Genomic DNA, 121,896 nt, shown 5'->3' with positions numbered 1-121,896 from the left:
GACATGTTTCGCGTGCACAGCTTCACTAACCTTAAACCCCTACAGCTTAGAAGTAGTTACAGAGATTCTTATCTGACAGTGAGAAAGAGGTCTATGAGTACATTTCTTGGTGTGTCCCACAAAGTGAACTCATGTCCTAGAGTGCTCTAGCGTCCTAACGTGGCCTCTCTTCTTCTTTCTTCCTTATCCCTCTCTGCAGATCCATCAAGAGGAACATATGGGGAGCATATGTGTCTAGCCACATTCTTCAGCAGACCTGACCCACCACAGAGACCCAGTCTACAATCAACCTGACCCAGCAAGAGGGGACAACTCGACACCAAAAAGATCCTCTGTCCTCCGTCTCACCCTCTTCACCTTCAGTTCAACCGGAATAATGCACATGGAAGACCAGCAGAGGCCTATAACTTGTTATTAATTCTGCCAGAAAAGACTCAGACTCCTTTCGTTATATATAAATAAACTTCTGTCTTTTTAAAGAGTTAGTTGACCCCCCAAAAATGAAAATTGTTTGCCCATTGTTTACTCACCCTCATGCAGTTCCAGCCTGTATGAGTGTTTCTTTATTGTAACAAAAAATGAAGAAAATGTTGTGAGCAATTACAATGAATGGGGACTGGAGGTTTTGTGCTTAAAACCGGATGCAAAGACATCATACTGTTTATTTTAAGTCGTCTGAAGTGTTGTATGATACCTTTTTGTTACTAAGAGTCCAAAATTTACATGGTTTCCCAATTATTAATCTCCTGCTTGTTTGGACTTGAGAAATGGATCAATCAGATTTGTGAACACAACATCATTGCAATTGTTTGTCTTTTGTGCATCAATTTGCATACTTAATTGTGATGGGTCTAGTGTTCCTTCCATAAAAGTAAATGCACAGTGACTGCTGATTCTTGTGTGTAGGCCTAACGAACAGAAATGAAGCGAAACTTAAACTTACTTAACTATGCCTTTGAAAGCACTGTTTTTTTGATATGCAAATCTAGTTTCATATACGTTCTTCTGGACCCCTAACAACATCAGATGCAGATTAGCCATTTTGATCCAACTTCCTGTGAGCACACTGTTCTGTAAATTAATATCACTTATACTCACTTATACACTCTCACCCATACAAACTCATAACACAGTTATACACAATACACAAACTCAAAAAGATTGCTCTCAGCGTTCAAAAAATGACAAGACTCTTCTTAATTCATATATTCATACCTTTATATACAATTATGGCTTCATATAACCGCTGCAATTTTCTTTTTGTTAAATTAAAATCAATTCTTCATCGCTGTTTACATTACAATATTAATAGGCACTTCCTCCATGTAGAACTAGTCTATAAAAGCATGTGGTTCTGACAAGGACTGTACGATGAGTGTATGTTTCTAATGTATAATTGGCTACAGTGGGAATAAATCTCCCATCTCAATTAGGTCACGTCAGACAACATTAAAATCAGCCAAAAAAAACAAAACAAACCAACAACTTCAACACATTTGAGACAAATTCATCCATTAAGAAATTAGAGTCAAAACAAATGACATTTGTGATTATTAAATAAGACAAAATCAATGCTATTTACACGTCAAGAGAATCAAATACAAAAAAAAAAAAGCCTTCACAAACTTAAAGTCAGTGACACTTAATGATAATTATATACAGATATTTGACAACAGACACAAACAAAAGCATACTTGATATTCATAGACAGTCTGAAAGTACTACAAAATGCAGATTGTTGTTTTATATCTGTCAAAAATATATGCATATGTTTAAAATTCTTTTTAATTTACAAACCTTCATGGTACTGCTTAAATAGAAAATCTCACGTTAGAAATCTCAAAGCATTAAATATTTTGTAAATGTTCATTTACAATGAATGTGTGTGTGTGTGCGCGCGCGCATGTAGAATATTAAGAAAAGAACACAAAAAAATCTTAAATTACACAAAATTATCAAATAATTGTAAGACAGATGAAAAATTAGTCTTTAGTAAAGTGTGGCCTCCAGTGACCTTTTATGAGAATTCTAGAATCTCAGCATAGCTCATTTTAAATTTGTTCCATTTTGCCATTATGGTTAACTGGGGAGGAGGAAAGTAAATAATATATATATATAAAAAAAAAGTTTTCAAATATATTTTCCAAGGTAAAAATTATTATTATTATTATTTAAAAAAAAATTAATATTTGAATCATGAATATCATGAAGTTTTCTTGGGGTTATACTTTTAATTAAATGGCCTTTTAATATTAAGACTTTTTGTGATTATCTCAGGACGGTTTTACCACTCTGACATTTTTTTTTTATTCATTAAAAAAATAAAAAAATAAATAAAAATGGATTTTAAATCAGAAATTGATGAAAAATCATCACATCAATCAAATGCCAGGTTGTAAGAGGGGAAGGCACAAAGTACACATAATCATGTACAATTAAAGAATTTCATCCAGCAGTTTGAGAAAATCAATGTTATATGTACAGCAAACAAGGCCACAATAAAATGATTTTTTTTTAGACATTTAAAGGCTGGGAGGGGTTATTAAAGAGCATTTAAATCATCTGTAAGAAGCTTACAAATATAAAGATTTCATTAACCATCCCATCAGTACAACAAAAATATACATCTCTGTACAAAACACATTCATTCAGCACCCTGAAATGACAAAGATAACCGTAATGTACACTACACCATTACACAGCACTTCAGTTAATATGACACACACATATGCCCTGAATTTATTTCAGTGACATACAGTGCCAAACTGACAGACCAAATAGACAAAAAATATACAAAACATTCTCAAATGTCTGAGTGTTTGACAAGACTATTTTAGATGAAACGGTTTCAATATTTACGTTCTAACTAACCACAAACAAAAGAAGATTATGATGATTCCCGACAATCAAGGAGTCTACTGGAACAATGTACTGTAAATCAGTAAAAAATGACCATTCACTGGCCTCTGCAGATTGGTTGCAGAAGTTCTGACTGAGGTAAACAGTTCATGAGGTGCATGCACACTCTTCAGAGAGAGAGAATAGAGAAAACGGTAATGGTAAACTAAATCTGTCATGTCAGTAATTTTTCTATTTTATATGAGATATACAATGTTTTTGTATATACAATGGAATTTCTAGATATACAGTCACAACTATGAGAAATAAAGTAGGTGGTGGGGCATGCGGCACTAACAGGCATTTCATTTGACAATGAGAAATAGAGTCGCAATTGTGAGAAATAAATTCAGATTTGGGAGAAATAAAATTGGAATTGCGAGATATGTATTCTAATCTATAAAAAAGGCGCAATTGTGAGAAATAAAGACAGAATTGCAAGACAGACACAATAATGGGAAATAAAGTTGCAATCATGCGGAGATGGGCTTCAATGATGCCAAAAACCTATTTATGTATTTTACTTTTGTTTTATTTTACACTTTCAATAAGTCCTTGCAGATGAGAAGGAAATGTAATGTTCAAATCTCTCTTGTATGTGTAGCCTTTTGGTGTGACCTACAGCATTCAGCTTTCTGCTTATGTCTATGACATATTTACATACATATTCACACACATTTGTTATGATTAATTCATATCATATGATCATAAACATCCTGCCTCACCAATCTGTATGTGTTTTTGAATAGATAACGTGTTTATCCAGATACCCAGCTATGCGTGTTGGTTTTGACCCCGTGTGGGAAACTCTGTTGACTGCTCATGGGGTCGAAGTTGAAGTCCAGAGCATCGCCATCCATGAGCGTGTCGTGAAGGACGGTTTCTACATCACACTCCAGCTGCTCGATCGACATGTCATCTAAGTCACTGGGCAGCCGCTCCGGGTGGCTGTGATGGTGGTGAGGACCCAGTCCGTGCCTGTGGAAACCATTGCCATTGGTGTAATTCGGCATCCCGGCTTCGCATCCGGCTCCGCCTCTTCCCAGTTGAGCGTGATGAGGCAGGTGTGGTTGTAGCTTCATGTTACCGAGGCGAACAGGATGCCCGTGGGGTAAAAGGGCACAGCCATTCATGCCCATTGCTGGCGAAGGCAACTGATGAAGCGAGCGCGGGTGCGTGTGCAGGTGAGGATGCGTGATCATTTTGCCCCCCTGTCCCATTTGTCCCAGACTAGCATAGCTAGGTAGCACCTGTCGCCCTTCTCCAGACCCCACTGACTCTAAAGACTGCATCATGTGCCCTCTCGGATCGGCATCTGCGCTCAGAAGCTCTTTGAGCAGACCTGCAGCACAGTTGTACTGACTCACGAAGGGGCCGTAGCCTCCTGGTTGACTGTCTGATAAAGTCGGTATGGCAATGGGACTCAGTCCGCCCACCCCGGCCTGTACATACAGGCACTTCCGGTAGTCCTGCTGGACTTGGGGCTGAGGACCCATACTGGGCGAGTTGTAAGACGGGTACCCAGGGCTACCCTGCATCATGGGAGAAGACAGCGCAGTTTTGGCATCTTGGCTGCCCTGGGTGTTATTTTTGGGTGAAATGAGGTTGAGGTTGTCTAAGAGATTGTCCATCATCACGTTCTCGGAACCGTGGTGACCCGTCACTTCAGACAGGCTGGGGAGGGGGCCGCCCAGTTTGGTGCCCGGGTACCCGATGGGAACCTCACCGGCCTCGTCCTCCTCAGGTAGGAAGGGTGAGTGTCGGCCACTGAGCGTACTGGCATCAGAGCTAGCACGGGTACGAAAGGTGGTCCAGGGTTCAAAGTCATCATTGCTGTGAGAGTTGGGGCTGCCGAGCCATTTTGGGTACTGAGAACCAGGACTGTTAGAACCACCATCCAGTCCACTCTGCAACGACATCTACAGATGCAAAAGAAGAGCTATGAAAACCAACTGTAACACATTATTGCTCAGATATATATTGTTGTAAGTCACTTTTACACCATGTCTACACTGGAAGTAGCACAACTACTGATCATCTCAGAGTGTTCATTGATGCAAACCAATGAGATTTAAGTTTGAGGCCATGAATTATTGAGTTTTTTTATTTCTAGGTTGTTTTAGAACAAAGAAGTACAAACCCAATTCCAAAAAAGTTGGGACACTGTACAAATTGTGAATAAAAACAGAATGCAATGATGTGGAAGTTTCAAATTTCAATATTTTATTCAGAATACAACATAGATGACATATCAAATGTTTAAACTGAGAAAATTTATCATTTTAAGGGAAAAATAAGTTTCATGGCATCAACACATCAACACATCTCAAAAAAGTTGGGACAAGGTCATGTTTACCACTGTGTGGCATCCCCTCTTCTTTTTATAACAGTCTGCAAACGTCTGGGGACTGAGGGGACAAATTGCTCAAGTTTAGGAATAGGAATGTTGTCCCATTCTTGTCTAATACAGGCTTCTAGTTGCTCAACTGTCTTAGGTCTTCTTTGTCGCATCTTCCTCTTTATGATGCGCCAAATGTTTTCTATGGGTGAAAAATCTGGACTGCAGGCTGGCCATTTCAGTACCCAGATCCTTCTTCTACGCAGCCATGATGTTGGAATTGATGCAGTATGTGGTCTGGCATTGTCATGTTGGAAAATGCAAGGTCTTCACTGAAAGAGACGACATCTGGATGGGAGCTTATGTTGTTCTAGAACTTGGATATACCTTTCAGCATTGATGGTGCCTTTCCAGATGTGTAAGCTGCCCATGCCACACGTACTCATGCAACCCCATACCATCAGAGATGCAGGCTTCTGAACTGAGAGCTGATAACAAACTGGGTTGTCCTTGTCCTCTTTAGTCCGGGTGAAATGGCGTCCCAGTTTTCCAAAAAGAACTTCAAATTTTGATTCGTCTGACCACAGAACTGTTTTCCACTTTGCCACAGTCCATTTTTAAATGACCCTTGGCCCAGAGAAAACGCCTGCGCTTCTGGATCATGTTTAGATATGGCTTCTTTTTTGACTTATAGAGTTTTAGCCGGCAACGGCGTATGGCACAGTGGATTGTGTTCACCGACAATTTTTTCTGGAAGTATTGCTGAGCCCATGTTGTGATTTCCATTACAGTAGCATTCCTATATGTGATGCAGTGTTGTCTAAGGGCCCCGAAGATCACGGGCATCCAGTAAGGTTTTCCGGCCTTGACCCTTACGCACAGAGATTGTTCCAGATTCTCTGAATCTTTGGATGATATTATGCACTGTAGATGATGATAACTTCAAACTCTTTGCAATTTTTCTCTGAGAAACTCCTTTCTGATATTGCTACACTATTTTTCGTCGCAGCATTGGGGGAATTGGTGATCCTCTGCCCATCTTGACTTCTGAGAGACACTGCCACTCTGAGAGGCTCTTTTTATAGCCAATCATGTTGCCCATTGACCTAATAAGTTACAAATTGGTCCTCCAGCTGTTCCTTATATGTACATTTAACTTTTCCGGCCTCTTATTGCTACCTGTCCCAACTTTTTTGGAATGTGTAAATCTCATGAAATCCAAAATGAACCAATATTTGGCATGACATTTCAAAATGTCTCACTTTCAACATTTGAAATGTGATCTATATTCTATTGTGAATAAAATATAAGTTTATGAGATTTGTAAATTATTCCATTCCTTTTTTACTCACAATTTGTACAGTGTCCCAACTTTTTTGGAATCGGGTTTATAATTTTACACAGAATCTTAGCACCACTAAAAATTATTGCATAACATTTTTTTAATTATTATTTTAATTCGTTTTTCTTCTTCATTCAACTGTTTTATTTATTATTAGTTTAAATTAGTAGTCCTGAGACCAGAACCATAACAAGTTAACCATAACAAGTGGTTAGGGAAAATAAAGTAGCTTGAAGTGCATCAAAAATAGAAATCAAATAAAGGCATGTTGCACAATTTATGCTTTTCAGTGTTGACTGCTTTATAAATTACAATGTGAACAATTTAGTTAAGGCGTTGCAATGTGCCACTTATACTGACAGAAAAAATCAAAGACAAGATTTTCTTAACAGTATGTATAATTAAAGAACTGATTGCAGAAGCCTTATGTCGAGTATTTTAAACCCATACACTGATGTTTTGGCACACAGTAAATCTGCACCTAGTGGGCAAGCAGAGATTTTTTCCCCCTTAACTGACCTTTTTCTTGGCTGCTCGTCCACGGCTCTTTGTGAACTTGCTGTTGTTGTCCATGGAAGTGGCTCTCCGGCGTGGAGACTTGCCGCTCTTTCCCCCCTCAGGGTTCAGCATCCACCATGAGCTCTTCCCCGTTCCTTCATTCTGGACGCGCACAAAACGACTGTGCAAGGACAGATTGTGTCTGATTGAGTTCTGTCAGGGAGAGAGAGAAAGAACCAGATGAGAACATGAAAATCTGAGTATACACATCTGACAGAAAACCAATCACAAGAGGTGGAAATGACCTGCAATCATCCAAATCAATGTCATAATATCTTGCTTTTATGTTGTAAGACACTCAGTAGACCAGATATAACAAAACATACGAGATAAACCAGTCACATAAAAGAGAAGTGACTTTTGATTGACAAAACAGCCAATATTTTATGTTACCAAATCACTTACACATAATCAAAGACAATCATATACAAGCAGCCTTTTCAGAGGCTATTGACACTATGAAGTAGAGCAATAGCAAGTTAGCTGGCAGAGGAAAAGCTGTATTAGTCATGTCCTTTTTGGAGGCAAACACTGAACTCAACCTATACACACACATCCTGCACTAATGATATTTTGTCTGCTTCAGTTTTCCATTCACACCCTGACCAGACCTACATCTACTAAGAAAGAGAAGAGAGAATATCATAGTACAATTTAAAAGTCTCAAATATTTTGCTAGCTTAACTCTTATTGTGATTCCTTTGGAGAAAAGTGAAGTCATTCAGGCCTGAACTGCTCACTGAGAAGAGATGAACAGGAAAAGTAAACAATACAGATTTTTAGAAGAGGATAAAGGTCAAACTGAAAATTGAAATGGAAAGTGATTGGTAATTTGCTTAGTGTGGGACTTTTGATGATCCCATGCCATCATAATTATTAAAGTATAAAATTAACAGTGTTACCAGAGGTCATAACAGAGTTATTTCACAATAAATAATGGTAAAAATAAGTGTAAATGTGACATTTATTAATGGTGTTGTGTGATGAATGGCTGATGATTGAAGTGTTTTCAAATTAAGTGACGTGTAAATTGAATTCTTTTGTAATGATGAACAATAAACATTAAAAATAATATAAGTACATAATGACAAATGGCTATAATTACTAATTTTTCAGTTGGTAAAATTTGTGATATCCATCCTTATTCTACATTAGCATAAAATTTGGACAAGAAGTTATGATGACAAATGCACAAAATAAAACCCATCCAACATTATAATAATTTTTGTAAAAAATGTGAAATATGAATATGAGGACTGTTTTAGTATAATTCAAGTAATGTACTGTACAAAAGAAAATAAGAAAGTTAGAAATTGCAACCATACACATAGACCACATGGATCCACATGTAAAACACTTTGAATCTTTCAAAGGGAAGAGTTGCTGGTTATATTCTTATTGATTATGTGTCTCTAAAATATTCAAAAAGACCAAATCTTTGTGGGAAGAATTACTAAATCAACACTAGAAAGTTGAAGCAGTTTGACTGTACTGGTCCAAGCAAATTAAGTATTTATGTATTACTACATTTTAAAATCAAGTGTTACTTTACTGACGGGGTGAACTGTCTGTTTCCTGTGTAACAGGAAGTAAATTGGTATGAAGAGGGAAGCAGAGGCTCAAGCCTAAGAAGAAGGTCAGCAGAAGGTCAACCTTTGATGCTGAAGGTCATGACCATAGAGGTCAAGTTGAGTGAAATGCGGCTTCTACATCACAGAATCAGTGAAGAGAGCGCCCGCATAGATTTGAACAGGGTGAACGAGTAAGTGCGCAGGGGGTCTGGAAACACCCGTTCTGGATCTTCTGTCCGACCCGTTTAACTAGCCCTACTAGGATAAGAATAATGAGGGAAAATAGAGCGGAGGAAAGGATGCTGAGTGAAAGGAAAAGGAAGAACTGGAGGAATAGAGATAAAATGAGAAAGAGAGGTACCAGTATGGAAAGTAAAGTGGTGAAGAAGGGAGGCAGTAAGCATTGAGTCATAAAGGAGGAGGAGGAGGAGGGTGTGTTGAGGTAGAGGCGGGGCAGCGGGAATGTTTTCCTGCTGAGAGGGATGGGGTCGATGAGTTCGATGTGTGTGTAGAGGAGGACAGCCTCTCCAGTACTGCTGACAGACCCTTGCAAACAGACATAGAGAGAGTAATAACGTATGGGGCTGTCTGGCGTCTGTCTACACTGTAACAGAACCCCCACAGCACAGCCTCGCTCCACCCTCACACTCAGAGAGAGAGAGAGAGAGAGAGAGAGAGAGAGAGAGAGAGAGAGAGAGAGAGAGAAGGAGGGAGAGAAAGACACAGACACAGAGAAATAATAGGGATGCCTGGATATATGTTCAGGCCAATAACTGTTAAAAGTGCTAATATAAAAATTATATTTTGCTCTTTTATAATATAAAAAATTATAATATAAGAAAATATAATTTGAATATATATAATTTTCATATCTGTTGATATTAAAATTCTATACTTATTCTATTTATATTTTTATGACTATTTTGTAATTCAAATTAAATGAATTTTTACTTTTTAAATGAATTAAAAATAAAAAATGTACAATTAAAATGCATGTTAAAAGCTATTTAACCATTACAACATTATAATATACAATATTAAAAATGAATATTACATTTGAGATTTTCTAAAGATTTTCTAAATTAAACAGTGTTATTTCATTTTGTATGATTCAATTTAAGTGATCGTTAGTTGACAGCAAAGGCAATGTAAAAGTATCAGTAACCATTATAGTACCATTATATTGTATATTCCAAAGAAAAACTGCACCATAATACACTCAGTATTTTTCATACATACTCTCATTCAAATAACATTCATTACAATAAAAAAAAATTATAAATTTATTTATAACAGATTATAAATAAATATGCATTTTTCTAAAATGTAAACGGTTTTACAAATTTAAAACAAGCTTTTCTTATAATCAGTAAAACATACTTTCACTAAACACTTAATTTTTCAGGTTTTTTTATTTTGTTCGCCAACTTTTCTGTACCAAAAACATAATTTGACAAAAAATTGTCTCTTGCTTTGAAACTCTACACTTCACTCCTCCTTTAAAGGAGAAAAGACAGAAAGAAAGAAAGGATATTGTGAGTGTTCCAGTCTACTCATGCATAAATTCATCTAGTCATATAAGCAGATCACACACACACTCACATTCAGTGCACATGCACACCAGGCCGGGCGGCAGGATATGAGTCACTACAGGAATACGACGGAGAAGGTGTTACAGTTTTCTAATCAAACTGGTGATCAGATCACATGTTCCAAAAAAAAAAAAAAAAAAATTCTCTAATGCCTGAATAATTTCAGGTTAAGGTATGGTTATTTACTCAATAGCCTCAAAATAGGTTTAAGCCTGCAGTTAGTCTTTGACTACTGATCTGAGGCCAGTTTTATAATGTAATGTACAATACAGGAAGTGAGTAATAGCCAGGTTTGCATGAAATCTGCTCCCCCTAAAATCAGAAAAAAAGCCCTTTAGATTTCTACAAATATTCATAAACAGACACATCAGCGCATCAATTCAGCTGTGTCACATATGCACATGCACATATATGCAAATGATATTTGAGAGCTAAGGTAGATTTTCAATAACAAATTAAATATATTTCATAATATATATAAATGAAAAGTTCTTTTGGATGGATGTGATAAAATGATGACAGAATTGTCATTTTGGGTGAATTAACCTAGTAATTCTGGTCTGAGATCAGTATATGGGACATCTATTCATGGTGTGGGGCCTTCGCCTCTCTCTACCCTTCTCTTATCACAGGTATGCAAGATATTTCAAGGCTAAAGAATGACCTTTGGTCTCAGATCTGGGGTATCCCCTACTGATCTGCGACAGTAAAAAAAAGTGTGCATTAAAATCCCCTTTGGGTAAGATCTGAGTCAACTGAAGTGTGAGATGAAAAACTGTGGACCTATGCACCAATTTCAACACAGATGGGTGGGAAGTGTACGAAGGGTTTGTGCAAATTGAAACTCATCTAATTTCAGGCTTTTACATAAAGGTTCATCAGTTTGTCAGTCAAACAGAATCAGCTCCACATGCAATAAATGAAAACAATGAGATGCAGCCATCATAAGGAAAAACTTGCATGGGCACATGCCACTCAAATTACATTACGTTACAGTTATTTACCATTATTTTTAATTAACCTGAATAAATAAAATATTTTGATAAAATATATATTTATTTAAAAAACTAATATATATATATACAATGTATATATTAATCAACTAATACATTATAATATTTATATATTTAAAATAAATAAAATTATTTAATAAAAATATCAATTGAGTTCAGTGTCACAGTTTCTAATCAAACCATCATCATGAAAAATTACATTTTTATAATTATTTGTTATCTAAAATAAAACTAAAATAAATAAAAATATATTTCATGAAAAAATATTGAATAAATTAATTATAATTAATGAATTTATGAAATTATAAATATAAACTGAATTCAATGTCACAGTTCTGGCACACTTATTATATGATAATTCTTTGCAGGTCAGTATGACAAATTGGTAAACAGAAGTGAATTTGCTTGTAGTACCCAGGTGTAGTGGCAAATAAGTGTGTGTGATGCTACAACGGGTGTGTGTGCATGTGTGAAAATTATAATCCTCAGAGGTATTTCTTCAGTGCTAGGTGCCAACAGGCTATGCTGAAGGGGTCACTATGTAGTTGAGTGTGTGTGTCTGTGTGTGTGTGCACGTGTGTGTGCGTCAGATCTCCTGAGGGATTTATAAACAAGTCCGAGAAACCCCATCTGCATCCTGTCTGACACCCCAGACAGCACACACACTTACTGCCACTCAATAACAAGCAGGCATTATTAATCAGCCATCACCTTCACAACGTACAACTCATCAACATAACCAAACCTCACACTCACATATTATGTGAACAAAGACAACAATGATTTTAAACAGTTGACCTTAAAGGGATACTCCACCCCAAAATGAAAATTTTGTCATTAATCACTTAACCCAATGTCATTCCAAACCCGTAAATGCTTTGTTCATCTTTGGAACACAATTTAAGATATCTTGGATGAAAACCGGGAGGCTTGTGGCTGTCCCTTAGACTGCCAAGTAAAATAAACTGTCAAGTTCCAGAAAAGTATGAAAAGCATCGTCAGAATAGTCCATCTGCCATCAGTGGTTCAAACGTAACATTATGAAATGACGACAATACTTTCTGTACACGAAGAAAACAAAAATAAGGACTTTATTCAACAATTCCTCTCCTCTGTCTCTCCCCACATCACTGTAGCGTCATTTTGCTTCGCTATACTATGCTATCACTATACTGTGTCAGCCGCACCACAAGGATACGTTTTCTGTGTATTTACGCTCTGCTTTGAAAGAAAACAGTGCATCAGTGCAGCGCGGCTGACACGGAAGAGCGTAAGCTACCTGCGTACTGCTCAGATTCTCCAAAATAGTGCTACGCTGATGTGGGGAGACTATACAAGTCATTTTCCGTAAAAAATCTATAAAACAGGTGATTGTGAGATAAAGTTTACAATAAGTGTCATGAAGTCACTCTGTTCACAATTATGAGATACAGTCACATTGTGAGACATCAAGTTACACTTATGAGAAAAAGTAGCAACTGAGATAAAGACACATTGTGAGACATTAAGTCACAATTTTGAGATGTCACATTGTGAAACACTGACACAATTAAAGAGATACCTGAATAGTCACAACTGTGAGATAAATCGTGATGACATTGTCACAATGAGATATAAAGTTGCATGTAACATTGCGAGATATTAACACTGTGAAACATGAGACTCATAATTATGAAATACAGTGACACGATTGTGAGATATGAAGTTGCAACTGTGAGATATGAAGACTTCCTTGATTTTGAGGTCTAGATAAAGACACTTAGGGCTACTGTTTTATCAGTATTTAGGCTTGAAGAAAGCAGCTGTGGCACTGTCTGCACTAAAAGAGAGCAGAGCGGTCAACACGTTATGTGCTTGCTTTGTTACGGTAATAACGGGAAGGCCTGCAGTGTAGACATGGTGTAAAATGCTCTACTGAGAACACATTCAAACATTGGCGCCAGTGGATTGGATAACTCCTACACAGCTGTTTGACTGGAACCAGTCAGCCGTGACGTCTTGACAACGAACACCAGTCCGAGTAAACAAGCAGCGCTTCCAAAGACCAGGTGCGAACTGACAGACAAGTGCCTGATGTTCACCCATAAACATAATACCACACCTCCCTCCCTGCCATATGAACACAAAGCAGTAAACGTACCGTTTGAAATGGATGTCAAAGATTTTTGTTTTTTTTTTCATTTGAGAAAAAAAATAAAAAATTGGAGAAATAGATGGGATGGGAATGGGATCAGGACATGATGCAAGCTGGACTCGAACCTGCCAGTTTTCATGTGTGCACCAAAGCTCAATATGTCTGTTAACTAGGCATATAAATATATATAAAATAAATAAATATAAATAGATAAACCAAGACTAAAATACATGTCAAAAAGTGCTTTTCCCGAGTTCTGATTGAGACAATAGTGTCAGTGGGTGAGATTTCAGTGAGAAGAGATAAACACAAGTGGAATGTACAAGTTCAACAGAGAACGGCAAGAGGTCCTCAGAGATAAGCTGTGACAAGAGACTTCAATGGGCTAACCACTTCCTCCTGCGCACATCCGCTTTATCTCTCTCTCTCTTACTCTCTCTCCTTCATTGTAAATATTTACCACTGAAGTGAAAAAGAAAAGAATAAAAACATTTGGGTCTCAGGGAACCTGTTATGAATGAAAAACTTAGGTTAGTAGTTCTTTTAGCATTCTATATATACATACATTCAGCATTATCCTGAGAGTTCATCATTTTTGATGTTTGTGATGTTTTCTTTTATTTTTTTATAACATTTTTTGATTGTTTATTTATTGTTAGTTTAATTTTTGTTGTGGGTTTATGTTACATCTTTGACTAGCAACTACCCAGAACACTCTAGATACCACGTGGCAAAGTATTAATAACCAATTAGAGGTCCTTAGCAACCACATACTGTATGCAACAACTCACCATACCTTAGGAGGTGGGATTTTCTTGGGCTAATATCACTCACATTTTCTTTAAAATATGCAAAAATGTAGCTACACTGTCATTCAGTTATTTGTAGTTATGTTTTAATTATACTAAAAACTACAATTTAAGTGAAAGTGAAAGTCGTGACATTTGTCAAGTATGGTGACCCATACTCAAAATTCGTGCTCTGCATTTAACCCATCCAGTTTTACACATACAGCAGTGAGAAGTGAACACACCGTGAACACACACCCGGAGCAGTGGGCAGCTATATATCCAAGCGCCCGGGGGGAGCAACTGGGGGTTCAGTGCCTTGCTCAAGGGCACTTCAGCCATGGGTATTGAGGGTGGAAAGAAAGCTCTGTTCATTCACTCCCTCCCACCTATAAACTCCTGCCAGCACCGAGACTTGAACCTGCGACCTTTGGGTTACAAGTCCAATTCTCTAACCATTAGGCCATAGCTGCCCCTTCGGTTTAATTGTCCTAGTATTTAATAATTGTGTATAAGATTAAAAATGTGTTGAAATTAATTTTTTTTGTTTTTTATTTGTTACTCCTCCCCAAAATGAAAATTTTGTTTACCCCCATGTCGTTCTAAACCCATAAAAGCTCCATTCGTCTTCAGAACACAATTTAAGATATTTTGAATGAAAACCAGGAGGCCTGTGACTGTCCCATAGACTGCCAAGTAGGGCTGGGCGATATATCGCATGCGATTGTCACACGCATTTCATCAGTAAAGCCGGTCCCCTGAATACCGCTAAATCGTCATCACCTGCTTTCAAATGGAGCGGCATTTAATAGACAGAGCCATAGATCACTGACAAGCTACGCAATATCGCGTTCATTATCGCAGATGAATCGCCTTCGATAATGAACGCGATATTGCGTAGCTTGTCAGTGATCTATGGCTCTGTCTATTAAATGCCGCTCCATTTGAAAGCAGGTGATGACGATTTAGCGGTTATCAGGGAACCGGCTTTACTGACGAAATGCGCGTGACAATCGCATGCGATATATCGCCCAGCCCTACTGCCAAGTAAATAACAGTGTCAAGGTCCATAAAAGGTGTGAAAGTCATCTTCAGAATACTCCATCTGCCATCAGACGTGCAATCTGGGTTATATGAAGCGACGGGAACACTTTTTGTAAGCGAAGACAACAAAAATAACGACTCTATTCAACAATTCCTTTGTCAACAGTTTCCTCTGTGTCTCTCCATATCATCATATGCTGCGTATGCTCTTCTGTATCATCCACGCCACAAGGATGTGCTGTTTTCTTTCAAATCAAAGCTAAATACATGTAGAAACAGCGCATCCTTGTGGCGTGGATGATACAGAAGAGCATACGCAGCATACTTGGCAGTCAATGGGACAGTCACAGGCCTCCCGGTTTTCATCCAGAATATCTTAAATTGTGTTCTGAAGACGAATGAAGCTTTTACGGGTTTAGAACGACATGGGGCTAAGTGATTAATGATAAAATTTTCATTTTGGGGTCGAGTATCCCTTTAAGCACAAATTTTTACAAATAATTTACGTGATCTTTTTAAAGTGATAATTAACTGAACATTTCTTTAATTATAAACATAAACTGAATTCAATATCAGACCTCAAACAAAGATTTCAGACCTTCCAGTAACGCCTACAGAAATACAGTAGCACTGTAATCTGGAGTAGATTCTCAAAGTAACAAGTAAGCACCTAGAGTAATAAAAGCACCTGCAGTTCTGAAGAAATCTTTAGCTAGATTAAACACGCAGGCTGCACTTTACCTTCATTTCATGTGGTCACAGAGATGAGGGACAGGAAAAGATGACGAACGCAATGAGATGTACATAAACTTACACGTGGTTCCTTTGCGTGCTAAAGACTGTAATCTACTTGATACTGCTGTAAAGAATAATACAATCCTGCTCATGCCTACCGTTAGGGATAAATGCATAAAATGCAAAGAGCCCTAATCTTGCTTGTTCAAAGTCTGTTTTTCTATTCTTTTTTTCTGTTGGTTAGTAGTTAGAAAACATATGCACAAGTGAGTGTAAGTGTGTGTATTAGTGTGCATACTGGCAGCTTGGTTATTTTGAGAGAGTGAAACAGAGACAGAGACAGAGGGACAAAGAGAAAACTTGACATCCCACATGAGCAGTTAGAGAGAGAGGCCCGTCGCCCTCCTTGGCCCATCCGTTCAGGAAAAGCTGCGTGAAGCTGATAGGAGCCCTGTCTGCCCTCCCGCTCTGCCAGGCCCCTGTGTGGCCCCGCGCGGGCACAGACCAGACCCACACAGGGGCCGCCAACGGGACCTTTGGGGAGTAAAATGCCCTAATAAATGATACAAAGACCTGCCCTATGATGTAGCGAAGAGACACAGTGCCAAACAAGAAGTTACCTTTGATAAGAGGAATGCTTCTCTGTGTTGTCTGACATGTGAAGAGAGTCTCTAATTGCAGTATTTTTTATCAGTCAGTCACTGTAATGGGTAAATGACATTTTTGCAGCTATAAGCAACAATACTAAGTAGTCGGACTGCAAAAAATGACTGATTAACTGTAGTTTCAAATAAAACTAAGCCATTTAGCACTTTGAACCCTTTAATCTTGCCCAAAGCCACTTTTTATTACTCAGATGTTGCTCTTTTATGTTTTAGAGTTATCAGTTATGGCAATATCAACTTTGTCTCGGATGTTTCAGAAAAATGAAGAAAAAGTCTCTTAAGCCCACCAAGGATGCATTTATTTGATTAAAAATATGGTAAAAAAAAATGGTAAAAAGAGTAATATTGTGAAATATTATTACAATTTACAACTGTTTTCTATTTGAATTTTTTTTTAGATGTCTGTGATGGCAAAGCTGAATCACACAATCCTTCGGAGGTCATTCTAATATGCCAATTTAGTGCTCAAGAAACATTTCTTATTATTATCAATGTTGAAAGCAGTTGTGCTGCTTAATATTTTTGGGAAAACAGTGATATCTTTTTTTTTAGGATTCTATTATAAATAGAAAGTTCAAAAGCATTTATTTGAAATGTAAATCTTTTGTAATGTTATAAATGTATTTTCAGTCACTTTTGATCAAGTTAATGCGTCTATGTTAAAAGTATTAATTTCTTTTGGGGAAAAAAAAAAAAATTGTACTGAGCCAAAGTTTTGAATGTTAGTGTATACAGTAGTAAGAGTTTTGAGCAATAAAACTAATTTGCCTGTTTTGGATGCTGGTCGTCAACTAGCGTAACTAGCAGGACTTCCTACTGTAGGTCAACCACCAGCTTCCCCAGCAAATCTAGGCGTACCTGATTAGCGGTTTTTGAATCTCCGACCTTTGATTGCAGATGTGTGAGACTTTCTAAAGAAACGTGGCATTTCTAAAGTCTGAAGAGTTAAAAGACTCTCTTTGCTCTCCATTTAATCTCATTGCTGACTAAGAAAACACCAGCAATATTAGATCTTGTTTGTGATTTTTGTTGCCTGTGAGGTGTTTTGTGTGGTTACACACATCTATTTCACTCAAACATGTTCACACACATGTGCACAGGGACAAAGAGGGCAGGAGGTCACAGTCATCTCGACACCCACTGAGGTTTATCATGCTTTTCTAACTGCTTTCCACACCCCACCCAATCAATCCAGACCCACCTTCATGAACTAACTCTCATACACACGAACACCTGGGTTGAACTCAGATCTGTAGTTTTATCATTTCATGTGGTCACTCCAGGGAGGGGCAGGAAAGGCAGAGATAACTAAAAAGCATGTAAGGGAACAGCATGAAATGAAACACACATTCTCTCTTTCACACACACACACACACACACACACACACACACACACACACACACACACACACACACACACACACACACACACACACACACACACACACACTTTGAAGGTGATTCAGCTCTTCTGTTGAGTGAAATGAAAATGAAATTTTCTATTATAGATCACAATGTGCATTTCAAATTAATTATATGTGTGTGTGTGTGTGTGTGTGTGTGTGTGTGTGTGTGTGTGTGTGTGTGTGTGTTTTGGGGGCTGTGAAACCAGAGCAGCGTGCTACAGCCTCTTTTTTTCATTCCGCTTTAATAACAGGGCGACCCAACATGAACTTTGTCACTCACTAAATGAGTTTGACTGTTCATTTCACCCTTTTAGGTCTTAAGACTTTTCAATTCCTTTTAAGTTCTCTCACATCTGGCTCAGGGTCAATTGGAAAGAGTGAGACTACATAGAGGTTTGGCACACTGTCCTTAAAACGTACACAGGAGAAAGCTGGTTTGTACTAGTAAAGGCACTGAAGGTCTGAGATCAAGTACTTGTTCTATTAAAGAGAGAGATGACCTTAAAACAAAAATGTGTGTCATCATTAACCCACCCTCATCATGTGGTTCCAAAAGCAAGCCTTATCTATTATCTTTCATCTCTGCCTTTTTTCCCACAAACAGAAAAAGCGTCTCTCTCTCTCTCTCTCTCTCTCACACACACACACACACACACGCATGCACGCACACACGCACGCACACACACACACATTCACCTCTTTATCCTGGCTTTCCCACATCAACAAATGTCCACTCACTTCCTTTGACCCTCATGGTGAATGAAAAATGACTTTGAGAAATTCTGAAGTAGGTTTTTTCCTGTCACTTGTATCTTGAGAAAATAGAGACGTATTGTATGTTAAGCTGTGCCTGTGCCAGTTGACCTACTGCACGTGTGGTAACGGTTAATGTCACCAGCCACTGAGAAAAATACAGACTTCCAGCTAGGCGCCAAGCATTGAGGGTCTCTCTGCCCACCGGTATCCAGTGAGCAACAGCCTCCCCTGAGAGAGAAAGCAAGCAAAATACGGAACCGAGGGACCCTCTTCTGAGGGAACACCCTCTGAAGACAAGCACCTGGCCTTTGTGTGCATGTATCAGAGCAAACGTGCTTTTGTGTGCAATTGTGTGTTTGTTATGAGTGCATGTTTTCACGTGTATGTGTGTGTGTTACAGGATGCGGAGCCCCCCCTCAACTAGCCCCCAGAGGCTTGCAGGGGCGTGTGTGTTATTGTGAGACGGTGTTAAGAATAATACACCTCCTGTCCCTCCCCTGCTATTTCTTGCTCTGTCTCTCATTCTCCTCTTTACAATACAAAAAAAAAAAAAAAATAAATTAATAGAAAATATTTAGACAAATTTTGAAAATCATATCTTTGTTTTTCCATTTCACATTTGTATGTGATATCCCTGATTTCACATAGAAATTATACAATTTTCCACTTTATGTTTTTTTTTTTTAGCATTTTCCATTTCACAGTTGACATTTTTGCCATCATCAAAGGTTTATGGCATTGGTGAAGTCATGAGACCACTGAACAAGTCCAGTGTTGTTATTAACTAAAATTAAAACTAAAACTATTAAAAATCATCTTCAGAAATTGAAACAGACTTGAATGAAAAAAACAAACAAATGAAAATTTGACTAAAGGACTAAAATACGAAAACAAATACTGAAATAAAAAAATTAAATTAAATGCGATAAATAAATATTAAAAAATAACAAAGTTACCAAAACAAATTAAAATTAAAATATAACAAATAAAAGCTAATTCTAAATATTTTAATAAATAATATTATACCAATAATAGTTTTAAAATAAAGTGATTCTACTACTAACTTTCCTTGCCACTTTAACAACTTCCCTCTTCTGCTGATGTAACCAAGACCAAGTAGGCGGGGTAAAGTAATATTAACCAGTAATATCAGAGTCTAACATTCATGATTCAATCAAATGCTGAAAGGATAAATCGAGACTAGTCCTATAATACCTCCATTAATCTCCACAGAACATCACATTCACAAAGATCTACTCATTCTCAATGCTATGTCTTCATTCAGTAATTATGTTGATTAATCTTATAATGTTTTCAGCAAATAATAAACTCTCAGCCCTGTATTCACATCTATACCTTCAGTGAATTGCACAGATTTCCCCACACAATCATTGCAAGAAACATGAATAAAGGTCATAAAAATCTGTGCAGCCCTACACATGTCATGTTTTTAATGGTGAGCAAAGGATTCAGCCTCCTTTTTTTTCCCCCAGACTCATATTTGAGTTTTATAAAATTTGATTTAGTGGGAGTTAGCATCATCATTAATTTCCATGTGCTTTAATAGGATGGCAAAACTGCTTTATATTGTACAGCAGTCAAGTCTGAATTCTGGAATAAACCAGACAGGCTGAGGACGAGTTTTGTTGTCAAACTCTGGTGCCCCCCCCATCTCCCTGGCCAGGGAGTATGTGTGTTTTTTTCAGCAGAGGGAATGTCGCTATTTTCCAGCCACTCAGCAGGAAACGCATCATAACTCATTGTGGGAGACGTGCACTGTTTTTACAGGAAAGTGCAAAAATAACCTCAAGCCAAAGGTTCCACCAGGGCCACTGGACGCAACATGACTAAGGTCCAGTAGCGGCTGATGTTTTACAATGAAGGAAAAGGATATCACTGCTCTCAGCAGAGGCCAGATAAAAGGGCCATGTTTGATTTAGCCACGGTATTAATGAGATCCCTATGGGGCAACAGATATGATTTTGATAGCAGGCACAGGTGCGAGCCAAAATCTTTTTTTTTTTTTGCCAATGACAATTGAATTGAGCAAAAGTACCTGCCATAATATAATTAAAAAAAATTATATATATATATATATATATATATATATATATATATATATATATATATATATATATATATATATATATATATATATATATATATATATATATATATGCTCAAGTCAAGAAAGACATTTTCTATCCTAAAAAAAAGTATATATTTCTACGAATAATGTGCTATTTATGAAAATGGAAACATAAAAAAAAGAGAAGAGGATATGCAGGCATTCTCTGAGCATGATTTACACACACAGGAAGGACATGGACTCTAATCAATGCTGAGAATGATTAGTGGTAGAAAATGGGGAAGTCATTCATCAGTGTTTTCTCAGAGAGAGCTGCTCTGTTACAGAGAGACACGGATGCGCAGCAGCACTGGACAACAGAGACATTTGTAGGTCAGTGACCCTTGTTAAGATGAGCGGGATATCAGAGGAACAGGAAAGCTTAGAGTTACACAAAACGATGCTTTAACATGTTTGTTTTTTAGGTTAAAAGGGATAGTTCACTCAAAAATGAAAATTATGTCATCATTTACTCACCCTCAAGTCATTTCAAATCTGTTTGACTTTATTTCTTCTATGAAACACATAAGGAGACATTCTGAATAATCACGAACACGATCCAATCGAAACTTGATTAATAAAGTCCAGCTGAATCATTGATTCAACATTGAATCAATGCTGTTTCAAATGTCAGCAATCTCACATTCTTTCTGATGTTGTCTTAGTACTCAAAAAGGGGGGAAAACATTCAGAAATTATTGTTAAGTGTGACAATATGCTATCAGAAACACTGCACAATATTGATGGAAGTGGTTCAAGTCAACTTCACTGTGTTTTCTTATGGAACGCAGAGGAAATGCTTTAAGGAACGCGCAGATGGAAATGAGCGCAGTGCTCAGGAATGGAGGATGTTTGATGCTTTTCCCCTACAGTAGTAACCCCCTTTCCCTTCCCTTCCATTTGTCCTTCCTCTCCTTTCCCTCTCTCCTCCACAATTCTGAGGAGTTGTTGTCAACTCCTGTGATTGTGCAGTAGGGCTAGAGTACAGTGGGGCCTACAAAATACCCTCCGCTGCCTTTTAGTGATCCCAGTGACCCCAGATGTCTCTGAACTTTCTGGGATTTAGTGAGAGGAATCCCACGAGTGAGAACTTTTAAACAGAAATGGGATCAAAGATCATGTATGCTTTATAGGGTGTAGGTACCATAAGAGGTCTGCATTTAACAACAATGCAGACCTCCCATGGTACCTCCGCTATATACTGTACATGGCGTCAGCGAGGTGCGTTCCTCTATATGACAGATCTGACAACAAGATGTGGTGGTTACCACCACCTGGATGTTATTGATCTTTTGAAGACACAATTTGAAAGACGATACAGCTGTCCTGAACAACCTAAAAAACCTGGTACGCTGTATCTTTGCACCTTCGAGTGTGTTCATATATTTGTCGAAATTAATAAGAATCATTATCAAAAATTAAGAAAAAAAAAAATCATTTTCAACAAGCACTAGCAACAATTGATAATAACTGAACACCAAATCAGCATATTAGAGTGATTTCTGAAGGATCGTGTAACACTGAAAACTGGAGTAAAGGCTGCTGAAATGTCAGCTTTGCCTTTGTGGGAATAAATTAAATTTTAAAATGTACTCAGATAGAAAAGTATTACTGTTTTTACTGCAGTTTCGATCAAATAAATGCAGCTTTGATGGGAATAAAAAAAAAAAAAAATCTTCTGGATCCAAACTTTTGAATGTTTTGAAAAATTATGAGAGACATGTTTTGTCTTTTGTGGTAAGTAAAAGCTCAGTGAGAGGTCTGATTTCTTGTTGTGTGGCTTTGACAATAAAACAAATGTCTTATTGTCTTGCGTTCTGGAATACTTCAATAAAGTTGGCATGACTTCAGCTCTGATGAGTCCAGGGAATTTTTCCAGCTAAAATGCATATGTCTTTCCGTAGCAAGTGCAAACATGTTTTTGAGGAATGTCTCTGGCAAGTTAAAGGGTAAATTCCTGTCTATCTTATACCTATTTCTGTGTCTTCATCATAAAAGACAGTCTAGGCTTCCATGGTTCATTCTTATCTGCAGGAATGCTACACCTCAGTGGAATTCAATGAAAATCATTTCAATTCAAATTTAGTTTTCTGCTATAGATGTGATATGGCCTTTAGACACCCATTCAAATAAATTAGCTTTAAAAATTCAACTGATTACAATTTACCTAAAGTTAACTTCAATTCAGTCCAAATCCAATCATTCATTACCAATCAATTCTACCCCAATAAAACAATTCTGCAACTGAAAATGTCCTTTTAACATTTTTTTTTTTGTAAATCTCTCATTATGCCATATTATCACCAAATCTTGGATTCAGTCTTTTGTTTCAATATTTTTTTTTCTTCCAGTTTGTTTTCTTTAAATTAGCACAGGTTTTGTATTACTTTATGGAACTGATTGGTCTTGTTGATCTGAGCTTATACACCTCTGTTTTTGAGTGAAAAAAAAAACATTAATTGTGGATGATTTGGGCAATGTTTTGGCAATTTGGCAAAGTTCAGGTTAATGAGGCCTATGACCAATCAGGTTCAAAAAGAAAAAAACAAAACCTGTGCTAATCGAAAGAAAACAAGTCAATAAAGATTGAAGACTGAATCCAATATTTGGTAATAATATAGCATAATGAGAAATTTTTAAGCAGCTTTTATAGGCCGGCCATTTTTTTTTGTCGGGGAACATGAGTTCAAACAAAACACACACACAAAAGCACAAAAATTATATTTTTGGGAGAAAGTTGTTAACAAAGTCATTAAGTTTTAGTCCATTGCAATAACACTGACTAGCATTTTCAAAAAAGAAAAACCTACCCGGTTCAAAATAACTTGAACACAGCATGAGGGGTTAACAGTAAATCATTATTCACTATTATTTTTGATGCCAACAATGAAAGTACATAATGAAATAACTTCTCACATGAATTGTAATCATAAGTGACTAGATTACATTATTTTTCTGCATTTGGCACTGACATCCGGCTGTCGTTATTTGACATTTCAGTTTGGGGACTTTTACGCTGATATCTGATGAATTCAGAGGGTTTATCTTTTTGTCATGCTACTGTCCCATGCTTGCAAACTGATGTACCTCTAGATTAAAAGCCACAGGTACCCACAGAGCCAAAGTCTGCACCAACTCTTTCATCTGTCTGTGGTACGGTGGAGCAGCACTGCATGTGCTTTCAGTTCATTTTCAAATCTTTCCTCCCTTTTCTTTCTCTCTTTCACTTTGAGTGTGTGTAAAAGCAAAATGTCCCTCAATTTTGCTGCACTTTGCAAAATGCTAATTACGCACTACTCGTGTTATGCAGAGCAGGTATCATCTACAAACCACAAACTTCAACTTCTGCACACTTCACCTGTACGTACTGACATTTATCTGTCAAATACATTCTGAGAAACTGCCCCAGAGTTCACAAACTGGATAAGATAAAGGTAAAATTCTAGAATTTTTGATTTTAAAACTACCTAATGCACACTTTGAATCCAGAAACAGGTCAAAAGTGACTATAGTTTTGGAGAATCAGTGACCAGTACACCTACACTCGAAACTTATTGAACAACAAACTAGGATACAAATTGGTATCTGCTCAAGATAAGCTTGAACAAATATTGTGTGTGTCTTGAAATAGCCTGAAAACACTAACGTACAAATGTATGGCTTGCATGTTTGTGCATGTGTGAGTGTTAGTGGGTGAGGTGAAAGCCTATGGTGAACTTCAAAGCATGTAGAGGTAACAGGGTTCATGTGCTGTAAGTAGGGCTCAGAGTTAAACATTTTCAAAAGTTTGAGAAAGAGGGGGAAGTGAGAAAGCTGGGGTTTTTTTCTTTTAAATAACTAAATGAACACCACATGAGTTCATGTATTCATTCAGGAGAGTAACTCTTAGTGCCGTTAATGACATTGAGAATGGAATTAATATAGTAAAAATGGCAATAAAACAATATGAATGATAAAGGGTGTGTTGAATTACACAAGAAGAGCTAGAGTAAGGCTCCACACAAGATTGTATCACTATACCACAGACATAGTAACACATCTCTAGCTTTGGGTGCAAACTGTCAAAGCTCTGAAACAGAAAGTGCACGCCATTTTTACAGTAGTCATGGTGCTTATTGGGGCACATGGGAATACATAACTGACCCACATTGAGTTCTACCTGTATGTGTGTGTGTTTGATTACTCAAGGTGTATAAACAATGGTGTGCATATTTGAAGACACACAAGAATTATGAAACAAACAAACAAAACCTCATAAAATGAGTCTAAACACTATTCTCATTACTTCACTTTGACTTAAAGGGAATGAGTATGGACTCCCATTACATGCTCCACAAACTTGGTGGCATGACCTTTAAATTTTGACCTCTGAACCCCGGAGACATTTGAACCACAGGGTAGCATTTTTTCACTTCAACCTCCTTGACTTCTATCTAGCAGCTACACCTAAATTCAAGGCTTGAAAAAATATATATAATGAACTAAACAAAAGTGATCAGTTTGCACACAATTCTAGCTTTGAATCAGTTATGATTATGAATCTTAAACAAACAAGATTCCAGCGATAAGCAATCTGTCCACAATGAAACTGATGTGGCCCAAAAGGCACGATAACAGCCAATTAGAACACATTTGAACACAGTGTTTTGGACCAATGAGATTCCGAAGTGGAAAGAACCATTCAGCATTACACTATAGAAACCACAGCCAACCAGTCAACAAAATAACTGGTTATCACGGCCCGTTAGGACAAAGGCTCTTTAGCACATGGTGTAAGTTTCAGATTAAAAGCAAAGAAAAGGAAATAAAGGTGGTGCAAAAGATGGTATGTCTTCCATTAATAGACATTTGCATACAGTTTTTTATGTCTTTCAAACTTGTTGCAAATTATTCTGATTAATATATGTCCCCATGTTAAATGTATCCAGCTGGCTAACATAGTTTCAAGAGTAATTTGTGGTGTCTTCCAAGCATCAGTTAGAAAGGGCTGAAAATCATAAAGAAAATCGCATTATGACATCATTTTTCAGCAAAAGTTGTTTTATGAATTTATAGCTGTTGCAGCTTGTTACTCATGTAATATATATATATATATAAATATATATATATATATATATATATATATATATATATATATACATACACATTTATAAAAATATTTTAAATATTTTATATATATAAATCTGAATTATAATCTGGAATCTACTGGGACAGGAAGCAGAATACTCTTGTATTGTCTAAGGTATGTAGACAGTATGATGATAAAGAACAGTCCCAACCCCTACAAACATCCTACGAGTGACTGGAATGCTGAAACTCTGATGTCACAGGTGAATGAGTCCAGACGATGTTTTGCCGTGGCGTGTAGAGCCGATGGCGGTGAGGAGGGGGGGCGGACCACACCTTTCAGGTAAATGTGTCTCCCTGTAATGACAGGTAATCCTGCCAGTATTTTTAGCTCAGTGTTGGGAGGAGGCCCTGACATGTGTGACTGTAAGGATTTGTATTTCCATTTACGCACCGAGCATGCAAAGAAACAAAAGTGGCTTGTATGGAGCGGTGAATCAGAGACAGGAACAAGTGTTCTTCTAGAGGTAAATGACAGGTTGACAAAGACCCTTTCAACATTAAAACCACTCTCTGTTTGCTCCACCTCACTCGTGGCAGCCATACAGGACTCATGATAGATGGTTTTAGTCATCAGGCACCTCAAAGCACCTTAGGAGCTTTAGAAATGTGTCGTCAGATCACAAGACTTACTACATACCTCTGCATGAGCGCTGGAAAAATACTTCACATGACTACAACCGATGAAAATGACCACAGTTCAGTCACACAAGAAGATAAATAACAGTAGTTTACTCATAAAAAGTAGAAACTTTAAAGACTTTACTGGTCGCTCTTTTCATTATATTTCACACAAAGCTGTTGTATGCCATAAGCTTAGACTTTGAATAATATAGCGCACAAGACGTATGGACCACTTTTTAACAACGGTTTTGCATCCTTTTTGAAGCATGAGCTTTCAGTAACAGCATGCAAAACAAATTTTCTTTCTTCACAGAAGAGAAAAAAGTCATACGGGTTTGGAATGAAATGAGGGCAAGTAAAAAAAAATTTAACCCTCTCTCTACATCAGGCTGATGACAGAAAGCCAGTCCACATGTTCTTCTGTCAAGGATATTAAACGGTTAAACTGATCTGGCATCAGCAAAATCGCAATTGATACTGGGTTGTTATGCATTCTTCTGAACACTCGGAGCTCAGGTCCCTCCTCTTTTGAGCCTTAAATTCCATAACAAACCGCATGTTTGAACCAAACCATAACAAATCCACAACTGCGCTTTAGAAGGATAATTGTTACCGTCATATTAAGCTACATAAAAAAAGCCACCTAAACATGTGCTTCATAACACCAAAAGTAGCTAGTAAAAAACAAGTCAAGTCAAAAGCATTTAACTGAATTAAATTCACTAGCTCTAAGGTATAAGAGATATATGGTGGGACAGACAGTTGTGGGTGATTGAAGGGGTGGGCTAGACCATGATTGGTCAGGCTAAACCCACCCAGGACCCCCTGTAAAGCTTGCCTACATTAGGTTACCAACAAAAATGACCAGACAGGTATGTAATTAGGTCAGGCAAAAAGGTCATTTAGGAGGAAATACAGCTAAATAAATCAATAAATCGTGTTTCTTGATTTTGTTAGATTTATACTTGAAATGATAAACAATTAACTTAAGGTATATTCTCAAAATAAATAAATAAATAATCTTAATGTCCTACACATTCAATTAATCTTCTTTTAAGGAAGTTTAAGTGTTTTTACTGGAAATACAGATAAAAATATTAAGAAAATTTGTGTAGAAGATTACTATCAGATATGAATTGTAAAATATATTAAAGTGTAAAAATACGTCCATCCTTCAACTTATTGTGAATCACATTCCTTATTTTTCCTCATTGTATTCTTTTTTTATATATAATTGAATTTCTTATCTTACAGTAAAATTAAAATCATTATTTTATGGGCACATTAAAGGATGCTTGCAGTGTGCAAAAATACTTCTATATGTTAGTGTATTTAAATATAGAATACAATACGGGACCTTTAATGCTACTTTTAATGGCACTTGTGCTTAGCCTTGGAGAGAAATTACCTTCCAGCCGGCTGAGCTGTTGCTGTCGCCCTTATCTTTGAAGTAAGGGACGCTCTTCACCATCCACTCGTAGATCTGAGACAGGGTGAGTCGCTTCTCAGGGGAGCTCTCGATCGCCTTGGTGATGAGGTCAGCGTATGACATATTCCCCCACGCGTTCCTGCGAGACGAGCTGCTCTTCCTCTGGGCCGCTGCAGGGCTGGAGCTGCTGGCAGGGGCGGGGAGCGGCGGCACCTGTTGCGGGTGAGTCAGCTGGGGATTCGGCTGCTGGGGATGAACGCAGTTGTCCTGGCAGTGAAAGTCGTTCAAAAGGACGGGTTTCTCCTCCGGGTAGTCCTCGGTCTCTTCTAGTAAACTTAGGCTGTTGATAAAGTCCACGATGCCTTGCTCCGGCGTGACGGACGGTGCCGGGGAGGACGTGTTCGAGCTCCCCGGCTCGCTAGATTCCGGTCGGTGCAGTGGCCAGGTGCATGATCGCGGCCGGGAGAGAGGCTCGAAATCCGGGTCGATGTCAACCAGCTGTTGTTGCTGCGGTTCTGCCATGTCAAAATTAAAGCCAAAGTCCTTAAACAGAGGATAAGTGCAGTGAAGATTTTGTCTAGTTTGCCAACTCTAACAATCGCTCATGGTCAGAACTGATGGTTGTAAATGAAATAACTGTTATGAAGGCGCTCTCCGGGTGCAGCGTGTTTTTAGAGTAGAGTGAGCTGGCCACGCCCACAGCTGGAGTGACAGCCTGGACAGCCAATCACAAGCGCGTATTCAAAAGGTAAACAGATTGCGTTTGCATAATACACGCTACTCCAGTTCTTCACTTTTTATGGCAAGCTCATTTAATATTTTTTCCCTCTGAAAACAAAGTTGTATCTTTCACTTTTTAGTATTCATCGCTTTATGTGACTCATAGGCATCTATTTTCAAGTTCACTAGTAGTAATTATTCTTAGTGACTAGTCACCTATTAGTCGCTATTATTTAAAGAGACAAAAATTATCTATCCCTGGTTGGGACATTTTTTTATGTCACTAGTTCACTAGTTAAAGCTGCAGTCCGTAACTTTTTTTGTTTAAAAATTATCCAAAATAAATTTTTGAGCAAGGACATAACCAGCCAGTGTTCAAAACTATTGCCTTACCGTATACTTATTCCTAGTAACTAGTCCACTTTTAGTTTAGAACTTTCAGTATACTATAGTATCTATCCCAGATGTTACTCGAAAAATCTCTTACATCACTAGTTCACTAGCTAAAAAGTGAAGTTAATATCTGAGCAATAGACCCCATATGATCCAGGGGTAAAAAATTGCAGTTTATCATCATTATTGGCAAAGGAATAAATACTAACCAACCTGATAAATGCTTAGTGACTAACTGAATAGATATTTGTAGCTACTGGGATAAGTACTAATATCTACTAAATAGTTATTAAATTCGAAAAAGACACCAGTCAGTGTTGGATTGTTTGCTTCTAATTAAAATATGTGTCAAAATAGGTAGCCTATTAGTTTGATAGAAATAAATGTTAATAAGAATCAGAATTATAATCACGTTTATTGCCAAGTATGTATACATGTACGAGGAATTTGTCTTGCTAATATGCCTTATACTTTCAGTTAAACAGGAATTCCAGAGGATTGTGGCTGCCATGAAAGAATTTGACCACACAGTTTTAGCTTTCCATTCACCTTTTTAGTTGTCTAATATCAAATAATCAACAGTTGTACATATTTTTTTTTAATAGGCTTTAAAAGTGGTCCTTTCATCAAGATTTAAGAGGCTGAGTGGCAATGAGACTTAGAAACCATTTGGCACTTCTACGGTGTAAGACAGGGTTCCTCAATTAGTTTTCACCGGTGGCCAAATTCTGTCAATATATATATATATATATATATATATATATAAATATATATATATATCTGGTAGCAACTGGCTTTCTAAATCTGTACTTAATCCTTTATGTTTTCAACAAAACATGCGTGTGACGATAGGAATGTTTGTAACCGGTGTTCATGCAGAGTTGTGCTGTCACTAGCTGTGCTCACTAGAGGGAGACATTGACTACATGACAGTGATACTCAGACCAGGGTGCATCATTACTTTTTTTTTTTTTTTTTAAATGAAGGCAGTGTTGTCAGCATTTTCAAAGACCTTTCACTTATCAGTAAGTATATATTTTTTATTTAATATGACATTTCAACAAACCAGGGCTCTCCTAATTGTCCAATCAGTCATAGATCGGGGTTTCTGGGTTTCATTTTGCATCTCAAATAAATGCATTTGATTTATGGATGATTAGATATTTGTATTCGAAAACAAAACAAAAATACTGAGACCTTTTTTTTTTCTTTTTTTCTTAGTGCATGCAACATTTAATGCCACGACTTTATGAACTGATGAAGACTTAATGACTTTACTTTAAGGCCTTAATTTGAGAAAGCGGGAATGAAGTTTTTCGGTCTGGTTCTCATGAGGATCACCTGGAGAATTGGTCTGCACATAGTGTGACTACATTAAATATAACTATAAAAATACAATAATTATTAATAGTGATAATAGTATTATTGCATTTATTTATTTGGTATTTTAATAAATAATGAACAAAATAATCAGTGTGATAATACTATTATATTTAAAAATAGAGTATAAAATAAAAATACATTTATTTTATAGTACACTTAAAAATACAACGCTATTAACTCTTTATGTGTGTGTGTGTGTGTGTGCGCGCGCGCGTGTGTGTGTATTTTCATCTTTTGCAAACCTAAAATCAGCACGCTCAGTTATATCAGCTTTGAGTTTTGCTCTGAAACAGTGTAGTGCGCTTTCGCTTTGAGTGTAAATCTTATACAGTATCACAGTTAGTCGATCTAATAAGGTGCATTAACAGCTGTCAAAACAGTCACAACATAATTTACACAACGCATTTTTTTTTGTCGCGTATGCGCACCTGCGTACCACTTATGTGCACCCCTGGATAACATTTTGTGCGCATCAAATGATTAAAAATTAAAACATTCAAAACTCCTAAACACAACTACCCATTATGGTCATTTGACTCTTAGTAAAATAAATTAAATTTGTTAAATTTGATTTCAGTCGTCTATTTAAGACTTTTATTTTGAAAACATAAATTATTTACGTGGACTATCCCGGTAGTAAATTCATTTCAGAAGCTTGTGCCTGTTTGTACATTGCTGAAAAAATCCTCTGCATGTATTTATAACAGTGGCCATATGAAGAATTAGCTCAAATTTATTTTAAACAGCCTATTATAAACGTACATGCATTGCAGAAGATAAAGCAGCTCGCTTGTGAACAGGACGGAATTGCATTGATGTGGAATTGGACCAGGTGTTAGAATACAAAAGGATTCCAGTCCAGCACAAGGTGTCGGGATGAGCTTCTTCAGTTTCGGACAAACTGCTGAAATTGACATAGTTCTAAATGATGCCGAGACGAGAAAAAAGGTCGAGCACAAAACAGAGGACGGGAAAAGGGATAAATACTTCCTGTTTTACGATGGAGAGACAGTCTCTGGGAAAGTCAACGTAACTCTAAAGAACCCAGGCAAGAGGCTCGAGCATCAAGGGATCAAAATAGAATTTATCGGGCAAATCGGTAAGTACAACGTTTGAACGAGCGATGCAACGTACGTGCTGTAATGTGACAATTCAACATTTAACATCTGTGTTCGCTTGTTTGGAGGTGTCGCGGGCAAATTTGTTTTGTAAAGAACGTTTCATTAAAGGGGATCCAGACTTAAGTAATAACACGTTAATATGTTGAAGTGTCAAATTACAAACACCTAGTCTCGTGACATATGACACATTTTTGATTCGTGAACGAATCGTTCTTTCGAGTTGGATATTTTCAGTGAACCGAACGATCCGATTCACAAAAACTTGTCTTAATGATTCCTTCACGATTAGCAACGAATCGTTCAGAAATTGCTCCGAGCGTCTCTTTATATGACAGAAATGGCAAGAGCAATCCATAAGTATGCTGTTCCAAAATTCAGCCAACAACTCACCGACCTGTTGATCCGAGAACCGCCCTGTTCGGACATTTTTCTTTCTTTCTCACAAGTCAAGAACTGATGAGTGAGGCGAAAAATAAGTTGATTTTTAAATAGCAGAAATGTTACAAATTGTAAAACTTGTACTAGATATGGTTTATCAACCAAAAAGGAACTGGACTTAAACATAGACTTAAAATTTTCAGTTAAGAAAGTTAAATAAAATTGTATTATTGTTTTTAATGTTAATGCTAATTATATTTAGGTTGTAAATAAAAGTCAGATGTTAGCTGAATCATGGCTGCAACAAACTGAAGTGGAACAGATTAAATAAAATAAAAAAAAAAAAAAAAAAATTGAAACACTCTTATAAATAAAACCCATAATGAACAGTAACGTTACTATGTGCAACATATAAAAGAATCATATTAAGTTCTTTTATCCCGTTCTTTGAAACGAATTGTTCAAAAGAGCCGAGTCTCCGAAATGAGTTGACTCCTGTCTCTAGTAAAAAACGCGGTATAATAGGAGCCACACCCCTAGATGCTCGTCACAAGCTATGAATCCTGTTTTTATTTTCAGTAATGAACAGGTTCCCTAAAAGACTGTTCTAGGCATTTAAAGCTGTATATACCATTAATACACTTCAAAGAAATTTGAAGAAACTTAAATGGAAAGAAAATTAATTTTTTCACCTGACGCCTATTTCATTTATCAAGATCTTTATACAGCCTTATTTACTGTATATTAAAGGCATAGTTTACCCCATAACGCTTGTGTTGTTGCATACCTGCCAAACCTAACAAACACAAAGCCTTAACGAATTGTTCTCACTTGAAAACAGAATACACAAACAAAATATGAACATTTTATTAAGAAACCATGTCAAACGTTGTGCATCTGATAACATTTTTCTCTCCTGTGGCTTTTTCTCTTAGAATTGTACTTCGACAGAGGTAACCATCATGAGTTTGTCTCTCTGGTTAAGGATTTAGCTCGGCCTGGAGAAATGGCTCAATCTCAGACCTTTGATTTTGAGTTCACACACGTGGAGAAACCGTACGAGTCCTACACAGGCCAGAATGTAAAACTACGGTGTGTTCCCATTGTGCAGCTCTGGAAAGATTGTTTATATGAGCTCCTACAGTATACTGTGTGCACTTAGTTGACAGTTAACTCTCTTAGATGTTGGTTTAGATGGTTTTATTTTAAACTCGAATTATTCCTACAGCTATTTCCTGCGGGCGACCATCAGCAGGAGACTTAATGACATCTGCAAAGAGATGGACATTGTAGTGCACACACTCAGCACATATCCAGAGCTCAACTCCTCCATAAAGATGGAGGTGGGAATTGAGGACTGTCTGCACATTGAGTTTGAGTACAACAAGTCCAAGTAAGTCAAAACAGCCAGAGAATGCGAGTTTATGGTTACAGTTAATAAAATGTAAATTTGTCATCCACTGATATCCTGCTTGCATTCTTTTTTTTTTTTTTTTTTTTACCTAAATTGGCAGGTATCACCTGAAAGATGTGATTGTAGGAAAGATCTATTTCCTGTTGGTGCGAATTAAGATCAAACACATGGAGATTGATATTATTAAACGGGAGACTACAGGGACAGGGCCAAATGTGTACCATGAAAATGACACCATTGCAAAATACGAGATAATGGATGGAGCACCTGTACGAGGTATGAAACAATTCTTAACACCTCCGTTTATTAGGATTACATTTCTGATGGATTAATGTGAAACATTAATACTCACTGTATTTTCAATGTTGAAATGAACTGTACTGATTTTTAACTTTATCTTTTCTGGCTTTAGGTGAATCCATCCCTATCCGTCTTTTTCTGGCTGGGTACGAGATGACGCCCACCATGAGGGACATTAATAAGAAATTCTCTGTTCGTTATTACCTGAATCTTGTACTCATTGATGAAGAAGAGAGACGTTACTTCAAGCAACAGGTTGGTTTTTACTTTTTTACTGAATTAATAAATAAAAAATAGCAAACTAAATGTGAAAACAATTAGACTATATGATCAAAGGCACTTTAAAGGGGTCATATGATGCTTTTTTAAAGATCATTATTTTGTGTATTTGGTGTAACAGAATATATTGACATGCTTTAATGTTCAAAAACAAATTTTTTTCAAATACTGTACATTATTGTAGGTCCTCTATGCCCCGCCTCTTCTCAAACATGTCGTTTTCGACAAAGTCCCTCCTTCTGACAAGCACAGTCTGCTCTGATTGGCCAACTGACCCAATGCATTGTGATTGGCCGAACACGGCAAGCACTCGTCAGAAAAGTAACGCCCCTTTCCATAATCGCGTGCTTTATCTTTCAAAATAAATGTGAAGACAGTTAATAATGTCCTTAGGTTTACCATCAGTTCAAGCCCGAAAGCGGAACAGAGTCGCATTACGCAAATATTTCCACATAGTGACGTAGAGATGTGGAGGCGTGTTAGAACGAGCCGTTTTAGGAGGGCGTGGCAGAGTCCTAACTTTGATAAAGAATATCTCTTTGGATTTGAGACTTTAGGCTTTGAAACTTTACAGATCTTCTTCATGCACCAAGAGCTTGTAACACTTCAAAGAGAAAGGAAAAATTGAAATCGCATCATATGACCCCTTTAATTTTCATTATTGATGTCCAGAAATAACTACTTCCATTTCTGACCACTTTGATGTTAATGATTCATTCTTGTTTCTATAGCAATAGTGATATTTTAACTGTTAAATGCCCAGAACATCTGTTTTGTGTATGAATTGATACTTTTGTGGATTTCTAGGAGATTACGCTATGGAGAAAGGGAGACATTGTGAGGAAAAGCATGTCCCATCAAGCTGCCATCGCCTCGCAGCGCTTCGAGGGCTCGGCGAGCTCAGAGAAAGCACTCTCTCAAGCTAAAGAGGAGGACGACTAAACCCAACTCTCTTCTCATCATCTCATGTGTGTTAGAGTGTGTATGGGTTTAAAGAAGCTGCGTGCTCCCAAAATAGATGGCAACGTAAACATGATATTTCACATTCCTGAACATACCAATTTATGATCAACAAGTTCTTAAGTTGCTTTTAAAAAGGGATGAATATGAAAAGTAAAAACAGTGATTCCAAAAACTTCAATTTGATATTTATAAATTCTTCTTGGTGGTTCCTCAGAGATTGCTTACTTTTTGCCCGCCACCCTTAATTTAATTGACTCTGCATGTTTATTTCAAACATTTCAGCAGTCCATCTAAACAAAACCAACACATTCCACTCTCCATATTCCTTTTACAGCCTTTTTCAAATTAATTCTTTATTGAATGTTTTGTTATTGTAGATTTTTTTCTTTTATAACCTATACATTGCATACAGTGTTCCGTTTTTGTTTTTAATGAAATGGTGTTGAACTAATTCATATTTTTAGTGAATTTTTTTTTTATATATACTTACCAATACATGCCTTTTTACTTTTGTTGCCATTCCGGAAGATAAATTCTAAGCACTAAAGGGTTTTTGCCAACATGATTTCAGTGTCTCCGGCGGGACCCATAACTTCATATCAGCCCAAAATTACATGAACATTTCTGCTTAGAGTCAACAAACAAACCAAATTAATTTCCATACAGGTATGTAGCTAAACTGAAACGCACCTGAATTTTATTTTTATTTTATCTGTCAGATTGTGCTGATATAATGATAGAACATTATATGAACAAGCTCCTTGCCATGTTTTTAAAAGTGTGTAAAAATGGAATTTTAATTCAGTGTTATTGCTGTTGATGTTTTGGTACGGTAAACCAAAATGTTTGACATTGTTGGGTAACACTTTTCTATAAGGTTTAAAATGCAAACATTAGTTAATGTCTTAGGTTTCAAGAAATAACAATTAATCTTAGTTCATTTTTATTTATAAATTAATTATGATTCAACTGCTTATTTGTTAGTTTGTGTTGGCTAATAAAACAAACTAATGTTAACAAACGTTTAAAGTAAAAATGTACTATTTTTATGTAAAAGTTAACATTAATCAAGATTAATATTTGTTAAAGGATTAACTATTGAACATCCTTATTTTAAAGCGTTACTAAGCTATCATTGGTGGTTTTAATGTTTAATGTTCTTTAATTCATGTAATTTCTAGAATTCAGGTGGCATTAATATCTTATTTTAGTTTTCATTTTTACCAATACCGGAGATTAACTTTCATAGTGCATCACATTTCTAACCAGTCACTCTCCAATATGTACTTAAAACCTTAGAAATCTTTGACCATAACAGTACAGCTTAGAAAATTCTGTGAGACTGCAATTTCTCAATATTGGTCTTCTGTTAGTACTTCCATTCACTTAAGTAGAAAATGATCCTTGAGTCCGGCAATGAACATGAACTAAGATCTAGATCTGTGATGTGTTTGAAAAAAGATTGTGAAATACTGATCACACACTAGGCTCTGGATATTGTTTGATAAAATTGCCTTTATTTTTTAAGGAACCCTTGCTTTTGGTGTAAAACTAGTAAAAGATGGCAAGGCCATCTAAAAGCTAAATCATCTCTTTGCAGAATACTCATGTCTCTATGTGCCACACTGTTTACTGACTTCACGTATATGATTTTACAAATTAGCACTGTGTATCCTTTCAAAACAAAGGAGGAACAAATAATTAGTTGTTTCCTAACTTTCTTTACATTTATCATTGTACAAAAAAGTGCTGCTTAAAATGGCATTAGATAACCATATTTCTATATTAATATTATGTATGTACAGTATATATTTACAGAACTGTAAGTATATGATTTTGAAATAATTTAGAAATCGCTCTAAGGTACTAGCAGTTTACAAAATGGATTCTAGAAGATTCTAGAACTGTGCTAATGTAAAATATGAGAGTGCAGAACAGACACAACCTAACTGCTCTTTTAGTAATTGTGCTGTATATGACATTTTGTTTTTTGATTAAAAAACAAAAACGCTCATCTTTTCCCTCATGTAAACTTTCAGTGTTGCATGTCGTCATTTCATCAGCAATGGAACTAAGTTTGGAAAAACAAGGTGTGTAAAGTAACCTGTTTTATGATCTTATACATAGTGCTGCCATTGTGAATATTTCTAATTAAATAAAAACCCACAAGGTCTATCTTATATGTATTTAAATATCTCTTAAAAGAGCTAAAGGAGTTTGATCTGGTCTTTAAATGAGTATCTTTTACCTTTAATTCATAAACACCAGTTTCTTTTTATATTATTCTCCAAAACATGGTAAAGTGAAACTTTTTGAGGTTAATTAAGTTTCTAAATACTGAAAATCAGTCAGCAGTAGCTCTTGATAACCCGTAGAGGGCAGACTAACCTCATTTGTGCAATCAGCAATGCACTTTATAGCCAATTTGATAATAGGATTACAATGTATTCATATTATTGGCTACACTGTACATCAATGAATGTATCACGGTTTCCACAAAATATTATGGTGCACAATTGCTTTCAACAAAAATAATGAGAACTGTTTGTTGAGAAGCACATCAGCATATTAGAATGATTGGCTGCTAATAAATGTAATAAATTACATTTTAAAATATATCAAAATAGAAAACTTTTTTTAAATTGTAAAAAAAAAAAAAAAAATCACATGACTGTTTTTACTATATTTTTTATCATAAGGTGGGCATAGGAGACTTTCAAAAACATAAAAATCTTACCTACTCCAAACTGTAGGCATTTAGGTCTAAGTTTTTTTTTTATTACTCACTTACTGTAAAATGTTCCAGATGTATGTAAGTATAAAGGCAGATACCTTTGCCGATGAGTTTTCAATAGTGTGTGCAGTCCTCTGGCTTTGAGGAGATGTTATTGATCGGCTGGCCGTGGTGCTGACAGCTGTATTTTCCAAGTGAATTCTGAAGCTGAGAAGAGAAACCTGGATGAGTATTGAGCTGAAGTCCTCTTTCTCTACATCTGCAGAATTCAAGCCCATAGACACTAATGAGGACTCAGGACAAATAACAAGCCTTTGTGTTCAAATCCTGAACTGAATCTGTCACACAATATATAGAGTAGCCGTACAACATATGCTTTCCTCAGGGAGGCTGTTTTGTTCCTTGTGAGCAATAAAATCACTTTTCATTTTGGAAAATTCAGTCCGATTTCTAAAAAAAAGGTACTAGTCGAAATAATATAAAGGTAATGAAATAATAATAATAATGCTATTTTTGTTATTACTACTGCTTTAACTTATACATTATTAATACATGGTATTATTCTTTTAAGGAAAATAATTTTTTATTAAACATTTTATTGGCAATTTAAGTTTAGTTTACTGATTTTCTGTCAAAGGTGGAAGTGGCAGGGGCAAACTACCATCTTACCCAACAAAAACAACTGGAGGTTCATGTAGTAAATACAGTAACTTGCTATCAAATCATAAATATTAAATGTCAGCTGAAACAACATCTTAGCTCAATAAATCCAGCGGCCACATTTTTCAGACCTATTAGGCCTTCAATGGAGGCGTGGAGATAATGGGCCAGTTCCAATCCTTCACCAATAACCGCAGCAACTGCTCAGCTGCACAAACCCGGTTACCATGGCGATGGGGCCTCCGTCATTCCGAGTCTTTTGACTGTTTGTGGAGAAGCGTTGCATCTGTGTGAGAAGGGGGAGTCTTGCACAGGAAATCAGGTCATTGTGTGTAATTCTCATTTTTTATATTATCTCATCAAATGTTATTGCAGCTAATGTAATATGGATGAAAAGCAAATGTGGGGTATATGAGATAATCTGCAGTTTTATTTATGTATTTTTAATAAAGACTTTTTTCGTTTATAAGTGGAAGTGGAAGGGGTTTAAAAAGATGCTTTAAAAGGGTTTCTGTATCAAAATAATTGTGATGATAAAAATAGGCCGATTTTATTTATTTATTTTTTTTGTAGTTGCTGAATACGTTAGACAGTGATTAACACTACCATAAGAGATTACGTCATATTTGTCTTTGAGCTTTGCAGAATATTCCTCCCCTTCATAAAGACCCACTACTGTTACTTTCTGCTCTCTCCTCCTCCTTATTAACCATTAATGGACTCACATGGTTTAAAGTCTGTTAGACAAAGAAGTGCCACAGCACATACAGCCAACAACTGCCCTAAACTATCACATATATTAAAGCGTGCTAGAATTATTTACAGTTCATATTCAAGCAGCTAGTGATAATACACCTGCATTTGTATTTCAGTCACGCTGTACGCTTCTAGCACCGAAATGCATTTCAGAATAAATGGACAGAAAGCTTTACTTTATACGGACCAGACATCCTGTGATGTCTAAGCTCTATTAAAGCAGCGTGTGCCACACTTTTGTTGTTTCCCACAGTCATCTGCTCAAAACTGTGAAAGCATTGTCTGTGATCCACCAAATCAGATGCTAATCCCTGGAATATGGCAAGCCAGTTTTGAGAAGCTTGTTTGCATGCAGACACATGCATGCTGGAGAGCGTCTCTAACTGTATGTGTCTTTCTACAAGCTGAGACGCTGATTAAAACCGTGAAGGATATAGGGCAGCAGGGAGAGGGGCATTACACATGGGAGGTGTGGATATGTATGACTTAAAAGGCAACTGGGCAATACTACGACCAAAATAAATGAGTTCTTTATGCCCCATCAGTTCCTATAAACCACGGTCTTTGTTTTTGCTGCATTTCTCAGTCTTTCTGGCTCACTGGATGGCTTACAGAGTCAGACAAATCTAGCCGGAAACAGCATATTTTGTGCATATACAAGTGTATTAACAAATGTTAACAAGATACAACTTTTGATTTTAAAAATATATTAACTAAGATTAATAAATACTGTAAAAGTACTGTTCATTGTTAGTTCTAAAGCTACGAAACCTTACTGTAGAGTGTTAAAATAATTATTTTCATGTCATATCCGATAACTGATAAACAGCACATTATTAAAATTCTATTCTATTGTGTTTAAATAATAAAAAAGCAGAAGATTAGCAAAAGATTACATTTAAAAGTATTAAATTGTTAGTGTATTTAAAGTTTTTGAAGGCAATCTGAATGTTAAACTAGGAAAAACGTGCATGAACAATTAAAATCATCCACTAACTGATATTACGATATTGAAATAACATAAACGTTATTTAAACAAACAAATGTTGAATACAATAAAATATTCACAATTCTGCAAATTCTATAGGTCACTAATCAAATAACCAAATTTGTGACATTTGACAATACGTTAATTTAAACTTTTCACTTAAATTGTTATACCAATAATATCACTAGTAATTTTCTTTTATTAAATGAATATAAAAATACAATATAGAAGAATTTTCACTAGTGGTCTCAGACGTTTGGACCCTAATATGCTATACTATCACTCTATATGACCCCACAACATTATTAAAATACTGTAATCTTGCCAAATTTATAGCTTTCATTTCAATAGGAATGACTTGACAGTAAGGAACCGGCATACATGTTGTTGTTAGCAAGGCCTCCTCATTGAAAATCCCTTGAGCGTGCTTTGAGGGATAATGAGAAGGGGATCCTGCCAAGAGACCCCTGATGTGGCCGATGACAAGCGAGTTCAAGGTGTGACTAAAGCCCCAGCTTCTCTCCATTACCTCTCACTATTTTTTTCAATTCCTCATGAATATGGAGGGATTTGGCTTATGGCAGATTGAGAGAAAGGGAGCGGGAGGGGTAAGGGGTGGAGAGAGTGAGGTGCATGAGGAGAGGAGCAGAAGGGGGAGGGGTGGCGAGAAGGATGATTCCGTCAGTTGCCGTAGCAATGCGCAGACTCCGTGGAACAGGAGAGGACGGCTGCTGCTAATGCCCAGAAAACAACACTCTGAGCCTTGACTGGCTTAGACAAGACGCCGTGGACTAGAACAGTGGCTATCACGACACGGAGCTTCTGTGTGTGTGATGGGAATGATTGTGGCTGCTGTCGTTTCATCCTGACCAAGATTTGCTGATGGTGGTTTCTCTCTGACTATATTGGAATAGGAGGGGCTGTTTCTACCCAGATACACAAGGAGAGATTCTTCTGCAGGTAATTTGTTCCCCTCTCTCTCTCTCTCCTTCATCACTCCGTCTCCATCCCGCCATTGTTTTCCCATTATTCCCTTTGGGAAATGGGGTAAGCTTGATCTCCATCCGTTCTGCATCCATCCGTTTTTATTTCATTTTAATTCTGCACATATTTTTAGAAAAAAATTATAATTGTTATTTTTGTATTGCACAATTTATATATTGTTCTTCCATTTGGATAATCAAAAATATTATTTTCAAATCCATGTGGTGTGACCTATATCCGCCACATTTCTTCCCATCATGGCTCATCAATTAATCTGATCTTGTGGCATGGTTGTGTTCATATTCATATTTCAAAACATAGGTCACACCTGCCGCAAGCATTGTTAACTGGCACTCACAAATTCATACTGTGATCAAAATTTATCCTCTAAGTAATGTGTCTGAGAAATATCTCTTGCATTTTTCAGCACAGTGATAAATATGAATGCAATAGACATTTAGACGACGTCACTCTCAGCAGAGGTCCCACAGCAAAAGTGCTTTATTCCATGGCCACAGTTTGTTCCATCGATTGATTTAAGGTCAATATGCTATTTACATTCCTGCTCAATCACACCCCCTTACTCAGGAAGTGTGAATGAGGGGCAGTAGTTTATCACTGTAACATTGAATTACCTCTGTGCTTTGGTTTTTTTGAATGGGTTTTGGCCATAGGCACAGAATTATGGGTGGTGGATAAACAAATCAATCAGTAGCCAAAAACCAGGAAGTGAAAAAAGGTCATTCCCTTAATTCTGACATAGTACAGACAGACACATAAATACTAGGGTAAAGTAATATAGTGTATTAGTGGAATGGAACTTTGCTGACTAATGTCATGTTGGGGTAAAAGCTTATGTAAGCCTGTTTTAAATGGATTTCTATCCTGCAGTCTTTTAGCCTGATGTAATGCCTGATAAAGCCTGTCGAGCTCATTCATGGGAACTGTCAGATCATAGGCCGAAAAAGGATGCAGGAACTAAATGGTGGATGTTATAATAACTCTCAACCTGAACTTGTTCATTTCAATGAAGAGCGAATCTTTGTGGAAGTCCATATTGTGCTGAATATAATGTTAAAAGCATTTGTTTTGGGTGAATCAGAATATAACAAGATGCATTTTTGCCTAGAAACAGTAATAATAGTAGCCAGTAATAATTGCAGAAAAAAACTAACGTATATATTTATACATATAATATTTTAATAATTCATAAGGGAAAAATCCCAGAGGTTCTGCTGAAGCAACCACCATGCAAATCAAACACAATTACTTTCACTCTGCTTGAGTAAAATGCAGTCATTCTTGTTCCCTGCTCGCTTAGTGGAAATGAAGGGAATTAATTTAACGAGATGTCATCTGAGAACTGTGTTTCATAGTCCAAATGTTCATAGTTAAAAAAAGCCTCACAAAATGTTCTTGTCTCTGAGGAAGCCATTGTTGTTATATAATGTTTCATATCCAAATACAATTTTAGCTGAGAAGTGAAAAATCTATTTGAATTACTCCAAATTTTAAATCCGCATTTTATGTTTTAAATGAGGATTTGAGATGTTGAATGACAGATTGACCATAATCATATTTGTAATTAGGGACTGTTGCAGCGGAAACCTCCACGTGCAATCAAGAGGGCATCAGGATGGAGGCCCCTCTAGTGTGCCTGGATGAAGAATTCGAGGATCTGCGGCCCTGCAAGATGGACGAGCTCGAACCCGAGCAGCCTGCCTGCAGGCCACACAAAACCATTCCTCTGGCCCCGCTGTGCCGTGAAGAGTTCTCAGAGCTGGAGAACTTCTCTGAGATGATGAGCTTCAAGTCCATGGAGGACCTCGTCAATGAATTTGACGAGAAGCTGAACGTATGCTTCCACAATTACAACACCAAGACAGAAGGTCTGGCACCTGTTCGCAACCAATCACACGCCGAGGAGGATGAGGAGAGGCTTCAAGATGAAGAGTAAGATCTTTCTGTTCCTCTCCTAATATATGTCAAGTAAATACATGTAGGTAGATGAATTAATGAATTCTGAAGTTTGATGCATTTAGCATCATGTTTTTGCACAACCAAAAAAATCTAGCATTGATACTCGGATGACTATGCTAATAAATATGCCCATCCAGGCTGTCTCTCTGCCAATCAAAAGTGAGGACATGTCTGACACCCTTGCCAACTGGCCTGCCAATCAAACTGTATAAAAACATCCTTTGTCCATCACCAAAGCCTGTCTGTGTGCGTGTGTCCATGGTTTGGCCGTGAATTATTCAGCGAATTTTTATACGCCTCGGTGCTTTTTTTGTCCTGACTTGTCTGTGCTGGCAGCCTGTCACCATCCTCTCTCTACTGTCAAATCTGCCTCTCACAAAAAATCCCTTGTTCTAAATATAGCGCACATACTTGTTGATTTAAAACAGTCAAAACATCATCACTGATTGAGAATGTAATGTCAAAAATATACACAAATATTAGCAAGTAAATAAAAAAGAGCATAAAAATTACAAAATGAGATTTAAATCAAAATGTTTTATCCTTTTTGTAGCCTTGTAAGAGATAAAAATGAACATGTCACTGTGTTTTCCAGTATTTGAGCATCTTGCTCATTACTCTTATAGTTTGTGCTGTAAATATGTCGTTGATTTATGATTTGTTAGCATGTTATTTTTCTGCGCTTCCCACTGTGATGTGTTCTCATTGCCTGTGGCTTTTGTTCTTGGCTTGTATTCAGACACAAATCTGTCCCTGCGCTAGAATTCAGCCTGTGGCTGTGCATCTGACGAATTACAGAAAACCGGCCTGCTGCAGTTCTCAGTATTTTTAATTTTTTTTTTATCTGTGGTTGGTAAATATTCTAGATAAAATGTTGCCTTTTGAGATCTCCAGGCAGCAAACAGAAATTAAACTCCTTCTGACAATGACATATGGGTAGATGATGAGTCTGTACCAGTTTGGTGTTGTTGCAGGGCTGGAATGGAGGCTGGTAGGCTTGTGTCTGTGTGCGTTCAGAGGATCAGCACACTTTGAATGGCCACTTGTTCCCTGGATGACTAGACAGAGGGACAAAGAAAGTGTGGAGAGTAATTTCAACATGTAGATAAATACATAGAAAAGAGAAAGAAAGCATTGTCACTAGCCCAGTTATATAAACATGCAAACCAGCTACTTAAAAAACATCTTAAAATAAACGTGCACAAATTCACATAAAACTAATGCTCTATATTTCTCAGTGCTAACAAATCATGATTGATACATATAAATGAAATTCCTCAGTTAATGAAGTGAGTGCTTATTAAAGGTGTTGTTAAAGAATGTATTATTTAAAATTCTGAGAACGAACGTCTCATTTGTTCCATTTTCATTGTGTGTTGGTTGGAACATTGTGTATATAAATGTCCATGCATGTGTTTTTGTAGCGTGTGGGATGCTCTGACTGACAACTACATGCCCTCCTCTGTGTCCAGCTGGGACGACCCCACCTCAGAAACACTGAACGGCAACCTCTCAGACCAGGAGGTAAATGTCTGCTCTGTTCTGATAACATTCATGGTGTTGACATGACAATACTGCAGGGTTACTGTATAGATTAGTGCTATAGAACATGACTAGAAGTTAAGAGTACAATAACGTGTTAGGGACAACAAAATGTTTACCAATGCAGACACAAATCTTTCTTTTAATACTTATATGATTATATTAGATTATTTATAGTAATTTAATATTATAATGTGAATTTTATCATACAGTGATATTACTATTTAGATTACTCCTGGTATTAATATTATTATTCGGTCAATACCAATAAATACTATTATCATTTATTTATTATTAATTAAATTATATTAATGGAACTGAAGTTATCACTGATGCGTTGGCCATCAAATATCTTGAAATATATTTTCTTGAAATATCTTGCAATATCTTTCTCCTTAATTGAAAAGGCATTTATTTCCTCTGAGCAAATGACTGCAGCACTATATGAGAGTACAGCTTTGCTCTCTTGATTCAGGGTGTGGTGTGTATATTTATGCCAAATGGACGGCAGATACAGTCACTCGCTGCCAAAAACCCAACCTGATCTACTTTCTCTGGCAATCAGCCTGTCACAAGCTTTGCAATAAACAGTTTAGACACAACAAGAAAATCCCACAGAAGCTCTAAATAATGCCCATGACTAACTGGCATTTCTGTATATTCTTTTATATTTTGTCACCATGTGAGATGTGTCAGTTACAGTCTTTATGTAACATTACACTAATTACCAACTACTGCAACTGGTCAGATGTTAAATGAGGTAATATAATGCTAGCTTTTGACTAGCATAGTCAAGACTCTGTTGTACATCAATGCGGGCTAGAAGAGCTGCCAAGTTAACATTTGAATGCACTCTCTTCAACACATTACCAATGAGTGTAATGGAACTATATGGAGCCATTACTCTTTGCCATCTTCTTGTCATATTAATATGGCAGGTGCTACTAAACATTTTGAGAAGTTTTTCATGAACGCATTTGCCTTGGTTTTAAAGATCCACGAAAAAGAAGAAGATGAGATGAACGAGAAGAATGACAATGCCAACTGTCTGAGTGAAGAACCTCTTATTACAGCTGATCAGGTGAGCATAACATTTTCCAGATGATACAATATACACAAATATAACACAATACACAATATAAATAAATGTGTTGCACTGGTCAAAAAAAAAAAAAAGATTATATGCTGTTTATAGTACAGGAATATTTTTTCCTTTTGTTATTTAACAATTAATGCATCAAAAGGTTAAAAAGTAGTGTTCCAGCATTTTGTGATACTAATGGTTGATACATTTAGCCTAATACTGTATTTGTACATCAAGCAGGTTTATGCTTGAACAGTAACCTAGCTTTAAAGCTATGCTATATTTAAAATCAAGTGTGCTACATTTATTCATTGCATACAAAGCTAAAATTCAAAGCTACAGTTCTGTTGTGTCCTCAAAATTGTTTAAGCGCTCACTGAAATCTGTCATTTATTCTCTCACCAGGTGATTGAGGAGATTGTGGAGATGATGGAAAACTCACCAGATCCTGGAGAGACAGAGGAAGAGGAGGAGGACGATATCGGGGTGTCTTCCTCTAAAAGCAGTCCCTCTCTACTGGAGGAGATCCGCATGCTGTCTCAGGCCTCCAACAACAACTGCTCCTATGAAGGTGCTCGTTCAAACCTGCAGTTAATTCATATATGTGAACCTCAGGCTGACTTTTTAAACTTTTCATGAATCTTCAGATGAAACTAATGATGAACACTCAAACAAATACTGCTTTAAATGTAATTGATAAATACAGTTCATGATGTCTGTCAGCAAAATGAGAAGTACCTTGATATAACCAGATCAAGATCAATATAACATGCTCCCCAGGAAATAAAACCGGTGCCTATTGAGTATATAGGGAAGGTTTCTATTTTAAGCTATGTTGTTTCAGCATTTCTTCATCTCACAGACAGATGAACATTTTTGAAATCAAAGATGCAGTAGAGTAAAAGCCAATGAAAAATAGGCCGTGTCAACTGAGAACAACACTAAAGAAACATTACATCAGTCACAGTGTGAGAGTCAAGTGTTGCTCGCTTTGATCAAGTCTTTTTAAACTGAATGTTTGTCATGCAGGTCTGAGGCTGATGCCAAGCTCGGCGCTGCTTGACATCTTGTGTCGAATGGAGGCGTCGATACGAGAGTATTCGGAGGAACTGGTGGCCCAGCTGGCCTGGAGGGATGAGCTGGAGTTTGAGAAGGAGGTGAAGAATACCTTCATCACAGCTCTGATGGAGGTCCAGAACAGACAGAAGGAGCAAAGGGAGCTGAGCAAGCGCAGGCGTAAGGACAAGGCCATGAGTCTACAAGGATCTACCCGCTCCGAGAAGACCGGGAGCATGCCTGCAAAAGTACGTGTGTTGAAATGAACTGCATGATGTTTACCTCCATTCAGACTCCATGCACAGACATCTCACTCTGTGGTTAATGGATCTTGCCCCATTACTCTTCAGCTGCACTTAACACTTACTGGAAAAGCAGAGGAAGCATTCCCCTGCAGTATGAGCTGTGAAGGCTATACCAGCTTCCTCTTACAGTAATACCGCTGTGATTTCATTACAACATGCAAGAACTGCGTTCTCACAGGGATGAGTTGATCATTCAAGTTATTTTGTACACAGTGGCTAGTTACTAAATGTGGCAAATTGTGAAGCTCAGATTTAATATATTATGTTTGCTTAACTTAGAAGCTTAGGATTTTAGCCAATAACTTATTGTATAGCCATGTCATGGCTGATAATTGATAAATAAGCAATAAAAAAATTATATATATATATATATATATATATATATATATATATATATATATATATATATATATATATATATATATATATATATATATATATATATAATTTGTGTTATTGCTTATTTCAAATGATATCAATTCTCAAAACATGCAAATAAAACAATAGAAATAATAAAAAAGCTTAAATAAATAAATGGCAGCACAACATTATAATGTACAGTAAGATTAATGTAAAGATGGATATTATAATATTAATTGTTATATGATTTTAATAATTTGCTGATAGAAATCTATGGATACTTAAATATGAGATCTTTTTTTTTTTTTTTTTTTTTCTAGAACATTTCCCCAGTTGAATTCTACCAGCTGTTTTCTCTAGTTTGGCGTAGGATGTGTGCTGTACAGAATGTGAGCAGAAGCTTCTGGCACTTAATATTTGATGTTTTAATGTTTACCAGCGCTTCAGCATGGAGGGTCTTTCCAACATCCTGCAGACAGGCATCAGACAGACCTTTGGGACCTCAGGGACAGAAAGACAGGTAAGGTGGAGCATTTCAGGTAATGTTCTGAACTAAACTTGCATATATATGCAGGAATAAGATCTGATTGTAAGCTGTTTGTGAACTCTGATTATTTTTTTTCATATGTATGTTCGACAGTACCTAAACACAGTCATCCCATATGAGAAAAAAGGGGCTCCTCCATCTGTGGATGACTTGCAAATGCTCACAAAAAGTAAGTGTACTGAACTGCACTAATAATAGTTATATTTGCTAATACTGATTTATTTAATACTTAACAAATTTAGGCCTTCAAAGGAAAAAAAATAGTGAGCATTAATTCAACTGAAATTGTTTTTCAGTTCTTTATGCCATGAAAGAAGACAGTGAGAAGGTCCCAACCCTCCTGACTGACTATATATTAAAAGGTAAACTACCCCTCTTTTTTTTTAAATAATTTTGTATTATTATATATTTTTTTTAAATGATGTTTTGTTAGGTTATGGTGTTTTTAAGCAGTCATCATTTTTATATAGTATTATTATTTATTTAGAAATTTTAGAGAAAGTAACTGTGGCTCTGAAATAGGTTATAACTTGAAAACATTTTACCTGCTAGGAATTGTCTTTTTTTGATAATGTATATTTCTCTCTCAATTTAATTCAATAGCTGGATTCACAGAATATCACTGTTCTCCTCTAAATATTCTCATAAATAACTAAAATAACACTATATAATACAGTACATAAATGTATCTGAAGTACATGCACAGACATTTAGTAGTGTTGAGACCAAGAACACAATATCACGTCTCCATCCTGCAGTTCTGTGTCCTACCTAAAGTCCTGAGTGTGATGTGCTGATGGTGAGACAGTGGATAGGTCGGGTGTCTTCGTTCGTCCTCTCTCAAATCTCCAGCCAAGCTGCATGAGCTCCCTTATTCAGTATCAGCGAGGGACCCTGAACATCTAACCATCCTTCTCTTGCTTATCTAATGACCTTTGACCTTGCTCATCTCACTGCCCTTCCTGTATTCACATATCCACGAGGTTCATACCACAGCGCCTGGTGCTTTACATGTTTTCTACTACGTACGTTACTATGGGCCAAAAGCCATATGGAACGTGTAAGGGTAACAGGTGAACTATAATCAGTTTAACTCTACGATCAGGTAATATTTTTATTTTTAAATATACGCCTAACATAAGGCATTTTACATACTACTCAATCATTCACATCCGTTCTGAACACAGGTGATGATGAGAAGGGCATTATTCACAATCTTATTAAGGTGTAGGTGAATTGATTCGAGAGCCATTTGAAAATAATCCATCCATAATTTCTGCTTTTGCCGTTTTAGTATTGTGGCTTAATTTCAGCCAATGTTGGTTGAAAATACAGCATGTTTTAGTGTTCTACATTAATGCCAAGTTATAGGGAGAAACCTTGTGACTTTTCTTATTTTGGGAAACCTGAGATTTTTTTTCATCCTATGTATGAAATATACAGTTCTACATAATGTGGTTTCTTTGACCATCCATTTGTCTAATAAAACTTTTTTTTTTTTTACTTAACAGAACTGTTATTCATGCCATGTGCTTACATCTTTAATGTATATATTTCTTATTTACTAAGGGACATGGAGGAATGTGAAGTATTGCTGAGTTATAATTCCAATAAATGTCAAACCCTGTGGAAGCCTGAATGACTGTTTCATTATAATACCGCAACATTCCACTGGAGGTCAGTCATATGCAGGTCATAATTCATCATACACATAGCTGGTTTGCAACAGCGTTAACGTTAGATGTTTCGTGTAGTCTGAAAACAATATCTGTTACATAACACATAAAAAACAGAGGAATAAATGTTTTGCTCATTTTGAATGTGGCACCACTGTCACGTTATATTAGGCTAATTTAACCATACTGAGTCTGACCCTGACTAAATGTTACACAGCTTGCGGCTTATTTATATTACGTAACGCGTTAAGTTATATTTTCCCGAGTATTATTAATAATGGGTCACTAGAAATGTCCTAAAACACTAAAATCTTACCTTCTGCTCTCTTCTTTTTAAAGCAAGTCTTCTTTCCGCTTTCCAACGAAAAAGGCGAGAAAAAATATGCGCACGCACCACTGATTTTATTGTGCATTGATTTACTTAAGCATTAACATAAAAATAGGTCATTGTAAGTCAATAAAGCAAAAACAAACAAAATACATGATATGTTAAACATCATACAAAATATATGAAATGACAACAAAAATATATGAAATGCTAAATTTCAGACTCTGCAGAACATTACTACTATATTTCCTTGTAAATGAACAGATTACATTTTTACAGCCAGTTTCTTTTAATAAAAAAATATGAATACAAAGTGTTTTCATGTCTATACAATAAATGTCCTATAGAGAACAGTTTTGTCTGTAGATGAGAAAAAGACTGACATGTGTATAGGCAATAAAACATTTTCCAATGAAATAAAGTATAGTTTGTGTTTGAAAAACAGTACAACATACTTAAAAAAAAATACAGCAGTTGTTCATAAAGCATTTATGAAAAAGGTGGTAAAAAAAATACATCATGATTTGGAATACTTACAGATTGTGATTTATTTTATGGTCTGGTATACTTAAAGTGACCATGAACTGCCATTTGCAACCCATTTTACTTCTAAAACATGACAAATTTCTGAGTAAAACCAGGATGTTCAGTGACGTGCATTAAGAAAATAAATAGGGTCCATTTTGAGTTCATGTTTCCCTGGTGCATTTATTTCCATGGAAACTTGATCTTTTACCCTTATTATGACCTACATTTGCAGCCTGTCTGCCTGTCATATTTCTTAAGATACCATTAATTTTGTTATGAATTTGTCAGCTTTAACTGTAGTAGCATTAGCAGTACTCTAGAACAATGCTGGTAAGAATGACAAGAAAAACTAGTTTCTCTCACATCAACAACCATCGAACATGAACTCTTTGGTTTTGTATCCGGTGTTCCAGAAATATCTTGAACTTATTTGCTGTGATATTATGACCACCGACCTTGAATGAGAAATAAATACCTTATTTACAGTAACTGAAAGGAATGTTTATTATTATAGTTTACATGTTCAATACAATACATTAGATTTAAAATATCATCATGGGGTAGAAAAACACTATATAAATTAAGATAACGCCAAATTCACTTCTAAATTGAAAAAAGCTACAATACATCTCTAAGAGATAACAACACAGATTTTTTAATATTTGGCCAAAAAACATTTAAAGGCAAATATAGCAACTTAATGCCACATTTTAAGTGACGTCCTTGAAATTCCCTTTAACAGTTGCTGCTAGGAAATATATGCCATCCACCTTCATTTTAAGGTAAGAGTGGGTGCAGCCATTCAAACAAAATAGCTTACTTCCGCATTGCAAAATAAGCTGGACTGATCGCATATGCATTAAACATATGTAAACAATTATTCACGAGGAGTGTCTTTAAATACTGTGGAATAGACCTTTCATTTGTTTTTATCAAGGCAAGTTGGCATCTTTAGATTGCAAAAGAACAATCAGTAAAGCCGTAACAACAAAAAAGAACAAATAAAAATAAGTGAAAAAAGTGATTAGTTCCAGATCAGTGTCTTTTTGTTTACTGTTTAACAAGTTCCACTTTATAGAGAGTAGAGGCTTTTTTTACTGTTTAACAAGTTCCACTTTATAGAGAGTAGAGGCTTTTCTGTAATACTTTGAACAGTAAAAACTATAAAAAATAAAATAAAATGAGCATATTTACATATATTTGCCAACATTTTTTTGATACATATATATATATATATATATATATATATATAAATTCAAAAAAAGAAAATTACATCATACTGTTTCCATACAGAGGCAATAAGCTTATCGGTTCCAATCCATCCTTTCTAATGTGCTTCAGTTTGTGGGACCGCAGACATGATGTCTTCTTCTCTCTTTCCCATCAGAGGTTGAGCAGAAATGTTTGGTTCTACACCAGAGAGCCAGCTTGGTTTTGCGCTGGTACCATAATGTGTACCCCTCCCATGCGGGAGATGTTGGCAGCAGTTAGGGTGGTGGGCAGCACGGGCGGACGTGGAATCTGAGGCTGGGCGGAAGCTGGCTGTGGCACTAAGGAGTGCTGGGAGCCTCCATTGGGGCTGGGGGGTCCCAGAAGTCCATGAGGCAGGGTGGGGTTGGTGTTGTAGCCTGGCAATGTGCGCTCCAGTGTGGCGTTTGCTGGAGGCTGCGAGCGGTAGCCGGCTGTGCTGCCCCTCGTGGCTGTGAGGATGGATGCGGTGTCGGAGTGAGGGTAATGGTGGTGGTTCTGAGTGTCTCGTGGGTAATAGCCGGTGTGAATGGAGGACAGGGTGCCGTTTTTAGAGATGATGTCAGATCCAGTGCCACTCTTGGCCCATGAGACACGTTTGGGAGCCTGAGCATCCTCTCTGTAACACACAAAAACATTTAATGTCTACACAAGTTAGAAATCACTAAATCAATCAACAAATCTCAATTATCTTACTTGATTTCATTTGCCAAATCCTCCTCTGTGTCTTTCTGTCTTGTCCACATGAAGACGAAGAAGAGAATGATCAGGATGAGAGCTACAATACAACCGACCGTAACACCAGCCATCATCCCTGCATTAGTCGCTGTACGACAGGAACAGGAAAAGTTAATGTATGCCTTTTAATTTACAATTTAATTTGATCGTCAGACGACTTAAATTACATGTGATGACTTCCAGGTTGATGTAGCACCTCTCTTCTCCTGCAGAGTTGGATGCAGTGCACATGTATTTCCCTGACATATTACTGCTCAGATTGTTCAGTTTTAAAGTTCCTGCTGTTTCATCTACAACAACAACAACAACAAAAACAGTGTGAGGGTAAAGTTAGATTTGCATGTTTACAAAAACAATTCAGCCAGATATTTATTAATTTAGCCATTTTTGGAGAAACATGTTAATGCTAAGGAGACACAACATGCTACATTTAAACATGCATTATTTAAACATATTCCTGTGTCTTACTTGGACACAAAGATAGACTCACTTTGTGCAGGAGGAAAGAAGATCTCTGAGGTGGGGCTGGTCTTGGTCCACTTGTATTTTGGTGCTGGTTTACCATCTTTAGAGTTACAAGCCAGAGTGATGTTCCCTTTAAGAACAGGCTTTCCTTTAACTTGACAAACTGGTACTGAAGGAGGGGCTGAAAGAGACAGGATGGGTCACGTGATGTTAAATCTGCATTTAAAGAGTATTTCTGGAAAACGCTGAAAGAAAGAATGGCCTGTGTCACAGAACAAGCATCTGACATGTACATAGGCATGTGTGTTTTAGGACTATGCATGTGTGTTCCACAGTGTGGCAGTAAGTACACACCTTTAACATTAAGGGTGAGCTCTCCGGTGAGTCCTCCTGGGGCTTTCTGATTAATGACCTGGATCATGTACTTTCCTGAGTCTGATGCTTTGGTGTTGTTAATGTACAGGGAAATGTCGGTGTTAGGCATCTTATGCATAAAACCGACTCGACCTGCAAACTGGGAAGTGCTATAACTTAAGCCTCCATTGACGTATGAAATGATCTGAAGAAAGACAAAGAAGAGGATGAAAGGCATTAAAATTACAAATGAGGTATGAACAGTTGATAACAATTCAGGAGATTTAAAAAAACTCATTCTGTATTGATTTATAAGCTTCTGTACCTATGGGGACCTCCATTTAGGTCCCCACGGTGACACAAGTCCTTATGAGTTGGTGTGTATTCAGGTTTAAGTCCCCAGCAGTATATAAAAACCTGTACACACACACTAAATGCACATTAAATAATTAAAGATTAAATAAATAAATAAATAAATATATATATATATATATAATTTTTTTTGGACATTTCTAATACTAATTAAATATATTGCAAAAACAAAAAAAGTAAAAACAAAACTGCTTAGGCAAATGGCTGTAAATTTCTAAACCGCTATGTAAAAAAATGAATGACATAAGGTATCTCACAGGCAGGGACAGAATTTCTCAGTGGGAGCTGTGGCCTAATGGTTAGAGAATTGGACTTGTAACCAGAAGGTCGCCGGTTCGAGTCTCATTGCTGGCAGGAGTTGTTGGTGAGGGGGAATGAATGAACAGCGCTCTCTTCCACCCTCAATACCCAATACTTTGAGCAAGGCACTGAACCCCCAATTGCTCCCCGGGCGCTGGATATAGCTGCTGCCCACTGCTCCGGGTGTGTGTTCATGGTGTGTTCACTTCTCACTGCTGTGTGTGTGCACTTGGATGGGTTAAATGCAGAGCACCAATTCCGAGTATGGGTTATCATACTTGGCAAATGTCACGACTTTCACTTTTTTTCACTAAAGGATTCATATCAGCCTATCCTTCAGTGTAGAGAGTTAATCTCAACTGAAAAAAAAGGATAGAGGATTTTACAATCTGCAGATAATACGGTTTCTTACAGAGTAATGCGATGCCATGTAATGCAAAATGAAAGACAACTGCTGCCAAGAATGGACATTTCAATCACAGTATTATACTAGCTCTTAAGGTAAGATGGTCTGAGTTTGCAGGCAATACGAGGTATGTACAGTAGTCTGCTGTGATGACCCATATGATTTCTTGTACTTTCGATATGGTTAACACAAAAGACAAAGTGATCCTGTGATTGCAATATTTTGATATGAGCATCCATCCTACATTATTTAACTGAATTTAAACAGAAACAAAAAAAACCATATAAAAAGTGATAATTTTTAAGACACAATCATCTGTGCATGTCCAAATCATAACATGCACAGATGGTGCAAATATTTCTGGCTTCTGCACAAAAACTAAATGAGTACAATCCTACCCATAATGCCACACCATTTCAAAATCTAATTTGGGCTGACATAACATTATCAGATTTCATTATAAATCTATGCTGAATCCCTTCACTGTACAGCACTGGAAACGTGTTCTCATGATTATTTGAGTGTGTGTGTTAATAAGGAGTGGGATTTTGTCTGTGTGCACTTTTGACCTCTGGAACTCGAACCGGACTGATCAGGGACAGAAAGTGACCATTATATTACATCAGCTGCATGTCATGTTACGTTCTGAGAAAAATCTATCATTATAAATCATTATAATGACTTTTATAAAACTATGAAATCAAATTGAAGACAGCCAATATATGCACATGACCCAAGATACTGCACTCCTTATATTTCTCAAGTTAATGAATTATATTACTTAAAGTCTTTATTACTGTGTGATAATTAGTATTCGTATTTCATAGTTTACAGATTGTATTGTTATACATTGTCTCATTTATTCCAACAAAAAGAGCATATTAATATGAATTATTAAGGGATTACAATTATTTCTTACCTTAATTGATTATTAGTAACTAAAAGCACTATATATGGGCAAAATATTAAGTTTTACTATGAGATGCCTAAATTATGCTATTATTATTATTACTACTACTACTATATTCTATGTACATCTGACTACTCATTGTCTCAGTATACTGTACACAGTCTTTACAGTACCTTGGGATTTTATTTTAATCCTAGCTTATTTACATTTTGTTTATTATTATTATTGTTACTTACTTTTTTAATTATTATTTCTTATGTTCATCTTATTTTACCATTTTTATCTGCTTTTTTTATATTTAATTCACAGTCAAAGCAGTTGACTAGGTATGCTTTAGATAAATAAAAGCGGCAAATAACATGTTCATGTTTTTAACGTCAAGATTTTTGGGTGTAATAGGTACAATGGCATGCAAAAGTTTGGTAACCCCTTGCAGAATCTGTGAAAATGTGAAAAGTTGTAACAAAATAAGAGAGATCATACGCAATGCATCTTTGACACTGAAGACAACAGAGGGACTCAAACACAGCTATTAAAAAAGGTTTAAATATTCACTGATGCTCCAGAAGGAAACACGATGCATTAAGAAAACTTTTGAACAGGATGAAGATGACCAAATTGTTCTTATTTTGTTGAAATATCATTTTTTCCATTTAGTACTGCCCTTCAGAAGCAACAGAAGATACTTGCATGTTTCCCGGAAGACAAGTTAAGTACAATTTACTTGATCTGATCTTCAGATATAAAAAGTTTAACTGTTCAGAACAAACAAGGGACTCATGAACAACCATCACAAAACAAAAAACAGTCATGGATCATCCAGGTAACCACACACAGTATTAAGAACCAAGGGTTCCCAAACTTTTGAATGGGGTTATTTTAATAATTTCAGCTATTTTTTTTCGTCTTGTGGACTAAATGTATCTTATGTATCTTACATCTTATGTAAAAATATCTTACTCAGTATATCTTACTTATTTAGGACAGTACTAAATAAAAAAATAACATGCATTTTGTATGATCTCTCTTATTTTGTTAAATGTTTTTACAGATTCTGCAAAGGGTTCCCAAACTTTCACATGCCACTGTATGTGAAATATATAACATTTAAAAGTCATTATTTATTGAAAAAATAAATAACTTTTTTGCAGTTCACTTAAGTATTTCTAAAGTGTGACAAATAAATTTGTATTAAGTATAAATATTCAATGCTGTCTCTTAATTAATAAGAATAAAATAAAATGTTACGAATTGATAAAATTAATAAAATCACATAATTCTGATGGAGTATTGCATATATGTATATGGAAGTAAGTATAGCATGTCAAACTGCAGGACACTGCTGTCTCTGTCAACACAAACAAAGAAAAACAACATTTAGAAAAGAGAGTTACCATTTCTACGCTGCTGGACATGTAGTTCCAGACCACTGTACTGTCCTTACTATCCACACCAGTGTAAGAAGCCTGCAGCACTACCATCTTCCCTTGGATCACTTCTACATTTTTCTGAGGCAGATGAAGTTGGGCCAGGTCACCTGGAAAGATAACGAGAGAAAACAAAATTAATTTAACTATATTACCATTCAACCCAGCTGACAGCTTACAAGTCCAAGTGCACTCATTTGAAACCCCAATAAAAGCTACAAAACATTCAGGAGTGACATACACTCCCCCAAGTGGAGGTAAACAAGCTGAATCCAGCTGTCCTGGTTGTCTGTCTGATCCGCCAGCTTGGTCAGGATGCTTCAGCTAGGCTCCCAGAAAAAAATAAAAATAAAATGCATGCCACATAGAGACTAATAAGAGAGAATCTGCTTCTAAAATGCTTGTCACTTATGATTTCAGATGAAAATCTGTAGGGAGAAAAACTGTGTGACGCAACTGCCGAGCATCTTGTTTTATGTGGGGGAGAGGGACATTCACAGGCGCAATGCAGTGAGCTTCAGTGTCATGCGTTCGTCAAATTCTCCTCCCTTAAGTGTAAACCCACTAATCCTCAGCTAGAATCCTGTTCGTGCTCATCTTTCTGACATTTTCTTCTGCTTTATGTTTGCAGGCTAGTCTTTAACCAGATTAGCAATTATAGTCAAATTGCTTCCAATGTCTCTCGCCAAATAAAGACATTGGAATGTAGTCTATATGTGACTAGATCAAACGTTGAATTGAACTTTATGAATGTAGAAATGAATGAATCTCCTTTCACTGAAAATCTTGATCAACAATTCATTGTAGAGGTCAAAGGAGAAAACAGATTTCTGGTTGTGTCTCTTCCAGATTTATCTTGCAATCAGTGTCAGTTGTATTGTTTACCAAAAGAAGAAAAATATATCTTAATCTTGTGCTCCAGTCTGCCTCCCTCTGTCATTTGAGGGCACTGTCAAGGACCAGAGGTCACGGCAGTGATCCGCAGCCCGTTCTCTGAACTGGTTCCAACTGGACTGTGAAACACTTCTCAGATTAAAATATTTATAAACAAACATACAGAGAGTACAGACAACATGTGTACTGATCATCATGATAATGTACCACACATGGTGTAGGCCTACATATACATATATAAAGAAAAAATATTACTTCTACTTCTTTCTTTAACTTGAAAACTAAAAGTCCTTTTATTAAAAGTATATATATATATATATATATATATATATATATATATATATATATATATATATATATATATATATATAAACTTTGACCCCACACTTTTAAATGATAGCAAATATTAAATATTATTGAGGTATTGAGGAGTATTCATGTCTTTCAAACTAGCCTTCAACTCAGTCAATTAGAGTTTATTCTAGTGTATCCTATCAACTAGATTTGTAAATAAAACAATTACCAGATTTCTAGCATGAACTCTAGCATTTGAAATCAATAATTTACAATGTTCATTCACAATCACACAAACTTCTAGAACATTTTCCATAATCTGTGTGCTAGGGTACATATACAAATCATGTTAAGCCCTAAGCAGCTTAGAAGTAAAGCTTAAAGACAGAAAGAAAAAAATATTATTTTCCATGAACTTTTAGAACAAGAGTTTGACCTTAAACTGTATGACTGCCTACATACCAGTAGAGGGCAGCAAATGCTATGCAATAAACTCAGTCATTATAAATAAGAACATAAAGGAACACCAAATAATATGATATTTTGAGCACTTCCGTCCTTCATTCAGGACTTATGATAGATACATATTGACTCATGCAGCCAGTCTATGTTTTCAAAGCATCTATAATCACTGTGTTTATCAGCATCAACCAAAGCAGAGCTTCTCAAGCATTAGGTTAATTACCCAGCATTCCCAAGTCTTCTCCCCATCTCTTGATCGTTCTACTAAAGCCTCAATAAGAGATTAAACTAGTAGCTGACACTCAGTAGGGAACCTGTGTTAGCATCAGCCTCTCTCATTAATCAGAGCACTTTTTGGAGTGTTTTTCTCTCTTGTGAACACAGAGTCTCTCAGATCCATATGAGGATCTTAGCAGTGTTTAAATTCTCCTATTAAACTAACTGATTGAGAGAGCAATTAACCTCAAACAAACATGAAGTGCTTTTCATGCCACAGAAGGAAAGCATTTGTGCTGTGGATGTGATGTTAGAGTTTAGTGTGCTAACCAGTGACGAATTCAAGTGACTATTGGGGATCAAATACTTATTTCACTCACTTAATACAAGTCAATATTCTATCTCTATCTGTTAAAATAAACCTACCATAAAAATTACAGACCCTCCATTTCTTTGCAAGTAGGCAAACTTACAAATTCAGCAGAGGTTCAAATAAATATTTTCCCCACTGTAGTTGTTTATAATCATTTAACAATGATAAATGATTCCTCCAGGAAATATTTAAAGGGATTTTTCTGTATTACTGTGAGAATGACAGGGACAAAAGTGAAGAGCCCATTTCCTGACTCTGAGCATAATACCATCACAGCATCTTCTGATTCAACCCTAATGACATTCCAGTACTGTCCCAATCCCATCAGCCTAATGAGCCTACAAATGATTTCTGGCATTATAGTCCTCCAAACACACAAATGTTTTCGCTGATGCAAATGTGCTTTTGTTTGTTCAGTTGTGAACCACAGAAAATTTGAAGGAAATCTCTGAGGACAGGTTTGGGCAATGAGAAGAATATACAGAAAGAGAAAGCAGCTCACGTGAAAGTCAATTATTGAATACAGACTTTTATTCTCTGTAAGACTAATGAGAAGAAGCAGCAGCAGCAGCAGCAAGTGTTATAAATCCTAAGGAATGATGTAAGCAGGTCTGATCTGAATAATATTTTCTACAGAGTGGCATGAAGTCAGAAAAGAGATGGAAGGATCATCAGTTAGAGCCACACAAGCTGGAGAGGTAATGAGGTGTCATCAACCAAAAACCCAGTAAGTCATGGACACCAGTAATGCCCATTAAACATTGGAACAGTGACACTACACATGCTCACGTACACAAATTAAAACATCAATGAGACATCAGCTTTACAACAAAGATGAACAAGGTCCAGTGCCAGTATATAAATATTCACTGCATTTTTATATTAAGCAAAACAGACTACGTACATACAAGATGACATTCAGATATTAAATAAATATAATACAAATAAAACTTACGCTTGCAGACTATACCATTTAAAAGTCTGAGCTCAGTAATATGCTTTTTTTATTCAGCTCAGATGCATTTAATTGATTAAAAATAATAGTACAATTTTACAAATTATTATTTAAATATTATTTAATAAAAATTATATTTTAAACAAATGCTGTTCTTTTAAACTTTCTTTTTGAATCCTGAAATAAATAAAAATCACAGCTTCCACAAAAATAGTAAGCAGCAAAACTGATTTCAACATTAATAATATTATATATATATATATATATATATATATATATATATATATATATATATATATATAAAACAACATTTTAAATTGTAATAATTTCACAATATTGCTGTTTTTACTGCATTTTTCCATCAAATAAATGCAGCCTTGATATGCATGAAACACCTCAGTCAAAAATATTTGATATTTAAAAATTGTACTGATCCGAAAAATTTCAGTAATTAACTACATAAAATCAACAAATAAATAAAAATAAAATGTGTTACTAATCTAACAACCCACGTTGGTTATATAAAGACAGAAAATATCACAATTATAATCTTGTACTTGGAGACCCTGAAACATATAATATGACTGCATGCAATTTATCTGTTATATGCAAGTGCTAGGTTATTAATTAATATTTTTATGCACTGCACCTGTTTAAAATCAGTTGAGTCTGAAGTTTCCATGTTGAAAATTTTGCAGAAAACCATCTAATTTCTGGGATAACCCCATTATTCTAAAGTGCTGCGCTAACATAAATCAAGACTCTTGACAATCATGCTGTGCATAGCTTAAGCAAAACAATGGGTTTAATGGTCTTCACGGTCTCAGATATTAACCTTTAAGTGAATAAGAAATCAAAAACAAGCCTATTTTCCTTTCTTAATAAATGTTCCTGGTCATATCGTGAAAGATTAAGTGAGAAACAATCCAATCTGACTGTTCTTTATGGGTGACAGGACCAAACCCTCTCAATTTTATATCCCACCCCTCCAACAACCTACTTTTCACAATCCAGCCAAGTCCTGCACTATATTTTTGTCCCACAGAATATCCTGTTTCACTCTAAAACTTGTCACATTATGAACGTTATTATAATCATGTTGACTTTAATGTAACTTTCTCGAGGGAATCATGGATAAGATTTACGATGGCATGAACATGGCAGTTCGAGCACTATGTGAGCTTGCTCATATAAGTCATGCTTATGTGCATGACTGAAATAGAGATGTTAATGTTTTTAATTGCAGGAAGAGCACCATTTATTTTTTGAAGGTTGGCACTAGGCTCCGATAAAGAGTTTGGGAAAGGCCTTTGAAGCATCTGACAGTTTGCGTAGATGCAGAGCATTGGGCGGAGGCCAGAACTTCCTGTCCTAAGTCTATGTATACTGCAAAGTTACCGTTAAAGCATTCCTGCCCTGGGTCTTCAGTCAGATCTGAGACCGAAGGCCTTTTCAAGATGAGTTAACACCCAAAATGATTACAAATGCTCTGGCAAAATGACAAATCTAATCTCGACTATAAAGCCTTGATCAGATCAACCCAAGAACTGATGGCCGGGGTGGAGACGTACACAAGCGCACTGCAGATCTGAGAGACCGATGGTTTTCTTCATGTCACTGGTAAAACCTTTATGAAGTGGTTTCATAATGGACACTCTCGATGTGGTAGAGAGGCTCTTGTTTCATGTATGTGGTATAACTGTATTTTTATTTTTAAACTTACATTTTATATTATTATTTTATTTTATTTTATTTTTTTACCTAGGACATCCTTTCATTGTCACATGACATGAAAACCATTAAGCCTTTTACTTGGGTACACCAATTTTGGTATTTTTTGTTTGTTTGTTTTGTTTTTAAAAACCACAACTACAAAAGTTATATTTTTTAAGAACTTGTGTAGTAAATGTGTAGATATTTAAAAGACTTCTTCTAGAAGCTTAAACATCTTCACATGTGTATAGAGAAACCAGTCAAGGTTGCCCTCTGTCTCCTCTTCTAAAAAACTATTTATCTGACAAGAAATCCCTTATTCCCTTGTCTCTTTTTGACTTCTCTATCTCTCTCTCTCTCTCTACTGCCATTTCTCTTTCCAATCTCCTCTTCTCCTCTCTATTATCTCTCAGTAATTACAGACAATGTTCGAGAGCGGATAGAGAGCATCAGTTCTATCAAACTGACTGTTTGGTTCATCTGAGAAATATTTGTAAGTCATTAGTTTAACTGCAGTAGTTAGATTGCGTGTCGTAAGAGAGGGTTGTGAGGGTGGATGTGATGATGAATAGGAATGATAAGAGTCTCTGCAATGTACTTTAGTGTAGCTGAGTAGTTCAAGGTTAATTGAAGCAGTAATGAGGACACAGAGAGAATTCCGATTCATGGATGGTGAAAAATGGACAGAAAAAAAAAATGGACTCCATGTCAAGACAACTGAAAAAATGCTTTCTACAAAGTCAAAATAGGTGAGAAAAACCTGACAGGAACATGTCATATTTTAGCCAAATTTTAGCCAAGTCACATTTTTAGGTCACTTTTTAAACATATTTAAAGTTATATTTATTAAACAATCTTTATTAAAAGATTATATAATGTTAGTTTTCTTGCTTTCTGTTTTTTTTTTTTTTTAATAGGGTGAAATGCGACCTAAACGTTTTCATTGGATTCACAAAAAAAAAAACACATACACACACACACACGTTTGTTTTTGTGAATTGTGGGGACATTCCATAGGCATAATGGTTTTTATACTTTACAAACTGTATGTGCTATTGCCCTGCACCAACCCTACACCTAACTCTACCCCTTACAGGAAACTTTGTGCATTTTTACTTTCTCAAAAAAACTCATTCTGTATGGTTTATAAGCGTTTTGAAAAATGTGGACATGGGTTATGTCCTCATAAGTCACCCTCTCCTTGTAATACCTGTGTCATACCCATGTCATTATACAAAGTTGTGTCCTGATATGTCACAAAAACACGCGCACAAAGGAAAAAGACACTGAACACACACACACACACACACACAGACACACACACACACACACACACACACACACACACACACAGACACACACACACACACACACACACACACACACACACACACCTGCAACCAGTTATGCTTGTTTTTTAAATTATGGCTGTTGCATTTTGGGTGAGAAACACTGGGCTGACGCTGACTTATAGGGGCAGCGGTGGAAGTCTAAATCCAGTGTATTCCTGTTTCCTTCTTTCCTGTTTCCTGTGCATTGTGATAAAACAGGGATACAGGAAAGAGAACTGGGCCAGATAAGACAAAGACTGGGACACACTAAAACAACACATAAAGGATGCAGGGTCACAAACACACACCTGCATCAACATCTAAGATCCTGAAACTTCAATATGAGCCCTTGTCGCTCCTGCATCAATCGCTGCGCTCAGGATGCTCCTCTGGCCCAGCTCTGCTCACTTCAACACAGTGACTGACAGCTGCGAGTCGAATCTGTACAATATTGAGAGGTGGCAGGGGATGCAATCTGTGCAGGAGACACTGGATTAACATGATGAATTGTGCTGGGATTACACTGTGTTTTACAGGAGCTGTAAAATGTGATCATCTGTGACACACAAACCTAATACCTTTAACCTGATTCAGATACACCGTCTATCATCTCAGTTTAAGGCTGTATTAATCAAAACTCACACCACTGCTGTCATAAGTGACACAAACCCACTGACAGATGAAATGAAAACTCCCATGTTAATACAGTGCATCGAATAAATTAATACATGAAGGGCACACTGGTGCTTGATGCATTCAATTGATCAAATTGACCACAGGAAGCATCAAACTGTTCAAAATTGACAGCAAATACTTTCACATTGTTACCAAAAAAAATCTACTTCAAATAAATTTTTGTTCAAATGAAACATCTCACGGTTTCAACAGCAAAATTGTTTTCAACATTGAGAATACTGAAAATTCACCTTTACCATCACTGGAATAAAGGAAATTTTGAAATATATTCAAATAGAAAAGTTATTTTAAATTGTAATACAATTTTACAATATTGCAGTTTTACTATATTTTTTAATCAAATAAATGCAGCCTTGATAACATAAGAGACTTCTTTTAAAAACATAAAAAATATCCTATCAGTCCCAGTATAGTGCATTTTATATTTTGAACGGTATAGTATATAAAAATATCTAATAATAACATATCATAAATAAATATTTTTATATTTAATTTATTTTTCTATTGTAATAAGTTATTAAAACCATTTATTCATAATTAATGCCAATAAGCTAATAATAATGTTTATGTTACGTGGGATTAGATAATAACAAAGGTAATCTATAGGCTATGTTTACGCCTCCTTAAATACAGCTGCAAGCAAAGTATGCCAAACTATGCCCATCTTACATAAGTAAAATTTAGAAAATGATGCATTTGATAACTTAGCCACATGATGATGATAAATGTCCAAAAACTAATTACCCATCTACAAAGACAATGTAATTACCATAGGGCTCCGGTCCTCTAAATCTTATGAAAAACTGCAGATAAATCAGTGAGACCAAAGCCTCATCTCTAGCTCTGCAGAGCTAGTGTATCATGAAAGAGATCCGGCTCAGTTTAGGATGGATGCAGTTTATCAGTTTGAGGAGCAGTATGGACTTTTCAATTAAGACGTGTATTTCAACAAGGTTCTTACATACGTCAGAAGCTTGACCACAGAAGTAGATAAAGCTTCTCTGGTAGGCTGAGTGAGGCATTTAGCTTAATTTGACGTGAGAACCGATAAAACAAATGTTTGTTGAGCTGAATAAAGAATCTCTCGGTCCAAATACCATCAGAAAGAAAAACATACTGCATTCTTTATGCTGCCCTTTCTGTCCTTTACCATCATAACATGAAAACAAAGTAGCAACAGTGCCACTTTAAAATTATTTAGTATTATGTAGTGGAAAATATCAGCTTCGAGCCAAAATATTTGCAATAAAATTAGCAACACCATCAGAAAGGCCAAGCATCAAAGGGGCTGAATTACATTAAACTCTCAAAAGACTTAACGTTCCCACACAGTGTCGCTTCAGTTTAGCAATGCCGTCACAAAAACAAGCCCTGATCTGCCAGTGTTTCCCACACATAGACTTTACTTGGGTGGGCCGCCCAGGTATATTAACGGCTGCCCAAGTATATTTGAAGAAACATTTTTCCTTTTATTATTTTTATCCTCTTATACTAGTGGAAAATCTCCCTTGCCCAACACGTTTCGTATCTGCTCGTTCTGTGTGCGTGAGAACTGTTTACTCCCACTGGCTTTCCCTTGTGCGCTGCAGAGATGTGGTGGATATTTCACAGTCAAAGACAGGGCTCGACAGTGCGGGTGCTTCAGTCGTATTTGCGACTAAAAATAGATTTGTGCGAACTGTAAAATGTATTTAGGAGCATGTGTGCGAATAAAGCAAAATTACTCCGGGTGAGTTTTCTTAAGTTTAAGGTCATAAAAAGTCTTCAGTACATGAAGTGGTAAATCAAACGTGTTAATGATCATTTTAATACGTCTTATATTTTGGCGATGGAAAAACATAAATCGCGATACAGCCTATCGATTATTAAACTTCAAAAGGCTATGATTTCATTCATTAAAAAAAAAAAGTGCAACAGCGCTTCAGACTGCTTCAATGTGATTCTCACTCAATGAATAGCGCATATTTATGCCAAGCGATTGCTTATGAATTCGAGCTGATGAATTATGACAATAATTTATGACCTTTATATAATGTTTTAGAAGGTTGTAAGAAGGCATATTTTATCTCTCATCTGAAGGATCAACCTGCAATAGTACAGACATTTCAAAATGAGAGTCCCGGTGTATTTCAGGCATGTTTATAATTAAGAGTCACATGTTAAGTTTTTTTTCTGGGCATTATTGATAATTACCATTTAATCCATAGTAAACTATTGTATTTCTGACTGGGAAAGTCAAAGAACATTATTTGACACACATTATTCAATATATAGATTTTACTAGTATCAGTAAAATCTGTGTCTCATTCACTGAGAGAGAAACTATTTGACAAAGCAAGGAGAACATACCATTTAAATGCTGTAATTTTGCATAATTTACAATGCATAATATGAGTATGTAATTAAATGCAATAGTAGCCTATATAATTAAAATGAATTTCAATAAAAATATTGTTAAAAATCACACATTATTTGTCACATGCAGTAGACCATTTTTGTGCCATGGGTAATAGGAGGATTTTCCACCTTGCTTCCACCACCACAAGTATATTTCAAACATGCACTGTCTGGTAATGCAATTCCACAGTTAAACCTGTCTTAAAACTACACAAAGCCATAACTGAGTTAAGTTTATGATAGGGGAAGCTGGAAGTCCAAAAGAATGGGCATGAGCAGCAACAGCAGATAATGATGTTGTATTTGGCCGTAATTAATCATCTCTGTTTTGCATTTTTGCTTCTGAGGAGCTCTGATTAACCTGAGGATCAATGGAAACAAACAGAAGCAGAGAGGATGTGGATCCTGTGGCACGTCTTGACACAGACACACAAGCATGCACATCCTGGGGCCGGTCACGTTTCCTTCTGCTGAGGTCACGCCTGTTATCAAACTCTCAAGCTGTGTATTTAACAACATATTCCCAGCATGAATGCTGGTGTCTGTGGTGGCCTCTTGAATACACAGAAGAAAAGCAGCCAAGGAGTCATCTGAAAACAAGGAGTTATGAAAACACAGTCCCAGAGAAAACTGTGACAACGGGTTTATGGAAAAATACCAATTTACAGAATGTCACCACCCTTGACAAAACTCCTGCAGGGAACAATTTCAGCCACAGAAGATAAAACTCCCATAAGTCCCAGCAAAAAACAAAACAATTACAGCAGATAGCACTGTTATCCTTTATCAAAAGAAAAAGGACTTAATGTCTATGGACCAGCAAATACAGTATAACATGAACAAGCTGGATGGATTAAAATAAATAAAAAATATATATTTAACTGATATACATTAGTAATATTCTATTATCCATAATTAATTGCAGTAAGCTAATAATAATTGTCATGTTTTGCCTGATGTTGGCAAAGCTAATTTAAAATGTTTTTTTTTTTTTAATCAGGAAAAGTGCATTGAATGAATATATGAATGAATGAATGAATGAATAAAAAACTTTGAATGAAAGTAAAAAAAAAAAGCAACGTAAAGTATGCCAAAATATGTCCATCTTGCAAAAGTAAAATTAAGAAAAAAGACTCACTAAGCCATATGCTGAGGATGAACGTCCAAAAACAAATTATTACTATTATCTAAAATGTATTGAAGTATATATAACATTAAAGGGGACAATGGAGGGACAATTCAATTTTACATGGTGTTTGCATATAAATGTATCTTATCAGTGTGCATACAATCACCCTAATATGCTAAAAATCTATTCACTCCTTTTTTTAATCTCCAAAGAAAACTTAGTCTCAATTATCAAGTTGATTTGATTTTCTGAGCAATATGACGTCATATTGCTCAAGCCCTGCCCACGAATGCTGACAAACTGTACCGTATTAGCATTATACCTCTCAGCCAGTTGTATGCTGTCCACCATTTTCTCCACACTCGAGCAGCTGTAGTGAGTAGCAACAACAATTTCTCGTAAGCAATGCAGGTGTTTTGTAGTTGGATGTAAAAGTGAACATAAGAGTCTTCAATTCCTCCCGACATCAGAGCCACAAAGGACAGTGGATTAGTTTTGTTTCTGATGGTAACCCACCAGGAATACACCTAAATTTGTTTATGTCTGCGCAAATCATTTTACTTCAGACTGCTTTCTGACTGAGGGACAATTCAAGTCAGGTTTTGCTAAAAAGTTTAAACTCAAGGATGGATCAGTACCCATTGTTCATAAACCAACTGCACCTTCAGAAGTCTCAGACTTTATATTTTTTATGAAAATCACTTTTCCTCTTCCACAGAAGAGAGGGGCAGGGTGAGCAGTAGCTCATTATCATTTAAAGAGACATGCACTGAAATGGTTTGCTGTGAACAGAGCTGTTTCTGACAAGGTAAAAAGGGTGTTGTTTTATACAACCATTGCGGAATTTTAACCAAAGTATGTTACAGACATTTTTCAGACCCTAAAAAAATCATACCAACTTGTAGAAAATGGGCATCCGATGTCCCCTTTAAAGTATTAAAATATTTAATAATACAATATACAAGAGTTTCATAGAACAGGTATTTCAACAATGTGCATTGTTCAGTAATAATACTACATACTTAATTTAATGCTTCACATACAGTAGTCTTTTTTGCTTATCTAAACCACAGTTTACATTAGGAAATACTGACAGAGTACACTGTTATTTTGACAACATGGCTAAACATTTTGACATCTTGTTTGTGAACAATGACAGAAGGACTTGTCACTCTGATGGCATGGATATGTTCATTGACAAATTAATTCACAATAACATTTTTTTTTTTTTTTTTTACAAAATATTTTAATTTTTTTGTGTGTAGTCATGCTTTATATAGGGATTCAATTGAGAGAGAAAAAAAAAAATAAAACCTGGAATATTCTTCCAAATATAACAGCTGAAAAGAGTGACTCACTTTGAAATAGCATGTCTTTTAGATCAATTTTTGCCTCATTAATGTACCTGATGTCATAAAAGCAAGCTTTAGTTCACAGCTGATGCCACAGAGGAGTAACAGCAGTGATGTCATCTTCATTTCATGTTACTGACAGGTGTCTGACTTTGAATGTAATATATCTGTCAAGCTGCTCATGGGTTAATCAAGAAGCTGTTACTGAGATAAATATGCCTCTTAATCAGGGGTTTTTATAAGAGTTACCCAGCAGGTTTTGAATATGACACTCAGCCAGCACTGATCTCATAAAAGCAAATTTAAAACTAAACCAAATCCAACCCTGACTTCAAAGTGTTTTTCAAAATAATTTCTGACACTGACTGATATCGGTGTTCCCCAGCGCTGATGTAACAAATTCAGATTTTTAAATAACCGACTTCAAGGACTTTTTAAATCTTACTATAATATTTATACAGATTTTCATCTAAAATATTTTTTATAACAAAAATAACAAATATATATATATATATATCTATTATATATTATATATATATATATATATATATATATATATATAAAAATATAGATAAATCAAAATTCAAAAGATGAAAAAATAACAATTAAAAATATAAATAAATAAACATTTAAAAATTAATTAAAAATAAATACGATAAAAAAGATAAATAAAATATATATAGATAAAATTAAAAAGATTATTACAAAATGTAAAATTAAACATTTAAATAAAAAAATATATAAAAATGACAAGATTTTAGATTGCTTCAGTTGTTAAAAAAAAATCCACTTTGACTCTTTAGGCAAACACACAAATAAACGAATTACTCTATGTGTGAATTAAGAAGATGGCAAGATAAGCCACAAGGCTTACTGCTGACTGCTCAGGGTAAATGATCTGTCTGATCTAGAAATCCCAACAGGCAGTCCGTTCCTAAAATCCTAAATCCTAAAATTCACAAACCCCCACATACAATAAAAGACTAAATAAAATAAAACTGATTTATGGGAAAAACATTTAATCAGAGCTTCTACAGTCATTGGTGACATTTGCTTCAGCAACCAGCTTGCTATACAGTATCAGTTTGCAATATCAAGCAACATAATAACATTACAGCAAATAACTGGACTCGGATGAATCCAGAAACCTTGCACATTAAATATACAAATGATTGTGCCCACTCTTTTGTTAAAATTAAGATGGACACGCAATGAGATATGAACGCAAATAAAATAAAAATAAATAATAAAAATAAATAAAATAAAATAAAATAAAATAAATTGTTCATTTTAATTGTGTAATTTAGTATTTTATATGCTTGGTTCTCATCATTCCCAATCTCACTATTTAAAACGATAAGCAATCAAAAGATATATGAATTTAATCAGTCGATGACTAGGTTTATACTTTTTAGCTTAATTTGCAAGACGAGTGGTATTTTTATCTTTGAAATAATCCCATAAATCTCACAGAAAAAATGCTTGATTTTCAATAATTTCCAATCTCATTAGTATTCGGAATCTCCAAAGCTGTCATCGTGAGAGGAAGCAGGGTTAAATTAAAGGTGAAACAGTTTAAATTAATATTCACAGATTTTCATCAAGTGCTCAATTATGCATCACACAGTAATTAGGAGCCTGAATTATCAATTGTGGAGGGAAAAAGCAGACCTGCTCCTGACAGCTCTGGCTATTTTTAAACTGATGGAGAGAAGATGAACACCCTGGCGTGGCTCCTGTACTGATTATTTTTGAGTGATTAGTGGGAATGAATGGCTAATGACAGTGACGGCCAGTAATGGATTGATTGGGAATGGTAGTAACAACAGGACATCTCTCTCATTCACTTTTATGTGTGTTTTTGGGGAGCAACACTGTTGGGGGAACCTAGGCTATTATTTTCATAAGTGTTTCCACAGATGTCAAGAGCAAAGTGGGAATGGAGGGATGCATGGAGTGCTGCCTGTATAAATTAGGAACAAAACAGACAGGGAAAGATAAAGTGGGAAAAAATGTTACTCCAGAGGTTGCTGCTCAGGGTAAATGATCTGTCTGATCTAGAAATCCCAACAGGCAGTCCGTTCCTAAAATCCTAAATCCTAAAATTCACAAACCCCCACATACAATAAAAGACTAAATAAAATAAAACTGATTTATGGGAAAAACATTTAATCAGAGCTTCTACAGTCATTGGTGACATTTGCTTCAGCAACCAGCTTGCTATACAGTATACTGTATCTACAAGAATAGCAAACGAGTAGGAATACAAACATTCCTCTGCTGCCCACATTACGGCTGCAGCCCCAAAACACAATAATGCCCAGAGATCAACAAAGGGCTCTCAAATACATAGGGCAAAAAATATATCACTTCACAGCTGTCAAACGTAAGTGACTTAATAAAATCCCCTTTATATTCATAATTTACACTCTTGTATGGAACAGTCTATGTGACTTGTATGAAATCCTGTATGATTAAGAAGGACATCGCTTTTAACAACAAAAAGATGATATTTTTCCATTTTTCCATTATTCTATGAAAAAAAGAAGTAGTTTTCAGTTTTAAAACTTACTGAAAATCTTATCAAACGGAAAACATACTGAAAACACAATATTTTGAATGAATTTTGAGTAAAAGCAACATTAATTTAAGTTAATTTAAATAAATGTGTGTGCACATCCTTTATACTACAATTTAAATATCTTTTTGTTAGACAATGCTATTTTGTGAGTTTTGGACATTTTATATAATGATAATAATAATAAAAACCTGTGAGTTCTACAGCTTAATGCTCAAAGCATCTATAGCACATATGTGACTAGGTTTTTAAGGACCATTCCTTCAGACAGAATGTGAAGCCGGTTTCAGATCTGCTCTGACAGACAGGGGTCACTGAGCACTGCCATCTGTCTTCAAAAACCGCCTTTCTGAAATCTGTATGCCCCTAAGAGACTGACCTCTAAGAAATGACACAAGATGATGCATCTTTGAGAGCGAGTTATCTCATGCAACCTAGAAATCATGTGTACCTCCGGTGTTTTGTTTAAGAAGATTTACTGTAGGTGAGACAAGTCTATGAACCTACAGAAACACACACCCAGCACCCTCCTGTTGCACTTTCTGAGATTGGGCTCATCTTCTCTGGCAGTGTCTAAGCCTCGTCTCTTCCCTTTAATCTTCTCACAGCACAAAGCTGTCTTTAACAGCTTCACACACACACACACACACACACACACACACACACACACACACACACACACACACACACACACACACACACACACACACACACACACACAAACTTCACAAATATCCGAGATTACTGCCACAAAGGCAATGACCAAACAAATGAACAAAACAATTTAGCAATCTGAAACAGAGCAGATAGAATTAGCAATAATAAAGTGTCCCAAGCAGGTAGACTAGTTGGGTTAAGAGGATCACAGTTGATCTTTATGCCATTTTGAAGAGCAAAAGCTTCACTGTTGTTACTTTGATGAACGGATGATCTGTCAGGGTGCAATCAAAGAACATTATCTTGCCAAAAAACAGTTTTTGTTATCTCTCTACCAGAGATGGGCAGCAGTATTTCAGATACATGTATTTTAAAATATGTATTTGAATTACAAAATACTATTTTTTTTTAAAGCCTTTGGAAAAAATCTAATGTAATTTGGATTTAAATACATTTAAGATTAGAATTTTGTATTTTCAAAATACATAAAATACTTTGTGAAGTCAGCCAGGGTGCTGATTTTGTGCATTATTTATTTATTATTATTATTATTTTGCATTCAGAATAGGTCCAGATAGATTTCAGCCTATAGGGATGCCTTCATTGGATGGCCAATTTCACATGTATTTTGTTTGTATTTAAATACATTTTTCCACACAGTATTTTGTATTTTTATTTGAATTACATTTTCATGTATTTATGCTCATCACTGCTCTCTACCAACAAAACGCATTCAATGCGTGTCTGCAAAATGACGCTCTGTGGTAGCGAATCCTGAGGGACAATAAACAATAGTGCTGGCTACCAAATCCCACACAAAGTGCTCCTTTACAAGCATAGTTTTCCAACAAGTCTCCATTTTCAGGAAGGATGGGTGGAGGCCTGGGTAACAGTCACATTTCCCTTTCGAGATTAGATTGCAGACCTTTAAAACAGTGACTGTGATTATTCGTTGCGACTTCTTCCATCACGTTGCAAATCTTATTCTATAAAGCGGTCTGAAAAATAATTTGAACTGCAGAACGATTTACTGAAAAATTATATTTTCAAATAAAACCGAGAAGGGAAAAGTTATTCTACACACCACTACTGTGAAAGTCAACTTTTTAAAACTCCAATCATTCAGACTGACAGCATTTTCTCCATCGCTGAATATTGTGTATCTCAAGTTTAGTCATTGCAGTGATTTTTGAGGACAGGACATTGAATGTATTTATTTATTTGGTGGAGTTATCGAATTGATCTGGGGATCAGTGCCCGAGTGGATTGCCTGGTGAGGGAATGCTGGGAGCTTATCAGGGAGTGCCAGGCGGTCAGACAGGAAGTGGAGAGTCAGAAAAAGGAAAGGCCTAAATGCTGTCTCTTCCTTAATTTATTGCTCCCCCTCCCCGCCTATCCCTATTTTTCCCACCCTCCTTCTACTTTTCCATTCTTCCTTTCTGCATTTCAATACAGATACTTAGTACATGTTTTTTTTTTTTTTTTTTTGCCACAGAACATTGATGAAGTACTTGCTACGTCTTTCAAAAGAATAATTCAGCTATAATATGGTAGATTGCACTCTAATACTCCCCAAAAGGCCTTAGCAACTGAAAATACCACACACTATGATACAAAACACAAACTGTCGGTCACCAGTCAGTTATACATTGAAAATTATTTATATAAACTAAATGGTAGTCACAAAGAATGAGAAACAATAACAGGTTTACCACAGGCACTATATAGGCTTGACTGTTATTTAGTTATTTGTGAGACATTCGACCACAAAATTAAAAATGCAGCAAACAGTTTCACTGTGAAGAACCACAGAGGCCATCCATCCATGCCTATGGCTTTTTTAATTACACATGAGACATTTACACTTACGATTTAAGCATTATGATATAACAGATTCTCTTTTGGTAAACAAACTTGCTTCTAATGGGGCTGCAATGATACATATCGAATGCATTTTTTTATTAGTACGTACTCATGTAATTATTTTGGAGGAAGTGCAGAAACTAGTGTTCAATTCATAAATCAGGGCATCTGAGAAACAAGTGCAAATTGTCATTGTGTAGCTATGCAGAGACTAATATGGCTGTAATACAGCTAATATTGGCAAAGAAGCACTTGCTTTGTATTACTATGTAACAGTATGCTAACAGATTCAGGAGTTTCAAACTCACTCTTAAAAAAAAGACAGGTAAAATACTAAAAGAATACCAAAATGCAGTAAACTTTAAAATTATTTGCGTTACAAACAAGTATGTTTATAAATTACATCAGTACATTAAAGTTATATGATAAGAATATATCAGTTTTGCAATATCAAGCAACATACTAACATTACAGCAAATAACTGGACTCGGATGAATCCAGAAACCTTGCACATTAAATATACAAATGATTGTGCCCACATCTTTTGTTAAAATTAGATGGACACGCAATGAGATATGAACGCAATATAAAATAAAAATAAAAATAATAAAATAAAATAAAATAAAATAAAATAAATTGTTCATTTTAATTGTGTAATTTAGTATTATTTTATATGCTTGGTTCTCAATCATTCCCAATCTCACTATTTAAAACGATAAGCAATCAAAAGATATATGAATTTAATCAGTCGATGACTAGGTTTATACTTTTTAGCTTAATTTGCAAGACGAGTGGTATTTTTATCTTTGAAATAATCCCATAAATCTCACAGAAAAATGCTTGAGTTTCAATAATTTCCAATCTCATTAGTATTCGGAATCTCCAAAGCTGTCATCGTGAGAGGAAGCAGGTTAAAAGGTGAAACAGTTTTAAATTAATATTCACAGATTTTCATCAAGTGCTCAATTATGCATCACACAGTAATTAGGAGCCTGAATTATCAATTGTGGAGGGAAAAAGCAGACCTGCTCCTGACAGCTCTGGCTATTTTATAAACTGGATGGAGAGAAGAGACACACCCTGGCGTGGCTCCTGTACTGATTATTTTTGAGTGATTTAGTGGGACTATGAATGGCTAATGACAGTGACGGCCAGTAATGGATTGGGAATGGAGTAACAACAGGACATCTCTCTCATTCACTTTAATGTGTTTTTGGGAGCAACACTGTTGGGGGAACCTAGGCTATTATTTTCATAAGTGTTTCCACAGATGTCAAGAGCAAAGTGGGAATGGAGGGATGCATGGAGTGCTGCCTGTATAAATTAGGAACAAAACAGACAGGGAGATATAAAGTGGGAAAAAAATGTTACTCCAGAGGTTGCAGTGACAGAACATCGAGAAACTGATCTGTGGTTCAGCTCAGAGAAACATGTTACAGCATACGGGGGTGGGGGGGGGGGGGGGGGGGGGGGTTGTGGGGGGGAGTATATTTGATGCAAAGCTGGGGTGGGTGAGAATCGAAAACCTGGATTAAATGAAAGATGTAGGGAATATCGATGGCCTCAGGTGTGCTGTGATTTACAGACACTGCGAGATTTGTAATGAGTAGTGCATTTTGGGATAGATGTTGTTTCGAGGTGTCAAGTAGAGCTATCCTGCTTTGAGTGGAGTCAGATGTTGGGGCACAGGTTTATCTTCATATAGGACCATCTCAAGCAAGCACACACACACACACACACACACACACACACACACACAGATGCGACACGTGTGTTTCTGCATGTTATAAAGCATACTGCATCACCCTGCTTCTAAACTGCATGCTTGATGTAGCTGATGGAAGCAGCAGCAGCGTGTTGAGGTGCTGAGTGATAATTAGCTAGATATAATACCACAGAGATGCAGCATCATCCTTCTCCGCTGTCTAATTTATTACCATAAATCATCATTGAAATAGACTATACTAGTGGTGTGACAAGACACTTATCTCGAGACGAGACACGAGACTGGGTTCACGAGAAACGAGACGAAACAAGATTTTTTTAACGAAATCCTCATGATGAAATATATAGGTAAACAAAAAATGCATTTTGAAATCAACTTGTACTTTATGATTAATTAAACTTCTATTTTAATGAATTAGAGCAGTAATAAACATGTGAAAGCTGAAAAATGTTCTGCCCACAAACTTGACTGACAGTACTACTATGCCTTTAAAGTGGAAAGAGAAGCAGTCAGTTCAAGTTTACATCATTTAGTAAACAAATTTTCACTTTAATAAAAAAAAATATATAAATAAACACCGATTAATGTAACCATTTTAAAGAAAAAAAAGGATATATTTTTTTATATCTTTTTGAGCAAGGGCACCGCAAATCTGTGCCAGTACCACAGCGTGAACATCACAGGGTTGGTACGCACCATTGGCCAGTGCAGTAATATAAGTATTCCTCTTACTTTTTGAACACACACTTGTTTTTAAAATGAGGGAAGACAAACTTTAAGGGCTCATATGATGCAATTTCATGTTGTTCCTTTCTCTTTGGAGTGTTACAAGCTGTTTCGTGTGAATAGCATAAAGATCCCTAAAGTTTTGCAATACTAAAGTCATCAAACCCAAAGAGATATTCTTGTTTCCTCTGTTATCTCAACCTGGAAGAGTAAAGCCTACATGCCGGCTGTTTTCTGACTCTAAGGCCTGTAAAGTATCTCATATTTAAAGAATTTGACCACCGACGTTCAAAACGTGAGTTTTTAGAGCAGTGTAGAGTAGGCACTTGTTGTTTTATCGTTTCTCCGATCACAAATGCATACATGGTTCTTTATGATTTTACGCGTACACGGTACAACGCAATGCATTAAAAAACAGTATCATTATAATCGTAATTATGTACCCCACGGGTATGCAGCAACGTCATATGACCCCTTCTTTTAAATGTTTTTCATATATGTATTTCAAGAAGATGCGAAATAGAAACTCAATTTGGTTCTCGCATATGCGCTGAGTCTGAGCTGTGGCTTTTCTCGCGTGCGTGCATGCGCACAGAAACGCGCTCTGTCATAGCGCGTGAGTACCGCCACTGAAATCTCTTTTGCGCTCTATCACACTTGAATAGCTTCTTAAAAATACTTTAATGTTTAAACTGACAAGGCTTAAAACATGTGAATGCTTAAAACTACGTTCTTGAGGAAGCAGCACTAGCCCAATCATTCAGATAGCGATTAGTTAACATTGGAGTAGAGGTCTGTATTCCCGTGGGCTCTCCCATGGGAACCGACTAGAGATTTTTGCACTGCGGATTAAAATACCAAATAAAACATGGTAGTCAATTAAATTATGATTTTTTGGTATAGCACTAGCAGGCACATAAATAAAACAAATACTAACACTTTTAACTGAAACACTACAACTTTCTACACAAATGAGAGCCAAAAATAAACCCTATAAAGAGCCAATGAGGATCAATCTTAATGTCTAAAGTATATTAAGTGAGAAACTCAATGACAGTAATGATCAGTCACTAATGAGGAAAAAAACCACACTTCGCCAAAAGTCACTTAGGGTCACAGAGAGCCGAGCGGTCAACAACCTGAAGTTGAATCACATATCAATATAAAAAAAATTAAATAGGGCTGTGCAATTATTCGCATACGATTGTCATGACGCATCTCGTCAGTAAGCCGGTTCCGTGATTGGTAGTAAATCGACATCACCTGCTTTCAGATGGAGCGGCATTTAATACACAGAGCCGTTATTTCACTGACAATTTAGGCAATATCATGTTATCATAATTAAGACTGAGATTCATCTGCGATTATGAACGTGATATTGCCTAGCTTGTCAGTGAACTACGGCTCTGCGTAGTAAATAAGCTGCTCCATCTGAAAGCAGGTGTAGCCGATTTCCCTACCATCACAGAACCGGCTTTACTGATGAGATCTCGCTTGACAATCACATGCGATTAATTGCACAGCGTGCCCTACATTAAAAGTTTTACTGTTGGTCTCTTTATTCAAAAAATGCAGGTTAGTGTTAATAGAAATAAACGGTGTGAGTAAAAGGTGTTTTTAAAAAAATAAAAGTGAGTGTTCAACAAAGCCATTTTTCCTCCTTTCCCTTTGTGTTTGTTCAGACTTGGCATAGGGGGGGGGAAAAAGGAAAAAAAGGGGGGGGTTGGGGGGGGGGGAAAAAAGGGGGGGGGGGGGGGGGGGGGGGGGGGGGGGGGGGGGGGGGGGGGGGGGTGGGGGGGGGGGGGGGGGGGGGGGGTTGTGGGGGGGATTATTTATGCAAAAGCTGGGGGTGGGTGAGAATCGAAACCGGTTTAAATAAAAGATGTGGGAATATCGTGGCCCAGGTGTCTGGATTTACGCACGCAAATTGAAATGAGTATGCTTTTGGGTAGATTTGTTTCGAGGTGTAAAGTGAGCTACCCTGCTTTGAGGGAGTCAGATGTTGGGGCCGGGTTTATCTTCATTAGGCCCATTAAAGCAAGCACAACACCACCCCCCACACAACACAAAAAAACCGACACGGTGTTTCGCATGTTAAAAAGCATACTGCATCCCCCTGTTTAAAAACTGCATGCTTGATGTAATGATGGAAGCAGAGGGTGGAATTATAATTTATACCACAAGACCCGCATCTCCTCGGGCTTCAATTTATTACCAAATCACATGAATAGATAATAGTGGTGTGACAAAAAATTTATTCGGCGAGACACAATGGGTTAGGACGGACGAAAAAAATTTTTTTTTAACGAACCTAAATGAGAAATTATGGAAACAAAAATGCTTTTTGAAATCAACTTTACTTTATGAAAAAATTCTTTTAATGAATTAATGCAAATAAACATGTGAAAGCAAAAAGTTCTCCCACAAATTTGCTGACGTATAATACCCTTTAAAAAGGGGAAAGAGAAGAAAAGGGCAAGTTTCTTTTTGAACAAATTTTCCCTTTTAAATAAAAAAAAAAATAAAAAAACAGATTAATTACCTTTTTAAAGAAAAAAGGAATTTTTTTGTTTTTGGAAAAAGGGGCACCGCAATCTTGCAGTCCACCGTGACATACAGGGTTGGACGCCCCTTTGGCCATGCAGTAATTAAGTATCCTTTATTTTTTTGAACACCACTTTTTTTAAATTGAGAAGAAAAATTAAGGGTATAGTCTTTTTAAAATTTTTCCTTTCCTTTGATGTTACAAGCTTTTCGTGATGAAAAAGATCCCTAAATTTGAAATCAAAAAAGTCTAAACCCAAAGAAAATTCTTTTTTCCTTGTTTCTAAACCTGGGAAGAGTCCTAAAATGCCGCGTTCGACTAAAGGCCTGTAGTATCTCAATTTAAAGAATTTGCCCCGCGATCAAACGGGGTTTTAGGGGCAGTGTGGTAGCCTTGTTGTTTATCTTTTCCCCCGCAAAAATAAAACAGGTTTTTTATGTTAGCGTCACGGTAAACGCAATGCAAAAAAAACAGTATATTAAATCGTAATTTGTCCCCACTGGGCAGCAAACCATTCCCCCCTTTAAATTTTTTAATTTTAAAGAAATGCGAAATAACTAAATTTTTGGTTCTCGCTTGCGTTGAGCTGTGGTTTTCTGCGGCGTGGCGACAAAAACCTATCATAGGCGTGAGTCCCGCAAAAAATCTTTTGCGCTTTCACATTAAATAGTTTTTAAAAACTTTAATTTTTAAATGACAAGGTTTTTAAAAACGGGAAATAAAAAATAGTTCTTGAGGAAGCAGCACTAGCCCAATCTTCAAAGCGATTAGTTTAACATTGGATAGAGGTTGTTTTCCCGTGGCTCCCCCAGGGGAACCGTAGATTTTTGCCTGCGGGATTAAAACCCAAATAAAACTGGTAGTAAATAATTTGATTGTATGCACTGCAGGCAAATAAAAAAAAACAACATTTAAAAAAAACCTAAAACTTTACAAGGGAACCCAAAAAAACCCTAAAAAGGGCCAATGGGTAAATTTTAAAGTTAAAGTATTAAGTGAAAAACTAAATGCGTAATGCGTCCTAAGAGGAAAAAAAACATTTCCCCCAAAAGCAATTAGGGCCAGAGAGGGGCGTAAACAACCAAGTTTGAATCCCATATCAAATAAAAAAAATTAAAAGGGCTGTGAAATTTATTCGCAAGATTGTCTGCGCCCCCGAAAACCCGGGTTTCCCGTGATGGTTAAATGACTCACCTGTTTTCGATGGAGCGGCTTTTAACACAAGCCGTTTTCATGACAATTTAGGCAATACATTCAAAATGCTGGATACGGGGGTTATGAAAAGGATTTTGCTAGTTGTCAGTAAATAGGCTCTGCTGAAAAATAATCTGCTCCATCGAAGCGGTGTAGCGTTTAAACCCAAATACGACCGGTTTTACTGAGAGATTGCTTGACAATCACTGCGTTTAATTGCACAGCCCTACATTAAAATTTTACTTTTGGTTTTTTATTCAAAAAATGCGGGTTTTAGGTTTAAAAAGGTGTGAGAAAAGGGTTTTTTTAAAAAAAATAAAAATGAGTGTTCAAAAAGCCTTTTTCCTCCTTCCCCTTTTGGTTTTTTTCAGTTTTTGGCATAGCGTGCGCTCTAAAAAAGGGGTTTTAAAAATCTTTTTTTTTTTTTTTAAAATCATTTGGAGCTTTAAAATCTTAACACTTTAAGAAAGACGAAAAAAGAGTGGGCCCTGGGGTTGGTCCCCTGAATCAATCCCCCCCCAAGTTACTATCGTGTGGGCAAGGGCCCTTTTGGGCAGTGTGCCCTTGGGGGCCCAAAATTGTGTTTTCTTAGGTTTGTGGAAACACTTGGATGAACAAAATGTGTTTTTTCGGGATAAACCCCTTTTCCCTGGGAATGATTGAAACAGTAAATCTTTCCTGAAATCAAAGTTTGAAGGGGGAAAAAAATGGAATGGAGAAAAAAAAACAACAAAAATTAATCACACAAAAAAAATTTTGAGATCTTTTATTTTGTTGACGTTGAGAACACTCTGTCTGGGTTTCAAAGGGGTATGGGAGGATAAAACCAGCCGGTCTTTCCCTGTTGTCTTAAACAAATAAATCTTAGATTAAAAAACACGGGTTTTGCCCCAATGCCACACTCTCTCTAAAGGTAAAATTTACAGTTTTAAAATGAGGGGGGCCCCGCCAAAATGTTTGTTAGTCCCAAAATGAAAAACAGGTTCCCCCTTTCAGTTAAATTCTGGGTAGATGGTAATTTATGTGTAAGCTGCGGTTCTCAAAGGGTTTATAAATACTGTTGCGGGTTTTTTTTTGCGAAAGGGGGTTTTGGTTGTACCTGGCCAAGGGAAAAATTTGTGGGAGTGTAAAGTAAAGCTTTCTGCCTCTAATGGCGTGAAGAAAAGGGGGGCTAACCTCGTGACACTCATTTTTGTTTTTCACTCTCTTCTTTCTCTCTCTCTAAAAAAAGCCAGATTTTTTTTTTTATCTTCCCATTTTGTGTCTTGGCTTTTTCTGAAGAAAGGGTGTCTTTTTAGGGGCAGAAATTACAACCACAGGACCCCAAGGTCACCGATTTTCCCAAAAAAACCTTGCTTAACAAAAACAGACCCCTCAGTACTAGGCCACGGCCAGGTGCATATACAGCCCCTTTAAAATAATGGATAAGGGGTCATAATCCAAAGGTTTTTTTTTTTAAAATTTTTATTTCCTTTTTATATTCAAAAAAGAATAAAGTTATATAAACCCAAAATTTTTGAATGTTTTAAATTGACTTATTTAAGCTATACTAGGCATTTTAATTCTCCAAAATTTTTGCTTTTCCAAAAAACCTAGTGGGGAAAAGCTTTTAAGGCCCATAGAATGTATAACTAAAAATTATTTTGGAAAAAATTTTAATGCAGCTTTTAAAATCCCCATTATGGTCTCTCCCAAAATGCACGCAACAGCCAGCTTTATGGTAGAAAAAAACTAAAAATTTTTGCAGAAAAAAAAGGGTCCTTTATTTTGTAAACAGAAAGAGGACGCTCCCACAGAAGGCATTTTTAAATTAAACCGAAATTTGGGAAAGCGTGGAAAAATTTTACATACCAACTTAACAGGAAAAAAACGCATACGGGAACTTTTTCCCCTCATTATCTCCTTTGGAAGACTGGTTTTTGCTGTTAAAATTTCACAGAAAAACACAAATGGACCGCACAGCAGTTCATGTTTTTAAGTTACAGTTTTACCCAAATTTTGTATCTAGGTTTTTATAATTTTTACAGTATACTCTTTGAAAATTTTCAAATAATTTGCAGACCCCAATTCTGTGATATTTTCCTAAAAAAATGCACCCCATAAACTGTGTCATATGAACCAATTTTTTAAAAACATTTTTTACAGTGCAAAAAGAAATCCATATAATGGAACAATTGACAGAAGACAGTCAAAAATGTTTTCACACTGGTTTCCCTGACCGCAATATTGAGAAAAAAAGGGGATTTCAGCAGGGTAAACTCTGCACTTCCAAAGAAACCAGCCAGTCACAAGTTTTACTTTCTCCGGGGTTGCATTAACTGGGATTTTCAGGATTCATTAGTTTAGCCATGTTTTGATGCTCGAATAAAATAATAATAATAATATAATAAAAAATAAAAAAATTAAAAAAGAAATCGATTTCTCCCTTTTACACTAATTTTAAAAATTTGGATTGCAAGGAAGAAAAAACTTATTGGTAATACTGTAGAAGATTAAATGTAAAAAATTTTGAATTTAAAAGGTCAATTTAAAACTTTCCAAAAAAACAAAAAATTAAACGCACCCAGACATTTATTGCCTTGCTGTTGATTTTTTAAACATTACTAAAAAAATAGCAATTTGGAAAATTTTGGAAAAAAGCCCAAAAAAGGCAATTCCTTAATTTAAAATGCATGGATGGTTAAACTGGGCGTAATTTTTTAGTTAAAAGAGGTTTTTGCTCTGAAAACATCAGCAAAAATCTACCCTTTTGTTTTTTTTTCTGACCTCAAGCTCTAAGGCTGAATTTACACAGGTTTCCCTTTTTAAACCAATAGAGAGCAGAGTAAAAACTCAACAACATCACCCTGCATGAGTCAGTATAGAGGAAAATGAACTACCGAAACCGCATAAACCACTCAATAAAGTTAACAATTTTTTGTTTTTAAAAAAAAATTTGGCCATGGTTTTTATAGATTTATGAATCAATTTTTTTGTGTTTTAAAAGTGAAAATTATATGTCTAAAAATAACACAAAAAAAACAAAGGACATCAAAAACATTGGCTCTACAAGCCAGTGATCTAAAAAATCCCAAGGGCAAATGGTCGTCTTTTTTTAAAAAGATTTGATGTCATTGGCAGTGGTGTATTTTCAAGAATCAAAAAGGCCCCAAAAAGAGGTTGGAAATCGCCCCCTATTTTCTCGCCCCCCACCGCACTGAGGTTCCTGGGGACAAGCACTGAGGAGGCACTCTCGGAAGGAAGGACTCTCATTCCCTAAGGGGGCTCTGATACACAACACACCCCCCATCTCAAAACCCCAACCAACAGGCTAAATAAAAAAATAACAAAAAAATCCCGTTCTTGCTGCAAAGACCCCAAAATATTTGGAACTTAAGTCTACTTTTAAATGTATTTCTAGACAAAAAAAAATCAAAAGGATTGCAAATTTGTGCTGAATTTCCAAATATTTTCAAATTCTCAAAACAGTTTTAGTGGATTTTTAAATGGTTGATCGGTTCAGACCCGGGGTTTGTTTATCACATAAATACACAATGAAAATTTCCAAAAATTTTTTTTTTAAAGGGTACCCCCCCCAAAAAAGAAAATTTGTCTTAAACACTCCCCCAGTCGTTTCCCCAAACCCCTAAAATTTTTTTGCTTTGGAACAAATTTAAAAATTTTGGTGAAAACGGGGGCTTGTGGTTGTCCAAGAGACAAGAAAAATACATTCAAAGGGCCCGAAAAAAATTAAAAAGCTCATCAAAATCATCTCCCTAGTGGTCAACTGAAACGTTATGAAGCGACGGATACTTTTTGTATGAAAGAAAACAGAAATAAGATTTTTTTAACAATTTCCCCTCTTCCTTCCCCCCCCACCCGTACGCCCTTTTGGAAAAAAAACTGCTGAAAGAAAAAGCTACGCTCTTTTGTCACCGCCCAAAAGGTCGTTTTCTACATGTATTTTTCGCTTTTTATTTGAAAGAAAAGTGCATCCTCAGCCGGCTGCACAGAAAGCGTAAAGTTTGCGGTAAAGGGGGTGTGGTGGAAAACAGAGGGAGAATTGGAATAAAGTCGTTTTTTTTTTTTTTTATCAAAAGTATTTTGTCGTTAACGTTCGGTTTTAACCCCTTGGGGGAATGGACTATTTGACAAAGCTTTCATACTTTTTTTGACCCTTTAGAGGTTGTATTACTTGGCAGTCTATGGGGCCCCCAAGCCCCTTTTTTTCAAACCCAAAAAAACCCAAAATTGGTTTTGAACGAACAAAACTTTTTCGGGTTGGGAAAGACAGGGGGGTAAGGAATAATTAAAAATTTTCATTTTGGGATGGGGTATCCCTTTAAAGGAAAGTTCCCCCAAAAAAGTTTTCATTAAGGGAAAAACCCTTTTTGGGCAAAATAAAAGTCTAAATCCTAAAAAAACTGTAAAAAGCGATTTGCGATTTCTTCCCTGTTTAGATGGTGACTTTTTGGGTTGAAAAAAGCATATTAGGACGAGAACCGAAGCAAGGTTTTTAATTAGCTTCCCTTACAAGACATTAAATGGGAGGGTTGCCCCTCATTCCTGTGAGATCCATTGGGGGGCAAGGATTAAAGTAAATTTCTCAAAAGGGTTTTATAAAAAAAAAATAGACATCAGGGGACCAGGTATAAATTTTTTGGAAATTTTAAATTGGGGGGGAATATTTTTTTTTTTTAAAAAAAAAATCTTTTTTTTTAACATTTAAAAAACCCCAAACTTTGTTTTTCTTTTAAAAGATGGAAGTTGAAAAAAGAGCTTTCTTTCTTTAAAAAAATCCAATTTTATCGAATTTTTTATTAAACAAAGACATTTAGACTTTTTAAAAAGTTGTACCCAGATACTTTTGGGGGCACGTAAATCTGTTGGGGGGGAGTTGGTTTTTTGTTTTAGTAAAAATAAAGAAAGGGCAAAAAAATCTTTGGCTAAAATTACTTTTTTTTAACGTGTTACCAAAAAGGCCAACAAGGCTTTTTCAAAAACCATGCTTTGCTTTTACAAACTACCGAGCAAGGGATTTCAGGGAACTTTTGATGTTTTGAAAAATTTTATCCGCCCGGGTTTAACCCAAAAAACCGTGATGGTATTGTTTTTGGCATTTTTATTCCACCCGGCTTTGTAAATCCTTTTTTGCCCCTACAAACTCGACCCGGAATCAATTTTTACATTTGGGACACATTTTTTTGTGGTTTAAGAATTTTTAAAAATTAGTATGAAGCCATTTCATTTCTCATCATTCCAAAACAACCGGGTAAAACCCGTCCATTTTTTTAAATCAATTTAATCACGGAATCCTGCTGTCAATCAATTTTACGCATTTTTTACTCATTCCGTCTTTTTCGGGTTGGGCAGAGGGAAAAAGGACGCACCGCAAAAAGTTTCGGCGCATGGCAATGTCCCCATGGATACAAATCATTAATCTCATACCCCCTAGTATCTCTATCCTGTTTCTTAAAAGACAGTATGCTAGTCACTTAGACCCCCAAAAAAATCAATTTTTTTATTACAGATAATAATTTAAAGGAAAATTACTATTTCCTATAAAAACACGTAAATGACTCCAAAACAGATGACCCCCCCCAACTTAAAAAACCCCCACGGGGGTTTAAAATGTTTTTTAAAAGGGGATCGGTTTATGCTGGCATTAAATTAGGCTAATATGTTTGTTTTGTTTAATTTACAACCCCTTTTAAAAAATTAAAATTTAACAAAAAAAAATATAATAGTCAATGCAATTTATTTAACAAGGGAAGGAAAAAAAAAAAAAAAAATTTTAATTTTTTTTCTTCCCTTTTTTTTTTACTTTGTTTTAAAACTTAAAACCCACATTCCCGTTTTTTAGAAGTTTTATTTTGCGCTTTGTCTTGTAGATTGAGGGGGAAACAAACAAAAAGAAATTTATAAAATTACAAAATGAACCATTTTAAATATTTTTTTTAAAAAAACAGATTATTCAAAACTGGACCTTGTTAACTTTTTTCTTTAAAAACGCCTTTTTCAATTGAACCCAAATAGTAAGCAAAACCAAACTATCCATTGTGAAAACATGAAGTTTTACAAACCACAAAAAAAAAATTCGTGTAGCCTGGCCCTCAGTGTAGAAGTACGTACCCGATGAGAACAGCCAGAAAAAGTGAATTCGAAAAAGGGGATGTAAGTTTTTTCTGAAGCGGGGGCCCCATGGGTCCCCATGTGAAGGGGCCCTCTGCGGGGGCTTGTCGTATTAACAGCGCGGTTTTGATAACGGGTTATCTACAAACAAATCAAAAGGGGTTTTTTCAAAATGTCCTAAAACCTGTTTCTCCCCAAAACAAACGACTTCCCCTGGGAAGACCCCCCGCTACACCAAAGGGAAAATCAATTGACTCCCGAATTCGGGAAGAAAGAAAAAGTGCCCGTTTTTTTGGGGGAATACCCACCAGTTTTCTCCGCTGAAGTTTTTTTTTCGACTACAAGACAGCGAGAGGAGGCAAAACTTTAAGGTCTTTAGTCCGTGCATAAAAGATGCCGGCGATGTTGCACCTGCACCCCAGGGAAAAGTCCCGCCCCCGCGGCACTTTATCACTCACACGTCATCACTCATTCAGGTAATTCCGTTTGGACTATCTATAATAGATAGATAGATAGATAGAATTTTTTACAAATAACTTTGACAATTAACCAGTTTTTACTATAAAAAAATGTACATAGGTAACCCCTTTTTAATTTTATTCTTTTTCCTTTTTCTACCAACATTACAAAAAAAATAAAGTTTTCGACAGTAGTTATTTTTACATATTTGGTTTTAAAATATACCAGACCCCCCGCACAGGGCTTTTACATGACAATACCCAGGTGACTTTCCCCAAATTATTAACACTTTAAAAGCTGAAGAGCAAAAAATCGCCAGGGGTGCTCTTGTTGTCAGTAAACGGGCAGCGCCTAATGTGTGTGTTCCTTTTTATCTCTTGAAAAGTAATGCAAAAGGGCAGAGAGGGGGCTTTTGGGGGGGCGGGGGACAGTGTTCGGCCTCGGGGTGAAAACCCTCCTCTGTTTCTTTAGGGTGGATTGCCCGGAAAAAAGGGTGAGGGGATCAGTCGGGGTGTGGATATTAGGGGGAGAGACCAGTTCTTTTATTACACCCCGGGTGTTGGAAACAATCTGTGGTTTTTCGTCAAAACTAATTTCTTAAACCATTGAGCACCTGGGGGAAAAATTTTCCACAAAAAAATCGAGGACAGATGAGTGGGGGTGTGTGGGATAAAATAAACGATTTTCTACAATAGCCACTTGACCCCGAGGATTTTTGTTTTTTTTTTTACAAAAAGTATTCTTGTCGCTTCATAACGTTACGGTTGAACCACTGATGGCAGATGGACTATTTTGACAATGCTTTTCATACTTTCCTGGACCTTGAGAGTGTACTGATATTACTTGGCAGTCTATGGGACAGTCACAAGCCTCCTTGTTTTCATCCAAAATATCCTAAAATGTGTTCCGAAGACGAACAAAGCTTTTACGGGTTGGGAACGACAGGGGGGTAAGTGAATAATTACAAAATTTCATTTTGGGATGAGTATCCCTTTAAAGGAATAGTTCCCCCAAAAACGTTTTCATTAGGCAAAATGTCCTTTTGGACAAAATATTAAAGTCTATAATCCATAATAACACTTGTAAACAGGCTTGATTGGGCAGATTTCTCTCCTGATTCAGATGAGATGACTTTTTGGTTGAAGAAAGCAATATTATGGACGAGAACCGGAAGCAATGGTTTAAAGTTAGCTTCCACTTCACAAGACATTAACTGATGGACTGGATTGCCCTCATCACTGCTGAGATCCATTGGTGAGCAAGTGATGTAACGGTAAATTTCTCAAATCTGTTCTGAAAAGAAAAACTCAAATACTGTACATCATGGATGACCCGAGGATCAGTAAATTTTCAGGAAATTTTAAATTTGGGGTGAACTATCTTTTTATTTTAAACAATAAATCTATTCTTTTAACATTTAAAATCCTCCAAACTTTTGTTTTTTCTTTTAATAGATAGGAAGCTTGAAAAATGAGCTTGCTTTCTTTAAAGAAATACCATGTGATCTGATATTTTGTAATCTAATACAAAAGACATTCAGACATTTTAAGCACAGCTTAAGTACCCAGATACTTTTTGGGACACTGTAAATCTGTTGTTGGAGTTGTTTCTATGTTCTTTTAGCTAAATATAAAGACAGGACAAAACAAATCTTTGGCCTAAAATTATTTGTTTCTTACCAGTGTTACCAAACGGCCCCACAAGGGCTTTAATTCAAAAGCCTGCTTTGACTTTTACAAGAAGCTAACCAAGAAGGCAATGCAGGATACAGAACTTATGATGTTCTTGTCTGAACTAATCAATTTTATCCCTGCCAGGTCATGCCACACCACTGGGTTTAAACACAGAACCCCTGTGCTGGTATTGTTCTGTGGCCATTTTACATTCCAGCCGGCTTAGTATCCTTGGTTTTGCACTACCACCCAATCTGACCTGGAACTCACTAGATTTCACATCGGATTTTACACTTTTTTTTTTTTTGTTATTTCCCATGTGGTTTAACAGAATTAATAAGAACAATTAGTATGATAAGCCATTTCACTATCTTCTCACTCATTCCATAAACAACTACTGATCAAGTCCTGTCCATTTTTATAAAATCTAATTTACTTCACGGAAGGAAATCCCCTGCTTTGTCAATCAATTTTACAGCATTTTGACTTCACTTCCGTCTTTTCTATGCTGCTGTGCCCAGAGAAGAGGAGCGCACCTGCAAAAAGTTGCGTCGCATGTGCAATGGTCCGCATGAAGAATACAAAGATGTTATTAATCTCAGGTACCGCGCCCATAAGTCGCCACTCATATCCTGTTACTTACAAATGCTACAGTATTGCTACGTCACTTACTTGATCCAAAAATATCAATTGCGTTTTTGACTCTCACATGTATAATAATTCAGGAAAATTACATATTGCCTATAAAAGCAACTTGTCAAATGAACTCAAGAAACAGATGCCCACCCCACTTACTAGCCTACTCACGAGTGTTTAGATACTGTTTTTATAAGGTCATCTGGTTTATGTACGGACACCATGTACTATTAGGCTATATATGTGTTTAGGTTTGTAAATTACTAACCTAGTTTAACTAATCTAATTTTTAACTAAAATATAAAATAAAGTCATCATGCAATATATATTAACCAGTGGAAGGAGAAAAAAAAATAGATAAAAATTTATTAGATTTTTTTTCTTCCACTTTTTTTACAATTTACTTTCACGTTGTAACACTATAACCTACATTCCCGTTTACTTTTAGAATGTTCTTATGCTGTCTGCTCTTGTTCTGGTAACTTGAGTAAACAACCGACAAAAGCACGAAATCTTAATAAATTTACAAAAAGACCCTGTTATAACTATTTGAAATATATACATATTAGCAAATACGTTGAACCACCCTGTTTAATCTTTATGACTTTAAAAACCGCCTAATCAAATTGGCTACAATAGATAATCAACCATATCTATCCAGTATTGAACACTGAAGTATTTAACAAACACAGTAACAGTTTTCGTGTAGCTGGACATCAAGTGTAGAAGTAGCGTACATGATGAGATACAGCACAGAAATGTGATATACGAAAGGCAGATGTAATTTTGCTTAGTAGGCGTCCTCCATGGCTCCGCATGGTAAGATTGTCCGCTCTGCGCGCCTCGTCCGTATTAAACTGGACGCGTGAAGTAGTAAACGGTTATCTACAAACAAATCAAAGGGGCTTTTTTTCAAGTGTCCTAAACCTGTGTTCTCCTCAAAACAAGCGACGTTCACCGTGGGAAGACCGCCGCTACATCCAAGCTGAAAATCATATTTGACCTCCTCAGGAATTCAGTGGAATGAAAAAAAATGAACAAGTGTCCCGTTTGTTTTGGCGGGAATATTCCCACCAGATTCTCTCAGCTCTCCTCGCGCTGAAGTTTCTTTACGCACTACGACACAGACAGCGAGAGGAATGGCGAACACTTAAGGTACTTCAGTCCGTGCATAATGACTGCTCGGCGAGCTGTTGCACCTGCAATCGCAGGGAACGTCCCGCCCCCGCGTGCACTTCATCACTTCATCACGTCATCACTTCAGTTACAGGTGAATTCCGCTTGAGAACTAATCTATAATAGATAGATAGATAGATAGATAGATAATTTTGACAAATAACTATTTGACCAATTAACCAAGTTATTATAGCTATATATAAACTAGTACATAGGTTAACACTTTTATTAATTTTATTACATTTTCCTTTTACTACCAAGTCATTATCAAAACAGTATATAAAGCTTTAAGCAGAACTCAGTAAGTTCATTCATGTACATACTTATGGGTACAATATATGACCATGACCGACCCCAGTCAAACAGGTCCATGTACCATGGTATCAATGTACCCAGGTTGACTTTCCAAGTTTCATTTACACTTGTAAAAGTCCTGAAGAGCAATAAAAAATACCGCCAGGCCTGCTCTTAGTGTTGTTCAGTAATACGGGACAGGCAGCACTAATGTTGTGTAGTTTCCTTTTTATCTCTTGAAATGATAATGCAACAGGACAGAGAGTGGGGCTTGGCGTGGCGGTACAGTGGGTCTCGGCCCTCGAGGTGAATACCTCCTCACTCTCTGACTGTTCTTTAGATGGCATGTTGCCTATTGAAACAGGGCTGATGGTGGATGCAGTCGGACTGCTGGATTATTAGGGGCAGATGAGCTCAGGTTCTTTGATTACACCCTGGGCTGCTTGGAAACAATCATGTGACTTTTTGCAGTCAAAGCTAATATCTTAAACACACTTGAGCACCTCGGGCAAACTGTATCACAAAAAATCAGAGGACAGAGTGAGCTGGGGTGGTGTGGGATAAAATAAACAGATGTTTTAGCTACAATAGTAAACCTACTCTGACACAGAAGGTTCATTTTTTACTTTTTAAACAAAACCATGATAAAAATGACCACACACACTCAAACAAACATGCTCTGGAGGCCATTCCAAATGCAAACTGTACCGATTCGAGCTTTAAGAGCAACGACCAAAGGTCAGTCACACAGGCACACAAGAGAGCCACAATCATCTCACAGTTCCCAGACACAGCAAACAGAAAAGATAATGAACCTTGTTGATTGTGTAAGCATTTTTACAGTCTTTCTTGTTTATTTCCCTTGATGCCATTTTAGTTTATAGGACAACATGCATTTATTTTAGCCTAGGAGACAGATATGTTGGGTAAGCTGTTTGTATTTTGTGTCGTTTATTTTATTTATTTATACAGTATAAAGAAAATAAATCAGTTTATTTTGATTTTATACAATCAAAGACTGATTTACAATTAAGAAAAAAATATAATATACTAATGGGAAAATACATAAAAAACTACTAATCATTATACACATTGCGTGTATTAGTATTATTGTTGTTGTTATACACACACAAGAACAACTAGAATAAATAATAAATAATAATGATCAACTTAGTGGTTTAACAGTATTTAATAAAAGTATCAAAAAGTATTAATTGGCGTTATTGATGTATTTTCTATGTAACGACATTCATGACTTTTGGACCTCTTTAGTATTCATAGGGACACATGTAATATTAGAGCTTTTAGAAAAGTTAAGTACCAAGGTTAAAAAAAAAAACACAAGGATTGAATTAAATACCCATGAGTTAAAGATGTTATGAATAAAGAGAAATGGAGGGGGAAAAAACATTTAGCATGTTCAGATAATAATAAGTGTTATATATTTTAGTCACCGTTCCAGAGAAATCAATCACTAACGTCAAATAATAAAATGGTTTGGGGGGGTTAGAAAAAGTGTAGCCACCTTCCACTGGGATGGGAATTTTTCTTGTGTATTTTATTTTTTTTTATTTTTGGCTTTAAGGGAAGATACTCATCTCATATGACAGGCTAAGCAGAGGAAATTAACTTTGCGTGATGAATTATTGATTCTCTGTAGCACCAACACACACGCTCACACCAACTGCCAGCTCTCCCTTACTACCTTTGCAACACCCCAAAAAAGAGGTTTACTACACAAGCAGCATTACAGAGAGAAAAGTACACATTTGTGTTAAATAAAACACTATACAGTCTTCTGATTTGTGGGCATAATTCACTGCATCAGGGGTCAAAATGAACTAAAGTATTGCAAGTTTTAAGTATTGTTTGAGCGGTTACTTTCATATGCACTACTTAAGGCCTATAAGTAGTAATCTAATACTTATTTAAAAATATTCTAGAATCATGTGACATTAATGAACACTTATTTAATGGACACATCTTTCAGTCTTCACAGATATTTAACCGCCACCTGCTGGTCATATAATCGGACCATAAGTGTTTTCTGCAGGTTTCATGAAGGTAAATTTATAAAAAGACGTCTTGAAACCTTTTTAAATTTAAATGTCTTGCATTAGCAGCAACACTTCAAAGTTTCCCAAAATAGAATTCGCACAACACATCTCCGTTTACTCCATTTATTCATTAAAAAAGCTTGTTTTGAACCACCTCTGTTCCCAGCAAATAGAATATGAAAATAACTTTTCTACACACGTTCTTCCAGAAGTTTTTTTCATCAGTAGTTTTAGTCTTGTTTTTCCAGTGCGAATGTCTTAAGAGAATAACCACAAGTCTTGTTTTATGATTAATTTATTTGATCAATATGATGCGAGTTTATGATTAAAACAATTGCACTCCTTAGTTGTATGTCACTTTGGATAAAAGCATCTAAATGAATAAATGTAAATGTAAAGAATAAATATTTCAATAGGTCTCAGAAAAATCAATCTAATTCAAGGGGAAGCAAGTTTGCATACCCCACTGATTTTGTTCCAATTGCATCTCAAGTAAATGTATCTTAATTTAATGATGTTTAGATATTTGTATTGAAAAACAGAACAAAAATACAGAGGATGATACTTGTTATTTATTTATTTCTGCGGTGCATGGAATATTTAATGCCATGACTTAATGACTTAAAGACTTTTTTTAAGACCCACAGCAACCCCGGTTGCAGCAAACATATTAAAGATAAATTAAATATGTATAATTAACGTTTTACAATGAAAAGGTCTTTATTAAATAAAAACACCTAAAATGGACAACATTAAAAACAAAGTAAAATAAAACAACACTTCATTTCATCCGGTTTATTTTTTTGTCCTTCCAAAACATGTAAACAAGACTGTGACCTGGAAACAATCATACATAAAGACACTGGTGAACTGACAAATAAAAAAAAAACAACACATTGATAAAACGGTTTATGAAAAAACATTCTTTGAATGCTATAATTGGAAATGCTGGGAATGCTTGACAATATCAATATATACTCTAAAGTATATATATATATATATATACTTTCTTTATAGATAGACTTTATACTTCGATTCATTAAGAGCTCTCATTAAGGATTCTTTTTTTCTGACAGTTCCCTGCATTTGGATCTTGGAAAGGTTTAAATAAAGGCAGTTTGCTCCAATTTACGCTCCCCTGATAAAGACAAATTACTGCAAAGGAGATTATTCGGCCCCTTTCGGAACAGACTGTGCCTGACATACCACATAAATACTTTGAGTTCAAGTCTATATGTCAAAATCCTGGCTTTAAAGAGCATCATTGGCAAATACAGTAAGCACTACAGTGCATACTATCGGTAAGCACTACAGTGCATCTTCTACTTATTATACTTTAATGAATAACCAATCGCCAGTCTCTAAAACATTCCACTAAAGATCCGGCGGAGAGAAAGTCCAGCGTCCACCTCGATAAACTTAATGTAGACGGTGTAATCCAGAGAGGGACGGCCTCCTTGGCCTGGCCGGTGCAGTTGTCCTGCAGGAACCTGGTTATGGCCAAAGGCCTCCCCTCGGCTGTAGTTGTTTGCCTGAAGTCGGGGGAAAGTGCTGGAACAGACACTGCTGTAGCGTCCTTTCCTCGGCAATGCCTAGGTAACAGTAAGTGACTTTGGATGATGTCCTCTTGTCCTTCTCCACACTCTCACAATGGTCCGTCTCCTCCTCTTCCTGTGAGGGGGAAGACTTGTCATCTGTGCTAGACGAAGAATGTGGAACTTTGCTCGTCTCCTCGTGGCCTATTGCATACAGGCCATTATGTTTTTGGGGATGCCCTGGCCTGGCAGGAGGTACTGGGAGCCATTGCTACATCACCCTGCCGCTCTCGTCTGTGCAATCGGATCCAGTCCACTTCCATGTGCAGCTCCAAACAGCGAGCTTCACTAATGGTAATTGTCTAGGAATTTATAATACACATTTTTCCAGTTCATTTTCTGCACCTTGGTCATGATAACCCTGCCCTCTGCCTTCTCAGGTGAAGTATTCCCCGAAGTCGTTTTCCAAGAGGGACCTGTGAGCTGATTTCTGCTAGTGGTAGCGAATCCTCTTCTCTCCAACGTGTGTTGTAGCCCACTCCGAAGATGGCCAGCTTAATTGGACAGGTTGAGGCGGGAGAAGTCGGTCCATGTCTGGAAGTGCTCCCATTTGACCTCCACGACTCCAGGATACGCATCACGTTCGCCATCACTTCCTGGCGTCTAAAGAGAGCATGAGGAGAGAAGGAAGTGAGTGGAAATTCTGTATTTAAAAGGACTGAGAAACAGGACACCGGTTCTAACTTACTGAGTGTGCTCAGAAGGCTCCAGTCGTATCTGAAGAACTCTGGTTTTTGAAAGCTGGTTGTCCTCTGTGAAAGACAAGATTGCATTATTTGAGATTTTAGATAAATATGCACATGGCATCAGATTTTGTGTTGGGTCTGAATTGAAATGTGCAGAATTTTTATAGAGTGTGGATGATAACTAGGGCCACACTGAATATAACAAATTTTAGCAGATGATTGGAAATCTGCAGAATTCTGCCAATTATTAAAATACAATAATTAATTGCAGAAAAACTTAAAACAAAAGAAAAAAAATCATATTATAAATATGCACAAATACATATAGAATATTGATAAATACATACTGTATTATTGATTTAAGGTCGTAGACGTTTTTTTTTGTTTTTGAAAGTCTCATATGCCTGCATTTCAGTTTGATCAAAAAATACAGTAATATTGTTGAAATATTATTAATAATCTAATATAATATAAAAAATTTTTTTCTCAAAGTAATTTATTTCTGCGATGACAAAGCTGAATCTCCATCATCCAATTACTTCAGTCTTTCAGTGTCACATGATCCTTCAGAAATCAGGTCTAATATGCTGATTTGATGCTCAAGAAAAGATCATTGTTGAAAAAAAGTTGTGCCACTTACTATTTGTGAAATACTATATACTTATATATATATATATATATATATATATATATATATATATCTAAGATATATATATAGAAATATTATAAAATATTACAGAATTCTTTGATGAACATACAATTAAAAAGAACATTGATTTGAAAAAAATTTTTTATAACACCGTAAAAGACTTTACTGTCATTTTGATCAATTTAATGTGTCTTTGCTAAATAAAAGTATTTTAAAAATTCACCTCCTGAACAGCAGTGTATGTACTGTATATACTGTAAGTTAAAAAAATATGTAACTAAATTATCTCTAAACCTGTGGACTGTGAGGTATGAACCTAAAATCTTTCAGGTGCTTGCCAAAATTTTGCACCACTCGCCTTTTTAAAGGACGAGGATACTACAATTATGACTTGAAACTGCACTGTAAAGCGATTATTGCACTCACCTGTTTCTATGTCTCCCTCATTGAAGGCAGCAGAAAGGTCCTGATTACACCCAGTCTTCCTGAGAGTAGTCCTCCATCGTACTGGCCGTCTGACTCCATCTCCTGGTAGAGCCCGCTGCTGTTGATCAACACAGGCTGACAGCTTTGAGAATCCCAGCCGCCCTGCCCGAACACCTTCTCCAGCTGCTCCATGGAGTAACTGCTCTTCCTCTTCCCAATGCCGTGCTCTTTTCACTCGGCTATAACAACGTCTCCGCGTCTTGAAGACGACAGTCATGTTTATAGATACAGCAATACATGCACACTGTATTTGAAACAATTAAGACTGAGACGTATATCGCAAATAATCAACTGCTCATCAGAAACCATGAAGAACAACTCTCTTAGTACTTACACCACTTACACTTAAAAATAGACACTTGATTTTATCATCTTTTCACATCTGATAGCGATGCATGGCCTTATGAATTTGACATGCAAACTTTTTTGCGTATTATATAGCAGGGATGTACGCAAATTCAGACACAGTGAAAGCAGTGCGAACGTTGGGTGGTGTGGTGCACCAGTTTAAGATCTGGGGTGGTTATCAAAAGGGTGTAGGTTTGAACCCTGCTATAACTCTGGTCATATTGGTTTCAAATGTAATATATATATATAGAAAATAATTAATATGTAATATATCACTCATATTGTGGGTGGCATAAGAGATTTACATGTAAATCTGTGTAGTAAATAAATAAATAAAAATAAGTAAATGCTTGATATGAAAAATATGAATAATAAGTAAAGAAGAATTAATGGACATGTAAAATAATCAAAAAATTTAATAATTACATGAATTAGATGACAGCTATAGAAAGCATAATAGTAAATTCAAGTAAAGTGTCTATTTTAATGTTTCTAATAACTTTTGTTAAAATATAAAATTCAAAATATGCATGAAATAATGTTCCTTTGTCATTCAGCTTAACAGATATATTTATGTAAAAATGAACCGACAAACCTGAAAATATATAAATAACAAGGGATCATTCTACAGTAGTTGGCTGACAAATTGGTGAAATCTAGTGGTTTGAGGGATAGTGGCAAATATTTCAAATTACAGTTAATTAGTTTTTGGGGGTGCTGCACTGTGGTAGTCTTTTAAATGTCACCTAATGATTCTGGGTCTGAATATGGAAATTGAAGCATTTTCTATTTATTGTTAATTTGTGATATCTAAACTTCAATGCCCCAATCAAAGCGCTTTGTTTTTATTTCGCCAATTTTACCAAAGCTATGTGGAGACAATCTACCATAAACACATCACAACAACTCCATGATCATAACTGACAGCAATCATTCCATTAAGCTTGAGACGAGAAAGAGCGATGCTTTGTGTTTTGATTTTGACAGCTTCAGCAAAGCTCTGTGTAACAAAAACAAACAGCCAAATGAACATGACAACAAGCCTCAAATCTAATCTGAGTGACAGCCATGTGTTTGGATGTGTTATTTACCTTCATCCTCTCTCGGCACTGGGATGGGGTCCTTTCGTAACCCAGCTCTGACAGCGCTCTGGACACCCGCTCGTACATCGCGGGTCCCGGCGCCTTGCCAGAGAACACCGTCCCCCGGCCACCTCCAGCTGCTGCAATCCGCGCCTCCGCCAGCCTTTCGTTGCCCCACACGGCGATCAGCGCGTTTGTTTCGGACGGTGTCCACGACATTCCTCGGCAAGCGGTGAAGCTGTTGGGAGGCAGAGGCCGATCCACTCCGGCCTGCGCCCCCGGACAGCGAAACCCCGACGTTCAGAGGAGAGAATCTATTAGGGGTGGAAGGGGTTGGAATGGTACTGGTTTGCTGTCACTCAGATCCTCGGATTCTGGGGAAGGAACCTCGGTTTTGGGAATCTTCAGCGGCAATGATCGATCAGGAGAACGCTCGGCGTTACTGGGGGCCGCCATCTTGCCTCTGTTGCTAAGGGGAGGGGGCAGAGAGGAGGCGCGCACTGACAGCTTCATAATATCGAGTTATCATTTTTGCAGCCAATGTCTATTAATATTAAGTTACATATTATAAATAATTACGTTATAAATAAACATATTACATACAAAAATATATATTATATGTAATTATTATGTAAAAAAACGCAATGTTACCGTTTTGAATCATTATAATAATGTTTTAAATATAAGAATGAAGTGCAACTGACAGCTTCATACTGACAGTTATCGCTTTTAAAAAGTCTCTCTTATAATATATTAAGCGAAATATTAGAATTAATTATAGGTAATAATATTATATTAAAATATTACAATAATTATTATGCAAAATAGTAAGCCATAGTCAAGCAGCCTTAAAAAAGTGCGTATACAAAATATACCAGCACTGGGACGCTATCACCGTTTGTATCACTCGCTTAAAACCAAGTTGAAGGTGCGGAGTGATTTGCCTGGTGCAAAAAGCAGTTTTAGAAAGTCGAAGTGTTTCCTTCTGAAAACAGAAGCAATGCTGTGTGAATTTACCTGCTGCTTGAAGCTGTGTTTTGAAGTTTGATTGTGACTCTAATGGAAAACCTGGAGTGGATCTGGTGCCGAGGGATTACCAGATCGCTTTGAGAAGGAAACGGAACTCAGTTGTTCTGATTCCAAAATGTTTTCACACACGCTTTCAATCTGTGCTTTGCTTGGCGGCCTAACATAAATGTAAGTTTACCAATATATATATAATATATTTTTTTTTTTTACAACTGCATATAAGCAATATCAAAAGTCAACAAGGGATGTCATATAAAAATTAGATATTATGTAAATAAAGAAATATAGGTTATGATAGTTCAGAATTACCATTTGATCAGTGTTACATTCATGTTTTCTCATGTATGTACAAATAATAATTCTATATGTAAAACATGGTCGAATACGACTATTATAAATATAAATATTTTATTTAAATATTTAAATTAATTATCCTTTTTCGAGATGGGTATTTTTCTCTGCAATACATGTGTATTTTCCACTACTCTACAAGGGGAAGTACCACTGCTGACTACTAGGTGGGGTTGCTTATCCTCGTTACATTCTGCTTTGTGTTTGTTAATGTGGCAACAGACTTGGCACATTTTACTTGCATGTGTTCTATCCACAAGAATACAACCTAATGGTTAATCATGGTTCAAATTTCATTCCGTCTGTGTTTTCTCTAAAAAGTAATGCATATAAATCATGCCCTTCTCTTGCCCTGTTATTTTATAGACATACATAATTTCATCAATGCTTCGCATAAAATAACAGCTTTAGATGTTCCATTTTTCTTCTTTCTTTTTTTCCCAGCATAATACAGATTGTCAGTTTTGATTATTTAGTCAGCTGTCTGGCTGCCAAAAATGTGCATTGAAGAAGAAGCAGCCCAGATATCTGTATGATCATCTCTTTAGTAATGTTGATTATTTAACAATGCTGACAAATTATTTATTTGTGTTGAAAAAAAAAAAATCTTGCCATTCTATATGGAATCCAGCTTAACTGAGCTGCAGCTTCACAGCTGTTCACATGATTTAACAGAGAGTCTATTTAAGGTCAAAGGTTATGGCATGTCCTAAGAATAGTGAACCGTCCTAACTGACACCATTTTCTGTCTATATCTGGGTGTTTTCTGACAACTTCATTGTGTTTGATGTCTCCTAAAGGTTAGATGTAGAGTCAGGAGACAGTATAACCTTTAAAAAAACTAAGATGACAGGCACCTACGTAGTTTATAAAAGTAACTGTAAATTAATGCAAACACTTTCATAACCATATGCCAATGGATCCTGAATCCTAAACTGTGGCCACACACATGCTGATAAACACATCAATTTGTTTTTCATATAACTTTTATAGTATAAAAATATAATAATAGCTAAAATTTGCTAATATTTACCAATTAGGAGCAAACCCATACGGATTCACTTGTGTATGAATTTAGCCTAAGGTGTTCTTTTCTCTCATCAAGATGTGTTATAAAGAATCCCTCAACCATGATGAATATGAATAATAAAGAGCCACAACCCCGTATTGAAAAAAACTTCGTACTACAACACTGGACATTATATTTGTGAATGCAAATCTAAAATGGGAATCTCTAAGCGTATTATACCCCACAGACATTCACTGCCATACCTTCAGCTTAATGAGGGAATGGATATGTTTGCTCATGATCAGAAGCTTGGCCTTCTGATTAGACTTGCTCTAGAGGGCATTTCTAAACTCCTTGCCGACATTAAGAGGAGCACTTCGTAGTCAGATCACATAGTAACTCACGTCTTCGTGAAATCAAGCAGCACTTTTTTTTTCATCATCAGCGAAGTCACGAAAAAGCCCTTTAAATAGCTGAATGTGAGAGAAATTCTAATGACCCTCTGAAAAATTAAGGGGCGGTGAGAAAGCGAAGATAATTACAATTATTATTTCATAATTTAGCATTTTAGCGAAGATGCTTGAAGCATTTAAGCGAATTTGTGTCGGAGAGATTGCTTTTAGGATCGGCCTTCAAAATTCCTTTGCATTTTATAAAGCCCAAAGTGCTTATTTGCATGTTTAATGGGCAGAGATATTTCTGTTTATCCCCTACAAGCAAAAAATACACACATGCATTCACATTCAATCATGATTTAATTTTTTATTTTTTTTGTGCATTTTGGAGATGAATGGCAGTAATTTTGTATATTTAGGGTGTCCGTGATGACTGACTCCCTACAGGTCAGGGTCACAGATGTGCTACTTGTCCAAAAAGTGTCCTCTGCCAGGATTCCTCCTGCGATGCACTTCCTTTAAGACATACCAATACTAAAAACCCAGGGCTTTTACCTGACATGAAGGGAGTTGATTCTGGATTCTGGAACGAAATGGAGACCCAAAGTACAAATTCTACCTGTGATACTGATGGACGGTTTGCTCTTTTTTTTGGTACTATGAGTGAGTCATCAATGATGGGAGCTTTTTACACCCATCTTCAAATTCTGTGTTCATCTCACTCGACTGGCTTTAGATCAAACCATTATCACGGTGATGTGAATGATCATTAGATTCACTCAGCCAGTGCGGCTGAGGTGCAGCACCTGCAGACTCCAGTTCAGAGAAAAAGCACATTTTGGTTTGGAGGCTTTCATTATTAGGCAGCCTTCTTTCTTTTTTTTTTCTCACCTAAAGCTCATGAAATCACACTGAAATTCACACTTTTATACAAGAAGAGAGAAACAGGCTAACAGGTTGGTGAGCTGTCATGTTCAAGTTAACATGTCTGAAATTGAAAATTGCTTGGTTCATTGTATTGATGAGTCAGAATAGTCCATCTGCCATCAGTGGTTCAACTGTTACGTTATGAAGCGATGACAATACATTTTTGTACGTGAATAAAACAAAAATAATGACTTTATTCAACAATTTATCTCCTCTGTGTCACTCCACATCATTTTGGCGAATCTGAGCTGCTGACACAGAAGAGCGTACGCTGCCTGCGTACTGCTCAGATTCGCCAAAATGGCGCTACGCTGATGTGGAGTGGCACAGAGGAGACAAATTGTTGAATAAAGTCATTATTTTTATTTTATTCGCATACAAAAAGTATTGTCGTCGCTTCATAACATTACGGTTGAACCACTGATGGCAGATGGACTATTCTGACGATGCTTTTCATACTTTTCTGGACCTTGACAGTGTATTTTACTTGGCAGTCTATGAGACAGTCACAAGCCTCCCGGTTTTCACCCAAAATATCTTAAATTGTGTTCCGAAGATGAACAAAGCTTTTACACGTTTGGAATGACATAAGTGATTAATGACAAAATTTTCATTTTGGGGTGGAGTATCCCTTTAAAGCAATCAGCTAGTAATCACATTGTTATCTACACAGCACAGCTTATTTGTGTATTACTTGCTGCTCAACATTCAAATACTTGGCCAGTGTTTGCTGTTGCAGTTTACATTTCGCTTTCAGAACCCCTCCACCTTCCCCAGCTCCACCTGTATAGATCTGCCACAGGTAATTTCACATATGTACAGGGTAAATTCATGTATGTTACATGTACACAGTGTTGCTTTTGAAATGTAGTAAGCTACAGATTACAAGTTACCCTATTTAAAATGTGATAAGTTGTGTAACTAGTTCGATTACTTTATTAAAGTGAAGTAACTTATAACATTAGATTACTTTTTTACTTTTTTAAATTTCTAACAAAGTGTTTTTCAACTGTTAATCATTTTGAAACGTTTCAAAAGCAGGCAGGGTTAACCTTACTGTACTACTCAACACTGATTACGGCTGTCAGACTTTCAAAATCCGTCTTTACTTGAATTAAGATTATAATCATTTAATTTTGCCAAAAAATAACAGCCACCACAAAGTCAGACTTTAAGCAACTCTTTTTGCTTTAAAATCGTTTCTGAGGTTAAATACCAGATTTAAAATCATAAGATATTGTTTAATAGTTTATGAAATTGTTTTTGAAATCAAATATTTGCATAGCTATGACAGGAAACACTGGCATCTAACAATGCTCTGGAATAAACAGTTAATCTTAAAAAAAAAATAAAAGCATATACACAAACCCAAATAGGAAATAAAATAGCTATTCTGTGTCATACAGTCCTGAAAAATTGGTATCTCATATTTTAAAGTAGTCAATGCCATTTGGGAAATAAATCAATCAAATCTGCATGTGTGTGAAAATATTCAGATGTAACCCCCTTAAGTATCTTTAACATGTTTTATACGTAACTGTAATTTAAATTACACAACAGATTACAGTTACATTTATTTTGTAAATTATTACGTAATGCCATTACATATAAACTAGTTACTCCCCAAAAACACTGTATGTACAGCCAGTGATATGTGTTACATGCTCACAGTAGCGTAGCAGACCAAGTCCAAATACATTAACATTGCCATCACTGTGGGCTAATCTTTCAGAGAGTTGTCATGACATAAAATGATGCTGTGCAGGTGGTAAAGTAATAACTTCTGTTAATTAATTGGTTTAAAGATGTCAGATTATTGCTGTAAATAATTAACATAACATCTTATGGCATTTTTGCATTTGTTTTTCAATGTTTTGCTTAATTTACAGATGTTTGGTTAAAATATGTGTTCCCTTATGTCACCACTCTGATTTGTAGTGCTAGAGCACATTCGTAAACCCAATTTTATGGTTTAGCTTACAATATTAGGCTTATTAACATTGTATATAGACAATAGTAGATGCTAAAAAAAACTTTAAAGACTTTAAAAGATTGTGAGCTTTTAAAAAGCATTTATTTTACGTTTTTGTATTATGTATATATCAGTTCAGAGCTGTAGTTGTGACAGCACACTGTTTGTAAAAGTTCTGGGAAATTCAGAGAGCAGTTCTGTGGATCACTTCAAATGTTTCATTGAAAAGATATGACTCAAAATAATGATTTATATACAATTGAATACATGCAAAAAGCCATTTTCTTTACAGTTTTTTTAAATTATTGTTGTCTGTCCATATTAGACCATTTTAACATAAAAAACAATTATAGTTGTATATTACACATTTTCAACTTAATATACAGTGTTTTCAAACCTCTTGATTTATGTAAATAGGTGATCATTGCTACCTTGAGTGGAAAACCACTCTGTCAACTTCACCGTGCCAAATGAATACCTAAACAGACAAATGAAAATGACACCACATGCCAGAGAGATTCATATGGGCAGCATCCTTTAGTTCATTATGTTATTCCGTCATCTCAAATTCTCCTGCATGTCTTCAAACAAAAGCCTATCATGCCCATCAGACAGATAAAGACGAGGTCTCTTACGCAGCCACCCGATGTCCCGATGAGAATTTACCAAAGAACCTCTCACAGATGGGACCTGGCCCCATGGGAGCACCGTAGCCGTGGCTAACCCCACTCTGGCGGCGAGGCCCAGGTGGTTTCCCCTCAGTCAGACGCCAAGGTAATTCAGTGGCGACTCCAAAACACACGTGCTCCCTCATTAGCAGGCCCTCACCGGAGAGCAACTTTACATTAAAGACTTGTCTCATTAGAGCGCAGTGGACATGGCCAAGGCTAATGAGAGAGGCTGTGATGACGGCAGCCTCTGATATTCAAGTGCAATAACAGACCATGGTCAGGGCCAAAGCCATGTCACGCCTGGGTGATGTTGAATGGGAACGGCGCCGTGATGTTTGGCACTGACAGCATCCAAGTTCAAGGCTCAGCAAGATTGTTTTGGTATTTGCTGTTTCAGTGTGTCGAGGGAGTTGCTGTTTACAGAAGGAGTCTTGTAATGAGCCGGGTCAGGGACAAATATCAACGTTTCTGAGTCGAGGTTGAGCATGATATCATGTTGGTAAACATTTCATCAGATCATTTGAAATTCAGCATGCTGCTGTTCAGTGTTTAGTGCAGGGGTCTCCAAACTCGGTCCTGGAGGGCCGGAGAGTTCAGGTCCAGACTCTAATTAAACACACCTGAACCAGCTAATCAAGATCTTATTAGGCATTCTAGAAACTTCCAGGCAGGTGTGTTGAGGCAAGGAGCTGAAATCTGCAGGACACCAGCCCTCCAGGGCTGAGTTTGGAGACCCCTGGTTTAGTGGATTATTACGTATTTTTTTTTTCAGATGATTTTAAGTGTAATTATCAGAGTGCTTTGTGTTTTGTGTGTGTGTGTGTGTGTGTCATTCGATTTGTTAAAGGTGACACAGGTTATAAGTGCTATAATCAGGTCCCCGGTGCATCTACCAACCAAGGAAATGTGAAAAAGATTAACCCAGTAACTTTGTTTTGGTATTTTTGGGTGTTTTAATTGGGTAAGCGGTGCATCTACCAACCAAGGAAACCTTGGTGACTTGGCAAAGGGATCTCATTATAATATTACTGACCCTTAATCTGTAAGTTTATACCCACGGCGCCGTCATTTTGATTTCGCAAGCGACAGCGGTGTACCAGTTCTAATGCCATGGTGAAAATTTGAGCAAAACATACTGTCCTGCCTTTGACTGCACACAGATGAGAACAGAACACTGTTTAGAGTCCCAGCCTCAGAGGAGTCAAGACAGCAGTGAATTTATTGATTTATATTGCTGCTGCCACACAAATCTAAAATAAACATGCGATTTATTTCCTAGCAGTTTACCTTCACAGACATAACCGACTGTTTTTGTAACTCATGTGTGAAAGAGAACTTAATTTAGTACTCACATGCTGTGAGTGTTGTGTGAGGGGTCAGAGATGGCCGCTGTTGCCCTCATTATCCTGTTATCCCCTCACATCAGTGGACCTCTTCATTTGCAAATAAAATAAGTTTGAGTGAAAACATTGAGAAGAAAATCACTTCATCTCCATTGATTTCTTTATGACCACCAGCACTTCAAAAGCTGAGGATTTACAAGGCAGCTTTTCATGCACAAGTAGTCTCATAAAAGCAAATTAAGGACCCTAAAGCAAACGAAAACATTTTAAAATTTGTTTTGGAGGTTTTGAAGCCCAAATGAGCACTTAGTGAAGCATATCCATTTGTCCAGATTAATTATTTATTTCATCACATCTCTCTTTGATGCACAATCAGTGCTGATAACTTTCAGTCAGAATGAATAACTGTGAAGGGAGACTCAATAAAAGCCATCAAGATGGTGATGAGTTTGATAAATGAGTCGATTGAGTAGTCTAACTCTGGTTTGTATCGATGTAGTTGGTGAGTGATGAACCGGACTGATGGTGGTGTGGGCTGGACGAGGGCCAAGGATGGTCATCATTTCTCTGGTCCTCTGTGGCCCAGGTGTGGAGCAGCTGCTTCCTTTGGATGGATCTGCGGGGTCCGGCCCCTGACCCCAGAAAACTGTCCTTCGTTCAATACACCATTACCCCCAACAGCTGCCACTGACCACTGGGTCTCTCACATGCCTCGGTCACTGCTCATTAAGGAAGGGGGTTTGCAGAACACATGGCAGATTTGACAAGGCATGCAAGTAGATTGTGGTTTATTCAGCTATAACTTCATTTACTTGAAAGTAGCAACAGACCGGGCTGATTAATCATTTCTTATTGGCCACTTTAAGATCATTTTAATGAATATTTGACAATAACCATGCACATTCTACCATTAATGTTATTAATATAACATATATATATATATATATATATATATATAGTATATATATATATATATATATATATATATATATATATATATATATATATAATTCTATATATTCTATTATACAAACCTTTTATTATAGTTCATTTGGAATAAATATTGTAAAAAATAATAATTATATATAGAATTGTATGCATATTTCATAATTGTTTTTAATTATAGCATATATATAAAAATGTATTTAGTTTTTGAATGAATATTATTTTAAATCAATGCAATGTGTAAAATTATTAATACACAATTATGTTATACAATATTCAAAATACAATTAATTAAATATTTTACAATGTTATAAAAATATTTTAAAGATTTTTATAGTAGTTCATTATAAATAAATAAAAATAATTATACACAATTGTATACATATATTTTATAATTGTATCAAATTGTTTATTTGTAATTTTTTTTAGTTAAGTAATAGTAATAATGTCAAATTATTACTATTATTTTATACAATATTTAATTAAAATACAATTATTTTAAAAATGTATACTGAATGTGTATGTTTGTATTTTATCAACCATTTTGCCATGACAGAACGCTACTGGTTATTGAAAATCTCAGTTGAGTTTTTTTGCTTGTTCTTGTCTGTGGGGTCAGAGTCTTTACAGGACTGATCCAGTTCACTTTTACATGTGCTTAACAAACAGTAAGTCAAGTCTGCGTGAAATCCAAATACACAAGCACAGGTGTCGTTGTTGTTTTCAATAAGAATTTCAACCTCAAAATTTTCCACCGAGGGCCGTAGCATGTGATTGAGGCGAATGAAATCCATCACAGCATGCCGTGTCAGATATCGGCCCTCTAAATCTCTGCACAGTGATTCATTCAGTCGACACCTTTCAGCTGCCTCATAATAAGAATGCTCTGCATGAGGAAATTGGCTCACTTGCTGTCCCCTGACTTTGTGCGCTCTTGATTGATTACCACAATAGAAGCTCAAGAGGATACGTGGTGAATGTGTGTCTTATCTCTCCTTGCTGAGGGTGTTCAGTTTGTGTCTATTGCTGGACGCAGTTGGAGCAGTTAGGATTACTTTATTACTAGGCTTGATTCAAGGTTATGTTGTGAGGGTACAGACATCGAGTATAGCAGCTTCATAAAGTCAGTGATCTGGAACTAAAGTTTACCTAGATAATGTTTTTGTTCATAGGTTGCTGTTTCAAAGCTCAGAAGACTTAAAGTTATTGCAAGAAACATAACTCAATTACAACTCTGTCTTAAATGTGTCTCAAATTCCTCAGGAGAAATAAAATTATACAATTTCGAAGAATGATACAATTTTTGGCACTCAGTAAGAGCATGGAGCTGTAAAATCAGTGTGGATGGTAGGGAATCGGGATGCACAATCAATTTGGTTATCAGAGATATTTTTTGTGTGTATATGTGTGTGCATACTGTATATATATATATATATACTGTATATATATTGGTATGTTGTTGAGATATATTCTTTAGAGATTTTAGAGATGTCTTGTGTGAGTATTTTTTCTCAAAATAAAAATCTAAGCCATAGACATATGATCAAATTTGCCATTTAACAGGCGAAAATGAGCTCAGTTGAGGTTTTTTAGAGTCAAGTTGAGATGCTTCAGTCTTAAGATGTTAAAAGTGGCTCATTGTTTTCTTGAAAATCATAATTAATGAATCACATTGTATTGCGGTTGTCATTTTGCTTTGGGGGTTTAAGGGTCGTTGTCCTGGGGTGAAAACTCTGTGGCATGACATTTTCCAGCAGGGTTAAAGGTCTGCAGCCAAATGTCAGCACGCAGGGGACTGGGCAGATGGCCAGCAACACTTTCTATCCTCCTCTTTGGTGATAGGCATCCTGTTATTCCAAAACGGACAGGTATTCTTTAAGATTCACTTAGCTGGGGCATTTTGAGTCCTGTAAAACTATTTTAATCCTCATATAATCCTCTTAGATGAAAAATTAGATGAAATTCAGATGGTTTGTCACACTTTTTCTTATTTAATGTTGGTTACTGACAGACCGTGGCAGGGAAATGGTCTTTTGAGCACATGACTATGATTATGTCCTGGCCCCACTGGGGCTCGCAGACACTAACTCATATACAGGGTGGAGGGGATGAGCGGATGATAGAGTGATGAGAGAGAGCAAAACAGAGAGGCACGTGTGTGGATACGGTGGCCCTGCTGTGAGTCTAATTAAAAGGGGCTGGATACAGAGGGGCTGCAGTGGGGCCCACCGGGGCTCTTCCTTTGATTAACTGCATGCACTAATGACCCTTCAGAATATAAACATTTTCTGTAAACATTACATCCAACCTAACATTTTCTTTTTTAATGCCTTTATTTCCCCTTTTATAAGTCATGCAATACTTTTGAACTATGCTGCATGAATCGTACTGCTAACTAATTTAAAGGATCAAATGGTGCAGCTTGTAAAGGAAAGATGGCCTTATGATTTTGGCAATTAAAAGGGACAAAATGTAGTTGTGTTATCGGCCCGCTGTTGTGTAAAGTGGCATGCGGACCTGCTTTGGAGGGCTTCCTCACATTTGCAAAGAAAGGTCAGGGAGCACTCGTATAGCATTGTTGTCTCATTCACAGTCTAATCCCGCCCTAGTTCAAAATGATCTAATTGCATTCATCAGATATGATGGTGCTTTTGTTGATTAGAAAATTCAATGTTTGTTTGGTTTGGAATAATTTAGTGAGCACAGCAGCCATATCTAGAAAAAATATCAAGGGATTGCATTATTAAGCCTTTTGTTTAGCTATGAATTTTGAACTGAGAAACTGACCAGTGGCACCAGGTGGAATTGCAACAGTAATTTTTCCCTAAAGGTTTGTCCAGCACTTTCACCACATTTCATCATTAAGAGGAATGACGTTGCTGTTCATGTCTATGTGTTTTCCAAAGCAGGGGTTTATTTATTAAATAACTGAGGGACATCCTTGCTAAAATATGAAAGCAGTTTTGTATATAAAAAGCCATTTATACTAAGAAGTTAGATATAATATTACAAAGACAACAAATTAAAGTAATTGTTTCCCAAAATAAATAATTGGCTTTTTTGTTGTCATTATACTTGGGCAAATTTGATGGCACTGAATTTTCATTATTATTAATTTCTTTCATAAATAAATGAATAAATAAATACTTCAAACTTTTGACCTGTAGTGTACAGTAAAGGAAATTATATTAAGTATATTAAGTGCACATTAACTTTGACAGCCCTAAATAAATATACTTTAGTTTGCAAAAAAATCTTGTATTTTTTCACTCTTTTTTGAACCTCTAGCACTGCTTTGTTGGTCCTTTGTGGGTCCCCAGTTTGCATTATTTGTCTGGATATGTGCTTATTGAGTGTGTGTGTGTGTGTGTGTGTGTGTGTGTGTGTGTGTGTATGTGTGTAATGGGTGGAGTCTGAATGAGAATGAGAGCGAGAAAAACAAAAGTGTCTAGGCGCCTTACAGCAACAAAACCCGATTGTCGTTTTGAATTCACAATCAGCTAATTAATATCCAAGAGACTCATCACATCCCGCCACTTACAACAGTAAACATCTATGGATACTGCATAACTTTCAGTCTTCACTCCCAACCTCTAGTGCATGGAACTTAAAGGTAAACTTTTTACCAAGTCAAAACCCTCAACCAAGTCATCATCCGAGCACTTAACCAACAAAATTATGTCTTCATCTCGAGGAACACTCCTAGAATGTCATCTTCCAGAAAGGGTCACAGAATTCCATCTCTTACTTCTGGAACTCTTTTCCCCAGTGTTGGCATGTCCCTCATTAGCATGGCCCATTCATTAGTCTGGGGGTCTGGGCTGCTCTTTGTTCTCTGGTCCCCAGTCTGGATGATGCCAGGCATCCTCGTCCATCACTCTGTCATTGGTTGATGCTCTTGGGGACCGGACCTTACCAGCCCATGCATATTCAACCGATACCCCACAAGCCCCCTAAAGCAGGACAAATGTGCCCCTGGTAAAGGAAACGGTGCCATATCAACCCCCCAAATATTAAAATGCACTAATAAAGACCACATGGATTCCCCTTAGTAATGTGTCCCATGAGAACAACTGGGTAATTAAAGGCCTTATACGAACTCCGATCATTCATCTGCAGAGTGGACATGCTCATACATACAGATTACATGGCGTTTTTTAGTACTGTTGTAAGTTTAACTAACTACACAACAATTTCCAGTGGGAGACAGTTGTAGTTGCTGTTTTTGAAGCACTAATTCACCCTGCACTCCAAGGACAATATGAATTTGTTTTGTCCTTTTGGAGATCTGACTGTAGAATGGAGGAATATATTTTTATATGAATTACAAGGAGTGCAAATGAAGGGAAAGGCCTTATTAGAAAAAAGAATTGCAGTAATGAGTTGGATAAGGTAGAGGCCTCTCTACATTTGGTATTCCAGCACTGCTTTTGTTATTGTTAGACAGGAGCAAATTGATACAAATAGAGGACAAAGGAAATGCACAGAGCATCGTGACTGAAATGCAATGTAGCTTTTTCCAAGTGTTTGAAAATGGCCAGCGGAAAAACTGAAAGATAACACCGGAGGAGGGAGCAAATACAATATGTGTTTCAAGGAAACTTTTAATTGTGTTTGGCAAATATAAGCTTGTTTGTGTATGCGGGAGCACAAAGGTCGGCTCTGTGCACTTCAGGCCTCTTCAGAAAGTTGATTGTGCGTCTAATTGTGACAAGGGTGTGATGATTATGTGAATGAAAAGATGTGAACCTAGTTACAAGGCTCTCTTCCTTGTGTGAAAGTGGGTTTGGGAATAAGCTTTTTGTTTGGAGGATGGCAAGGTCCACTGGGATGCAGCACTCACCCTTGTTGTGTTCTTATTCTGTAATCAGTTTTTCAGCCTTTGTGTGTGTGTGTGTGTGTGTGTTGTGAAAAGAAGATATTAAGCATAATGTTTTTGGCATGTGGTGCTATTTATCAAATGAAAACGTACAAAAAAGAAAAGTGTAAAGTTCCAAGGACGATAACTGTAAGGGTAAAATTTGAATAATCTTTTTTTTTGAATATTTGTGAATAGGCCTTTGTCCTGCCTGTTAATTCATTAAGCAAGAATATATTAAAATGTAATAACGAAACAGGAATGATAAAAAAAAGTATTTTAAACCATATGAAACTGAATATAAAGTGTACTTGGCACAGAATTTTAAAAAGATGTTTCCTTTTCTTCATCATAGACACTCTTATATGTCATTGACCTGTAAATTGGTTTTGAAAAGATTTTTGTCTGCCTTTGATGCTTGACCTCAGAACCAAATTTTACCCTACATTTTTCCTGTTCTCTTGCAGTAAAGCAGTCTTCAGATCTGTAAGAAATATCATTATAGCCCTGTCATTTCCTCTGAAAGTTGTTAGCCTCTGCCTCGGCGCTGTTTCCTAATAGCTTCAATGTGAGGATCTGAGGGAAGAGCCATGGCAGGTCTCAGTCTGTACCTGGAGGATGTCAGCGGGTAATGGAGCCCCACTAGCCGGTCCCTTCATTTTTTTAACTAATAAAAGAGCCTCTTGCTTCCCCTGTAATTCCACACAAACTTCAGCAGGCTGGGGTCCAGAGGGGTCGGTGGGTTTGAGGAGGATAAGCCTTATTCGAGAGGTTTGTTAAGCAGCTTGTACCCTCAGGAGACTAAGAGGGGGATGCAAAATGGACATCAGAGAGAGAGAGAGAGATGAAAAAAAGGGAGGCATGGCTGGACAGCATGTACTAAATGTGCTTTATTTTGTCATTTAAAGCTAATTTTTAATTTGATTTGTTTTACACATTAAGAAATTAAAAATATGTTAAACATGATATGCAATTGACAGACATAAGGTAAAGACTCCAGGCAAATCTTTTAGAAGTTTAATTTATATATTATTATGTTTGTTTTATTTTTAGCTCTTTATTTTTAGTTTTATTAGTTTAATAATTTATTTGTTTATTATGTTGTCGTCTTGACCATATCTGTCTAGTTTTATTTAAGTTTCTTTTTTTTTTTTTTGCTTAAAAAACTTAAAAGAAAAATAACTATTATTCTTTCTTTTCATTTGATTTATTAAGATGTTATTTGAACAAATACAAATGGTGTACACCAGGCACTGGTATTTATTTAATTGTTTCTTTGATGTGTGAAACTAAATTCAACTAAGAGCAAAGAAATATGGGCCAAAAACCCGAAGAGCACAAACAGTTTACCGAAATCACTGGAAGGCTTTTCATTGTCTGCAGAGCAACTTTTAATTTTCCAGCATGTGATCACCGTGGACACAGTTGCATTTGCATCTGGGAATGGAAAAAATAAGCGAATTAAATTGAGTCAGAGAGGCTGAAGATGAGCAAACCTCATTGTCCCGTCCGTTAATCATTTACTCACCCCTCTGGCTTCAATAAAGGGTTATAAAAGAGTATAAAAGAACAATTTGGCCAACCCAGCTGTGAATAGCCAGCCCATCAGATACACAATAGTTGAGTGACGGCCACTGTAATTTAGTGTGTGATCTCGGGAAACGCCCCCCTCTACCTCAGCCTTTGTTTAACTCGTCCAGTGATGGGACTTTCTTCACTTGGCCAGATGGGCAAATCCATAATGCAGAAGAAGGGTTTAGGAGAACCCCCCTCCTCCTTTCCCCCATCTCTTCATCTTTTCCTCAGCGTACCCCATTCGAGCTTCACAAACTGGCCCATTATGAGCCAATGGGGGCTCCCTCTCGGCTAATTAAGCGCAGCTTTGCTAGCGCTCTGCACTATGGGTTAGCGACCCCACTGAAGCTCGAGCACCTGGGGATGCTACCTGTTACTCTACCCCTCCCTCCAGCCCTGCGGAGGGGACCCAGCTGTTGGGGATGGGCCCCTGGCCAGAGCTGACTGGTGATGCATGGTGTTCATATTACATTGTGCATACACTGTTTTTCTAACCAACCCTATGGGCGGTTTGATGTCTCTTTGTAGAGTGAACAATAGACAGACGGGTTCATCAACAATGGAGCTATGGATCTAATGCTGTCATAGTTTCATATACTCTTGGCATTTGGAATCGGGCTTTGTATAAGTAGAGGAATTTGTATGAGGGTTTGCTTATACATTTGTAATGTTATTGTTTTGTGGTGTTTCTTCAACTTTGGGCACTTTAATGTTCAAGGAGTTAATTAGTCAGTTAGTTTGTTTATTTATTTGCCTTCATATCTTTTAGTTTTATTTTTGCTCATTTTTGTTACCAAATGTCTTTTATAAACAGACTTTATTTCTGACCCACACTTTTCACTATAAAAATCTATTGTTCACATATCAGTTTAAAAAAAAAAAAAAGTAAAATATGAATTATATATCAATATTTTAAATTGCACTGATTACAACAAATACTTAAATAAATGAAAACCATGGAATTTTTATATTGTAAATTTTTTTTTTTTTTTTTTTTAAATAATAAAATATGACATATTATGTCCCTTATGTTATAGCATCATTTTCACTTTTGCGAACCACCAGTTTTTTTTTGTGGAATCAGTATTTTGTCAATTAATATACTCAACAAAACACTCACAAAAAGGAGATGAGAGTCAATCAAGTGATGCAAGAAAAATCAAGGAAAACTTGTGATCAGAATATTTTTGTGTGTACTGTCATCAAGCTGTTTTTGATTATACAAAAAGAGTGAAAATCTGATTTAATTGTGTGTATTTACTGTATAAAAACTTGGACGTAGTGTCCGTGACATCACCCGTAGTTTTCTGAAGAGCGTTTTTGAAGCTGAAAGTGGGCGGAGCAGGCCGTTGCCATCTTGGCAGCACGTCACCGTGCATCACTCCTGAATAATCGAAAACAGCAGCTGCAATCAACCTGTCACTCAAGTGGCCACGCCCTTAATTATGCAGAACTTTAGGGCTTAATATAATTTAAAAAGATGAGTAATAAAAAAATTCACCCTCTCACAGTTGTCATGATTGGTAAAATTAGATATAGACCAAATTATTTTTTTTTGTACCAGGCTGTAAACGTTTCTTTCTGCTCTAAATTTGGCCATTTTATAATTGGGAGTCTATGGGATTGACTCCCTTTTGCAGCCAGCCTCTAGCGGCAGGTGACGAATTACAGTTTAGGTCACTTCCGTGTTGACTTCATGAAAGAGAACAGGAGGTTCCCGCTTGGTATTTATGCTACATATAGAGCTAGCTATTAGCTCATTAGCCTTAGTAAGAAACAATGGAGTCTGACATTTTATTAAAATAAAAATAATTTAAATGTCCTTTCCACCACAAGACTTGTGATGTCATGGAAATGTTCTAGACTTTCAGAAAAATGACAGAATTCTCCTGTGTCGAATGTGTTTTCACTGTTTGACATTGTATGTAGACAAATTAACCCAGTAAAAGTTTGCATGGTATGTTTTAAGAGAGTTTATTTTCAAAAAGTGCCTATGGTTGAACAAACACCCTTCTATTTCAATGAGATTGATGGACATGCATTTCACTCTCTTTTAAAACAGATCTCATTTTATGCTGACTTTTCAGTTCTCCGAATGCAATTGATCTTCATTGCAGACTTACAAACACAACAAACGAGATGGAATCTCTCACATGTGTGGAAGTGCTTTGTAAGGAATTGCTCAATGACAACAGCCGTTCCATCGGCAAATTGCCTCACGAATAAGTCAAAATTCTTCACAGAGACACTTGATCAGACTAACATTGATTTTCCACAAGGTTAATTCACCTGCAGAGGTCTGTCCTTCTCAGCAAGCCGTCGAAAGGCATTTTTCCCGAGGCAAAGCCATTCACTGGACTCCTTTTCCCTTTTACTTTGGAGAAAAAACAAATAGTTCGTCTTTCCTCAACAGTCAATACAAAGCCCTCTTCTGTCACGCCAGCCTTGATTGAGATGAACTCTCCTCGGTTCGAACCGAGATCCACTGATTGTAGGAGAGCGAGGGGCTTTGCTAAGTACCTGTAAGGTCTTTCAAAACTGTGAATGCTAAAGCAGAATGCTCTGCTCAATCCAGAGCTAGTTATTTGCTGATTTAAGCTCTAAGCTTCAGACAGAGACATGAGCCAGACATGGTCTGTAGGTTTTTTGAATTAGCACCTCATTTTAGATGGGGGTGCTGCTCTATGCATATTTAAATGAGTGTTTAGCATTTTCACAAATGAGCTTTTTAGAAAAAAGAAGGGAATTTAAATAAAATTAGGGACTGAGGCGCAAAAAAATGGATGATAATGCAAATGTCTGAAAGGCGTGAATCATGAGGGCGTGTTTTTCCAAGCTAATATCCATGGGGTTACGGCTAATTGTGCCATTGTTGTGCGATTATGCTGAGTTTGCTTTGCGGTTATGGAGAGTTAACTCTGTTGACTGAGGCACAGGGTTTGTTTGAGCTCTCTGCACCTTTGCCCTCGGTGTTCCCCAGGCCACCTAGTGGCGAATAGTCACTTGGTACCCCAACATATTGCTTCTGTCACCCCAAACTGCCTCCCTTACTTAACGTCCACAAAAGAGGAAATCAGGTTACGTTATCTTGTGAGAGAAACTCTACTGTGATATCATTTGTGGAGTCAGGTTACGTTACTCTTGTGAGAGAACAATTCTTCAAAAATAATAATATTTTGGACAGTTTTATGTTGTTTTTGATGAAACAAGGTCTATGTTTTCATGTTATGTCAGTTTTATCTCAACATTCAATTGATAACTGCACTAGAAAAAATGTTGTTAAGGTGAGGTCATTTAACATTCTTCAAGTAATTTTCATAGGATATATCTAGTAATTTTAATAGGAATCCACATGATCTAGAATTTCACAAGAGGGACAAAGAATGCCCCTCATACTTTGCTAATCTATTGAAAGTACTTGTTTTTTTTTTTTTTTTTTTTTTGCAAAATTTCTATAAAATAGTGCTGGTGTGGTGCAACTTTAAATATGTTTACTGTAATATTAATGCATTATATTTGTACTTTTTCTGTAACTGATGTATTAATTATTTTTGTTTTTTTAATAAATTGCCTAATTATGTCTGAAATTATGAGAACTCTTTAGAGGCCATTTTCTCAAAGGTTTTTATGATGGCAATCATTTAAATAATTTGATCTCAACTATGGTTTGGAGTAGAAACATGATAATTATATCATTAGAAATATTTTTTTTATGATGGCAATCATTTAATTAATTTGTTCTCAACTATGGATTTTGAAGGGTCTGTAGAAGCAGAGGAGCTGGTGAAGAACCTTTCCATGTTGAAGCATTCCCTCTCGAGAGACAATGAACGTTCTGCCCAAGCTGGACTGAGGAGGAAAGGACCAATTATATCTCTTGGCATATGGGCAGAGCAGCCTAATGATGAGGAAGACCAAATGCTTAGCCATCAAAGGTCAGAACCTGTTTGTGCCAGAGCCAAAAGACACCCAATTACAAAAAAGGTTTTTACCCTGCTGGAGCTTTTGCATCCAGCTGTGGGACCTGGTGGCTGCATCTGAATTCTGGGCTCCCTGAGATCACCAATCTGTCAGATGGTCCCACTTCACACAAAACCAGGTACAGCACGTCATCCAAACCTCATGACAGAACTGTAACATAAGCATCCCAGCAGAGAGCTATACCAGCCCCGGGCACAGCTGCTTCAGACAGCCCTGGCACAGCTTGGCATGCTGGCGGTGATCTTTATTATTTTAGCTGGAGGTCTTTTGAGAGAATATGTCCCCAATGTCCACACCCCAGACCGGCCAGACACATCTCTATATCTTTCACCATGAACAGGATGGCATGTGTCAGCTTGCTGTGTGTGTGTGAGCTCACATCAACATACCCACTAATTATTCTGCTCTTAAATCATGTGTATAACCTTCTGTTTTGCCACATGAATTATTTAGTATCTTCCCATTTAGAAGAGAGATATAATATATGATGAATGTAATGCAGATGTGAACACTCCTGATATATACGGTGTATATATAGTTTAATTTGATAGTTTAATCTGATATCTTGTAATTATTTTAATGTAAATTGTTGGTTGAATTGACAGCCCTAGTTCTTAGACATTCAAGACTATAACAATGAACAGCAGCATGAGTTGAGGTTTGAGGTAGGTTGTATCATTGGGTAAATGGGTAACAGAAATGAAAATCTCTGGCAGCTGACATCACAAAGTATTTTTATAATAGTATTTGGGTAAAATGAATCTTTGATCTTCCGGCAGTGTAAAGTTTTATCAATGAGGTGCTGGTCCATGTGTCTTTTAATTGAGTCAGACTGATTGCTCTGGAGTCTTTGGAGAGAGTGGAAGAATCTGTGGTAATGAGTCTTCGATTGTGACGGTGTTGAACAGGTAAAGGGAAAATGGTATTGTTGCTTTCTTGAGCGCAGTATTGATTTCTCTCACAGAGCTCTCTAGACGTGATGTGACTGTTATGGGCCATTTCTAAAGGATTGTATAGGATTCCTGAGAGATAGCAGAAAACTGAACACCCTCCTGTCTTTAAGACAGCAAGGCGCCGCTGCTAACAGCCTGGTAAATGGCATTAAATAAAGCTCTATTGTCTGCAGTGATGTGTTAGCTGCAATGACGAGCTAATCCTGTGTTACTGTGGATGTTTCATTCATTTATACATATTCTTAGGATGAACCAGAGGAGTTTTGACTCCTTTTTTTTCCGGATATTGATGCTTTGGACCTTGAATTCCCTAGTATGGACTTTGCATTCCTATTTTTGAGATATACACTAAATAGCCAAAAGTATGTGTGTCCACCTATTTGTCAGTTGAATTCCGGTTAATTGGAACATTTTAGTCCTCAATGGCAGCTACTTGTTCAGTTTTCAGTTTCAAAGCCATTTTGTTATTGACTAGGCTTTTGCACCTGTTAGTGATAACAGAGCTAAAATACTTATTCTCTGAGGTGTCTGCATAGTTTTGGCTCCGTAGTTTGTGTCTTTATAGAGTTCAGAAACATTTAAAGTCATTTGCATGGTACGTTTGTTTTTTTTTGTTTTTTTTTTTCTGTTGGGTTGGAGCAACAATTAACTTTTTATTGGACTTCCTCTAAAATGTGGCACAATGTGGCACTATAACATATGTTAGTACCCTTGATAGAGAAATAACTCCCTATACTGGGGTCCACAGAGGACAAGATATGATCATAACAGGATCATTATGCTCTCCTTAACCAAAGGCACTTTATTTCTGTAGATTTTTTATTATTCATGTTTTATGCTCCATATAAATTGTTCAGCACTGTTTGGTGTTAAAATGATTAAATATGCCTGTTTTACATCTTTAACATGTAAGATTCTTGTATTATGGGTCAGGTTTGGTGGTTTGTTGAATGACTGTGCACATCAGCAGCATGCTAAGAGGATGAAATGTTAAGTGATGATCATGCAAGCTGCGCATGTCTTTTGACTTCACACAAAGCTTTAAAGTTTGACACTGCAAAAGAATGACTACTGTATTGGTTTCATGCTTCTTAGAGAATCAGGTTATGAATAGCTAGTCATTTCCATAGCAACCACATTTGGTGCATATCACATCTATTGACAAGCCGATGAGCTATTTGTGGTGCATTCAGAGGAAACTGCTGTGTAAGTGAATGGCTGTTTTCAGGATCAAAGTTCATTAAAGAGTGACATTTTTCTCATGTAGCATCTTTACATTTAGTCCTATAAGAACCACAAATGAGATCTCATTTTCTCCCTCATTTTCTCCCAGACAGCAATGAGATAAAAAGGAGAACAAATGGACACCTTGCATTCAGACTGTTTTTTCTTAGCAAAAGGTCAGAGTAATCTTAGAGAAGTCTCAATTATGATTCACACTTTGCTCAAATTTTGCCAAAACTCTTAATCCATTATCAGTTCAATATAAGCTCAGTCATTTCTCATCAAAGTCATTGTAGGTCACTTTGAATTAATGCTTCAAATATATATTATATACTTAAAAGAACCATAATTGAGAATTGAGAAGCTTGCTTCCTAATCTAATAAATCTGGCATTGAATATTATAAATATTGTTTGCTCTTTTTTTGTAATTTGCTTCGGATAAAAGTGTCAGCTCAGTTTTTCAAAGAATATTTGCAGACATGCACTGTGTAAATACCATAGTATATGATTGCAATAGTCATTCAGCACCATGGACTATATCAAAGTACCATGGTATTACCATCTCACTGCGCAGTAGTACTACAGTAGTAGTCTATGAAATCCCCTTACTCTGTGAAGATTGGCACCCTGTGTTGAAGCCTTTGGCACAACTACGCCATGAATACAAAACATCACTGACAGAAATGGGGGCTGGGCTGAAAACTTCCTCTCCGAAAGTGCTTGATGGGGGTCGTCACGCTAACTTTGTCCCGCGGATGTGTCCCTTTGTCTCGCGATGAACAGGGGAAGGGCCACACTAATGGGCAGCACACTGATCCTGTCAAGAGCTGTATCCATAGCACATGAGTCCAGTGAGAGCGCATTCACATACATACATGCATGCACACGCAACAATCCCAGCTCCCTCCTGCTGAGTGTTGTTTGGACATGCACAAAAGCTTTTTCTCACAGGAATGACACCATTCGGTCCTGTGCATATGGTGATGTGCACAAGAAAACAGATGGAGGAAATAGATGTTTCCTTTTTTTTAAGTATGGGGATGAAACACCATTTGATTCTCAATCTGATAGTTGCTTACAAAGGAGGCATCTGTCGTTTTTTTAAAGATCAAGAACACAGAAAATGCAAACTTTACATATTTTTGACTGTAAAAGTGGACCTTTTCTGTGCGTAAGGCACCACCACAATGTTAGGGTGGATGTGAGGGCGTTCAGAGTGTCTGTTGCTGTGTGGTTGCTATGCTGTCTCTAGGTTGTGGTTGCTTGTAGCCCAAGTCAAATGTCCACCCAAATGTGTGTGTATGTACTATATGTATTATTATTTATTATTATTATTATTTTATTTTATTTAATTTTTTTTTTTACATTTTTTTACATTTTATTTTTATTTTATAGAATTATTTTTTTTTTTTTTTTTTCATTTTATTTGATTTTTATTTTATGCAATTTTTTAATGGTTTTCAATACAATATTGTTTTTATATTTATTTATTTTTAGTTTATTTTATATTTTAAGTGTGTATTTTTTTAATTGTTTGTTTAATTTTAATTGATTTAGTACTATATTATTTTTAATTTCATTGTTTTTAATTTCATGTTTTTGTAACTTTATTATTATGTTTTATTTTTAATTGTATTTTTATTATTATGCAGTTTTTTATAATTGTTTATACAATACTAATACAACACTATTACTAGTCATAATCATTGTCAGTCAAAAATACATTATACGTAGTATGATTTGTTTATATTTATTAATTTTTATAGGCAAAAAGCAGATATGAAATAATTATTAAAAAATTGCTTCTGTATTTTGGTTAACGGATGAAATAATCGTTTATAAAACTGCTCAAATTTTTCAACCGTTTTATTGTCCGCTGGATGAAAATTGCAAGTCTGAATGGAACAACAAGCTGCACCACTTTAGGTATCATTCATGAAATGTATGCTTTAGAAACAAGTATACTCAGTTAGAGGTTTGTTCAAATATCTAACCCTGAGTTTTGAGCAAGCACTCGTAACAACAATCCGAGAATCTGAAGAAATTGCCACAGATTGGATTCATAAAACTGGCAACGGAATAAAACAAACATTCCACTGATTCCAACTGTTACCCAGAATAACACTTCAGAAAAAAATTTCCTCTTTTAGGATTTCCAACACACAGCTGAGCCCTCTGAGATTTCTCTAAAGTGGAATTTGTGGAAAAAGTCTATTACTGTAGGAGCACATCACAGTGGGCAGCTTGTTGTGAAAAAACAGTGTAGCAATAATTGACACATCAGTTTTTGCCATATTGCCAGATGGCTGGAGTTTTTGCTGCATCATGTTTATTTGTTTGCGTGTGCGTCTGCGGGAATACACACACATGTGTATACGGATCCACTGGCTGGACACTGTATCATACTGTTTATGTATGCCTCCAGGGATGATTATTAATCCAATAATTAAACATTTATTGCCAACAGCACCTGCTCTCCTTTCTTTCGGTGACCCTTGGGGACTCAATCACACCATCACGGGAAGCCAGAGGAAAGGAAGAGGGGAGGGAGGAGGGAGGGAGGAGGGAGAGCGAGACTGAGCAAGGGATAGTAGGAGGGGTGGGGAAAAAGAGCAGCGATTCGGGAGGGTCATCAGATAGCCAGATTCTTTCACACCAGCGACGTGTTATTGTGCAGAAGGACAAACGTGTGTGAAGTTATGTGACTCCAGAACAAAGGACAAAAGACCAGGACGAATTCAACACGTTCCACAAGAGAAGAACAACAGAAGGATGAAAGAGGGGTGCCCCCCTTCATTGAGACATCCATCCCGGCACTGACAACTAATGAGAAAAGTTCTTATTCTGCCTGAATGGACTTTTATTGTCATTTTCATACAACATCTTATTGTTTCCAACAGGACTGAATTGAGGAAATAAGACTTTGAAGAGTGAGGAACTCTAACATCTACTCTCAGCCTCACTCTTAGAACGAGAGGACTGTCAAACACGTTACAGGAGAGACAGAAGAGCACATCAAAAGAAAGAGGGGCCGCGTCCCTCCGCAGCTACAGCAGAGATGCTGCGCTACCTGATAAAGACGCTTTTACAGATGAATCTGTTCACCGATACCATCCGTGATGCCACCAACGGAACCGACCTGTTCTTCAACATCTCCTCCATCCCGTCGTTCAACTCGTCTCTGCTGGACTGGGCTAACTTCACTGGTCTCAATGGTAAGGGCTATCTTTCTCTTCAGTGTTTCAGTGTAGAGTTAAAAGAGTCAAGTTATGATAATGGCAACACTTTACAACAAAGCTAACTGTAGTGGTAACCTGCAGTTATTACTTACAGAGATATTTCTACCTAATTTAAAGTAGTTTTGGTGATATAAATTTGTTATTTATCCTTAAGTAATATTAATATTTTTGACTTGAATAAATATATGTTTATCATGTAAGTCTTAAAGTTTTTTATTTATTT

The 121,896-nt window shown here is 36.4% G+C and overlaps 4 protein-coding genes and 2 pseudogenes across 6 annotated transcripts; 3 read left to right on the top strand and 3 right to left on the bottom strand.

The window, feature by feature from the left end:
• Nucleotides 1-1,200: 1,200 nt before the first annotated feature.
• Nucleotides 1,201-28,776, bottom strand: LOC109080296 (forkhead box protein O1-B-like). The gene is made up of 3 exons (XM_042765248.1): nucleotides 28,128-28,776; nucleotides 7,098-7,289; nucleotides 1,201-4,817 (listed from the first exon to the last, which is right to left on the bottom strand). Exons 1-3 carry the CDS (start codon nucleotides 28,668-28,670, stop codon nucleotides 3,657-3,659), a joined length of 1,896 nt encoding a protein of 631 aa, XP_042621182.1. The 5' UTR covers nucleotides 28,671-28,776; the 3' UTR covers nucleotides 1,201-3,656.
• Nucleotides 28,777-31,265: 2,489 nt separating this feature from the next.
• LOC109068417 (vacuolar protein sorting-associated protein 26B-like) lies at nucleotides 31,266-37,131 on the top strand. Its single transcript, XM_019085233.2, has 6 exons — nucleotides 31,266-31,743; nucleotides 33,079-33,235; nucleotides 33,372-33,536; nucleotides 33,658-33,833; nucleotides 33,970-34,112; nucleotides 34,944-37,131. Exons 1-6 carry the CDS (start codon nucleotides 31,521-31,523, stop codon nucleotides 35,076-35,078), a joined length of 999 nt encoding a protein of 332 aa, XP_018940778.1. The 5' UTR covers nucleotides 31,266-31,520; the 3' UTR covers nucleotides 35,079-37,131.
• A 3,765-nt stretch (nucleotides 37,132-40,896) lies between these two features.
• Nucleotides 40,897-49,722, top strand: LOC109068395 (fasciculation and elongation protein zeta-1-like). 3 transcript variants are annotated; one of them, XM_042765247.1, is made up of 10 exons: nucleotides 40,897-41,197; nucleotides 42,811-43,174; nucleotides 44,674-44,725; nucleotides 45,738-45,824; nucleotides 46,233-46,398; nucleotides 46,857-47,131; nucleotides 47,988-48,068; nucleotides 48,189-48,264; nucleotides 48,392-48,457; nucleotides 48,699-48,826. In XM_042765247.1, the coding sequence occupies exons 2-10, from the start codon at nucleotides 42,858-42,860 to the stop codon at nucleotides 48,749-48,751; spliced, it is 1,173 nt and encodes a 390-aa protein (XP_042621181.1). In that variant the 5' UTR covers nucleotides 40,897-41,197; nucleotides 42,811-42,857; the 3' UTR covers nucleotides 48,752-48,826. The 3 variants fall into 3 exon arrangements, with proteins under 3 accessions (XP_042621181.1, XP_018940768.2, XP_042621180.1); XM_019085223.2 differs by lacking the exon at nucleotides 48,699-48,826 and adding an exon at nucleotides 48,854-49,722 and having other exon boundaries at nucleotides 40,898-41,197; nucleotides 44,626-44,725; XM_042765246.1 differs by having other exon boundaries at nucleotides 40,898-41,197; nucleotides 44,626-44,725; nucleotides 48,699-48,818.
• Nucleotides 49,723-50,154: 432 nt separating this feature from the next.
• Nucleotides 50,155-61,687, bottom strand: LOC109064780 (endothelial cell-selective adhesion molecule-like). Its single transcript, XM_042764563.1, has 7 exons — nucleotides 61,613-61,687; nucleotides 56,815-57,171; nucleotides 53,433-53,637; nucleotides 53,104-53,259; nucleotides 52,781-52,903; nucleotides 52,572-52,701; nucleotides 50,155-52,494 (listed from the first exon to the last, which is right to left on the bottom strand). The coding sequence occupies exons 1-7, from the start codon at nucleotides 61,685-61,687 to the stop codon at nucleotides 52,038-52,040; spliced, it is 1,503 nt and encodes a 500-aa protein (XP_042620497.1). The 3' UTR covers nucleotides 50,155-52,037.
• A 31,989-nt stretch (nucleotides 61,688-93,676) lies between these two features.
• Nucleotides 93,677-97,733, bottom strand: LOC109067494 (annotated as a pseudogene).
• A 23,308-nt stretch (nucleotides 97,734-121,041) lies between these two features.
• LOC109098039 overlaps nucleotides 121,042-121,896 on the top strand; it is a 120,340-nt pseudogene continuing 119,485 nt past the window's right edge.

Source organism: Cyprinus carpio, chromosome A10 (assembly GCF_018340385.1).
Source record: "Cyprinus carpio isolate SPL01 chromosome A10, ASM1834038v1, whole genome shotgun sequence".
Lineage (NCBI taxonomy): Eukaryota > Metazoa > Chordata > Actinopteri > Cypriniformes > Cyprinidae > Cyprinus > Cyprinus carpio.
Note: the sequence above shows the minus strand (reverse complement) of the source record. Positions and strands in the feature narration are given on the sequence as shown.

Coding starts and splice junctions, on each gene's coding strand:
- LOC109068395 (XM_042765246.1), top strand. CDS start 42,858: ATGGAGGCCCCTCTAGTGTGCCTGGATGAAGAATTCGAGGATCTGCGG. Junction 43,175..44,625: donor GAGAGGCTTCAAGATGAAGA/GTAAGATCTTTC, acceptor GTGTTTTTGTAG/CGTGTGGGATGCTCTGACTG. Junction 48,458..48,698: donor GACTGACTATATATTAAAAG/GTAAACTACCCC, acceptor TTAATTCAATAG/CTGGATTCACAGAATATCAC.
- LOC109080296 (XM_042765248.1), bottom strand. CDS start 28,670: ATGGCAGAACCGCAGCAACAACAGCTGGTTGACATCGACCCGGATTTC. Junction 7,290..28,127: donor ACAGCTCAGCCGGCTGGAAG/GTAATTTCTCTC, acceptor TCTCCCTGACAG/AACTCAATCAGACACAATCT. Junction 4,818..7,097: donor GACGAGCAGCCAAGAAAAAG/GTCAGTTAAGGG, acceptor TTGCATCTGTAG/ATGTCGTTGCAGAGTGGACT.
- LOC109064780 (XM_042764563.1), bottom strand. CDS start 61,687: ATGAAACCACTTCATAAAGGTTTTACCAGTGACATGAAGAAAACCATC. Junction 53,638..56,814: donor TGTCCAGCAGCGTAGAAATG/GTAACTCTCTTT, acceptor GTCTTTCTTCAG/ATCATTTCATACGTCAATGG. Junction 53,260..53,432: donor GCTCACCCTTAATGTTAAAG/GTGTGTACTTAC, acceptor TGTCTCTTTCAG/CCCCTCCTTCAGTACCAGTT.
- LOC109068417 (XM_019085233.2), top strand. CDS start 31,521: ATGAGCTTCTTCAGTTTCGGACAAACTGCTGAAATTGACATAGTTCTA. Junction 31,744..33,078: donor AGAATTTATCGGGCAAATCG/GTAAGTACAACG, acceptor TTTTTCTCTTAG/AATTGTACTTCGACAGAGGT. Junction 33,236..33,371: donor GGCCAGAATGTAAAACTACG/GTGTGTTCCCAT, acceptor TTATTCCTACAG/CTATTTCCTGCGGGCGACCA.